Source organism: Salvelinus namaycush, chromosome 5 (assembly GCF_016432855.1).
Source record: "Salvelinus namaycush isolate Seneca chromosome 5, SaNama_1.0, whole genome shotgun sequence".
In the NCBI taxonomy this organism is placed as follows: domain Eukaryota; kingdom Metazoa; phylum Chordata; class Actinopteri; order Salmoniformes; family Salmonidae; genus Salvelinus; species Salvelinus namaycush.
Window position 1 is genome coordinate 8,729,708 of NC_052311.1, and position 127,673 is coordinate 8,857,380.

A 127,673-nucleotide genomic window follows, 5' to 3' on the forward strand; every position below is an offset into this window, starting at 1 on the left:
CCAAAATGAAACCAGGTGAAACACAAAACAGACAGAACCAAAAGAAAAGGAAAAAGGATCGGTGGCAGCTAGTAGACCGAATTATTATGGTGAGGCACATGGGCTACTAACAGCTTACTAAGCATCATACATTCTCTGGATTTATGGTGCTTTCAAGACAACTGGGAATTCGTTTAAAAAAACAAGGTCGAATCATGACGTCAGTGATCTTCAGGTTGGAGCTTGAGAAAGAGGCCAGAGTTCCTGACTTGGAAATCTTGGATGACCGTTCAAAATGTATTTTCCCTGTCGGAGCTCATTTTTTTTCCCCTGTTCCCAGTTTGCTTTGAAATCACTGAAGTCTGAGATTTTCCAGTTGTTTTGAATGCGGCAGAAGTCATGCTGGATTGACAGCATGGCCAATGTAGTCAACATTTTCTGGCCCATAGTGTTCAATGTTTATCCTTTTATGCTTAGAAAAGAGACCCTTAAACCCAGACTTGGACCACACACCCACTCCACTGAATAGCAGGCTAGTGATTACTTTGCAACACTTGCAGTTAGCCACTGATTCCTTCCAAACCACTAATTCTTGAATTAGTGATATCTAACTTGTTGGGTAATGTTTATGTCCAATGGCCGATGACCACCGATACATTTTATCTATAATTTCTCTTCTTCTGACAAGGATTGAAAAGGATTTGCCTGTAGATTCTCAACTTGATTCATGATGATGACTGCTTGTCTTGCTTGCTAGCTAAGATTTTGTTGTTAACATGATCATTCCAATCAAAGCTACAGTATATATAAGTTATTTGATGTCATTTTATCTGTGGCCAATGACCTTGAGCCTTCTTGGATGGGCACTTCTAATGAAACTCTATGGCAGCACCCAAGGGGCTTGAATGTTCGAGCTCTCCCCGTAGATTTTGCGGTGACATAGTGTCGCCATGAGTGACAAAACACTGAGCCAATCACAGCTCAACTAGAGAACATTACCAACCTGCAAAACAGGCAACCCAAAAATATATATATTTCTTTAGCTAAACAGGTGGGGCTCCAAACAGATGGGGCTCTGATAGATAGACCGATGATAGATGAGTTTATTAGGCAGATGCACAGGGTCGCAGACGTAATCGCAGGGTACAGTGAAATTCATATCCTCCGAGCTCCAACAGTGTGGGTAAAAACAATGATATATATATACACATTTATAACTGTAGCAATGTCCATTTGGTGGGTTGGGACAGGTAAATGTTTGCTGGGGGGTAGAATATATACATGGGGGGGGGGGGGGGGGGGGGATACGAAGTCTGAAGGGCAGGAGGGGGACAGGTTGAGCAGGTGGCTGCCTAGTACCTATTCAGCAGCCTGATGGTCTGGGGGTAGAAGCTATTGGCCAGTCTGACAGTTTTTGCCATGATGCTCCTATACTACCTGCATCTGAGTGATGGAAGCAGGGAGAAGAGGCCATGACTCAAGTGGCTGAGGTCCTTGATGATGTCCTTGCCTTCCTGCGTGTTGTAGGTGTCCTGGAGGGCAGGCATTGAGCATCCAATGGTGCGTTCGGCTGAGCGTACCACCCTCTGTCGAGCCTTGTGGTCAGCGGTGGTGGAGTTGCCATACCAGGCCATGATGCAGCCCGACAGTATGCTCTCAATGGTGCTCCTGTAGAACACTGCGAAGGGGCCTCCCGAGTGGCGCAGTGGTCTAGGGCACTGCATCGCAGCGTCGTCCGGGTTAAGGAAAGGGTTTGGCCGGCAGGGATGTTCTTGTCCCATCGAGTCACTAGCGACTCTTGTGGTGGGCTGGGTGCAATGCACGCTGACATGGTCGCCAGGTACACAGTGTTTTCTCTGACACATTGGTGAGGCTGGTTTCCGGGTTAAGCAAGCAGTGTGTCAAGAAGCAGTGCCGCTTGTCAGGGTCGTGTTTCGGAGGATGCATGGCTCTCGACCTTCGCCTCTCCCGAGCCTGTACAGGAGTTTCAGTGATGGGACTGTAACTACCAATTGGATACCACCATGTGTATACCGAGGAACTTGATGTTTTTCACCGTCTCCGCAACAGCCCTGTTGATGAGGATGGGGGCTTGCCTTTGTTCCTTTCTTTTTCTGATGTTGAGGGAGAGGTTGTTTCCCTACCTCCTCTCTGTAGGCCATCTCAACGTTATTGGTAATCAGGCCTACTACTGTCGTGTTGTTAGCGAACTTGATGATGGAGTTGGAACTGTGTGAGGCCATGCAGTCGTGGGCATACAGGAGCGGACTGAGGACGCACCCTTGTGGGGCCCCCAGGGTGAGGATCAGTGTGGAGGAGGTAATGTTGCCTAACTTCACCACCTGGCCCAGACATCGAGGAGAGCCGGGACGAGTGGAGAGCTGGGACGAAAGTAACACAGGGCGAAAGTAACTAACGCCCATTTTCTCAGATAACACAGAAGCTGGAATGATGTATTGAAGTGAAAGGACGTATCTAGTGAAAATCGTTTATCATCAGCACACGGGCTTTAAAATCACTGCATCAGTTTAAACTAGCCACAGATACTTTTTAGGAGATTGGGAACTCCATTAGAATCGTTTTATTGCCCAATGTGTATGTTTCCCATGCGTCTTCAATTGGCCACACGGTGCATTATGGGCGATTCTGGGACAAGGAGAGCTCTTCTTCAAAGAGTGAATGGGAGTCAATTGGGCTCTTGCTCAAACACCCAACATTAGCACGAATTTCATGAACAACAAGTACATACATTACAAATCTTTTCTGAGATGTGAGATAATTTACATGTTCTCTGTAATGTCATATAGCTTTGTAACCGTGACATTACATACTTTCAAGCAAAATAGACAGGTTTCTTGACATTTGGCGTGTTCAAAACAACTGGGAACTCGTTACTTGGAAATCTTAGACTTCCGATTTCAGTGCATTCAAGACAACTGGGAAAAATTATTTTGAATCGTCATCCAACTCGGAATTCCAAGTCAGGAACTCGGGCATCTTTCTAGAGCTCCGACTTCCCAGTTGTCTTGAAAGCACCTGTAACGATTGTTGTTGGAAGGATTGGACCAAGGTGCAGCGTGGAAGGCGTTAATCATGTTTATTAATGTGAACCAGCAACAAAACAAAGAGTAACAAAAATAACGTGCAGCTTTGTTGTGCAAAAGGCTACAATACAAAAACAAGGTCCCACACACAACAGGTGGAAAAAGGCTACCTAAATATGATCCCCAATCAGAGACAACGATAGACAGCTGCCTCTGATTGGGAACCATACCAGGCCAACATAGAAATACAAAAACTAGAGTACTCGCCCTAGTCACACCCTGACCTAACCAACATAGAGAATAAAAAGCCCCCCCCCCCCCCCCCAAAAGGTGCGGACTCCGGCCGCAAAACCTGACTCTATGGGGGAGGGTCCGGGTGGGCATCTAGCCTCGGTGGCGGGTCCGGTCCGGGACGTAGACCCGGGCTGGGGAGACGCACAGGAGGCCTGAGCGTGGAGACGGCACAGGACGTACCGGGCTGGGGAGACGCACAGGAGGCCTGGAGCGTGGAGCCGGCACAGGACGTACCGGGCTGGGGAGACGCACAGGAGCCGGCTGAGAAAAGCTGCCTGCCTGTCTATGCGAAAGCTGGAGATCGAATTTGAATATTGAAATAGTGTTGCAAATGTCAGAGAGACAGACAGCAAGGTTTATACAAATATCCTCTGTTGAAAATGAAATGTTAGTGCAAAATAAATGTGAGATAATGTCTAGATGCTTTTTATTGTGGAGATCAAGTTTATAAATTGTATGGCTGGGCTGATGAAACAGTGGATTGCGCAGTCAGATGGAAAAGAGTAAATAGGCATTTCAACATCTTAGATTCAGCCTGTGGTAATTTTTGGAGTAGACAACGTCTGGAATGCGGTTTAACCAATCAGCATTCAGGATTAGACCCACCCCTTATATGAATCTCTATATCAAATCATTTCTGGTTAACAATTAAAGACATCTTCCAGAACTTTGGTGACTACTAAATATTTTTTAAACCTCCCGCTTTGGGCTGGATGTGTCAATGTGCAATTCATACATGCATAAACTATGACCATTTTTACTGTCTTACTGCAATTAGCCATTTTCTGGAAGCTGTGGTGTGCCATTTTCCATACATTTTCCACCAACTGGGCCAGCCCCTAGCAATTCGAGTTCATCCAATGAGCTTCAGCTTCTCGCCATATGAGTGACAGCTAGCAAAAGGCACATGATGTACACACAGTAATTTTCCTGGACCACATTTGGCTTGTGAGTGCTACTTGCAGAATTACTGGCTAAAACGTATGCAAAAAAATAAATGGTCAAAAATAAATAAAAATAGCTTCTTAGCGAATAAAGCAATAATTTTGCTCGGACTGTCTTGGTGTGGTCTGAGTGGGGAGGGGAAAACTAGCTGTTATTGGCAGAGAGGTTTGGGACTTTCTTTCTTATTGGTCTATTAACTTATTTTCTGCCTGGTGATGTCACCAGGTGGTCTCTTCAAACGGCGCTTACACTAAAGGGGCATTATCAAAATGTTCACAATTTCACAGTATTATTCCAACCTCATGGTGGGGAAATATATATAAAACACTGGGCCTTTAATAAGGCATCTCCTTTATTTAGTCAGTTACCTGTACTGTATATTGTGTGTATATGGAGGTAACTGCCAAAATAATGGAAATACCAACATAAAGTCTCTTAATAGGGTGTTGGGCACCATGAGCCAGAACAGCTTCAATGCACTTTGGCATAGATTCTACTAGTGTCTGGAACTCTATTGGAGGGATGCGACACCATTCTTCCATGAGAAACTCCATAATTTGGTGTTTTGTTGATGGTGGTGGAAAACACTGTTTCAGGCGTGGCTCCAGAATCTCCCATAAGTGTGGTGAGATTTGGTGACTGAGAGGGCCTTGGTATATGGTTTACATCATTTTCATGCTCATAAACCCATACAGTGACCACTCCTGTCCTGTGGATGGGGGTATTGTCATCCTATGGGAGCATAGCCATGGTAGGCAAAATAATGGCCTGCCCAGCATTTTCATACATGACCCTAAGCATAAGGGGATGCTAATTGCTTAATTAACTGAAGAACCACACTGTTGTGGAAGCAATATACTTTGTATCACTCATTTACTCAAATGTTTTCATTAGTTTGGAAGTTACCTGCATAATAGCATTTGTTCAACTGTGAATTTTGTAAGTGTGTGTTTAGCCTCATTTCTGGGGAGAGAGCTGCTCAGGCCCTGTGGTTCTGTGCACCAATGCAGTTTGTGATGTTTCGACTTGTGTGGGTGTGTGTGTGTGTGCATCTTAGTCTGAGTGTGTATCTTTGCAGAATGAGTTTGTATGTGTCTGAGAGTTGGTCTCTTTCTATCTGTCATGCTCAAGGAAGTGGTTTACATATATCTACACCGGAAACTCACACGACACTAACTCCCAACACTCTTTTCCTTCTCTCCACTCCTCCATAGGTGTTCAGTCTAACTCTACAGCCCACCTCGCTGTCTCTCTCTCTCTCTGTCTCTCAATGTTAGCAAGGTATCTGTGTTCACTATGCTCCCCACGGTAATCTTGAAGGGGACTCTCATCAAGAAATCTCAACAGAAGCGAAGGACGTCGCCCTGCAATTACAAGGAAAGATTATTTGTCTTGGACACCCAGGACCTGACCTATTCTGAACAGCGCCCTGGGGCATGTACAATTTTTATTGACAAATTGTGTGGTTTGTTTGTTTATCAATTGCTGGCAAGAATGACATTTTGTTGAAATTCTTTTACATGTTACAGTTCAGCAGTGTCATTTTTTAAATCATATATTGAGTTATGAAGAAATATGACTTTTACATGACAGTTACTTTATGGGGGTTGTATTGTTTGATGTGCAAATGGGAAGTTGTGAAGATGTTGATAGAAACCTGTATTCATCTTCAGAAAAAGCCCAGCCAGAAAGGCTGCATTGAGCTCTCCAGGATCAAGTGTGTGGAGATAGTGTGCAGTGAAGTCCCAATCCCCTGCAGCAACAAGTACCCCTTCCAGGTAAGACCACTGGAATGCTAATTACTGGAATGCTAATGACTGGAAAGCTAATGACTGGAAAGCTAATGACTGGAAAGCTAATTACTGGAATGCTAATTACTGGAAAGCTAATTTCTGGAATGCTAATGACTGGAAAGCTAATTACTGGAATGCTAATTACTGGAATGCTAGTTCCTGGAATGCTAATTACTGACCATTGGGACACTTTACAATGACTTTCATTTATAAATAAGCCATGACACAGTTTTTTTCAAATATGCATAAATGTCTTAACAGGTTGTCCATGACAACTGTTACCTATACATCTTCGCCCCGGACAACGACTGTCGTCAGAGATGGGTCCGAGCTCTGAAGGAAGGTGAGCAGCAGTTATGGAAGACAACACATTTAACGTTAAACCCATAATAAAAATACTACACAGAGTCTCTCAGAGCTGAGTTTTGTCATATATACCATAATATATATACCTTAACATGTAAGATACCAAAATCAACACATAATATTAAGAGTATTATATCAACATTATATTATAAGCTCTATGACACATTTGAGCCTCCATGTCTTACGCTGTATTTAATTTCTCTCTCTTGCCATGAAGAGACCAAGTGCAACGCATTACTCCTGAAGTATCACCCCAACTTCTGGATGGAGGGGAGGTGGAGGTGCTGTTACCAGACAGAGAAGATGGCTACGGGGTGTCAGGAGTACGACCCTATGGGATATGGTACAGCTACCGCACCACAGCATAAAAAATACTATTTCATTTGAAGAACACATTTCCCACACACAATGTCTTGCATTATTATATGCATTATATGCACAACATGCATTATTATATGATTATGCTTATGATTATGATGATGATTATTGTTGTCTTGCATACAAACCATTTATAATCCCTTTAAAAAGTATATAATGATAACTGCCTATAATGTGAATTTAACCTCCTAGACCTTATTGACGCACTGGCGCGTCAATCTAAGTAACATAAAAAATTCCCCATCAAAATCTGTCAGTTTAAGCTAGAGATATCTGTTTATTCTGCGTGGGCTGCGTCTCAATCCACCACATCCGCCATGTCGCCCTTCCGCATCTGAGGTGGAAAGTGGCAGAGTTACAGCGATGTTTGTCAGACCCGAAAATCGATCTTCTCACGATAACGTCTGTAGCATTCGAATGGTTTAGCCTAAATACTAATATGACCACTCTATAGAAAAGGGAGGCTCTCACAGGCCTCGTCTGAAGGTAACCCATACAAATTAATGGAAGTATGGAGGTAGTTTTGTGCCAAAAAAAGAAATATGTGTAAAAAATATATACACTACCAGTCAAAAGTGTGGACACACCTACTCATTCAAAGGGTTTTCTTTATTTTTACTATTTTCTACAATGTAAAATAAAAGTGAAGACATACAAACTATGAAATAACACATATTAGTAGTAACCAAATAAGTGTTAAATAAAGCAAAATATATTTGAGATTCTTCAAAGTAGCCACCCTTTAACTTGATGACAGCTTTGCTCACTCTTGGCACTCTCTCAACCAGCTTCACCTGGGATGCTTTTCCAAAAGTCTTGAAGGAGTTCCTACATATGCTGAGCAAGTTTTGGCTGCTTTTCCGTCACTTTGCATTCTAACTCATCCCAAACCACCTCAATTGGGTTGAGGTCGGGAGATTGTGGAGGCCAGGTCATCTGATGCAGCACTACATAACTTTCCTTCTTGATCAAATAGCCCTTACACAGCCTGGAAGTGTGTTGGGTAATTGTCCTGTTGAAAAACAAATGATAGTTCCACTAAGCACAAAACAGATGGGATGGCGTATCACTGCAGAATTCTGTGGTAGCCATGCTGGTTAAGTGTGCCATGAATTCTAAATAAATCACAGACAGTGTCACCAGCAAAGCACCCCCACACCATCACTACTCTTTCTCCATGCTTCACGGTGGGAACCACACATGCGGAGAACATCCGTTCACCTACTCTGCGTCTCACAAAGACACAGCGGTTGGAACCAAAAATCTCAAATTTGGACTCATCAGACCAAAGGACAGATTTCCACCGGTCTAATGTCCATTGCTCATGTTTCTTTGCCCAAGCAAGTTTCTTCTTCTTATTGGTGTCCTTTAGTAGTGGTTTCTTTGCAGCAATTTGACCATGAAGGCCTGATTCACATAGTCTCTTCTGAACAGTTGATGTTAAGATGTGTCTGTTACCTGAACTCTGTGAAGCATTTATTTGGGCTGCAATTTCTAAGGCTGGTAACTAATGAACTTATCTTCTGCAGCAGAGGTAACTCTTCCTTTCCTGTGGCAGTCCTCATGAGAGCCAGTTTCATCACAGCGCTTGAAGTTCTTGAAGTTTTCCGCATTTACTGAACTTCATGTCTTAATGTAATGATGGACTGTCCTGTCTCTTTGCTTATTTGAGCTATTCTTGCCATAATATGGACTTGGTCTTTAACCAAATAGGGCTAACTTCTGTATACCACCCCTACCTTGTCACAACACAACTGATTGGCTCAAACGCATTAAGAAGGAAAGAAATTCCACAAAGAAATTTTTCCAAGGCACCTGAAATGAAATGCATTCCAGGTGACTACCTCATGAAGCTGGTTGAGAGAATGCCAAGAGTGTGCAAAGCTGTCATCAAGGCAAAGGGTGGCTACAGAGGAATCTGGTACTTTTCAGGTGTCTGGCACTGTATATGTATTTCCTGAGCTTTCTTTTATCTCCTAGATATAGGACAGACACTTTAAAACCTGTCGTGTCTCTGACTGATTACATTTTGACCTGCTATTTTATCAAATCGAATACCTAACGATTTAATTAAACCATGCAAAACCCATTAATAACCTGGGGCACCACAGAAGCATTAATTTATATAGAGCGGTTTTCTCCCGAATCCAGTCTCTTATAGATCTGAAAATCGTTTATATCATTAGCAGTCAATTATTAATCGTCACCTCGATCGGTCTCATTCTGATTGTCATAAGTACTTGCTTATCTGCACGAACCCTAGCTAATAAGTTGAATCAGCAACACACAAATTGGCATAATTATTTATTTGCTAAATACCTAAATAATCACACAGAATTACATATATGTATACACAGGATAGATCACACATTGATTACTAATCATGTCATGAAAAGCCCCTAGTAGGCTAACCCAATATGACGGCTGGTTACACAAAGGAAGGGGGTTGGGTTTGAATGAAAGAGCGGGAAGACTGAGGGACAAAGAGTTTTGGTCTCTATCGGACCTTGAGAAGCTATGCTACCGTAAATACAGAATCTTATGCATTCTAATAACTGCACATTTGGGAAAGGAAAATGCAAGATATATATTTACTCTGAGCTGCGCTTCGATAGATGGGTCGAAGATGGAAGACTGGTTTACCCAGCAGAGATCGCCATTGTCCTTTGAAGAATCTTTCTGGTCGTAGTGTTGTAGAGCGGATACGTTAAAGTACCCTGTCGTTCTTCTGAGATTGTCTGTCCTTTCCTAGGCCACGTACATGTACAGCTGCAGCTGATAACTCGACGTCTAGGGGGTATCACTTCTTCTTTAGTGAATAATCGTTCAAAGTTCATACCAAGTTGCCATAATCAGCTTGCGCTGTATTCTGGTCGAAATTCACCATTCCAGCGTGGTGATCGTCACCTCCACATTGTAATTCACCATTTTAAACGTTAGGACAGCAGTCCTAACATTTCTGAAACTAAATGTTAATTTTGTTAGGTTGTAGTTGAAATTAGCCCTTTTAAACGTATGGACATCCTTATGTCATCTGGAACTAACAGGCTTTTGTACTGGGGGAAAGAAGGGCGTGTTTCATAGTTCTCAACCAATGTCTGTTCACTTGGGCGTGGCCACTGAGTGAGCATAGTTTACTTAGGAAAAAAATGATCTCATTTAGAAGCTAAAATTACATTAAATCTTTTCACAAATAGTTTCATATTTAAACATTTCAGTTGCACAACAATTCCATGTGAATCTGATAACTGGAATGTGCAGACTTTCCAAGATATAAATTATGTCGTCCTAACATCAGATATAATGTCCTAGACACCAACTGATCCGACATCATATTCTTTAAGCACCAACGGACACATTCAACTGGTTGAGAAAGGGAAATATTGTTCCATTCTCCAACCTTTTGATGTTACCATACTCTCTCTATGTTAACAAAGGGCTTTCCAAGAGTCCAGTCTGTAGAGTGGAGAGAAAAGGGGGAAATGTATTTATGGGAGGGTCATAAACCTCACCCAACAGGGCAACATCATTACAAACCTTATTCCTTATTTCTCTTTTTTGCCATTCATGAATGTGTTATTCAATACGTTTCTATATGGACTATAGTAGTAAAGGCCAAATTCAATATTTTATCACATATATATTTATTTTTTTGATACCTAAAGGGGTCCTAAAATTCTAAATCAAATAGCTAAATGATCCATCACCTTTTTAAAACAATTCCATATGTCAGCTTAGAACCCAGTGGTGTACAGTACAAAAGTAAAAATGCTTTAATCACTACTTAAGTGGTTTTTTAGGGTATCTGTACTTTACTATTTATATTTTTGGCCAAGTTTTACTTTTACTTCACTACATTCCTAAAGAAAATTATATCCTTTTTACTCCTTACATTTTCCCTGACACCCAAAAGTACTCATTACATTTTGACAGGAAAATGGTCCTGAGAAGAGAATATCCTGGTCATCCCTACTGCCTCTGATCTGGCGGACTCACTAAACACAAATGCTTCGTTTGTAAATGATGTCTGAGTGTTGGAGTGTGCCCCTGGTTATCAGTAAATGATGTCTGAGTGTTGGAGTGTGCCCCTGGTTATCAGTAAATGATGTCTGAGTGTTGGAGTGTGCCCCTGGTTATCAGTAAATTATGTCTGAGTGTTGGAGTGTGCCCCTGGTTATCAGTAAATGATGTCTGAGTGTTGGAGTGTGCCCCTGGTTATCAGTAAATGATGTCTGAGTGTTGGAGTGTGCCCCTGGTTATCAGTAAATGATGTCTGAGTGTTGGAGTGTGCCCCTGGTTATCAGTAAATGATGTCTGAGTGTTGGAGTGTGCCCCTGGTTATCAGTAAATGATGTCTGAGTGTTGGAGTGTGCCCCTGGTTATCAGTAAATGATGTCTGAGTGTTGGAGTGTGCCCCTGGTTATCAGTAAATGATGTCTGAGTGTTGGAGTGTGCCCCTGGTTATCAGTAAATGATGTCTGAGTGTTGGAGTGTGCCCCTGGTTATCAGTAAATGATGTCTGAGTGTTGGAGTGTGCCCCTGGTTATCAGTAAATTATGTCTGAGTGTTGGAGTGTGCCCCTGGTTATCAGTAAATGATGTCTGAGTGTTGGAGTGTGCCCCTGGTTATCAGTAAATGATGTCTGAGTGTTGGAGTGTGCCCCTGGTTATCAGTAAATGATGTCTGAGTGTTGGAGTGTGCCCCTGGTTATCAGTAAATGATGTCTGAGTGTTGGAGTGTGCCCCTGGTTATCAGTAAATGATGTCTGAGTGTTGGAGTGTGCCCCTGGTTATCAGTAAATTATGTCAGAGTGTTGGAGTGTGCCCCTGGTTATCAGTAAATGATGTCTGAGTGTTGGAGTGTGCCCCTGGTTATCAGTAAATGATGTCTGAGTGTTGGAGTGTGCCCCTGGTTATCAGTAAATGATGTCTGAGTGTTGGAGTGTGCCCCTGGTTATCAGTAAATGATGTCTGAGTGTTGGAGTGTGCCCCTGGTTATCAGTAAATGATGTCTGAGTGTTGGAGTGTGCCCTTGGTTATCAGTAAATGATGTCTGAGTGTTGGAGTGTGCCCCTGGTTATCAGTAAATGATGTCTGAGTGTTGGAGTGTGCCCCTGGTTATCAGTAAATGATGTCTGAGTGTTGGAGTGTGCCCCTGGTTATCAGTAAATGATGTCTGAGTGTTGGAGTGTGCCCCTGGTTATCAGTAAATGATGTCTGAGTGTTGGAGTGTGCCCCTGGTTATCAGTAAATGATGTCTGAGTGTTGGAGTGTGCCCCTGGTTATCAGTAAATGATGTCTGAGTGTTGGAGTGTGCCCCTGGTTATCAGTAAATGATGTCTGAGTGTTGGAGTGTTCCCCTGGCTATCAGTAAATGATGTCTGAGTGTTGGAGTGTTGCCCCTGGCTATCAGTAAATGATGTCTGAGTGTTGGAGTGTTGCCCCTGGCTATCAGTAAATGATGTCTGAGTGTTGGAGTGTTGCCCCTGGCTATCAGTAAATGATGTCTGAGTGTTGGAGTGTGCCCCTGGTTATCAGTAAATGATGTCTGAGTGTTGGAGTGTGCCCCTGGCTATCCGTCAACATTTCTTTTTAAATCAAATGATGCCGTCTGGTTTGCTTAATATAATGAATTTTAAATGGTTGATACTTTTACTTTGAGACTTAAGTACATTTTAGCAATTCCATTTACTTTTGATACTTAAATATATTTAAAATCAAATACTTTTAGACTTTTTCTCAAGTAGTATTTTCCTTGGAGACTTTAACTTTTCCTTGAGTCATTTTCTATTAAGGGATCTTTACAATGACAATTGAGTACTTTTCCCACCACTGTTAGAACACGAGAACTTTGAAGAATTAACCAGGAAATGTTCTTCTGTAGCATCCCAGAAGCCTCTCCCTCCAACCCCGGACCCACAGGTAAATATGCATGATAAGTCGCCTCTATTTACTTCACTGTGCCTGTAAATGTACAGTATGTTGCTGAGTCATATTAATGCTAATGATCAGTGTTTCCCTTACATCGTGCCACTAGCGGCGGCTCTCTGACCCGGGCCGGAGGGTGGTGGTAGCGCTACAAAACTACAGTCCCCATGAAGACACAGACCTGCCCCTTCACAAAGACCAGGAGTACATCCTGACTGACAGTTCCCACCATAACTGGTGGACGGTACAGGACCACAGAGGGTAAGGAGAGACAGCATGATAACCATATGACAACGCTATGTCAACCCTACGAAAACCGTATGACGACTCTGTGACAACCCCATGACAACCCCATGACAACCCTATGTCATATGATAACCTTATGACAACCCTGTGATCCTAGCTGTAATATGTATTATTGGTTTTATAGTTGTACACACCTACAGTATTCATCCCATTTTGTCCTTTCCTTCAATAGAAACTCAGGTTTTGTACCTTGCATGTATATAGCAGAGAAATCCTGCGACAACTTCAACAGATTTGAGTGAGTCTGATTTATATCAAATACAATTTTCCTGACTATTTATAAAGTATAAAATAACAATTGTACACTGTTCAGCCTTTTATTTCAGACATCTTATTGGTTGTCTTTGTTGTTTCTAATTCACATTCAGATGGTACAACAAAGACATAACGAGAGGGAGAGCTGAGGGACTTCTGATGACAGAGGTAAAACAACGCCGACCATCTTCAGCTTGGTATTTAACTGGACTACAGAAGAGAGAGGAAAGACATGTTGGGCTTGATTCAATCAAAAAGCAAGGTTATCAGAATTACAACCAGACAAAACTGGTTGAAAGCATGTTTTTGTAATCCCTAAAAAATATATATATGTGAATTTAAAAAAATAATTATTGATCACGTTTGAGAATGAGATGTTCATGTTTTGAATTTATCCTGAAAATCTTTTGCATCCAGCAGCACGGATGCAAAAGCTGCATTTTGCAAGATGCACACACACACACACACACACACACACACACACACACACACACACACACACACACACACACACACACACACACACACACACACACACACACACACACACACACACACACACACACACACACACACACACACACACACACAGAGTGAAACATGACATTTGAAACTGCGGTGCAGTTTACTCAGGTCCAGGATTTCCTGTTGTAAATATGTCATGCTGGATTTTACAGACAGACGAGACATGGTGCATGGTGACAGTGGGAGGGTTGTGTAGTGTGATGGTGGGAGGGTTGTGTAGTGTGATGGTGGGAGGGTTGTGTAGTGTGATGGTGGGAGGGTTGTGTAGTGTGATGGTGGGAGGGTTGTGTAGTGTGATGGTGGGAGGGTTGTGTAGTGTGATGGTGGGAGGGTTGTGTAGTGTGACAGTGGGAGGGGAGGGTTGTGTAGTGTGATGGTGGGAGGGGAGGGTTGTGTAGTGTGATGGTGGGAGGGGAGGGTTGTGTAGTGTGATGGTGGGAGGGTTGTATAGTGTGACAGTGGGAGGGTTGTGTAGTGTGATGGTGGGAGGGTTGTGTAGTGTGATGGTGGGAGGGTTGTGTAGTGTGATGGTGGGAGGGTTGTGTAGTGTGATGGTGGGAGGGTTGTGTAGTGTGACAGTGGGAGGGGAGGGTTGTGTAGTGTGACAGTGGGAGGGGAGGGTTGTGTAGTGTGACAGTGGGAGGGGAGGGTTGTGTAGTGTGATGGTGGGAGGGTTGTGTAGTGTGACAGTGGGAGGGGAGGGGAGGGTTGTGTAGTGTGACAGTGGGAGGGGAGGGTTGTGTAGTGTGACAGTGGGAGGGGAGGGTTGTGTAGTGTGACATTGGCTCACTGTGTTATCATGTCAAGCCTTATTCCCATGAGTAGAGATTGAAAAGGCAATTTCTATGTCACTCAAGTATGGTGTAACATACAACAAATTCAACCTAATGGACTCAACAGATACAATTATGATTTATCCTACTGAAATGAAATGTTGTGTTTGTGCAGGGTAAGGAAGGAGCCTTTATGGTGCGAGACTCCAGGCATGCAGGCGTCTACACTGTGTCTGTCTTCACTAAAGCCCCAGGGTAACTACTGCCTGTTTCAGCCATGTCACTCAGCTTCAATGACAGTCAGTTAAAGGGGCAATCAGCGATTGGTATTGGGACATCTCTAGCTCTGTCTATGAATTTGAAAGTGGTTACATGTCTCCAGCCCCATCCCTCAGCTTTTTACCATAACAGTGGCGGGTTGTCTGCTTTGTTATTGTTTGAACTGCATATTGCCACTTTAAAGATTTTGCTATGGCGTAGTTACATGATGATGAACCCCGTTCAGATCCAACGGGCAGAAGAACCCGCGGGTGAAGCACTACCAGATCAGACAGTCAGAGGTAGAGGAGTCCAAGTTTTACCTGGCAGAGAAATACCTGTTCAGCACCATTCCTGAGCTCATCCAGTACCACCAACACAACGCTGCAGGTATTTAGGTTATCAGTGGCTCACCTGAGCTACCTAATACATTTGTTTACAGCCAGGCCAGTGTGACCTATTTGGACATGCACCACAAAACTGTGTTTGTTAGTCCGTTGAGATAAAGGCATCTTCAGGGGTCATGTAAGGTTTCACCAGCACACATGGATCTCCCACAGTAGAGAGGGAGATGGGAGCGGAGCGTTAATGTAGTATGAAATGGTTCTATACGTTCTATGGTCCCGATGTTCTTCCCTTAGTATAGCGTGGAATCGTTTCCTTGCATCAACAGTCTACAGAGGAAACTGCCTGTAAAATAATAGTTAATGTGTTCTATTGTTGAGGCAGAATAGCCTAATGCCTCTACATGATCTAACTCCCAGTATATGCAAATATAGTTTTGTTGTTTCATCTTGACATTCAACCTGTGTGTGTGTGTGTGTGTGTGTGTGTGTGTGTGTGTGTGTGTGTGTGTGTGTGTGTGTGTGTGTGTGTGTGTGTGTGTGTGTGTGTGTGTGTGTGTGTGTGTGTGTGTGTGTGTGTGTGTGTGCGTTCATGTGTGTATTCTCTGCAGGTCTGATCACGCGACTGAGGCATCCTGTCTCTCAGGGTAGAGAGAGCTCTCAGAGCCCTGCGGAACTCTCAGGTCAGAGGTCGACCTGCTGCTTCTGTCTCCAGGCAGCCAGCAGCAATTTTGTTTGGTTATTGATTATGGAAGGTATCATAGAGATAGTTAGAGGACTCATTTTTGCATCTGTGCCATTGTAGTGTCTGTTACAGCATGGGCAGATGAGTCCTCTAACTATCTCTATGGAAGTTTCCTAATCCTGAATTACATGACAATTCTAAAGATCAAACACAAAGCAGATAACACACCAGAGGTGTCTATAACACACATATGTTATAGATAAGTTACTGTGTAAAATCAAATCTGCTCTATACAAAACCTGGTGTACTGTGTAATAAAGATATGCTTAAACCAAACATATGCATGACAGTGAGAATTGGCATGTGTTTTGCTATTCTAAAAGCATTAGGACTGGGATGACATAAGTGGTGATGTAAGGTAGACACGTGTGTGATGAGGTACCCAGGTGTAGCAGCCCCAGCTGTTACCAGGCAGCTCCACCACACCCTGAAAACCTCCAGACAGGAGGGACTACCTGGAGGAGAATGTGGCAGGCAACCACAGTGTACCATGTTGTGTTCAGGCTTGATGTATTTTCAAATAATTGCATTAGTATGTCATTATTACCTATGCACTCTCCCCCCCCCTCCCTCTCTCTCCCCCTCGCCCCTCCCTCCTTCTCCCCCTCCCTCTCTCTCCCCCTCGCCCCTCCTTCCTTCTCCCCCCTCTCTCTCTCTTCCCCTCGCCCCTCCCTCTCTCACCCTCCTCCCTCCCTCTCCCATCTCCCTCTCTCTCCCCCTCCCTCTCTCTCCCTCCTCCCTCCCTCTCTCTCCCCCTCGCCCCTCCCTCTCTCTCCCCCTCCCTCCTCCCACCATCCAGGTCAGTGGGAGGTGGACCCGGCAGAGCTGACTCTAGGTGAGGAAGTGGGCAGCGGTCAGTTTGGCCTGGTACTCCAGGGGCGGTGGAGAGAGCGCAGGGTAGCTGTGAAGATGGTCAGGAAGGGAGCCATGTCTGAGGAGGACTTCAAAGAGGAGGCCAGGGTCATGACGTGAGTGGACTTTATAGTGGAGGGGGGACATCTTAGAGGACACCCTATTCCCTACATAGTGGGTTAATATAACCAGAGTCGACTCACGTCAAATGCAGTGCTGTGTCTTAAATGACACCCTGTACCCATACTATGTAATTAACTACATTTGATCAGATCGTGTGTGTGTGTGTGTGTATACGAGTACCCGTGTGTGTGTGCATACGTGTGCCTGTGTGTGTGTGTGTGTCCGTGTTGCAGGATGCTGTCCCACTGTAAGCTGGTGCAGCTGTATGGTGTGTGTACCCAGCATTCTCCCATGTGTCTGGTGTTGCAGGATGCTGTCCCACTGTAAGCTGGTGCAGCTGTATGGTGTGTGTACCCAGCATTCTCCCATGTGTCTGGTGTTGCAGGATGCTGTCCCACTGTAAGCTGGTGCAGCTGTATGGTGTGTGTACCCAGCATTCTCCCATGTGTCTGGTGTTTGAGTTGATGGAGCAGGGCTGCCTGTCAGACTACCTCCGAGCCAGGAGGGGGCGTATGTCCCAGGACAGCCTACTGGGGATGTGTCTGGACGTCAGTGAAGGGATGGCATACCTGGAGAGCAACAACTTCATCCACAGAGACCTGGTAACCCACCCAAAGACACTTTCAGACCTGAACATGTGTGTGTGCGTGCGTACGTTCTTGATTGCGTGTGAGCTTGTTCAGTCAAGTCACAATTTATTTTAAGCACATTTAACAAGTCTCAACACACTTTACAGACACATATTTTATTAATGTATATAAACAAAACACAGAACAACTTAGAAAGGGTTGGTTTACCTCACTGGCCAAAGCATCAAGGAACTGTAAGACATCTCAACTTGGTTAAGGCCTAGATGTATTTTCAGTGATAATGGAGTGTATAGTATAGAAGATGGACAAACTACTGCAGATCATAAGTGTGTGTTCTGAACCCAACCCTCACAGGCAGCCAGAAACTGTCTGGTTTCCTGCAACAACGTGGTGAAGGTGTCTGATTTTGGAATGACCAGGTGAGTTTGTGACAGACAGGTTTATGCTCATTGAGGTTGTGTGTTTTCAATAAAGGCAAGAATATATGATGATTCAGGGTGAAGAGCAGTTGAAGACTTGAACCAGTGACCCGCTCTAAGGTAACAGGGGAACTACCACCTGTGCATTAAACGGTCAGACTCGGTAGGGGGCTAAGTGCATCTATACATGGAAGCTGCAGAGATGCACGCAGATAACCGTGTGTGTCCTCCCCTGTCCTGTCCTACCAGGTTTGTTCTAGATGACCAATACACCAGCTCTCAGGGCTCTAAGTTCCCCATCAAGTGGTCTTCTCCTGAGGTCATCAAGTACTGCAAGTTCAGCAGCAAGTCTGACGTCTGGTCCTTTGGTAGGTTTATTCATCCTCTCTGAGACCGTCTGGTCCTTTGGTAGGTTTATTCATCCTCTCTGAGACCGTCTGGTCCTTTGGTAGGTTTATTCATCCTCTCTGAGACCGTCTGGTCCTTTGGTAGGTTATTCATCCTCTCTGAGACCGTCTGGTCCTTTGGTAGGTTTATTCATCCTCTCTGAGACCGTCTGGTCCTTTGGTAGGTTATTCATCCTCTCTGAGACCGTCTGGTCCTTTGGTAGGTTTATTCATCCTCTCTGAGACCGTCTGGTCCTTTGGTAGGGTTATTCATCCTCTCTGAGACCGTCTGGTCCTTTGGTAGGTTTATTTGTTTCTCTGTGAGACTGTTGTGCATTGTCAGACACTGAGCTTCTTCAAATTCTAAACTGTTATCATATTAGAGGTATGATGAATGAATGTTGAATCTCCTCCCCTTCTCCCCACTCCTCCTCCCCTCCCCACTCCTCTCCTCCTGCCCTCCCCTTCTCCCCACTCCTCTCTCCTACCCTCTACTCCCCATCTCGCCACTCCTCTCCTCCAGGTGTGTTTATGTGGGAGGTGTATACGGAGGGCCGTCTGCCATATGACAACCGGTCTAATCTTGAGGTGGTGGAGGCCCTGAATGCAGGCCTGAGGCTGCTGAAACCCAGACAGGCCCCAGAGGCTGTGCACCTCCTCATGGAGTGGTGTTGGAAGGAGGTGGGTGGGAATGATCTACCTGGTTCACACCTGTAGCTTACTGACTCACTAGTGTAGTGCGTGTGGGTGTAGTGTAGTGTAGGTGGGTGGGTGTAGTGTGGGTGGGTGTAGTTGTGTGGGTGGGTGTAGTGTGGGTGGGTGTGGTTGGGTGGGTGTAGGTGTAGTTGGGTGGGGGTAGTGGGGGGGGGGGGTGTATGTAGTTGGGTGGGTGTGTGTAGTTGAGTGTAGGTGTAGTTGGGTGGGTGTAGTGGGGGGGGGGGGTGTATGTAGTTGGGTGGGTGGGTGTAGTTGAGTGTAGGTGTAGTTGGGGGGGTGTAGTTGGGGGTGTATGTGTATGTAGTTGGGGGTGTATGTGTATGTAGTTGGGTGGGTGGGTGGGTGTAGTTGGGTGGGTGTAGTGGGGGGGGGGGGTGTATGTAGTTGGGTGGGTGTAGTGGGGGGGGGGGGGGTGTATGTAGTTGGGTGGGTGTGTGTGTGTGGGTGGGTGGGTGGGTTGAAGAGGAGTTGATTATTTGAATCAGTGCTAGGGTAAAAATGAAATGTGCACCCCTTGGGCTCCCCAGGACAGAGTTTGGGAAATGTTGCAGTAGACAGACTCACCTTTACCTTAGTGATTCAGCTTGGTAGGTTGGTTCACCTTTACCTTAGTGATTCAGCTTGGTTCACCTTTACCTTAGTGATTCAGCTTGGTAGGTTGGTTCACCTGTACCTTACTGATTCAGCTTGGTAGGTTGGTTTACCTGTACCTTACTGATTCAGCTTGGTAGGTTGGTTTACCTGTACCTTACTGATTCAGCTTGATAGGTTGGTTTACCTGTACCTTACTGGTTCTGCTTGGTAGGTTGGTTTACCTGTACCTTACTGGTTCTGCTTGGTAGGTTGGTTTACCTGTACCTTACTGATTCAGCTTGGTAGGTTGGTTTACCTGTACCTTACTGGTTCTGCTTGGTAGGTTGGTTTACCTGTACCTTACTGGTTCAGCTTGATAGGTTGGTTTACCTGTACCTTACTGGTTCTGCTTGGTAGGTTGGTTTACCTGTACCTTACTGGTTCTGCTTGGTAGGTTGGTTTACCTGTACCTTACTGGTTCAGCTTGATAGGTTGGTTTACCTGTACCTTACTGATTCAGCTTGGTAGGTTGGTTTACCTGTACCTTACTGGTTCTGCTTGGTAGGTTGGTTTACCTGTACCTTACTGGTTCAGCTTGGTAGGTTGGTTTACCTGTACCTTACTGATTTAGCTTGGTAGGTTGGTTTACCTGTACCTTACTGGTTCTGCTTGGTAGGTTGGTTTACCTGTACCTTACTGATTCAGCTTGATAGGTTGGTTTACCTGTACCTTACTGATTCAGCTTGGTAGGTTGGTTTACCTGTACCTTACTGATTCAGCTTGGTAGGTTGGTTTACCTGTACCTTACTGGTTCTGCTTGGTAGGTTGGTTTACCTGTACCTTACTGGTTCAGCTTGGTAGGTTGGTTTACCTGTACCTTACTGATTTAGCTTGGTAGGTTGGTTTACCTGTACCTTACTGGTTCTGCTTGGTAGGTTGGTTTACCTGTACCTTACTGGTTCTGCTTGGTAGGTTGGTTTACCTATACCTTACTGGTTCTGCTTGGTAGGTTGGTTTACCTGTACCTTACTGATTTAGCTTGGTAGGTTGGTTTACCTGTACCTTACTGATTCAGCTTGATAGGTTGGTTCACCTGTACCTTACTGGTTCTGCTTGGTAGGTTGGTTTACCTGTACCTTACTGATTCAGCTTGGTAGGTTGGTTTACCTGTACCTTACTGGTTCTGCTTGGTAGGTTGGTTTACCTGTACCTTACTGATTTAGCTTGGTAGGTTGGTTTACCTGTACCTTACTGGTTCTGCTTGGTAGGTTGGTTTACCTGTACCTTACTGGTTCTGCTTGGTAGGTTGGTTTACCTGTACCTTACTGATTCAGCTTGGTAGGTTGGTTTACCTGTACCTTACTGGTTCTGCTTGGTAGGTTGGTTTACCTGTACCTTACTGATTCTGCTTGGTAGGTTGGTTTACCTGTACCTTACTGATTTAGCTTGGTAGGTTGGTTTACCTGTACCTTACTGGTTCTGCTTGGTAGGTTGGTTTACCTGTACCTTACTGGTTCTGCTTGGTAGGTTGGTTTACCTGTACCTTACTGATTTAGCTTGGTAGGTTGGTTTACCTGTACCTTACTGATTCAGCTTGATAGGTTGGTTCACCTGTACCTTACTGGTTCTGCTTGGTAGGTTGGTTTACCTGTACCTTACTGATTCTGCTTGGTAGGTTGGTTTACCTGTACCTTACTGATTTAGCTTGGTAGGTTGGTTTACCTGTACCTTACTGGTTCTGCTTGGTAGGTTGGTTTACCTGTACCTTACTGGTTCTGCTTGGTAGGTTGGTTTACCTGTACCTTACTGATTTAGCTTGGTAGGTTGGTTTACCTGTACCTTACTGATTCAGCTTGGTAGGTTGGTTTACCTGTACCTTACTGATTCAGCTTGGTAGGTTGGTTTACCTGTACCTTACTGGTTCTGCTTGGTAGGTTGGTTTACCTGTACCTTACTGATTTAGCTTGGTAGGTTGGTTTACCTGTACCTTACTGATTCAGCTTGGTAGGTTGGTTTACCTGTACCTTACTGGTTCTGCTTGGTAGGTTGGTTTACCTGTACCTTACTGATTCAGCTTGGTAGGTTGGTTTACCTGTACCTTACTGGTTCTGCTTGGTAGGTTGGTTTACCTGTACCTTACTGATTTAGCTTGGTAGGTTGGTTTACCTGTACCTTACTGGTTCTGCTTGGTAGGTTGGTTTACCTGTACCTTACTGATTCAGCTTGGTAGGTTGGTTTACCTGTACCTTACTGGTTCTGCTTGGTAGGTTGGTTTACCTGTACCTTACTGATTTAGCTTGGTAGGTTGGTTTACCTGTACCTTACTGGTTCTGCTTGGTAGGTTGGTTTACCTGTACCTTACTGATTCAGCTTGGTAGGTTGGTTTACCTGTACCTTACTGGTTCTGCTTGGTAGGTTGGTTTACCTGTACCTTACTGGTTCTGCTTGGTAGGTTGGTTTACCTGTACCTTACTGATTCAGCTTGATAGGTTGGTTTACCTGTACCTTACTGATTTAGCTTGGTAGGTTGGTTTACCTGTACCTTACTGATTCAGCTTGATAGGTTGGTTTACCTGTACCTTACTGATTTAGCTTGGTAGGTTGGTTTACCTGTACCTTACTGATTCAGCTTGATAGGTTGGTTTACCTGTACCTTACTGATTTAGCTTGGTAGGTTGGTTTACCTGTACCTTACTGATTTAGCTTGGTAGGTTGGTTTACCTGTACCTTACTGGTTCAGCTTGGTAGGTTGGTTTACCTGTACCTTACTGGTTCAGCTTGGTAGGTTGGTTTACCTGTACCTTACTGGTTCAGCTTGGTAGGTTGGTTTACCTGTACCTTACTGGTTCAGCTTGGTAGGTTGGTTTACCTGTACCTTACTGGTTCTGCTTGGTAGGTTGGTTTACCTGTACCTTACTGATTTAGCTTGGTAGGTTGGTTTACCTGTACCTTACTGGTTCTGCTTGGTAGGTTGGTTTACCTGTACCTTACTGATTCAGCTTGATAGGTTGGTTTACCTGTACCTTACTGGTTCTGCTTGATAGGTTGGTTCACCTGTACCTTACTGGTTCTGCTTGGTAGGTTGGTTTACCTGTTCCTTACTGATTCAGCTTGGTAGGTTGGTTTACCTGTACCTTACTGATTCAGCTTGGTAGGTTGGTTTACCTGTACCTTACTGATTCAGCTTGATAGGTTGGTTTACCTGTGCTCTTAGTGTAGCATGTGTTTTAAGCATAATGTCTTGTGATTGATCTGTCTCTTCCTGTGTAGAAACCAGACGACCGTCCTTCCTTTGCTCTCCTGCTGCACGAGCTGGCCTCGCTCTCAGACCTCTGAGCCTGAACAAACATGCCATTCAACCAAACCTGGTGTGCTAACCAGCTATCCGGGGTAAATCATGCCAGAATAATTTTGCTCAACCAAACTGAAGATACTGTACGAAATATACTTAGCTAGCTGTGTTTATGTTATTTATTAATTTCCTTCAAGTTTCTATTTATTTTGTAGCAAACCATATTTTTTTAATAAAATGTAGAAATCTACTTCTCTTGTGTCTTGATACATTTTTTCTGTCTATTGTGTTAATTAGTTGTTTCATAAGCTTACTTTTGTTTGATTTTACTGTCTGTCGCTCAAAGTCTGACCATCAGAGGGCACCCACAACCCATTTACCCATGATGTCATAATGCAGGCTATTCCCATCATCTACAGACTTTCTTATGTACTAGGATCTCTGTATAGCAGGCTACTGCAGTCTTAATACCAAATAACCACAATGCATAATACTCATTACAGTTCACTTGTCTATACAGTAACTGTAGTAGTCTAACTGTAGGCGGTTTTAATGTATCCAGTGTTCTCACGCAGACACACAAACACACTGCCCTGATAAAGTATGAAGTGAGTCTGGGGGTTCCAGACAGCCCTACATGCCTGCTCTGGTTGCTGTGACAACGAGGTCTGACTGGGTACAAGTACTGGCATAGTAATACCCTGTCAGGCAGAAAGTATACATAGAATTACATATATGATCTCTGTGGGAGTATGGATGTATGTAGATGAATATAATAGATAAATAGAGATAGATCGACATATACAGGAGTAGATAGATATAGATAACTCCATACAGTAGGGTACCTATGCAGTTTTAGGGCTATTCCATTAAATCTCTATACAATCCATTGTAAGGTGACTGAATGAAATACTCAAAATATTTAGTTTTCTTCTAAAAACACCTGTGCCTCTAAGATGGCATACTAGGCCTATACAGTTATGTCAAGGACTGGACGCTGTATCCTGTGTAGTTGATGTGATCAAAGTTCAGTTTGACACCATCTGTCCTGGAAACCGGGTCATTGAGGTGCCTGTGCTGTGCATGGTAAGTAAGTAATATCCTGCAATATCCAATCAAATGGAAATGGGGAAGAATGTGAAGCACGTTTCAATGTTGTCCTAATGGCTATGATATAATTTCAAGGGGAATAGTTTGTAGAGAATAGCGATAGATAGGCGACATCGCAAATATATTGTTTTATTTTGACGATACAAAAGCATCATCGCAAGGTAGAGTGTTGGTCTGTGCAACAACATTGGCCATATTCAGCACCACAGTTCCATCCTCCTGCCTGTGTGTGAGTAACTGTCTCTTTAAGGAAATGCACTTGCAGCCATTTTCTGCTCTTTGTGTGGGGTGGATTATAACGGATAGGCGCTGAGAGAAACGAGATCATCAGTCGGGGAAAAGGCCAGAAAAAACGTCAGTAAAACATTGGATTTTCGTCGCGGAGTTCGACATTGTCCGCCCAAATTTTCCTGGACGGACATGCAAGTTGCAGGTAAGTGCAAAATGTAACGGAATATGCTGCCAGCACACGGCAAATATGTGCGGGTAGCCTACGCTCGCTTCTCGACGGGAGGCTGCGATGGATGTAGAGAACCTGCGGTGTGTTTCCACTCTCTTGCATGGTGCACCATCATTTTACCATTGGAAGCAATTAACGTCTGTTTCTTTTTTACATTGAAAACAAACGCATCGGATTCGATCATTCATTTTTGCGACCGTTTGCCTCTTCACTTATTCGGTGATGTGAATGACCCCCCCCGTTATTTCAGGCAGTGTATTGATAGCGTCATACTACGAGAGATGGGTGGGGTGGCAGTGGCTATAGGAAAAAATGCGTTTTCTTAATTTTTACATGAAGAGACTACGGGTGATATGAATGTCACCCAATACATTTGATTGTCTTAATAAAACATACAACATTTATACAATTGTTATTTTATAGGTAAATGTTCCGATAGATATATTGGCTACAGCTAGTGGAGGTTAGCTCTTTAACGTGTGCTCTACCCGTAGACTAAATTCCTTATAGTTTATATATTTTTTTTATCATACACTGAACAAAAATATTAACGCAATATGTAAAGTGCTGGTCCCATGAGCTGAAATAAAAGATCCCAGAAATGTACCATATGCACAAAAGCTTATTTCTCTCAAATTTTGTGCACATTTTTTACATCTCTGTTGGTGATCATTTTATCCTTTGTCAATATAATCCATCCACCTGACAGGTGTGGCACATCAAGAAGCTGATTAAACAGCATGATCATTACACAGGTGCACCTTGTGCTGGGGACAAATAAAGGCCACTCTAAAATTTGCTGTTTTGTCACACAACACAATGCCACAGATGTCTCAAGTTTTGAGGGAGCATGCAATTGGCTTGCTGACTGCAGGAATGTCCACCAGAGCTGTTGCCAGAGAATGTAATGTTAATTTGTCTGTCATAAGCCACCTCCAACATCGTTTTAAAGGGCGGGGGGGGGGGGGGGGGGGGGGGGGGGGTGTTAATAAAGCCCTTTTGTGGGGAAAACATCATTCTGATTGGCTGGGCCTGGCCTATACCCTCTCAGGCCCACCCATGGCTGTGCCCCTGCCCAGTCATGTGAAATCCATAGATTAGGGCATAATACATGTATTTCTATTGACTGATTTCCTTATGTGAACTGTAACTCAGCATAGTATTTGAAATTGTTGCAGGTTGCGTTTTACATTTTTGTTCATTATATTTTCTAATAGGACTTTAAGTGGTCTATCAGCAATTTGTTACACTGTTTTCGTTAAGCATCACCTCATTGACAAAAGACAGGTTTACAAATATCAATGTAGACAAATGTTGATTGTAAAATGCGTCCTTCCAACCCAGGCCCATGATGCTGTTCTAGCCTGATGCACGGATGGCAGGTTCACCGTCTTCCATTATGTAGCCTATCGATTCTCTAACCTCAAATTAATGTTTTTTCCCCACCTTTCAAATAATTAATAACCATTTTACTTTGTTTGACTGTAATACTTGAAAGATTTGTTTATTTGGATCCCCATTAACTTTTGAAGAAGCAGCAGCTACTTTTTCTGGGGTCCACAAAAAACACAAAACATGACAAGTAACAAAACACTGATAGACAAGGACAGTCACACACATTTGAAATGCAATGACTAACAAGACAACTGTTTGAGCTGAATGTAGACAGTCTGTAATTTTTTGACCATATTATCAGACATTAATCAAGATGGGACAAGACCAGAGCCTGAACAACTAGTCCAGTTGATTTTGTGTAAAAAATGCAGAACATCTTTTGATGTAACATACATACCTCTCCCCATCTTCACAACAACTTTGAATTTTGCTCCCAGCAATAAGGATTTTAAAACAATTTTTAAAAATAACTTTACCATGGTAAATGACCATCCAATGTTATACCTAGAAGTTTAGCTTCTTCAACTTTATCAATGGTCACACCCTTTATGTACAACTCCAGTTTAGGTCTTAGAGAATGTTTTGAACCAAATACAATGCATTTAGTTTTAGATGTATTTAATACCAGTTTATTATTAATCACCTATTCGAATACTGACTGTAACTCCTTATTTAGAATTTCAGTGAGCTCACTGGCTTTGGGTGCTGGGATGTAGAATGTGGATTGATCCACGTACATAGCCATTCTACCTTTGTGTAAGACCAGTAGCAAATCAAATAGCGAAGAGTAACGGCCCAAGGCAACTGCCCTGAAGGACACCGCACTGTTCATATGTGACCCATTTCAGGAAACTAGGCATATGTCGTGGGTCACTACTTCACAGGAGAACCGTTTGAACATAAACTTTTTTTAATCAAAATGCGTTTTCTGGCAGAAATGCCTTCTCGAACATGTGAACTTTCATGTGGCTTAATAACAAACTTGTATGCCATCTGTAAATACAAATAAAATTGTTAAATTACGAGCCTAGTTGGTTTAGCCACAGAAAAGATAGCAACCTTCCCGCTAGCCATGATTGGCTGAGATAATGAGTGGGCTGGACATGCCGAGGGATGAGTTTGGATTGGTCTGCCATATAGCATGGTTCTGTCTATTTGAGCTGGTCAGTATGTGTAGGTAATCCTGTCTAACGCGGCTTTTTCTTTTTTTTACACGTATCACGTAGTAAAACTGCCTAAGTGATTCTCTCCACTTTCTGGAGGACCGAGTTTTGAAGTCAGTGGAATTCGAGTATGATAGCTAAGGAGATGGAGAAAACACCTGTCTCGGGATTACATCTTCAAACTAAGGGCAACCATGGCATCCGACAGTAGACACATCCATCCATGAATGATAGTCTAGCTAGCTACATTTTCAGATAATACATGTTTCTAATTTTGACAGAAAGTGGTTTCATTTCAAGTTAAAGTGTTGTCGTGTCTTTGACTATGCCAGATTAATTGCTATGACATGCTATTCTATAAACTAATTTCTCCGTAATTAATATTACCTGATTGAACTAATCATGTAAATATGAATTAACTAGAGAGGGACACCACGAAATAATATTTATAGAGCTGTTATCTTTCGAATAAACTCTTAAAGATTTAGTAATATTTTACTAAATAGCCGTCACATTAATCGTCATTATATTCAGTCTCATCTGAAAGTTGTAAGTCCTTGATTATCTGCAAGAATCCTAGCTAACAAGTTGAATCAGCAATACAAAATTGGGTTTAATTATTTATTTACTAAATACCTAACTAATCACACAGAAACACATATACACAATTAAATCATAACTTGATCACAAATTACGTCATACAGAAAAACGTCCCTAGCGGGCAGAATCGATATGACAGCTTGTTACACAAAGGAAAGGGGGGGGAGTCCTAGTGAAAGCGCGGGAGACTTGAGCATAGGCGAGCTGTGCTATCGTAAATCTTATCTTATGCATTCTAAATTACCGCCATTTGAAGAGGAAAATGCAATGAATATTTACTCTGAGCTGCGCTTCAGTAGGTTGGTGGTAGATGGCCTGTGTCGCCAACCCGAGTCCTCTGTCCTTTGAAGAAGTCTCTGGTAGTCACGGGAACACGTTGTGTGTATTAGAGGGGATACTTGGACTGTCCTTCCGAACCTGCGTTTAGCTGTTGCTAACTCCAAGGCTAGGAGATATCACTTCTGTAGTGAATACGAGTTCAAAGTTCATACCATTCACAATCAAAGTCCATGCTGATGTTGGCTTCATCTATAGTGATTATCTGAACCATTCTGACCCTGGATCGTCATCCTAGAGTACCCGGAACAGGAAGTTATTTTCTGGTTCGTGGCTTTTATAGTGGAGGGAGAGGGGTGTGTCTGAAAAGTCTATTACCCAGGTCTCTTCACAGGGGCGGGCCCCTGGTTGAGCAGAAACCAAATTTATGAAAACACAGATCTCTCATTTGGAAGGTAAAATTACATTTCACCTCTTCACAAACAATGTCATATTCAAACATTTGAATTAAACAACAATTCCATGTGAATCCGATACCTCTGACGTTTAGACTTTTCACAGTAGCGTTTATGTCATTCTATCATTGATGAGAATGTGTCAGAGGGCAACCGAACTGACATAATATACCTTAAGTACCACCGCATATGTACAGTTGGTTGGATTACCAGAATATAGTTCATTTCCCCCAACTTCTGATGTTACCCAGAATCTCTATGTTAACCCATGGGTTTCCTTATGTCACATCAGTTATAGTGGGGAGAGAGAAAAAGGGGGAAAGAGGTATTTATGACTGTCGTAAACCTACCCCCAACCCAACGTCATGACAGTCCCCCCATGTTGGGTTCAATCTTGCGATTAACCTGCATGTTGCAAACCAACATACAAATGACCGTGGGTTGTTCTGGTTGTGGACCATCGTTGTGGTCCCCATCTGGTGGTCGACCCAGGTAGGGTTTCTGCGAATGAAGAAGTCTGCTCCATGGCTGGACAGCAGATGCCCAGTTGGTGATCGCTGTGGCAGTCCCCCCTCTGGTGTGGTCGACCCGGGTAGGGTGTCTGCAAATGAAGAAGTCTGCTCCATGGCTGGGCAGCGGAGGTCCGGATTGGGATCGCCGTTCCGGACCCGTAGTCTGGTCGTCCAGACTGGAAGATCTGGGCAGTAACTTAGGCAGATGTTAACAACGCACACACACTCATGAAATATATCATTACATTTCCTCCCAAATGAGCGGCGTTGTGGCACTAACTGATGGTTGTATGGGGAAGTTGTTTATGGCTATCACTTTCTACATGCCGAAGAAAATGAAACAAAATAAATGAAAGCATAAACAAAACAAAATATAGTTATTGGCAAAATAACTTGGCAAAATGACCCTATCATGGCATTGTCTAATGTCATATCTAGGGCTCTTTTAATTTGCGGGGTGTTGGTTAAGGTACTATCCTAAGTTGATAACTATATGATACGTCTACAGCTGTAAGGCACTAGTTTTGGGTAGTCTACAGGGATGACCTATGGACTTCTGAGAAGAAAACTGGTGAGTGCTGTAGCTGTAGAGTTAAAGGCCTCAAAATAAATGTTCAACTTTACTAAGGCTGGTATTTTGCTCGGACCCTTAAGTGATCCTAGCATAAATCCTAATTGGATGTTCCGTTGTACATGTGCGTTTATGCGTACGCAAGCACACATGTCAAGGGAAGAAAACCAAGTATCCTGGCAGATTACAACTTGTTCAGAATGAGTCTGACGTAGTCAGGTAATTTTCAGGTCAATGCCTGGAGGTCAGTCAGAATTGGTGTCGAGGGAGTCTGTCGTGGTTTTACTACCAGTCACTGTCTTCCACTATTGTAGTGGCAGTAGGTATGAGGAAGTATTCTTCATAGCTATGTTATCCACGGAGGAGCTAACCTCATGACGGAAGTACTAAGTATTAGACCAGTCGTACATGGTGTGATCGTGGTTCCTGCCTTCTAATAACTTTTCTCCTGAACGGAGGGTTCTATTTATTAGTGGCGTGTGTAACCATTGGAAGAGTGCAATGGAGATTCCCTTCCCCGCGCTGCACTCTGAGTGACTCAGACTCAGTCGCTGTTATCAAAAGCAATTTAAGTGAGGTTACTAATCCTCTTACTGAGTGTTGCTGGACTGACTGTGGTATTGGTACTGGTACTCAAGGGGTCCAGTCGTCCTACCGATTTATTCTGAAATGTTATCCTACAGGAATACATGATTAGAGCATTTTACTAGTTGCCTTGTAGTGACTGCTACACATGGCAAGGAATGATTATTGTTGCCATTTGTTTTGGAGGTGGGCAAGTCCACTGGACTTCCTTTACGACCAGTGTGGTACACCTCAGTAATATCTTAGATGTGTTCTAAGATAATCCCCGTCTAGGGGCCTGTCTGCTCCTCACTGTTCTCAAATGGGAGTTTACAACTAGATTTGATTTATGCTCTGGCGGCCTCGTACGGTGTTGTCCGTAGTCTCGACCCCCCCACCGGCCTCGATAAGGCTCATCATGGGTCTGGGCTACTATTCCCCCCCTTTGCGTCTCGGGACCCCCCCACCAGCATGTGGTGTTGGTATCCGAGGCGCAAACGAAAGGTTCGGACCCTATGTACGAGTTGTCAGTGGCCGCGTTATTATGAGAATGGCTGCAACCTTTCAACCAAATCTCCTGGTGTTTGTGCTTCAACACCCTCAGTGGCTGTCGAGGTCTGTCAGTCACCACCGCGACCGCGTGTGGCAACCTCTTCAGTACCTGCGAACTGAGACGAGGATATCGGTCTGTGATATCGCAAAGTGTTTCACCAGTGGGAATCATCGGGTCAGTTGCTGGACTGACGCCATTAGTGTCATTGTAAGGGTTGACAGTCCCCCACCAAGCGGAAGGTGTATCATCGGAAGCAGAGTATACTCTGCGCATCGATGTTTTTCTTGCTGAGACAGCCGCAGTGCTTGCGGAAGTGTCCGAAGGGCAAGAGAAGTTCATCTCAACTACCGTATTGCACGACTGCACGGAGGAGGGAAGTAGCTCATTCACAGAGACAGCTGGCTCGAAATCATGAAAAGAATTGTCAATCAGAATGGCTGATGGAATGTTTTGAGATATCGTAATATCTCCTTGGATCGGATTCTGCCCCAAGAGGGTTTTAAACGTCTTTTTCCCAAGGGGTGCTTTTGACAGATATCCCTCGTGACTGACTGTGTTGCAGCTAGCGTTAGGGGAAGACAGTGTGGTCAGTGGAGAAGGCACTGTGGCCTGTGACCATACCTGGTTGGTTTTCCAATCCATCAATGGGAGTAACCGATCCATCAAGTCTGCTCCAAGTAGCAGGGGTACAGTTTCGAGGCTAGTAACATACACAGGGTGGACGAGCGATAAGTCCTTGAAGTGTAGTTTCAGCATGACTCTCAATGTGAGAGGCGAGGTAGTCTGAGTGACCCCTCGAAGTGTAGTGTCGCATCGTTCCACTTTTAACCAACGTTTAGTTGGCTTCAAAGCCCTTTTTAGATCATCAAACAATGTTTGAGAGATGAGTGATATTGTCGCACCCGAATCAATTAGCGCATGACAAGTTAAGCAGTCCTCCAGGACTGTTTCCAGGTATGGTCGTTTCGATTCGTGTTTAGTGGACATGTTCCCCACAAAGTGGAGTGGTCTTTCGCAACCACGTGATGTGTCAATTCTGTTCAAGGTGGAAGCGGATTGACTTTTACGATTTTGAGTGGGCTTGGCTTTAACGAAGCGTTTGACCTTTTTCTTCGCAACCTTTGTATCAGAGTTTATAGACGAAGCCCGTGGGCTTGTTTCTTGGTCAATCGGGCCCTGGATAGGGTCTCGAGTGAAAGCAGGAGGGATTTGAATTTTAACGTCCTTGCTATGGGTATTAATTCCTGCGGACCTGGAGTCCGGTAATTCCCTGTCTAGTCCTTGTGACTTATCTTTTACCCTTTTCTCAAATGTTTCTCGCTTTAGTTCTTCACCTAGTGGAACTTCTGGAGAACATTGGTCTACGTTTTGATCATCCTTCAACCCTTTGTTACCCTTGTGCTCGGACACTTTTTGTGGGTTGGGTGCAGGAACGTAGTGAACAGGTCGATTGTAGCGGTAGTCGTTTTGATGGCGACGTGCTTTACGGTTATTTCGACCGCGGAGGTTATTGGAATCATGGTTTCGTGGTAGAAACTGTTGTTGTGCGTCATCTCTTAACGCTCCAATACCTGATAATGCACCCTCTGACTGGAGTGAGTGCTCCTGGTCAAACTTCAAAACCGAGTGGTCAGGGCTCTTGGCATTGCGAGCTTTTGATGCCTCAAAAGCTGTGCTTGCAAGCTCTCTGAGTTGTAAGATAGGCAAGCCAATGTGGGCTGCAGTGCCCAAGTAGGTAATGAAGGTGGGATACATGTTCGACAGGAACATTTGTTTAAATGGTAACAGGTCTTCCATGCCTGTTTCAGTGAGTAGGCCAAAGTAAGCTGAACGAAGCCTATGATAGTAAGCTTGTGGGTGTTCATTCCGAGCTTGTTTGACCGTGTTAGCCAGTGAGCTATCGTGTTTGCGAGTTGCAGAACCACTGAATTCTAATTTCAAAGCTGTGGCAAGTTTAGCGTAGTCATTTAGCACGTGTTGCTGTTGTAGGCGAATGAACCTTGTCACGTGTCTATTCGACGTTCGCTTCAACAGGTAAACCCTGTCAGAACCCGTAGCGTTCGGGTAGCCATCCAACGCGTCCTCTATCTCAGCTAGGAACGTCTCAGTATCGTTTGGCTGACCTGGAACGGGGTCAAAGGTGGGGAAATACTTGACGAGTTTGTCAAGGTATTCCGCGTCAAGCGGGCGGAGAGGGTGGGCTTTATCCTGTGGGGAAAGTGGGGCCAAAAGGCCAAGAGGAGAAGCCAAGCTTTGGCTTTGTTGGCCAAGAGGCGCCATATTACTCAGTGCCGAATGGCCAAGCGGAGAAGACTGGGGGACACCTGACGGAGGCAATGTCTGAAACCTATCGTCTTCACTCCTTTGAGTACCGGGCTCCGGTTGCTTGGATGGATAGTCACGCTGTAGCGCGTGACCCTTCTGGACTTCCTCCAGATGGTACCTAAGGGTGGTATTCTGCTGCATTGCAGAGTCCACTTGAGCGCTTAGAGTACTGATTTTGGACACGTGAGTGTCGCACTTGCTCCTTTCGGTCTCAAACTTATCTGTCATGGTTTGCAGATATATGTCTTGAGTACGGAGCGAGAGATTCAGTGATGAGATTTCTTCCGCTTGCTTAGAAATCAAGATTTCCATCTTCATCACCCGAGTTCTCTCATCATTCATTTGGTCAGCGACTTCAATGAGTTCTGCTGATTTGTCATCCAACTTCGTCATTGTGTTCATCAACTGATCGTCTTTGGTCTGCAGAATTTTGAGTAGAACCGTGTTACTCTGAGTAACGTTCAATAAAACTGCCTGCATGTTATCAAATTGCGCGCTCCTATTTGTAGATAACTCAACAGATTTATCTAGTTTGGAGTGGACTACCTCGTATTTAGTTTTGGCTAAATTGAGTTGTTCCTGGAGACAACGATTTTGTTGAAGAGTTTGTGCTCGTTCATTGTCATAAGTATTTGCAATTACTTTCAATTGTTCAGATTTCAAACGCAGTTCCTCGACTAGCAGAATGTTTTCATTTCCTGCTTTTGTCAATAGTGGCTCAGTTCTCTCCGCCTGTACCCCAATGCTAGCCATGACTGGCACGTGCTTCAGCTGTGCACGGTGGTATTGAACCGATGCCACATTCTTATGGCGATACATTAGTGCAAAGGTGGGGAGAACCGTCACAAAACCTGTGTTTGATGGTTGATTTTGGAGAGCGTTCGCAATTTCGGCTGTTTTTTCACTAATGGCATAATTAGGGTTGGTATCGCTGCTGAGGTCAGAGATCGATCCTTTTATGGGTGGAGGTTCACTACTTAATGGAGGAGTGGTGACCACCTCCTTTGATAGCTTGCACATTATTAGAAAAATTTAGAGGAACATTTTTCACTAAATTTATTCAAAGTTTGGATTTGGAATTAATTGGAAGCTGCAAAGACTAGTTTAATCTATTTATAGATGTTGACAACTTACCAGTACTGTACCAGTAATGTGGAAGTTGGACGTGAATGAATTTGCAAAAGCAAATTGAATCAATTAATCAATGCCAATGATTAATCCTACCTGTGTAGGCTACCTGGGTATTAAACTTTAATTAACATGAGATGTGGCTTCATCTAGGTTAATATGATAAGTTTAAAAGTGTCTCATTTGATTGGAAGAACATTAAATTATGTTCAACAATTTAACTTATTAAATTGAATGAGACGATAATCCATACAATCTCTGTTGATTGGATATCATAAGTGTGAACAGTAGACCAAATGTTTGGAACATTCAACACTGTGGCACTTCTCCCTAAGGCCGAAACCACATGGGATTCCCGCTGGGGCGGGGCTTCTGTCAATACTGGATTACTAAATGGGTTTTGAAAAACCGAAATTTTACTGATTGATCAATTTAATGATAAATCAAACCTGTATAGGCAATTTGTGAATAAAACTTTAATTAACCTGAGAAGTGCTTAATCTAGGTAAGGGAAGTCCCCCCCCAATTGTACAAAATAACATGGCAACTTATTGGCACCGAGCGCAGCATATACACGATGGACAAGTACACTACTTCTGGCGGTGTTTCATCCAAAGTTGATGGCAAATGCCATATTGCAAATGAGCTGTGTAACACTCCAAAATTCCTATAGTGGGCGAGTTTGTTCTATCTAAATTTTTCATAGGCTTTATGTAACGCAAGTCAAGACCCAAGAGTAAAATTTTGAGATTTTGAAAGTTTTGGCAAAAACTTATCACCCCCTTAAAAAAGTGCTTTCTGGACCGTTTTTCGAAATTCTTTCGAGTTTTATGTCAATTACACATGTGTAAGAACTATATGAAAATACTTTTTTCAAATTTTATTAACATAATTTTTTTTGAAATTTTATTTGAACTTAAGGTATATGTTTTGTGCATTTGGAATGTGATTTCATAGGAAGTCAAAAGTCAAAAGTCAAAAATGTCAAAAATTTGGAAAAAACGTATCACCCCTTCATAGTCGAAAATAACATTTTTTTTTAAAAGGCCAAAATGAAGCATTTAAAACTGTATTGAAAATCGTGCGTGGTAACCCAAAACATGAAACAGAATATTTTTTGACTTTTTTTGAAAACCTCCATAAATCACTCAGGCCAGCACCCATTGATTTTTGCCCGTAGTATAGTGCTCCCAGAGCGGGTATGGAAGTCTGGATCCCCCCTAAAAGCATTTAAGGCTCTGTGTGTCTTTAAGCACCATACTTTTTCATTCCATCCTTGCTGTGTGTGTCTGTGTGTGTGTGTGTGAGCTTTTCTTTGACATCTGATTAGAGAAATGACTGATTTACACTTCATGAGGGTTGCCTAATCACACACTTAAAGTTTTGGAAAGATCTGACTTTTTTAACCCTTTGAAACAGCACCTATGACCCCATTTTAAGGCACTTCCGGTTGGCACAGGAAGCTATAAGTAAACACCTATCCTGATCGGGGTATGCTTTTACAGAATCCTGAGTTTTAAGTCTATACGTTAAGAACTGACTGATTTACACAGGGTTGAATGCACTATATATCACAAACTGCTGGTTGGGTAAAACACTTTTAGGGTGATTTTATCACTTCCGGTTGCTCCAGGAAGCTTAGAATCAACACAGGTAGACCTCATAGTGGCTTGATGGATTGTCATTGAAGACAGGTTCATAAGACATTCATAACCCACATAGGGTTTATTTAAAGAATGCACGTTACATTTGCATATGATTCAACAGTGAAAAACATCACATCATATTGCAAACATAACACACTGTTGAATCATATTGCAAACACACACTGTTACATTTGCAATATGATGTGTTGAATCATATTGCAAACATAACACACAGTGTTACATTTGTAATATGATGTGTTGAATCATATTGCAAACATAACACACAGTGTTACATTTGCAATATGATGTGTTGAATCATATTGCAAACATAACACACAGTGTTACATTTGTAATATGATGTGTTGAATCATATTGCAAACATAACACACAGTGTTACATTTGCAATATGATGTGTTGAATCATATTGCAAACATAACACACAGTGTTACATTTGTAATATGATGTGTTGAATCATATTGCAAAACATAACACACAGTGTTACATTTGCAATATGATGTGTTGAATCATATTGCAAATGTAACGCGCATTCTTTAAATACTTTAGAAATACAAAATTGAACATCCTGATGACCTCAGGATGGCCGGCCAGTGTTAGTGGTTCCTCTCCATGGCTCGTTGCGTGGAAATTTCATCATGTCGATTTTGCTGATGGTACCCCCGCGTTGAAACATATTGCAATTGTACAAAAGTCAACTAGCAAGTCGGTGTCCATCAGTCAATTGGATGTTGTCAGACACCAAACTGATACCATCTGACACTAAACTCACTTTTTCCAACTCCTTTAGAAGCCAACTATAACATATTTCAGAGCAGGCCCAAAATTCACAGCGCCTTCCATTTAAACCATAATAAAACAAATAATACGTAGTTATGTTCTAGCTGCGGGTCCAGTTCTCACATTATGTTTAGCCCTATGTGAGGCGACCTCGAATCCCAAGTTTCGGCTCGATAGGTCATTCGGTGCCCGAGCAATACCTTAATTGGTGCTGAAAATCCACTTTTTTCATTGCCTTGCTACGGGGTCCTTGAATGAGCAATCAAACAGGCTCGTTGGGGTCTGACTCTATGGGCCGAGCCGGTTTCAATGCACCTAGTCTTGAGACTCTGGGACTTTTCTAAATGTCGTCAGTTTCGTTGAGCTGAAAATGAATTGAAAACATAGCAAATACACGAGGCTGTTTATCGGTCTGAGAACCTTCTAGAGCCACATAACTCACCGTGCACAATCGACCTGAGGTCTAGAACAGGTTTGTAAAGTTTCAGAACTCTAAGTCTGACGGTTCTTTAAAAGTTGGAACAAAAGTAACTACTGCAGGCACTGTCTGCCTCTTAGCCCCTCAGTGTGTCCCTCCATCATTTCTGTTTGGGTGTGTAAATTTTTCTTTGAAATCTGATGGGACTAATGACTGATTTACAGTTCAGGAGGGTTGCCTAATCACAATTATGAAGTTTTGGAAAGATTTGACATTTTTAACCCTTCAAAACAGCCCATTTGACACCAATTATGGCACTTCCGGTTGGCACAGGAAGCTGAAAGTAAAGACATATACTCACTGGAGTATGCTGTTACAGAATCCTGAGTTTTAAGTCTATATGTTAAAAATTGACTGATTTACATAGGGCTGAATGCACTATTTCTCTCAAATTGCAGGGTGCTTATTGCAAACACTTTTAGGGTGATTTTAACCACTTCCGGTTGCTCCAGGAAGCTTAGAATCGACACAGGTAGACCTCATGGTGGCCTAATGGACTGTCATCAAAGACAGGTTCATAAGACATTCATAACCCACATAGGCTTCAGGTTGAATTTAGGGGAGCAGTCAATGTATTCCTATGGGGCGAAATGTCATTGTAAACTGTTTGATGTAAACACCTTCTTTTAACTGTGAAGGGTTAATGCCACAAGCTCAAGGATAGGCTTGCACAGATCGGGAGGACCTTAAGAACATTCCTGAGGTGAAATTGTGTTTCTAACCTTAACGGTTCTCTCTCTGTCTCCCAAAAGCAAATAAAATTGACATTGAGGTCAAAAGGTCATTCGTTTCCGTTCTCTTGTAACGGTCGCTGCGCTCAGACCGAGTGAGCTACGGTCAAGCGGGGCATCTCGTTGAACTCGGCACGGCCTAGGGATAATGGGAATGCCATTGCCGGCTTTGTGTGTCTTTAAGCACCGTACTTTTTCACTCCATCATTGCTTTGTGTGTGTGTTTTTGTGTGAGAGAGAGCTTTCCTTTGACATCTGCTTAGAGAAATGACTGATTTACAGTTCATGAGGCTTGTCTAATCACACAAATGAAGTTTTGAAAAGTTCTGACCTTTTTAACCCTTCGAAACAGCACCATGACACCATTTTAAGGCACTTCCGGTTGGCACAGGAAGCTATAGGTAAACACATATCTTGACTGGGGTATGCTGTTACAGAATCCTGAGTTTTAAGTCTATACGTTAAGAATTGACTGATCTACATAGGGTTGAATGCAGTGATTTTCAAAATTGCAAGTCATGTATATCTGGACACTTTTTAGGGTGATTTTAACCACTTCCGGTTGCTCCAGGTAGCTTAAAATCAACACAGGTAGACCTCATAGTAGCCTGATGGATTGTTATCAAAGACAGGTTCATAAGACATTCATAACCCACATAGGCTTCAGGTTGAATTTAGAGGAGCAGTCAATGTATTCCTATGGGGCGAAATGTCATTGTAAAATGTTTGATGTAAACGCCTTCTTTTAACTGTGAAGGGTTAATGCCACAAGGTCAAGGTTAGGCTTGCACAGATCGGGAGGACCTTAGGATTGTTCCTGAGGTGAAATTGTGCTTCTAACCTTAACGGTTCTCTCTCTGTCTCCCAAAAGCAAATGAAATTGACATTGAGGTCAAAAGGTCATTTGTGTCCGTTCTCTTGTAACGGTCGCTGCGCTCAGACCGAGCGAGCTACGGTCAAGCGGGGCATCCCGTTGAACTCGGCACGGCCTGGAGAATATGGCGATGTCATTTTAGTGGTGATTTCAGAATGCTATTTTGGTGCATTCATGGAAGGCGCTGTGAATTTTGGGCCTGCTCTGAAATATGTGATAGTTGGCTTCTAAAGGAGTTGTAAAAAGTGAGTTTGGAGTCAGATGGTATCAGTTTGGTGTCTGAAAATATCCAATTGACTGATGGACACTTGCTAGTTGACTTTTGTTGACACTTGCTAGTTGACTTGCTAGTCGACTTTTGTACATTTGCAATATGTTTCAACGCGGGGGTACCATCACCAAAATCGACATGATGAAATTTCACGCAACGAGCGTTGGAGAGGAACCACTATCACTGCCCGGCCATCCTGAGGTCATCAGGACGTTGACTTTTGTATTTCTAAAGTATTTAAAGAATGCACGTTACATTTGCAATATGATTCAACATCACATCATATTGCAAATCTAACGTGCATTTGCAATATGATGTGATGTTGAATCATATTGCAAATGTAACGTACATTCTCTTAAATACTTTAGAAATGCAAAAGTCAACGGTCTGATGACCTCAGGATGGCCGGGCAGTGATAGTGGTTCCTCTCCATCGCTCGTTTCGTGAAATTTCATCATGTCGCTTTTTCCTCATGGTACCTCCCCGTTGAAACATATTGCAAATGTACAAAAGTCAACGAGCAAGTCAGTGTCCATCAGTCAAATAGATATTTTCAGACACCAAACTGATACCATCTGACTCCAAACTCACTTTTTCCAACTCCTTTAGATGCCAACTATAACATATTTCAGAGCAGGCCCAAAATTCACAGCGCCTTCCATTTAAACCATAATAAAACAAATAATACGTAGTTATGTTCTAGCTGCGGGTCCAGTTCACACATTATGTTTAGCCCTATGTGAAGCGACCTCGAATCCCAAGTTTCGGCTCGATAGGTCATTCGGTGCCCGAGCAAAACCCTAATTGGTGCTGAAATTCCACTTTTTTCATTGCCTTGCTACGGGGTCCTTGAATGAGCAATCAAACAGGCTCGTTGGGGTCTGTCTCTATGGGCAGAGCCGGTTTCAACGCACCTAGTCTTGAGACTCTGGGACTTTTCTAAAGGTCGTCCGTTTCGTTGAGGTCAAAATGAATTGAAAACATGGCAAATACACGAGGCTTTTTATCGATCCGAGAACCTTCTAGAGTCATATAATTCACCGTGCACAATCGACCTGAGGTCTAGAACAGGTTTGTAAATTTTCAGAACTCTAGGTCTGACGGTTCTTTAAAAGTTGGAACAAAAGTAACTACTGCAGGCACTGTCTGCCTCTTAGCCCCTCAGTGTGTCCCTCCATCATTTCTGTGTCGGTGTGTATTTTTTTTTGTTGAAATCTGATGGGATCAAGAACTGATTTACAGTTCAGGAGGGTTGTCTATTCACATATATGAAGTTTTGGAAAGATTTGACATTTTTAACCCTTCGAAACAGCCCATTTGACACCAGTTATGGCACTTCCGGTTGTCACAGGAAGCTATAAATAAACACATATCATCACTGGAGTAGGCTGTTACAGAATCCTGAGTTTTAAGTCTGTATGTTAAAAATTGACTGATTTACATAGGGCTGAATGCACTATTTCTCTCAAACTGCAGGTTGGCTATGGCAAACACTTTTAGGGTGATTTAACCACTTCCGGTTGCTCCAGGAAGCTTAGAATCGACACAGGTAGACCTCATGGTGGCTTGATGGACTGACATCAAAGACAGGTTCATAAGACAATCATAACCCACATAGGCTTTAGGTTGAATTTAGAGGTGCAGTCAATGTATTCCAATGGGGAGACATTTCATTGTAAACTATTTGATGTAAACACCTTCTTTTAACTGTGAAGGGTTAATGCCACAAGGTCAGGGTTAGGCTTGCACAGATCGGGAGGACCTTAAGAACACTCCTGAGGTGAAATTGTGTTTCTAACCTTAACGGTTCTCTCTCTGTGTCCCAAAAGCAAATGAAATTGACATTGAGGTCAAAAGGTCATTTGTGTCCGTTCTCTTGTAACGGTCGCTGTGCTCAAACCGAGCGAGCTACGGTCAAGCGGGGCATCTCGTTGAACTCGGCACGGCCTAGAGATAATAGTAATGCCATTGTGGGCTTTGTGTGTCGTTAACCACCGTACTTTTTTACTCCATCTTTCCTTTTTGTGTGTGTGTGATTGTGTGAGAGAGATTTTCTTTGACATCTGTTGGGAAAAATGACTGATTACAGTTCATGAGGGTTGTCTAATCACACAAGTGAAGTTTTGAAAAGATCTGACCTTTATTACCCTTCAAACCTGACACTGTGGCACCATTTTAAGGTACTTCCAGTTGACATAGGAAGCTGAAATTGAACACATACCCTCCTTGGTGTAGGCTCTTATATAATATTGAGTTTTAAGTCTTTATGTTAAGAACTGACTTATTTAAAGAGGGTTAAATGAGTGTGTGTTATTTCATAAAATCATATAAAATCACAGGATTCTCGCAGAGCTTCGAGACCCACTTTAAAAATGTACGTCTGAACACACTGCAACTGGATCTGTGATTTTTTTGAAAAAAAAAATCCTCTTTGTGAACATCACCAAACGGTCAATGTACGATTTCTCTTAAATTACGATAGATAAATGGCTGGTTCTTTTTTTCCTGACACCGTATGCTTATGTACTTTGACATGAAGCGGTCAAATTAGCACCCTACTTGCGTTTTAACCCTTTAATCCCAGAAAAATGGCCATAACTCAAAAAGCGCCGAGGTCTCGACGCCATCTTGTTCGGGGCCAACTGCCCATTACTCCAAACCTACGCTCGCCGAGTTTCGTCTTCGAAATATTTTCAGTTTAGGAGAAAAGGCCGCGCTCGTTTGCCACGTGCTCGTGCGCCTGCAATATGATTTATTTTCCCTCTTGTGGGAATTTTCGAGAATGCAGAAAAAAGTCAAAAATTTGTCATTTTTATAAAACGGAAACCGAAATTCCGAAACGTTTTTTTGAGTGACTTGCTGAAAGAGCTCTCCGCCGCCCACGGCCCGACGCCGTCCGCGATTTTCTGCGACGTATTAAGACGTCAGGTAAGGGACCGTACATTTGCAATGGGACTTTCTTCACTAACCATACGGCTCCCGTCCCAGACTTCCCTTAAGGTATGTTAGTTTGGAAAAAGTTTGCAATGTCTTATTTAGAGAACTCAACAATTTGGATATTATTTAAAATATCCATTTCAGAATGTAAATGGCCAGATTTACACTTATTAGTTCAATTGGATAAGACATTGATATTCGTCTGGAAATCATAAGTAATGACTTGAGTGTGACCTGAATAATTCTTCATGAACGAATATTCTGGGCACACTTCAGCGGCCAATGATTTAACCCGCTGAAATCAAACGGAACTACCCGCGTGCGGGACTTCCGTTCCGCGAGGCGGAGGAATTTCAGCGTGGCACCAGAAAAACAACTATTTTCCCTTGTTAGCTTTAGCACCTCGTGCCAGCTAACCCTCCTTTGTGCCTGAAAATGTAGCACGTAGGATTCCCTTGGCAGGGAAAAGGTTTTACTAATAACGTATTATGTTCAAACCCTTTTCGGCGTTTTTTGACGATGTTTTAACCGGAACACGCGGCAAACATGAAACGCACCGTGTTCTCTTCGCGTTGAATCGCGCGAGAGAGAGAGATAATTATCGCTGGTCACGCTATATCTCCTGAATTTCAATCGGCTGGCTCTTTGTCCTCGCTCGAGAAATTAATAATGACCTGCCCTACCAGCGTATGAAACGCGCCAGGCAGAAATAGCCCTGCGTTTGGCCAAACGCACTATTTCTCAGATTTCTATAATTAGCTTTCTCAGCCTCATACAAGAAATGTATTCGCTTACGTTATCCACTGACTATGTCAGAGAACAGCGAGGGGAACCTCCGCGCACACACAACAATGCCTGTCTATCACTCCAAAAATGTGTATAATAAACTTGGTATATTATGTAATCTGCTTTTCAATTTTATACAGGCCGAATCAAAATGAAAACCTCATTCTATCTTAGACTCCTCACACGGGGCACCAATATGTCGTGTCTTTGACTATGCCAGATTAATTGCTATGACATGCTATTCTATAAACTAATTTCTCCGTAATTAATATTACCTGATTGAACTAATCATGTAAATATGAATTAACTAGAGAGGGAACACCACGAAAGAATATTTATAGAGCTGTTATCTTTCGAATAAACTCTTAAAGATTTAGTAATATTTTACTAAATAGCCGTCACATTAATCGTCATTATATTCAGTCTCATCTGAAAGTTGTAAGTCCTTGATTATCTGCAAGAATCCTAGCTAACAAGTTGAATCAGCAATACAAAATTGGGTTTAATTATTTATTTACTAAATACCTAACTAATCACACAGAAACACATATACACAATTAAATCATAACTTGATCACAAATTACGTCATACAGAAAAACGTCCCTAGCGGGCAGAATCGATATGACAGCTTGTTACACAAAGGAAAGGGGGGGGAGTCCTAGTGAAAGCGCGGGAGACTTGAGCATAGGCGAGCTGTGCTATCGTAAATCTTATCTTATGCATTCTAAATTACCGCCATTTGAAGAGGAAAATGCAATGAATATTTACTCTGAGCTGCGCTTCAGTAGGTTGGTGGTAGATGGCCTGTGTCGCCAACCCGAGTCCTCTGTCCTTTGAAGAAGTCTCTGGTAGTCACGGGAACACGTTGTGTGTATTAGAGGGGATACTTGGACTGTCCTTCCGAACCTGCGTTTAGCTGTTGCTAACTCCAAGGCTAGGAGATATCACTTCTGTAGTGAATACGAGTTCAAAGTTCATACCATTCACAATCAAAGTCCATGCTGATGTTGGCTTCATCTATAGTGATTATCTGAACCATTCTGACCCTGGATCGTCATCCTAGAGTACCCGGAACAGGAAGTTATTTTCTGGTTCGTGGCTTTTATAGTGGAGGGAGAGGGGTGTGTCTGAAAAGTCTATTACCCAGGTCTCTTCACAGGGGCGGGCCCCTGGTTGAGCAGAAACCAAATTTATGAAAACACAGATCTCTCATTTGGAAGGTAAAATTACATTTCACCTCTTCACAAACAATGTCATATTCAAACATTTGAATTAAACAACAATTCCATGTGAATCCGATACCTCTGACGTTTAGACTTTTCACAGTAGCGTTTATGTCATTCTATCATTGATGAGAATGTGTCAGAGGGCAACCGAACTGACATAATATACCTTAAGTACCACCGCATATGTACAGTTGGTTGGATTACCAGAATATAGTTCATTTCCCCCAACTTCTGATGTTACCCAGAATCTCTATGTTAACCCATGGGTTTCCTTATGTCACATCAGTTATAGTGGGGAGAGAGAAAAAGGGGGAAAGAGGTATTTATGACTGTCGTAAACCTACCCCCAACCCAACGTCATGACAGTGTACTGTTAGTGAGCCAGAAAGCTAATGTTAGCTAGCTATCTAACGCTACGTGTATGATCTTATTATTCGTATCTCAGAGCCATTTGCTTGGCTAGCTATAGACTGTTAGCTAGCTAACATTGAATCCAGTTGGTTAGCTACCTGCAGATTCGTGCAGGGTAGTAACGTCATGAGTTGGGATTATGGTTTATTGTTAACCATTTTGTATGCGTTTGTAAATTCAGTCTGGTCATCTACTCTGATTTCACTCTCCTCTGAGTGTGCCAGAGCGCAGAATAATTGATGAATATGGCCGGTGTCAGTAAACGTCGGCAAAAAAGCACAATTAAATTGTTGCTAGCAGCACAGTTACAGTCACCAAAGCTCTGGATAACATGAAAACAGCCTAACCAGCTCTGCTAGGGGGAGTAAAATGGTCAGAGTGGTGTGTTCTCATTTGTCTGGAAGTAGCTAACAAGCAAGCCAGTGTTAGCTTGGGTGCTTGACTGCCGTTGTGAGGTCAGAACGTTCGGATCAACCCTACTCATTGGCCAAAGCGCACTGAACGCTCCGAGAGCGAAACGATCTGAATTTACAACCGAAAAATCTGACAGCACAGTTGCAGTTACCAACCCTCTGGATAACATAACAGCCTAACCAGCTCTGATAGGGTGAGTAATGTTCCGTGAGCTGTTCTCTCATTTGTGTCTGGAAGTAGCTAGTTAGCTTGGGTGCTTGAGGTCGGTCACATATCGGATGTTAGAGAAGCTTCCATTGAAGAACACTCTCTGGGTTCTATTGGATAAATAACTCTCCAACCATGTGATAACAATTTATGATCAATAACATCAAAGCTGATTGGGCGGCTGTTAGATCCAGCAAAGGGTGCTTTACTATTTTTAGGCAGTGGAATTACTTTAGCTTCCTTCCACGCCTGTGGGGGGACACATTTATTTTGTATTACTTTAGGCCCAAACTTTGGCACTTTGGGTTTCCTTGTTATTGCCAAAATGCTGTCACCTACGCATTTTAAATTGTAAATAGTGTTCACACTCAGTTGTTCATTATGCTCTGGTAATGTAAACATTCAGTTACATCGTCATTTTCTGTCCTTCATTCAAAAAAATCCTTATTGCTGGGAGCCAAATTCTTCACCCACAGTCTACTCTAGTAATCCTCAAATACTTTAAGTACTTGATAGTTAAATGCTTTGTCCGGCACACTGAGAAGATCCTACATTAGTCCTAATTTCTCTTAACTGTTTGGCTAGAAATTAGACTAATGTAGGATCTTCTCAGTGTGCCGGACAAAGCATTTAACCATCAACTACTTACAGTATGTGAGGATTACTAGAGTAGACTGTGGGTGAAGAATTTGGCTCCCAGCAATAAGGGGCGGAGGGTAGTTGGTTCGAATCCCCAAGCCGGCAATGTGGAAAAATCAACCGTTCTGCCCCAGTTCACCCCCATTAACAACTGTTCCCTGGGTGCCGACGATGTGGACGTCGATTTAAGGCAGCCCCACACACCTTGCTGATTCAGAGGGGTTGGGTTGAATGCGGAAGACACATTTCAGTTGAACACATTTCAGTTGTGCAACTGACAAGGTATCCCTTTTCCCCTTATGGTCACTACAGCCAATGGAAACTGATATTGGTTTGGATTAAAGCAATGCAGCGTTAGTGAAGATATGATCAATGCAAGTAGATGTGACAGATCCAACACTATTGGTAAAAAATATACCTCTCTGTAATCACACACATTATCAAGCATTGCACACTTATTATCTAAATACTGACTGTTTGCACTTAGCAGCACACTTAGCAGCGCTGTTAGCACTTAGCAGCGCTGTTAGCACTTAGCAGCGCTGTTAGCACTTAGAAGCACTGTTAGCACTTGTTGGCCTATAGCAGCACCCCAAAGAGGAGGTTTAGACGAGTCAGGTGAACTTGCAACCACAACACTTCAACACATTTTTTTACGTTACAGCCTAATTATAAAATGGATAAATAAATTTAAAAAACTCAGCAATCTACACACAAGACCCCATAATGACAAAGCGAAAACAGGATTTAGAAATTTTAGCAAATTTATTTAAAATAAAAACAGATACATTATTTACATAAGTGTTCTGACCCTTTGCTATGAGACTCGAAATTGAGCTCAGGTGCATCTTGTTTCCATTTATCATCTTTGAGATGTTTCAACAACTTGATTTGAGTCCACCTGTGGTAAATTCAATTGATTGGAAATTATTTGGAAAGGCACACACCTGTCTATATAAGGTCCCACAGTTGACAGTGCATGTCAGAACAAAAACCAAGCCATGAGGTTGAAGGAATTGACCATAGAGCTCCGAGACAGGATTGTGTCGAGGTACAGATCTGGGGAAGGGGACCAACACATTTCTACAGCATTGAAGGTCCCCAAGAACACAGTGGCCACCATCATTGTTAAGTGGAAGAAATTTGGAACCACCAAGACTCTTCCTTGAGCTGGCCGCCCGGCCAAAATGAGCAATTGGGGGAGAAGGATCTCTCTGTACTTTGCTCCGTTCATCTTTCCCTCAATCATGACTAGTCTCTCAGTCCCTGCCGCTGAAAAACATCACCACAGCATGATGCTGCTACCTCCATGCTTCACCATAGGGATGGTGCCCCGTTTCCTCCAGACGTGACGCTTGGCATTCAGACCAAAGAGTTCAATCTTGGTTTTATCAGACCAGAGAATCTTGTTTCTCATGGTCTGAGAGTCCTTTAGGTGCTTTTTGATAAACTCCAAGCGGGCTGTCATCTGTCTTTTACTGAGGAGTGGCTTCCGTATGGCCACTCTACCATATACAGTGGGGCAAAAAAGTATTTAGTCAGCCACCAATTGTGCAAGTTCTCCCACTTAAAAAGATGAGAGGCCTGTAATTTTCATCATAGGTACACTTCAACTATGACAGACAAAATGAGAAAAAAAAATCCAGAAAATCACATTGTAGGATTTTTAATGAATTTATTTGCAAATTATGGTGGAAAATAAGTATTTGGTCAATAACAAAAGTTTCTCAATACTTTGTTATATACCCTTTGTTGGCAATGACAGAGGTCAAATGTTTTCTGTAAGTCTTCACAAGGTTTTCACACACTGTTGCTGGTATTTTGGCCCATTCCTCCATGCAGATCTCCTCTAGAGCAGTGATGTTTTGGGGCTGTTGCTGGGCAACACGGACTTTCAACTCCCTCCAAAGATTTTCTATGGGGTTGAGATCTGGAGACTGGCTAGGCCACTCCAGGACCTTGAAATGCTTCTTACGAAGCCACTCCTTCATTGCCCGGGCGGTGTGTTTGGGATCATTGTCATGCTGAAAGACCCAGCCACGTTTCATCTTCAATGCCCTTGCTGATGGAAGGAGGTTTTCACTCAAAATCTCACGATACATGGCCCCATTCATTCTTTCCTTTACACGGATCAGTCGTCCTGGTCCCTTTGCAGAAAAACACCCCCAAAGCATGATGTTTCCACCCCCATGCTTCACAGTAGGTATGGTGTTCTTTGGATGCAACTCAACATTCTTTGTACTCCAAACACGACGAGTTGAGTTTTTACCAAAAAGTTATATTTTGGTTGTCATATGGTCAGATGAATTCTCCCAATCTTCTTCTGGATCATCCAAATGCTCTCTAGCAAACTTCAGACGGGCCTGGACATGTACTGGCTTAAGCAGGGGGACACGTCTGGCACTGCAGGATTTGAGTCCCTGGCGGCGTAGTGTGTTACTGATGGTAGGCTTTGTTACTTTGGTCCCAGCTCTCTGCAGGTCATTCACTAGGTCCCCCCGTGTGGTTCTGGGATTTTTGCTCACCGTTCTTGTGATCATTTTGACCCCACGGGGTGAGATCTTGCGTGGCGCCCCAGATCGAGGGAGATTATCAGTGGTCTTGTATGTCTTCCATTTCCTAATAATTGCTCCCACAGTTGATTTCTTCAAACCAAGCTGCTTACCTATTGCAGATTCAGTCTTCCCAGCCTGGTGCAGGTCTACAATTTTGTTTCTGGTGTCCTTTGACAGCTCTTTGGTCTTGGCCATAGTGGAGTTTGGAGTGTGACTGTTTGAGGTTGTGGACAGGTGTATTTTATACTGATAACAAGTTCAAACAGGTGCCATTAATACAGGTAACGAGTGGAGGACAGAGGAGCCTCTTAAAGAAGAAGTTACAGGTCTGTGAGAGCCAGAAATCTTGCTTGTTTGTAGGTGACCAAATACTTATTTTCCACCATAATTTGCAAATAAATTCATTAAAAATCCTACAATGTGATTTTCTGGATTTTTTTTTCTCATTTTGTCTGTCATAGTTGAAGTGTACCTATGATGAAAATTACAGGCCTCTCTCATCTTTTTAAGTGGGAGAACTTGCACAATTGGTGGCTGACTAAATACTTTTTTGCCTCACTGTAGGCTTGAATGGTAGAGTGCTGCAGAGATGGTTGTCCTTCTGGAAGGTTCTCCCATCTCCGCAGAGGAACTCTGGAGCTCTGTCAGAGTGACCATCACCTCCCTGACCAAGGCCTTCTCCCCCGATTGCTCAGTTTGGCTCGGTGGCCAGCTCTAGGAAGAGTCTTGGTGTTTCCAAATTTCTTCCGTTTGAAAATTATGGAGTCCATTGTGTTCTTGGGGACCTTCAATGCCGCAGACATTTTTTGGTACCCTTCCCCCATTCTGTCCTTCGACAGAATCCTGTCTCTGAGCTCTACGGAGAATTTATGCTTTGTTTTTTGCTCTGATATGCACTGTCAACTGTGGGACCTTATATAGACCGGTGTGTGCCTTTCTAAATCATGTCTAATCCATTGAATTTACCACAGTTGGACCCCAACCAAGTTGTAGAAACATCTCAAGGATGATTGATGGAAACAGGATGCACCTGAGCTCAATTTCTAGTCTCATAGTAAAGAGTCTGAATACTTATGTAAATAAGGTATTTCTGTTCTTTATTTTTAATACATTTGCAAACATTTCCAAAAACCGGTTTTCATTTTCTCATTATGAGGTATTGTGATGTCATTATGGGGTATTGTGTGTAGATTGATAAGGACATTTTTATTTATTGAATCCATTTTAGAATAAGGCTGTAACGTAACAAAATGTGGAAAAGGGAAGGGGTCTGAATACTTTCTGAATGCACTGTATATTAATATGGGCTAGCCCTTTCCTTGGTAGCTTATTGGAGATGGACAGAATAAGTGTGTGTGTGTGATGTTGGGCTGAAGCTACTGAAAGATGAAGGAATGTGTCCGTATTTCATCAATCCTGCACTATATATGTATAGAATCCGTTAACCAATTGTGTGGGTAGCCATTACACTTGCTGCGGGCTGACATCATCACTGTGTTAATATAGATGCTGTCCGACACCCTGTTTCCAGTCCTATTGGTTTATTCCCTCTCACTTTTTGAACTAATAAGTGATAAACTGAGCACCGATTCATTGGTGATTGCATGGCCAGTTATCAATAACCACCACCTTGAATCCCAACCATAGATAGTAGTCTACACACTACACTACCACTACCTTGAATGTATTGAAGCCCGAGGAAAGCGGCCTACTAGGCAACAACATTCCTTGGCCCTCTCTTTTCTCTGAATCTGTCACTAGGTTGGGTCATGTGACCTCCCAAATGTATTTTGCTCAGGAATATTCATGAGGTGTGTATTGTTGTTAGTTGGTTGGAATGGAGATTTGTGACATGAGGGAGTTACTGTTGTAGTGGGAGGATAGTTGTGTGCCCCCACCCCCACACACACAGTCCAAACCATCATATCTACTGAATATGAATTCCTCTGTCTGTGTTCCACTATGTCACTCATAAACAGTCCATATATTCTGTGTGTGTGTGTGTGTGTGCCTCGTGCGCTCAGTGTGAGGCGAGGATGGTAGCAAATTTTGAGGATGCCCCGAGGGAAACCCATTGAGTTGTGTGACCCGGACGTGACACACTTTCTCTCTCTCTCTCTCTCTCTCTCTCTCCTTTCTTTCTTACTATCACACTTCCTTTTTGCCTCTCAAATGTGCTTTATTTGCATGATATCTAAACTTGACTCTCAACAGCAGTCATAAATGCATATCACAAAGGAATACAAATCAATTAATGCCCACATCACTCTACTCTCACTGCTCTCCTTAGACCAGGGGTGTCAAACTCATTCCATGAATGGCCTAGTGTCTGCGGGTTTTTCATTATTCCTTTCAATTAAGACCTAGATAACCAGGTGAGGGGAGTTCTTTACTATTTAGTGACCTTAATTCATCAGTCAATGTCAAGTGAGGAGCGAAAACTCGCAGACACGCCACCCTCTGTGGAATGAGTTTGACACGTGCCTTAGACTAGCTTCTCATCCTGTATAGGGCTGGAGATGATAAGGAATGGCTTGGATAGAGATATCTATCTCACTCCTCCTCCTCCACTCAGCCCCCTCCTCCCCCATCCTCCATCTACAGTCACTCCTCCTATACTCAGCCCCTCGCCTCCCCCTCCTCCTCCGTCTACAGTCACTCCTCCTACACTCAGTCCCCCTCCTCCTCCTACACTCAGTTCCCCCCTCCTCCATCTACAGTCACTCCTCCTCCTATACTCAGCCCCTCTCCTCCTCCTCCTACACTCAGCCCCTCTCCTCCCCCTCCTCCATCTAGTCACTCCTCCTCCTATACTCAGCCCCTCTCCTCCTACACTCAGCCCCTCTCCTCCCCCTCCTCCTCCATCTACAGTCACTCCTCCTCCTATACTCAGCCCCTCTCCTCCTCCTCCTACACTCAGCCCCTCTCCTCCCCCTCCTCCATCTACAGTCACTCCTCCTCCTATACTCAGCCCCTCTCCTCCTACACTCAGCCCCTCTCCTCCCCCTCCTCCTCCATCTACAGTCACTCCTCCTCCTATACTCAGCCCCTCTCCTCCTCCTCCTACACTCAGCCCCTCTCCTCCCCCTCCTCCATCTACAGTCACTCCTCCTCCTATACTCAGCCCCTCTCCTCCTACACTCAGCCCCTCTCCTCCTCCATCTACAGTCACTCCTCCTCCTATACTCAGCCCCTCTCCTCCTACACTCAGCCCCTCTCCTCCATCTACAGTCACTCCTCCTCCTATACTCAGCCCCTCTCCTCCTACACTCAGCCCCTCTCCTCCCCTCCTCCTCCATTAGTCACTCCTCCTCCTACACTCAGCCCCTCTCCTCCCCCTCCTCCTCCATCGACAGTCACTCCTCCTCCTATACTCAGCCCCTCTCCTGCTCCTCCTACACTCAGCCCCTCTCCTCCCCCTCCTCCTCCATCTACAGTCACCCCTCCTCCTATACTCAGCCCCTCTCCTGCTCCTCCTACACTCAGCCCCTCTCCTCCCCCTCCTCCTCCATCTACAGTCACTCCTCCTCCTATACTCAGCCCCTCTCCTGCTCCTCCTACACTCAGTCCTCCTCCTCTCCCTCCTCCTCTATTTACAGTCACTCCTCCTACACTCAGTTCCCCCTCTTCCTCTGTCTACAGTCACTCCTCCTCCTTCTACACTCAGTCCCCCTCCTCCTCCGTATAGTCACTCCTCCCCCCCTCCTCCTACACTCCCCCTCCTCCTACATCTACAGTCACTCCTCCTCCTACACTCAGCCCCTCTCCTCCTCCTCCGTCTACAGTCACTCCTCCTCCTACACTCAGCCCCTCTCCTCCCCCTCCTCCTCCGTCTACAGTCACTCATCCTCCTGCACTTAGTCACCCCCCTCCCCCTCCTCCTCCGTCTACAGTCACTCATCCTCCTACACTTAGTCACCCTCCTCCCCCTCCTACTCTTATTTTCCCCCACTCCCACTACATGACACAGATTGCCAATCTTTGCGTAATTGAGTTTTCCACATTATCTATCAATTAGGACTGACCTCAATTATTCGACTTGTGGTTAGGCTGTTGGTCGACTGAGATTTTTTTTAGTTGAGCAGTAGCACATATACAGTACCAGTCAAAAGTTTGGACACACCTACTCATTCAAGGGTTTTTCTTTATTTTTACTATTTTCTACATTGTTGAATAATAGTGAAGATCATCAAAACCATTATACACTGCTCAAAAAAATAAAGGGAACACTTAAACAACACAATGTAACTCCAGGTCAATCACACTTCTGTGAAATCAAACTGTCCACTTAGGAAGCAACACTGATTGACAATACATTTCACATGCTGTTGTGCAAATGGAATAGACAAAAGGTGGAAATTATAGGCAATTAGCAAGACACCCCCAATAAAGGAGTGATTCTGCAGGTGGTGACCACAGACCACTTCTCAGTTCCTATGCTTCCTGGCTGATGTTTTGGTCACTTTTGAATGCTGGCGGTGCTCTCACTCAAGTGGTAGCATGAGACGGAGTCTACAACCCACACAAGTGGCTCAGGTAGTGCAGCTCATCCAGGATGGCACATCAATGCGAGCTGTGGCAAGAAGGTTTGCTGTGTCTGTCAGCGTAGTGTCCAGAGCATGGAGGCGCTACCAGGAGACAGGCCAGTACATCAGGAGACGTGGAGGAGGCCGTAGGAGGGTAACAACCCAGCAGCAGGACCGCTACCTCCGCCTTTGAGCAGGAGGAGCACTGCCAGAGCCCTGCAAAATGACCTCCAGCAGGCCACAAATGTGCATCAAATATATTTATATTTGAGATTCTTCAAAGTAGCCACCCTTTGCCTTGATGACAGCTATGCACACTCTTGGCATTCTCTCAACCAGCTTTTTGAGGTAGTCACCTGGAGTGCATTTCATATAACAGGTGTGCCTTGTTAAAAGTTAATTTGTGGAATTTCTTTTCTTCTTAATATGTTTGAGCCAATCAGTTGTGTTGTGACAAGGTAGGTGTGGTTTACAGAAGATAGCCCTATTTGGTAAAAGACCAAGTCCATATTATGGCAAGAACAGCTCAAATAAGCAAAGAGAAACAGCAGTCCATCATTACTTTAAGACATGAAGGTCAGTGAATCCGGATAATTTCAAGAACTTTTAAAGTTTTTTCAAGTGCAGTCCCAAAAACCATCAAGCACTATGAAGAAACTGTCTCTCATGAGGACCACCACTGGAAAGGAAGACCCAGAGTTACCTCTGCTGCAGAGGATAAGGTCATTAGAGTTACCAGCCTCAGAAATTGCAGCCCAAATAAATGCTTCACAGAGTTCAAGTAACACACATCTCAACATCAACTGTTCAGAAGAGAATTGCTGCAAAGAAACCAATACTAAAGGACACCAATAAGAAGAAGAGAGCAATGGACATTAGACAAGTGGAAATCTGACTCTTGGTCTGATGAGTACAAATTTGATATTTTTGGTTCCAACCACCGTGTCTTTGTGAGATGCAGAGTAGGTGAATGGATGATTTCCGCATGTGTGGTTCCCACCGTGAAGCATGGAGGAGGTGGTGTGGAGGTGCTTTGCTGGTGACACTGTCGATGATTTATTTAGAATTCAAGGCACACTTAACCAGCATGGTTTGCGCTTAGTGGGACTATCATTTGTTTTTCAACAGGACAATGACCCAATACACCTCCAGGCTGTGTAAGGGCTATTTGACCAAGAAGGAGAGTGATGGAGTGCTGCATCAGATGACCTGACCTCCACAATTACCTGACCTCAACCCAATTGAGATGGTTTGGGGAAGAGTTGAGTCAAGGAAAAGCAGCCAACAAGTGTTCAGCATATGTGGGAACTCCAAGATTGTTGGAAAAGCATTCCAGGTGAAGCTGGTTGATAATGCCATGGGTGACTACTTTGAAGAATCTCAAATATAAAATATTTTGATTTGTTTAACACTTTTTTTTGGGGTTCTACATAATTCCTTTGTTATTTAATAGTTTTGATGTCTTCACTATTATTCTACAATGTAGAAAATAGTAAAAATAAAGAAAAACCCTTGAATGAGAAGATGTGTCCAAACTTTTGACTGGCACTTATATATATATATATATATATATATTATATCTATAATATATCGTTTTTTATGGCACACGAGACACCTGTCAGTGTCCATCTCAGTGAACTAATTCATCATTGCGGAGGCTGAGACTGATCCACAGTGGAGGCCGCGGGGATGGCACAGTCCAAGAAGAAGGGGAGTGTGGCTGCTCAATGCACATCTCTCTCCAGAATGCCCTCTCTCCCGCTAATTTGTGCACATTAATTGTTTCATAACTTCATTGTTTGATTGTTAGTGTCTATCAATTCCCCATTACATATCACCAGTAGTACATTTACCGTTAATTCTTATAATTTCTAATCTACAATGTTTGTTTAGTTACGGTAATGTCTGTTATTATTATTCCAGTCTTTTACTGTTCTCATTGTCGGAGTGGAGACGTTCGCAGAGTGCCCAAACAATGTTTATCTTGTGTGTTTTGTCAATTTAGTAATTGTCTTTTCTTTTGAGCGCTCCTGTCAATGTTGAGTAAGTATGCGCACCTGATTACGCATAGTTGTCGCAGTGACATCATGAACAGTCTATCAAACTTGTCTTTGTTATGAAAAAGTATAAATACGTTAAATGACAGGCATGACATCAGCAGCATGGTGGTCCGAAAGAGCATAACTGGTGTATTTTAACACCAATAAACCAATCCGTTTGAAAATGAATGTAGTATATGTCAATCTCGCAAACCAGGCAACAATGTTTTGGTTAGTTTCTAGGTAGCTAACAAACGTTACGTTAGCTGACTAGTCAGTTCAAGTAATGACCATATCATATATAGCTGACAACGTCTTAACTTTAGCTAATTTGTATTTATTATTACAGGAAAATAAACTCATCATCATTTTTAAGTTAATGGCAAGCTAATTACGGAAAATGGCTTACGGTTGTGAGTGACAAAATAAAAGCAGGGCATTCTACCAGAACAATTTGGACATCGTTGGCCTAACGTTATATCCTAATTTGACCTTGGTGCAGGTTGTTGTTCTTCACATTACTGTCTCTGGTAAACAAACACTATATCAAATAAAATCAAAGTTTATTTGTCACATGCACAGGATACAGAAGGTGTAAACGGTACAGGGAAATGGTTACTTGCATAGTGGAATCTTTGTTTAGATATGTAGCTAGCTAGCTAGCTAGCTAAACAATGAACCATAATCCCAACTCATAATGTTACTACCCTGCATGAATCTGCAGGTAGCTAAAGCTAATCAACTAGATTCAATGTTAGCTAGCTAGCTAACATTAGGCTATAATTAGCAATGCAAATGGCTGAGACACGAATAATATTGCTACACAGGTCATACACGTAACGTTGGCTAACGAGACAGCCAGCTAACGTTAGCTAGCTAGCTAACAGTATGCTGTAACTTGCAATGAAAACGACTTCCTAACAATTTATGTCTGAAAATGTAGCTAGCTAGACTATCTTGTCCGTATACATGGATGAACACTTCTCCCTCTCTGTCATGGATGCCATGGTTGCCATAAATTTGAAGATTTCATCTGCATATTTGCAATCAAACGCCTGCATTTTCTCCTTAGCTATACTGCCTTACCAAGCAAAAAGGCAGTAACTGCTCATAGCATGGAACTGAGAAAAAGGGCTTTTATTTACCTTGGTTTCACAGTAATTTATTGCAGTTACTGTTAATATGACCCCCATTTTCTCCAAAACACAATACAATAGAGGCAGGATACTTGTCCACATCATTAAGCATGTATTTAATGTAGCAAAAATGACTAACTATTTTTTGACTAATTGTGCAGCTAAGCCTTTTTGCTTGGTAGGGCAGTATAATACTCTGCTTCCACCGGACATGCCACTGTTTTCAAAACACGGTCCTCTAGAAAGTGGAGAGCATTAGCAACACTTTAGCAGTTCTTCATGATATCTTTCAAAAAAGCTGCATTAGAAAGGATTACCGAAATGGCAGACCTATCCGAGCTCATCTTTCGGCATGTCCAGCCCATCCATTATTTCAGCCAATCATGGCTAGTAGGAAGGTTCCTGACTTTTTCTGTGGCTAAATCAACTAGGCCTGTAATTTAACAATTTTATTCTTATTTACAGATGGCATACAAGTTTGTTATTAAGGCACATGAAAGTTCACATGTTCCAGAAGACATTCCTGCCAAAAAACGCATTTTGATAAAAATAAATGTTTACGTTCAAATGCCTCTCCTGTGAAGTAGTGACCGGCAACATACTCTTAGTTTCCTGAAACGAGTCACATGTATGGAAAAATACACGTTTAAATTTTCCTCCAAGATAATTTTTTTAGTCGAGGACAGACCTAATATCAATGCATCAGTTATACATAAATATGAGTTAGGAGTGTGTGTAGATCTCAAATTATGATTGACCCAACTGTGGTTTGTGATTATGATTTGCCATTGTAGCCAATTCAGTTTCTGTAATTCTGTTACGGTGATTATTTTTTTTTTTTGTGGAACATTGATGGAATGTTTATCATCGCTGCAACTTCCCAACGGGCTTGGTAGAGGCGAAGGTAGAGTCATGCGTCCTACGAAACATGACCCGTCTAACCACGCTCCTTAACACCTGCCAGCTTAACCCGGAAGCCAGCAGCACCAATGTGTCGGAGGATACACCGCTCAACTGGGGACCGGGGTCACCCCTTAGGCACCCGGCCAAACCCTCCCCTAACCCGGATGATGATGGGCCAATTGTGCACCGTCCTATGGGACTCCGGGAATGAACCCGGATCTGTAGTAATGCCTCTAGCACTGCGATGCAGTGCCTTAGACCGCTGCTCCACTCGGGAGGCCCTATGGAATATTTTTCTAACCCTCAGAAAACTGGACACATGAATGTTCTTGTAACGTCCCATGAAACGTATCTAGAACATTTAATATTGTATTTTCTGATAACATGGCAACAATGGTTTGGTGGAACGTTGATGTAATAGTCTCCCTCAAATTCTGAGAACATTGTAACCACGTTCAAGAGAAGTTCGGTGTGACACTAACTTTAACACCAAAACATGCTAAAAATGTTCTCAGAAGGTTTTTGCTAACATAGAACGTTCCCCTTACTAACAGAAAACGGGACACTCAAACATTAGGGGACCATTACGGGTAACATTACAAAAACGTTCTCTCTCCCTAGAATTGTTAGCTGGGCTCTCCCCTCCTCACCCTCCTTTGTCGCCCTTACTGTTCCTTCTTCTGGCTGGAGGAAATTAAGCCGATTTTTATCAGGCGTGTCAATCCCTGTCTGTCAGATCAGACTTAAAAACACACTCCTGAGAGGCACATGATGTAGAGGCTAAGCCCCAGGCCAGACACACTGTGTCGTCCAAAATGGCACCCTATTTCCTATATAGTGCACTATGTAGGGAATAGGGTGGCATTTGGGACATAGACACACTGTTCCTGCTCAGACCCAGACCAGACTGGCTGTAAGGGTCTATGGTCTTCTTGACAATCCGGTATACAAGGCTTCTCTGTGCAAGAGAGCAATAGTGTAGTCGATTGATTGATGTGCCTTTCAGAAGTGCTGTTTGGTAAGCTATAGGTGTGCCTTTCAGCAGTGCTGTTTGGTAAGCTATAGGTGTGCCTTTCAGCAGTGCTGTTTGGTAAGCTATAGGTGTGCCTTTCAGCAGTGCTGTTTGGGAAACTATAGGTGTGCCTTTCAGCAGTGCTGTTTGGGAAACTATAGGTGTGCCTTTCAGCAGTGCTGTTTGGTAAGCTATAGGTGTGCCTTTCAGCAGTGCTGTTTGGGAAACTATAGGTGTGCCTTTCAGCAGTGCTGTTTGGGAAACTATAGGTGTGCCTTTCAGCAGTGCTGTTTGGGAAACTATAGGTGTGCCTTTCAGCAGTGCTGTTTGGGAAACTATAGGTGTGCCTTTCAGCAGTGCTGTTTGGTAAGCTATAGGTGTGCCTTTCAGCAGTGCTGTTTGGTAAACTATAGGTGTGCCTTTCAGCAGTGCTGTTTGGTAAGCTATAGGTGTGCCTTTCAGCAGTGCTGTTTGGTAAACTATAGGTGTGCCTTTCAGCAGTGCTGTTTGGTAAGCTATAGGTGTGCCTTTCAGCAGTGCTGTTTGGTAAACTATAGGTGTGCCTTTCAGCAGTGCTGTTTGGTAAACTATAGGTGTGCCTTTCAGCAGTGCTGTTTGGTAAACTATAGGTGTGCCTTTCAGCAGTGCTGTTTGGTAAGCTATAGGTGTGCCTTTCAGCAGTGCTGTTTGGTAAGCTATAGGTGTGCCTTTCAGCAGTGCTGTTTGGTAAGCTATAGGTGTGCCTTTCAGCAGTGCTGTTTGGTAAACTATAGGTGTGCCTTTCAGCAGTGCTGTTTGGTAAGCTATAGGTGTGCCTTTCAGCAGTGCTGTTTGGTAAGCTATAGGTGTGCCTTTCAGCAGTGCTGTTTGGTAAGCTATAGGTGTGCCTTTCAGCAGTGCTGTTTGGTAAACTATAGGTGTGCCTTTCAGCAGTGCTGTTTGGTAAACTATAGGTGTGCCTTTCAGCAGTGCTGTTTGGTAAGCTATAGGTGTGCCTTTCAGCAGTGCTGTTTGGTAAACTATAGGTGTGCCTTTCAGCAGTGCTGTTTGGTAAACTATAGGTGTGCCTTTCAGCAGTGCTGTTTGGTAAGCTATAGGTGTGCCTTTCAGCAGTGCTGTTTGGTAAGCTATAGGTGTGCCTTTCAGCAGTGCTGTTTGGTAAGCTATAGTTGTGCCTTTCAGCAGTGCTGTTTGGTAAGCTATAGGTGTGCCTTTCAGCAGTGCTGTTTGGTAAGCTATAGTTGTGCCTTTCAGCAGTGCTGTTTGGTAAACTATAGTTGTGCCTTTCAGCAGTGCTGTTTGGTAAGCTATAGGTGTGCCTTTCAGCAGTGCTGTTTGGTAAACTATAGTTGTGCCTTTCAGCAGTGCTGTTTGGTAAGCTATAGGTGTGCCTTTCAGCAGTGCTGTTTGGTAAGCTATAGTTGTGCCTTTCAGCAGTGCTGTTTGGTAAGCTATAGTTGTGCCTTTCAGCAGTGCTGTTTGGTAAGCTATAGGTGTGCCTTTCAGCAGTGCTGTTTGGTAAGCTATAGGTGTGCCTTTCAGCAGTGCTGTTTGGTAAGCTATAGGTGTGCCTTTCAGCAGTGCTGTTTGGTAAGCTATTGGTGTGCCTTTCAGCAGTGCTGTTTGGTAAGCTATAGGTGTGCCTTTCAGCACCATTTTTGTCAATCTTCAATCAAGTGTTAATGACCTACCTGTCTGCATGTGAATTAGCCTACTCAGCAGTTTGGTTTCAGTGCAGAGCAGACAGAACATGATACCATCATGTATACCAGTGTGCTATGCAACATTCAGCAGTATCATGTCTGAACGACAATTAAACACAGGCGATTTACTGCTCCTCTGCTCCTCTCTCTCTCTCTCTCTCTCTCTCTCTCTCTCTCAAGAATGACAGCGTTGTCTAGCATTACAACATGTCTTGTTCTCACTATTGTCTTTTCATGGTGTCACAAAGGCTGTTTGTCTGATGACATTTATCTGCCAGTTGTAAAATGGAAACATGCCATGCCCAGTGCCCACACTTCCCCACACTGTGTTGAGAGACAGGGAAGCACACAGACAGACGTACAGGTTATAGACATACAAGTGCACAGACAGACAGACAGATGTACAGGTTACAGGTGCACAGACAGACAGATATGTGCTGTAGCAAGTGGTTCCTAAAGAGGAAATGAGAGTGAATACCAGCCAATGTATGACAGTTCTCCTGGTGGAAGGAATCTATACTGGTTTATAGATTGGGATTTGTCCTCTTTAAAAAAACAAATATTATAATTTTTTACTGAGAGTTTGTGGTTTTCTTCTCTCTCTGTCTCTCTCTCTGTCAGACTGGCCGGTTGTGTGAGTGACCTCTTGTAGCCATGACGACCCACGTGACCCTGGAGGATGCTCTGTCTAATGTGGATCTGTTGGAGGAGCTGCCCCTCCCTGACCAGCAGCCCTGCATCGAACCTCCACCTTCATCCATCATGTACCAGGTACACACACACACACACACACACTTCTGAGTTTTCTAATTAATTGCAAGAGTACTAAACTCTCTCTCTCTCTTTCTTGTTCTCTCTAGGCTAACTTCGACACAAACTTTGAGGACAGGAATGCGTTTGTGACGGGGATAGCTCGCTATATAGAGCAGGCTACTGTCCACTCTAGCATGGTGAGGAAGCAACCGGGAGGGATTGGTTTGGAATGGGGCCGAGGGAGCGGTTTGGAGTTGGGCCTCTGTGCTTTGTGGACACAGGGATACTTTAGTTTTTCAATGGGAACAGTTAGGGAATGGTTCTCAGATCCTTTTCATCATTATTCTCAACTCTTGGCTAATACACACACACACATTCACACACACACACATTCACACATTCACATACACACACATTCACACACACACACACACACACACACACACACACACACACACACACACACACACACACACACACACACACACACACACACACATTCACACACCCACCACAAAAGAGCCTTGTGTTTGGGTGTTTTATTGTCGTTTCTGCACTGAGGGTTTGGCCTTGTTAGCGGTTTCTGTTGACACACACACACACACACACACACACACACACACACACACACACACACACACACACACACACACACTGAGGGATGAATCAGGCAGTCACTAGGCTAGACCTCTTCCTGAATGTAATGAATAGGGAGTGTGATTTGACTGACAGAAGAGGAAACTGTCTCTTAAATACACTTTTAAATCAGGAAGTTCCATTCAGATAAATTATCTATTTTTCCAACAGAGACCTCAGGTTCCTCATTTGTCTAGAGAATTGTATTCCACACTAGAGAATATTCACCCTAGTGAATGCACGTGTGAGGAGATATTACACAGAAAGCATTTTATAACACACTATTTTAATAACAATTGTATGTTTGAAACATACTTGTGAAGATTAATCAAGATAATATGCATACATTTTGGTGCATCCATCATAGGATGGTCTGTGTTATGTGTATAACCCCTTTGTCTGTTCTCTCTTGCCAGAATGAGATGCTGGAGGAGGGCCATGAGTACGCTGTCATGCTCTACACCTGGAGAAGCTGCTCAAGAGCTATACCACAGGTAACTCTCTCTCTCTCTCTCGGTCACTGTCTCTCTCTCCTCACTTTCACACAATCACAAGATAGTGAAAGCATAAACAAAGAAAAGGTACTCTGCAATAGGCTTGGGCGGTATCCCAAAGACAATGCTAACTAAATGCTAACGAGCGCATTGCGAAGGTTTTATACAGTCTCTGACATAAACTATTTGCAGGACAGACATCCCAGCTCATAAAAGTATACTAGTAACTAAAAAATGCTACTCACAGTTTGCTGAACGCACAAAACAAATATAAGACAGACAGCAAGGCCCTTGATCCAGAAGGGGATTCTCTGCTGTTGCCAAGCGATGCTTGATTTTGGAAGAAGCTAACCACGTAGCTAGATAGCTACTAAATGCACAACTACAGAGCATTTAGCACATGTTAGGGTGTTAACTTAATAGTTATAAGATATTTAGCTGGCAGACATTTAGTTGTGAATTCCATACTATAGCTAGATTACCCATGGTGTGTGCTGCACAACATTGAGTGACTCAAAAAGCTCTGGTCTCTCGTCGTTGTGTGCTTGTAAACAAACACCACGTGACTGGGGACTACCGGTAAGCTTCATAATGAAAAATGATGTGACAGGTGAAATGAAGAACGCAACATATTGCACAAGTTGACTGCAGGTATTTACATAAAAAGTAATTACAAATATTCAAATGTATTAACAAACTAAAAAGGTATTGAAATACCTTCCCGTGGCTATTTCCAAATACTCCGGTATATGGTATACCGCCCAAGCCTACTCTGCAATGAGAAGGGTAGACGGGTGCTCTTTCAATAACCCTTGACTTCATCACACGCTCCTCATCTGTTTTGTTCTCACTTCAACAGTTAAACCCTAAACATGCAAATTAGTCTATTTTTACCACGTCACTCACCACTCTACAACCACAGTCTACTTTACAGTTAACTGCCAAAATAAAGGAAACACTTGAGTAAATGAGGGATACAAAGTATATTGAAAGCAGGTGTTTCCACACAGATGTGGTTCCTGAGTTAATAAAGCAATTAACATCCCATCATGCTTAGGGTTGTGTATAAAAATGCTGGGCATGTCATTATTTTGGCCATTATTTTGGCTACCATAACTATGGGGCGTTGGGCCACCACGAGCCAGAACAGTGGGGGATAGGATGACAATACCCCCATCCACAGGGCAGGAGTGGTCACTGAATGATTTGATGAGCATGAAAATGATGTAAACTATACGCCATGGCCATCTCAGTCACCAGATCTCAACCCAACTTAACACTTATGGGAGATTCTGGAGCCACGCCTGAGTCAGCGTTTTCCACCACCATCAACAAAACACCAAATGATGGAATGTCTGGTGTGAAGAATGGTGTCACATCCCTCCAGTAGAGTTCCAGACACTTGTAGAATCTACGTCAAGGTTGAAACTGTTCTGGCTCGTGGTGGCCAAACACCCTATTAAGTCACTTCATGTTGGTGTTACCTTTATTTAGGCAGTTACCTGTTTATCAGCCAGAAAGGGAACCAAGCTGTTAATAGCATTATAATGTATTAGAGCTGAATTTGTAGCCTCAGGGATACATCATGTGTTTGCTTCCCAAATAGTGCACTACTCTTGACCAGGGACCATAGAGGCCATTTGGGACACACAGGGTCCATTTGTCATCCCCATAAATGTTAAGGTTAGGGGTAGAGCTGGGCGATATGGACAAAACTTCATATCGTGATAAATTGATGCAATAACAATAAATGGAACGATAACTTACTCATTCAAGGGTTTTTCTTATTTTTTTAACTATTTTCTACATTGTAGAATAATAGTGAAGACATCAAAACTATGAAATAACACATATGGAATTATGTAGTAACCAAAAAAGTGTTAAACAAATCTAAATATATTTGAGATTCTTCAAAGTAGCCACCCTTTAACTTGATGACAGCTTTGCACACTCTTGGCATTCTCTCAACCAGCTTCATGAGGTAGTCACCTGGAATGCATTTAAATTAACAGGTGTGCCTTGTTAAAAGTTAATTTGTGGAATTTCTTTCCTTCTTAATGTGTTTGAGCCATTCAATTGTGTTGTGAGAAGGTAGGGGTGGTATACAGAACATAGCCCTATTTGGTAAAAGACCAAGTCCATATTATGGCAAGACCAGCTCAAATAGGCAAAGAGAAACATCAGTCCATCATTACTTTAAGACATGAAGGTCAGTCAATCCAGAACATTTCAAGAACTTTGAAAGTTTCTTCAAGTGCAAGTTGCAAAAACCATCAAGTGCTATGATGAAACGGGCTTTCATGAGGACCGCCACAGGAATGGAAGACCCAGAGTTACCTCTGCTGCAGAGGATAAGGTCATTAGAGTTACCAGCCTCAGAAATTGCAGCCCAAATAAATGCTTCACAGAGTTCAAGTAACAGACATCTCAACATCAACTGTTCAGAATAGAATTGCTGCAAAGAAACCAATACTAAAGGACACCAATAAGAAGAGACTTGCTTGGACCAAGAAACACAAGCAATAGAAAGTATTCAGGCCCCTTGACTTTTGTCACATTTTGTTAAGTTACAGCTTTGTTTTTTTCCTCATCAATCTACACACAATACCTCATAATTACAAAGCAAAAGCAGGTTTTCAGAAATGTTTGCTAATTTATAAAAATTAAAAAAACGGAAATTACATTTACATAAGTATTCAGGCCCTTTACTCAGTACTCTTTTGAAGCACCTTTGGCAGCGATTATAGCCTTGAGTCTTCTTGGGTATGATGCTGCAACTTGGCACACCTGGATTTGGGGAGTTTCTCCCATTCTTCTCTGCAGATCTTCTCAAGCTCTGTCAGGTTCGATGGGGAGCGTTGCTGCACAGCTATTTTCAGGTCTCTCCAGAGATATTCGAAGGGGTTCAAGTCCAGGCTCTGGCTGGACCAATCAAGGACATTCAGAAACTTGTCCCGAAGCCACTCCTGCGTTGTCTTTGCTGTTTGCTAACGGTTGTTGTCCTGTTGGAAGGTGATCCTTTGCCCCAGGCTGAGGTCCTGAGCTCTCTGGAGCTGGTTTTCATCAAGGATCTCGCTATACTTTCTCCGTTCATCTTTCCCTTGATATTGACTAGTCTCCCAGTTTCTGCTGCAGAAAAACATCCCCACAGCATGATGCTGCCACCACCTTGCTTTACCGTAGAGATGGTGCCAGGATTCCTCCAGGCGTGACGCTTGGCATCCAGGCCAAAGAGTTCAATCTTGGTTTCATCAGACCAGAGAATCTTGTTTCTCATGGTCTCAGTCTTTAGGTGCCTTTTCGTAAACTTCAAGCGGGTTGTCATCTGCCTTTTACGGAGGAGTGGCTTCCGTCTGGCCACTCTACCATATAGGCCTGATTGGTGGCGTGCTACAGAGATGGTTGTCCTTCTGGAAGGTTCTCCCATCTCCCCAGAGGACCTCTAGAGCTCTGTCAGAGTGACCATCGGGTTCTTGGTCGCCTCCCTGACCAAGGCCCTTCTCCCCTGATTTCTCAGTTTGGCCGGGCGGCCAGCTCTAGGAAGAGTCTTGGTGGTTCTAAACATCTTCCATTTAAGAATGATGGAGCCACTGTGTTCTTGGGGACCTTCAATGCTTTATAAATGTGTTGGTACCCTTCCCCAGATCTGTGCCTCAACACAATCCTGTCTCTGAGCTCTACGGACAGTTCCTTCAAACTTATGGCTTGGTTTTTGCTCTGACATTCACTGTCAACTGTGGGACCTTATGTAGACAGGTGTGTGCCTTTCCAAATCATCTCCAATCAATTGAATTTACCACAGGTGGACTCCAATCAAGTTGTACAAACATCTCAAGGATGATCATGGGAAACAGGATGCACCTGAGCTCTATTTCGAGCCTCATAGCAAAGAGTCTGAATACTTATGTAAATAAGGTATATATTTTTAATACATTATTTTAAAAAAAAATCTAAACCTGTTTTCACGTTGTCATTATGTGGTATTGTGTGTAGATATATATATATATTTTTTAATCCATTTTAGAATAAGGCTGCAATGTAACAAAATGTGGAAAAAGTCAAGGGGTCTGCATACTTTCTGAAGGCAATGTACATACAGTCGTGGCCAAAAGTTTTGAGAATGACACAAATATTAATTTCCACAAAGTTTGCTGCTTCAGTGTCCTTAGATATTTTTATCAGATGTTACTATGGAATACTGAAGTAGAATTACAAGCATTTCATAAGTGTCAAAGGCTTTCATTGACAATTACATGAAGTTGATGCAAAGAGTCAATGCAAAGAGTGTTGACCCTTCTTTTACAAGACCTCTGCAATCCACCCTGGCATGCTGTCAATTAACTTCTGGGCCACATCCTGACTGATGGCAGCACATCTCTTGCATAATCAATGCTTGGAGTTTGTCAGAATTTGTGGGTTTTTGTTTGTCCACCCGCCTCTTGAGGATTGACCACAAGTTCTCAATGGGATTAAGGTCTGGGGAGTTTCCTGGCCATGGACCCAAAATATCGATGTTTTGTTCCCCGAGCGACTTAGTTATCACTTTTGCCTTATGGCAAGGTGCTCCATCATGCTGGAAAATGCATTGTTTGTCACCAAACTGTTCCTGGATGGTTGGGAGAAGTTGCTCTCGGGGGATGTGTTGGTACCATTCTTTATTCATGGCTGTGTTCTTAGGCAAAATTGTGAGTGGGCCCACTCCCTTGGCTGAGATGCAACCCCACACATGAATGGTCTCAGGATGCTTTACTGTTGGCATGACACAGGACTGATGGTAGCACTCACCGTGTCTTCTCCGGACAAGCTTTTTTACGGATGCCCCAAACAATTGGAAAGGGGATTCATCAGAGAAAATGACTTTACCCCAGTCCTCAGCAGTCCAATCCCTGTATTTTTTGCAGAATATCAGTCTGTCCCTGATGTTTTTACTCAAGTGGCTTCTTGAGAAGTGGCTTCTTTGCTGCCCTTCTTGACACCAGGCCATCCTCCAAAAGTCTTTGCCTCACTGTGCATGCAGATGCACTCACACCTGCCTGCTGCCATTCCTGAACAAGCTCTGTACTGGTGGTGCCCCGATCCCGCAGCTGAATCAACTTTTGGAGACGGTCCTGGCGCTTGCTGGACTTTCTTGGGCGCCCTTCACAACAATTGAACCGCTCTCCTTGAAGTTCTTGATGATAAATCGATAAATGGTTGATTTAGGTGCAATCTTACTGGCAGCAATATCCTTGCCTGTGAAGCCCTTTTTGTGCAAAGCAATGATGACGGCACGTGTTTCCTTGCAGGTAACCATGGTTGACAGAGGAAGAACAATGATTGCAACCACCACCCTCCTTTTGAAGCTTCCAGTCTGTTATTCGAACTCAATTAGCATGACAGAGTGATCGCCAGCCTTGTCCTTGTCAACACTCATACCTGTGTTAACGAGAGAATTACTGACATGATGTCAGCTGGTCCTTTTGTGGCAGGGCTGAAATGCAGTGGAAATGTTTTTTGGGGGATTCAGTTCATTTGCATGTCAAAGAGGGACTTTGCAATTAATTGCAATTCATCTGATCACTCTTCATAACATTCTGGAGTATATGCAAATTGCCATCATACAAGCCGAGGCAGCAGACTTTGTGAAAATGAATATTTGTGTCATTCTCAAAACTTTTGGCCATGACTGTATAACACAATCATGGGAAACACAAATACAACATCACAAATGACCCAGAAAAACAGTTACATTTCATTTCACATTTCTCTATTATAGGCTGCTTATCGTAATGAACGATAAGAAAAATGTCTGATAAGTGATCGTTGTGGTCTGTGGTGATAATTTTTGGTTTATCATCCCAGCGCTCGTTAGGGAGATCTGAGTGAGCAGGCTGTGTTCCCCTCTGTTCTCCAGGTGAAGTGTAACGAGCAGCCCAACAGGGTAGAGATCTATGAGAAGACTGTGGAGGTGCTGGAACCAGAGGTCACCAAGCTCATGAAGTTCATGTACTTCCAGGTGAGAGACCAGTGATGGATTCATTAATAAAATGAATGAACAACCCATTAAATGTATCATATTTGAATTAGAACTGTCAGTCAATCATATCATTTCCCCTTGATTGAAGTAATGAATGAACGAACAAATAAATGAGTCCTAAATATGTCTGAGAACCTTTTCTCTCTCTCTCGTCTCCTTTTCCCCTGTCCTCCCCTGCAGCGTAAGGCTATCGAGCGTTTCTGCGGGGAGGTGAAGCGTCTTTGCCATGCTGAGCGGAGGAAAGACTTTGTCTCTGAAGCCTACCTCCTCACCCTGGGCAAGTTCATCAACATGTTCGCTGTGCTCGACGAACTCAAGAACATGAAGTGCAGCGTCAAGAACGACCACTCTGCCTATAAAAGGTACGGAGGGAAGACAGACACAATATGCCTGCAGTGGCATCTCAATAGCCTGCAGTGGCTTCCTCTCCCTATCACCTCTCCTATACCTGCACTGATCCTGAAAACACAGGATAGGGGAAGTGTTGTAGAGGCTAAGGGGAATTTGCTTTCACCTGTCTAGTTCCTTCACATTAGCTCAAATGAACGAAAGTGACGGAGTGACAGGGACAATTTACCCCACTATTGAGATGCACCCAATTAACTCATGTTAAACAGTGTTGTGAGGTGCTGCTACAGAATTAGATCTGTGGTATTATTTGTGTCTTCAGGGCGGCTCAGTAAAACAGAAGCTGTGAGATGCTGCTACAGAATTAGATCTGTGGTATTATTTGTGTCTTCAGGGCGGCTCAGTAAAACAGAAGCTGTGAGATGCTGCTACAGAATTAGATCTGTGGTATTATTTGTGTCTTCAGGGCAGCTCAGTTCCTGAGGAAGATGGCCGACCCTCAGTCCATCCAGGAGTCACAGAACCTCTCCATGTTCCTAGCCAATCACAACAGAATCACTCAGGTGTGTGTGTGTGTGGTGCAGTAGCAGTACTAGTGTGTATATTTCTCTGGAGTGTCTGCAGCAGCAGTAATAGTGTGTATATTTCTCTGTAGTGTCTGCAGCAGCAGTAATAGTGTGTATATTTCTCTCTGTAGTGTCTGCAGTAATAGTGTGTATATTTCTCTCTGTAGTGTCTGCAGCAGCAGTAATAGTGTGTATATTTCTCTCTGTAGTGTCTGCAGCTGCAGTAATAGTGTGCATATTTCTCTCTGTAGTGTCTGCAGAAGCAGTAATAGTGTGTATATTTCTCTCTGTAGTGTCTGCAGCAGCAGTAATAGTGTGTATATTTCTCTCTGTAGTGTCTGCAGAAGCAGTAATAGTGTGTATATTTCTCTCTGTAGTGTCTGCAGAAGCAGTAATAGTGTGTATATTTCTCTCTGTAGTGTCTGCAGCAGCAGTAATAGTGTGTATATTTCTCTCTGTAGTGTCTGCAGTAATAGTGTGTATATTTCTCTCTGTAGTGTCTGCAGCTGCAGTAATAGTGTGTATATTTCTCTCTGTAGTGTCTGCAGAAGCAGTAATAGTGTGTATATTTCTCTCTGTCGTGTCTGCAGAAGCAGTAATAGTGTGTATATTTCTCTCTGTAGTGTCTGCAGAAGCAGTAATAGTGTGTATATTTCTCTCTGTAGTGTCTGCAGAAGCAGTAATAGTGTGTATATTTCTCTCTGTAGTGTCTGCAGAAGCAGTAATAGTGTGTATATTTCTCTCTGTAGTGTCTGCAGAAGCAGTAATAGTGTGTATATTTCTCTCTGTAGTGTCTGCAGCAGCAGTAATAGTGTGTATATTTCTCTCTGTAGTGTCTGCAGTAATAGTGTGTATATTTCTCTCTGTAGTGTCTGCAGCAGCAGTAATAGTGTGTATATTTCTCTCTGTAGTGTCTGCAGAAGCAGTAATAGTGTGTATATTTCTCTCTGTAGTGTCTGCAGCAGCAGTAATAGTGTGTATATTTCTCTCTGTAGTGTCTGCAGTAATAGTGTGTATATTTCTCTCTGTAGTGTCTGCAGCAGCAGTAATAGTGTGTATATTTCTCTCTGTAGTGTCTGCAGAAGCAGTAATAGTGTGTATATTTCTCTCTGTCGTGTCTGCAGAAGCAGTAATAGTGTGTATATTTCTCTCTGTAGTGTCTGCAGAAGCAGTAATAGTGTGTATATTTCTCTGTAGTGTCTGCAGCAGCAGTAATAGTGTGTATATTTCTCTGTAGTGTCTGCAGCAGCAGTAATAGTGTGTATATTTCTCTCTGTAGTGTCTGCAGCAGCAGTAATAGTGTGTATATTTCTCTGTAGTGTCTGCAGCAGCAGTAATAGTGTGTATATTTCTCTGTAGTGTCTGCAGCAGCAGTAATAGTGTGTATATTTCTCTCTGTAGTGTCTGCAGTAATAGTGTGTATATTTCTCTCTGTAGTGTCTGCAGCTGCAGTAATAGTGTGTATATTTCTCTCTGTCGTGTCTGCAGAAGCAGTAATAGTGTGTATATTTCTCTCTGTAGTGTCTGCAGCAGCAGTACTAGTGTGTATATTTCTCTGTAGTGTCTGCAGCAGCAGTAATAGTGTGTATATTTCTCTGTAGTGTCTGCAGCAGCAGCTGGAGGTGATTCCTGGCTATGAGGAGTTGTTAGCAGACATTGTCAACATCAGTGTTGATTACTATGAGAACAAGATGTACTTGACGCCCAGCGAGAAACACATGCTGCTCAAGGTAAGAGCCTCATCTAGCTCTCTGTCTTACCTGCCTTTCTCTAGATACCTGTCTCTGTCTGGATCTTAACTACCTACCTTTCTCTAGATACCTGTCTCTGTCTGGATCTTAACTACCTGCCTTTCTCTAGATACCTGTCTCTGTCTGGATCTTAACTACCTGCCTTTCTCTAGATACCTGTCTCTGTCTGGATCTTAACTACCTGCCTTTCTCTAGATACCTGTCTCTGTCTGGATCTTAACTACCTGCCTTTCTCTAGATACCTGTCTCTGTCTGGATCTTAACTACCTGCCTTTCTCTAGATACCTGTCTCTGTCTGGATCTTAACTACCTACCTTTCTCTAGATACCTGTCTCTGTCTGGATCTTAACTACCTGCCTTTCTCTAGATACCTGTCTCTGTCTGGATCTTAACTACCTGCCTTTCTCTAGATACCTGTCTCTGTCTGGATCTTAACTACCTGCCTTTCTCTAGATACCTGTCTCTGTCTGGATCTTAACTACCTGCCTTTCTCTAGATACCTGTCTCTGTCTGGATCTTAACTACCTGCCTTTCTCTAGATACCTGTCTCTGTCTGGATCTTAACTACCTGCCTTTCTCTAGATACCTGTCTCTGTCTGGATCTTAACTACCTGCCTTTCTCTAGATACCTGTCTCTGTCTGGATCTTAACTACCTGCCTTTCTCTAGATACCTGTCTCTGTCTGGATCTTAACTACCTGCCTTTCTCTAGATACCTGTCTCTGTCTGGATCTTAATAGCCTCCTTATTCTTGCTTAGCGGTCCTCAACTGTAGCTTCCAGTAGTGTTCAGAATATGTAGAGTTATTTCTGAATGTACGTCAAATATCATTGATCCAGCTTTGTATAATATCACTGTGTGTGTGTGTGTCAGGTGATGGGTTTTGGTCTCTATCTGATGGACGGTAACGTCAGTAACATCTACAAACTAGACGCCAAGAAGAGGATCAACCTGGGAAAGATCGACAAGTTCTTCAAGGTCAGTGTGTGTGTGGGTATGTGTGTGTGCTCCACACCAAAACAGCCATCTAACTTTTCGTTGTGGCTCTGTCTGTACTCTCACATCATGATATTCTTTGATCACCCTCCTATCCGGACTGAAACCCTTTTTCTGTGTGTGTGTCTTGTTTGATTCCTTCCTGACTGAATCTCTCCTCTCTCTCTCTCGCTCGCTCGCTCGCTCGCTCGCTCGCTCTCTCTCTTTCTGTCTCTCTCTTTCTCTTTCCGTCTCTCTCTTTCTCTTTCTGTCGCTCTCTGTCTTGTTTGATTCCTTCCTGACTGAAGCCCTCTCTCTGTCTGTGTCTTGTTTGATGCCTCAGCTGCAGGTGGTGCCTCTGTTTGGAGACATGCAGATAGAACTATCACGTTACATAGAGACCAGTGCTCACTACGAGGAGAACAAGTCCAAGTAAGAACATCAGCCATCTTTAAACTCATAAACTCTGAAAACTCGTAAACTCAGACCTCTAACAAGTCCTGAACCCCAGCTCCTAACCCACAGGTGTCAAACTCATTCCATGGAGGGCCGAGTGTCTGCAGGTTTTCAGTCCTCCCTTGTACTTGACTGATGAAATAAGGTCACTGATTAGTAAGAAATTTGCTTACCTGGTTGTCTAGGTCTTAATTGGACACAAATTGAAAGGAAATAGCAAAAACCAGCATACACACGGCCCTCCATGGAATGAGTTTGACACCCCTCCCCTAACCCCTGACTCTCTCTCCTGTAGGTGGACGTGTACCCAGAGCTTCACCTCCCCCAGTACAACCTGGGTGTGAACCCTGACCTCTAACCTCTCTCCTACAGGTGGACGTGTACCCAGAGCTCCATCTCTCCCCAGTTCAACCTGTGTGAACCCTGACCTCTAACCTCTCTCCTACAGGTGGACGTGTACCCAGAGCTCCATCTCTCCCCAGTTCAACGTGTGTGACCTCTAACCTCTCTCCTACAGGTGGACGTGTACCCAGAGCTCCATTTCTCCCCAGTACAACCTGTGTGACCTCTGACCTCTCTCCTACAGGTGGACGTGTACCCAGAGCTCCATCTCTCCCCAGTACAACCTGTGTGACCTCTGACCTCTCTCCTACAGGTGGACGTGTACCCAGAGCTCCATTTCTCCCCAGTACAACCTGTGTGAGCAGATGGTTCAGATTCGAGACGACCACATCCGGTTCATCTCTGAGCTGGCTCGCTACAGTAACAGTGAGGTAGTGACCGGGTCAGGCCTGGACAGTCAGAAATCAGACGAGGAATACAGGGAACTGTTTGACCTGGCACTCAGAGGGTTACAGCTGCTGTCCAAGTGGAGCACACACGTCATGGAAGTGGTGAGTAGGGGAACAGGGTGTGTGTGTGTTTATGTCAAAGAAGGGGCAGTGTGTAGTCCGTTCTTGGTCCCATAAAAATATTATGATTTGAATGAATAAAGTACTTGTATTTCTACTAGGTCCTGTGATTTTCAGTTTACCCTGACACCATATTCTCTCTCTCAGTACTCGTGGAAGTTGGTCCACCCGACAGATAAGTTCTGTAACAAGGACTGTCCTGGCACAGCGGAGGAGTATGAGAGAGCTACACGTTACAACTACACCTCAGAGGAGAAGTTTGCACTGGTCGAGGTCATCGCCATGATCAAGGGACTGCAGGTCAGAAACACACACTGTACCAACCGAGAGCTTTGTCATGTCATCGTTGGGACGCTTACAGAATAGTAACATAGCAGCATTTCACCACTGTGCGTCTTGGTTGAAATGTGGCTACATTGGTGGTGATGATGATGGAGGTGGTGGTAATGGAGGTGGAGGTGATGTGATGATGGAGGAAGTGGTGGAGGAAGTGGTGGTGGAGGTGGTGGTGATGATGATGGAGCTGGTGGTAATGGAGGTGATGGTGATGGAGGAAGTGGTGGTGGAGGTGATGATGATGGAGGTGGTGGTAATGGAGGTGGTGGAGGTGATGGTGATGATGATGATGGTGGTGATGGTGATGATGGAGGAAGTGGTGGTGGTGATGATGATGGTGGTGATGGAGGTGATGATGGAGGTGGTGGTAATGGTGATGATGAAGGAGGAAGTGGTGGTGGAGGTGATGGTGATGATGATGGAGATGGTGGTAATGGTGGTGATGATGGAGGAGGAAGTGGTGGTGGTGATGGTGGTGATGATGATGATGATGGAGGTGGTGGTAATGGAGGTGGAGGTGATGGTGATGAGGAAGTGGTGGTGGTGGTGGTGATGGTGATGATGATGATGGAGGTGGTGGTAATGGAGGTGGAGGTGATGGTGATGATGAAGGAGGAAGTGGTGGGGGTGGTGATGGTGATGATGATGATGGAGGTGGTGGTAATGGAGGTGGTGATGATGGAGGTGGTGGAGGTGATGGTGATGGTGGTGGTGGAGGAAGTGATGGTGATGATGGAGGAAGGGGTGGTGGTGGAGGAAGTGGTGGTGGTGATGATGATGATGGAGGAAGTGGTGGTGGTGGTGGAGGAAATAGAGGTGGTGGTAATGGAGGTGGAGGTGATGGTGATGGAGGAAGTGGTGGTCGTGGAGGAAGTGGTGGTGGAGGTGATGATGATGGTGGTGGTAATGGTGGTGGTGGTGATGATGGAGATGGTGGTGGTGATGATGATGGAGGTGGTGGTAATGGAGGTGGTAATGGAGGTGGTGGTGATGGTGGCATTTTTCTTTTTTTTGTATTTTGTTATGGAAGTGGTAGTGGTGGAGGGGCTGGTTGTGGTGGTGATGATGATGGAGGTGGTTGTGATGGAGGGGGTGATGGATGTGGTGGTGGTGATGGTGGAGGGGGTGGTGATGGTGCTATTTGGTATTATGGAAGTGGTGGTGGAGGTGGGGGTGGTTGTGGTGATGGAGGGGGTGGCTATGGTGCTATTTTGGGGGGTATTATGGAAGTGGAGGAGGGGGTGGAGGGGGTGGTTGTGGTGGTGGAGGGGGTGGTTGTGGTGGAGGGGGTGATGGTGCTATTTGGTATTTTTGGGGGTATTATGGAAGTGGTGGGGGTGGTGGTGATGGAGATGGTGGTGGAGGTGATGATGGAGGGGGGGATGGAGCTGGTGGTGATGGAGGGGATGATGGTGATGGAGGTGATGATGGAGGGGGGGATGGAGGTGGTGGAGATGGTGATGGAGGGGATGATGGTGATAGAGGTGATGATGGAGGGGGGGATGGAGGTGGTGGAGATGGTGGTGGTGATGGAGGGGATGATGGTGATGGAGGGGGTGATGGAGGTGGTGATATTTGTACATTTTTTGTATTTTATTATGGAAGTGGTGGTGATGGTATCTGTGTTGTAGGTGTTGATGGGTCGTATGGAGAGCGTATTCAACCAGGCCATAAGGAACACCATCTATGCAGCCCTGCAGGACTTTGCCCAGATGACCCTCAGAGAGCCTCTACGTCAGGCCGTACGCAAGAAGAAGAACGTTCTCATCAGGTACCGTACTGGCTGCACTCATTCTTCTTCAACTAGTAACACATTTCAGGCAAGATAATCTCCTAAGATGTTCTGTAACATCTTGTTTTCTAGGTGGTCTTGATAAAAAGGTTCAAGTCCCCTCAAAGACTCATGTGTGGCACAATTCTCACTGTTTGCTAGAAACAGAAGAACCATGGACCTTCCATAGTTAGCTAGGCTGTGTCCTAAATGGCACCCTAACCCCATGGGCACTATATAGGGAATAGTGTTCCATTTGGGTTACGCACAGATGGTCATTCCCTATAATGCTGATTCTCTGATAACCCTTGGTCTCTCTCTAGTGTCCTGCAGGCAATCCGTAAGACCATCTGTGACTGGGAGGGGGCTCGGGAGCCTCCCAATGACCCCTGTCTCAGGGGGGAGAAGGACCCCAAGGGAGGGTTCGACATCAAGGTGCCCCGCAGAGCTGTGGGACCCTCGAGCACACAGGTACACCAGGGGAGAGAGAGGATAACAGAGGGCTAGGGGAATTAGGAACGGGGGATGGAAGAGACAGATGTTGCTCAGGGATAGAGGCAGGTTGTAGGGGCAGGATCAAGTACAGGGACTTTGTAGGGAAATGGTAAGAATAGTATTATTTAGTTTTTTCTCTCTCTCTCTCCCTGCCTCTCCAGCTGTACATGGTCCGAACCATGCTGGAGTCGTTGATAGCCGATAAGAGTGGTTCTAAGAAGACTCTACGCAGCAGTCTGGATGGACCCATAGTACTGGCTATAGAAGACTTCCACAAACACTCCTTCTTCTTCACACACCTGCTCAACTTCAGTGGTATGTACACACACACACACACACACACACACACACACACACACACACACACACACACACACACACACACACACACACACACACACACACACACACACACACACACACACAGGGTCATGCTTTCCTATCAGGGCTCAGGATAAGACCCATATGCAGACAGTTCGAATAACAGACGTTTATTATAAAACAGGAGGCAGGCGAACTACAGGTCAAGGGCAGGCAGAGGTCAGTAATCCATGGCAGTGTCAAAGGGTACAGAACGACAGGCTCAGGGTCAGGGCAGGTATAGGTCAGTAATCCAGGGCAGTGTCAAAGGGTACAGAACGACAGACTCAGGGTCAGGGCGGGCAGAATGATCAAAACCGGGATAACTAGAAAACATGTGCTCAAGAAAACAGGAGTACGAAAAACACGCTGGTAGGCTTGACGAGACAAACCGGCAACAGACAAACAGAACACCGGTATAAATGCACAGCGGATAATGGGGAAGATGGGCAACACCTGGAGGGGGAAACACCTGGAGGGGGGTGGAGACAATCACAAGGACAGGTGAAACAGATCAGGATGTGACACTTTCTTACACTACCACCCTCAAGATCACGATCAATCCTCACCTTGTACTTGTTTCCCCTCCTGTAATAATATCATGTTATTCACCTCCCCTCCTGTAATAATATCATGTTATTCACCTCCCCTCCTGTAAGAATATCATGTTATTCACCTCCCCTCCTGTAATAATATCATGTTATTCACCCCCCTCCTGTAATAATATCATGTTATTCACCTCCCCTCCTGTAAGAATATCATGTTATTCACCTCCCCTCCAGTAATAATATCATGTTATTCACCTCCCCTCCTGTAATAATATCATGTTATTCACCCCCCTCCTGTAATAATATCATGTTATTCACCTCCCCTCCTGTAAGAATATCATGTTATTCACCTCCCCTCCAGTAATAATATCATGTTATTCACCTCCCCTCCTGTAATAATATCATGTTATTCACCTCCCCTCCTGTAATAATATCATGTTATTCACCTCCCCTCCTGTAATAATATCATGTTATTCACCTTCCCCCTCCTGTAATAATATCATGTTATTCACCTCCCCTCTTGTAATAATATCATGTTATTCACCTCCCCTCCTGTAATAATATCATGTTATTCACCTCCTGTCCTGTAGAGGTGCTGCAGCACTGCTGTTACTACATAAGGTCGATGTCCACACCCACGCTGAAATCTAATTGGGGGGGATTTTCCCCAATGCTGGAAGGGGGACCCCGAGTGAAAAGGGACACTTGTTTCCTGTCTCAGATGTGGTTCAGAAAGTGCTTCCTCTAATAATGTCATGTTATTCCCTTCCCATCCTCCAGAGGCGCTGCAGCACTGCTGTGACCTGTCTCAGCTGTGGTTCAGAGAGTTCTTCCTGGAGTTGACCATGGGTCGCAGGATCCAGTTCCCCATCGAGATGTCCATGCCCTGGATCCTCACAGACCACATACTGGAGACCAAGGAGCCATCCATGATGGAGTAAGACACTGTTTAGACCACTCTGTGTGTGTGTGTGTGTGTGTGTGTGTGTGTGTGTGTGTGTGTGTGTGTGTGTGTGTGTGTGTGTGTGTGTGTGTGTGTGTGTGTGTGTGTGTGTGTGTGTGTGTGTGTGTGTGTGTGTGCAGGTGATGGAAAGCGACGGAAAGATGGTGTTTGTTGTCTCTCTGTTGTCATTGTGTCCATACTGAGTCTGTATGTGTTTGTGCCTGCTGATGCCACCCTGCCTGTTTCTCCCAGGTATGTGTTGTACCCTCTGGACCTCTACAATGATAGTGGCTACTACGCTCTGACCAAGTTCAAGAAACAGTTCCTCTACGATGAGATAGAGGCTGAGGTAAACTAGCACGAAACAAAGATGGCCGCAGAAATCAAATAATGACAAGTAATTTATCACCAATCCCCACAAGAGTAGTGAGTTAGGGATGCTGTTTTTCCTACAGGTGAACCTGTGCTTCGATCAGTTTGTCTACAAGCTGGCTGACCAGATATTTGCCTATTACAAAGCCATGTCTGGAAGGTGAGAGACGGCTGGAAACTGAATCATGTTGATGATGGGGGGGGGTTTAAATCAAGCAGTGAAGAATGTTGTTGTGTGTTTTGCTCCACAGTGTCCTCCTGGACAAGCGTTTCAGGGCAGAGTGTAAAAACTATGGTGTGATCATCCCCTATCCCCCCTCCAACCGTTATGAGACCCTGCTCAAACAGAGACACGTACAGGTAAGTCTGTCTTACATCGCCCTGGAATACGCCCACAGTCCCGCATTTTGGCTCTTTGTTACTTACAAAAAGCGTGCATCTAATGGAGAGCTACAAAGGAAGGAAATAGCCGATTTAGACTGACAGATATAAGGTCATTTCGTAAAACTTGTGAGGCTCTCTATGCTTATTATTTGTGGTTCAATTAGCTTGCTAGCTAGCTCGGTGCAGCGGGAGGGAGATTTATTTTGTGTGTGTGGGGGGGGGGGGATTATTAATGTGTTGGCTACACTGTCCCGAAAAATCATCCCGCTGTCCCGAATTTGGGTATTTTAAACGTGGTCACCCTAGCCCTGTCATACACCGCCCTGTCATACACCGCCCTGTCATACACCGCCCTGTCATACACCGCCCTGTGATACCTGTCATTGCGGTACACCTCTCTCTCCTTCTCTCCTCTCTCTTCTTTCCTACTCTCTTCCCCCTCCCTCTCCCTTCCTCTCTCTCGTCCTCTCTCTCTACCGCTCTCCTCTCCTCACTCTTTCTCTCTCACCCTCTCCCCCCTCTCTCGCTCTCTTCCCCCTTCCCTCCCTCCCTCTCTCTCATCCTGTCCTCTCTCTCTCCAGCTTCTGGGTCGCTCCATCGATCTGAACCGTCTGATCACCCAGAGGATCTCAGCAGCCATGTACAAGTCTCTGGACCAGGCCATCAGCCGCTTTGAGAGTGAAGACCTCACCTCCATAGTGGTGAGAATACCAGGGGCATACTGTATACTGTAGTCTCAACCCTCGAACACACACACATACACACACACACACACACACACACACAACCCTCCTTCACACTCCCAGTCCTGGGTCAAATGTACTCTCTCAGATAGCATACTGTCAGTCCTTGGTAACATATCACACACTAGGCTCATTCTCATGGGCCCTTTCCTGTCCTCTCGGGCCCCACTGGCCACATGATATTACCAGCTTTTATTATCTCTCTCACCATTCCACCCATCAGCAGTTGATGTTGTTTATGATGTTGATTTTTCTCTCCCATCACTCAATCACTTACTACCTCACCCCTCTCTCTCTTTCTCCCTCTCTCTCACACACCACTCCACCCATCAGGAGTTGGAGTGGCTGATGGACATCAACAGACTGACTCATCGTCTGCTTTCGAAGCACATGACCCTGGACAGCTTCGACGCCATGTTCCGTGAGGCCAACCACAATGTGTCTGCCCCCTACGGACGCATCACGCTCCATGTCTTCTGGGAACTCAACTTTGACTTCCTCCCCAACTACTGTTACAACGGCTCCACCAACCGGTCAGTGGGGGGGGGGGGTCATTATTGATAGTCTTGGACATGTTCCCTAGCTTACAGTTCTTTGCAGGTCTACCAATTCATCGCTCAGGTTCAGCAGTTGGTTATCTATATTCCATTTAGTCATTACCTAAGTGGACTCCTGCTCATGACCCCTTACCTCTAGCTCGTTCATTCTTTGTGTCCTCAGCTTCGTGCGGACTGCCATCCCCTTTACCCAGGAGCCTCAGCGAGACAAGCCGGCCAACGTGCAGCCGTACTACCTGTATGGGTCTAAGGTATGTACTGTATATGGTCTCCTATTTGAATACAACTCAAGAAATGAGAAACATTTGTACCTATTTTGAGAGCATGCTTCTGATATTTGTTTTATCCCTCCCCCAGCCTCTGAACATTGCCTACTCCCACATCTATAGCTCCTACAGGAACTTCGTAGGCCCGCCCCACTTCAAAACCATCTGCCGTCTCCTTGGTTACCAGGGCATCGCCGTGGTGATGGAGGAACTGCTCAAGATAGTCAAGAGCCTGGTATTATGGGCTATTTGTCTCTTTTACTATTGTCTGAATGTACTCCTACATACCAGCGCTCTGTTAAAAACAGTATATCCAACTAATCTCCTCATCTTTTTACCCTCCTTCTCCCTCTTCATCTTCCTCTTCTCTTTCCTCTCTAGTTGCAGGGCACTATCCTGCAGTATGTGAAGACTCTGATCGAGGTAATGCCCAAGATCTGTCGCCTGCCGCGCCACGAGTACGGATCCCCAGGTCGGTTGGTGTACAGTAGGCAGATGTAGTGAATGTCTAGGCTTTATCTCAGAGGGCTAACACAGCCATGACTCATACAGACAACCCAGGTTTGAAACCCGTTTGATCAAATGAGATATGCTGGTTTAGCATGTCTCTCTATGACCAGGGATTATAGGCTAGGTAGATTAGGGGTGTTCTGTACCGTAACAGGCCGTACGGGACTTTAATGGACTTCCTGTATGCCTGATCTCGGTCATAGAGAGCACAGTGACGGAATATACATCGTCATAGTCCACATGATGCAGTTCATAATCCTACCATACCTGGATGTTCCATCAAGCTACTGATGTGTGTTTATCAGTCAAGGACAGTCCCTTTTATAGTATTTAACTCCATGTGATCGGATCTGTTGTTTTAACATTTAACTATTTTCACTTTGAAGATGTAACTTTTAGCTGTGTTCAGGCCTTAATGGCTACATGTACTTTTATAATCTCCACCCAGCACAGACAGAAGAGGACTGGCCACCCCTCAGAGCCTGGTTCCTCTCTAGGTTTCTTCCCAGGTTCCTGCCTTTCTAGGGAGTTTTTCCTAGCCACTGTGCTTCTACGTCTGCATTGCTTGCTCTTTGGGGTTTTAGGCTGGGTATCTGTAAAGCACTTTGTGACATCTGCTGATGTAAAAAGGGCTTTATAAAATACATTTGATTGTCCTTCCTTGCCAGGTATCCTGGAGTTCTTCCACCACCAGCTGAAGGACATTATAGAGTACGCAGAGCTGAAGACAGATGTCTTCCAGAGTCTCAGAGAGGTGGGGAATGCCATCCTCTTCTGTCTGCTCATCGAACAAGCTCTGGTGAGTCCCTCCTTCTCTTCTCCTTTTTCACTTCTATCCCTTCCTCTCCTCTGTTTTGTCCTTCCCTCCTTTCCCCACCTTTTTCTGCTTCACCTGTATCCCTTTCTCTTTCTCCTTTATTCTTCCCCTCTCATACTCTCCATCACCTCTCCCCTCTCCCTCATCATCACCTCTCTCCTCTCCTTTCCCTTCTTTCCATATCTCATACTCTCCCTCTCCGTCACCTCCCTCATCTCCCTATTCTCCCTCTCTCATACTCTCCATCACCTCCCTCCTCTCCCTCTCTCATACTCTCCATCACCTCCCTCCTCTCCCTCTCTCATACTCTCCATCACCTCCCTCCTCTCCCTCTCTCATACTCTCCATCACCTCTCTCCTCTCCCTCCTCTTCCCCTCTCATACTATCCATCACCTCTCTCCTCTCCCCTCTCTTTTCCTCTCCTCTGTTCCTCCCATTCCTGCTTTCTCTTATTCTCTCTCTCTCTCAGGGTCACCTTAGCATACTCAGAAAGAGGGACTGATACACGTCAGGCTATTTCTCCTCCTCCTGTCTGGTTTAATATATCTGTTTCCATCTCCGTCTTAATAAAGTTTCACCCTCCAGAAATGTTGATATTGACTGTATCTGAATTGCAACTCTATTCTTTATTACACGCTGGCAAACTACCACAGGTGGTAAGAATCTAGGTCTTGTCTTTGGTAAAAAAACACACACCTTGACTGATCTCCATCTCTCTCTCTGTTGGTTTGGGCTGCCGTGTTTCTCTTTTTTTATATTCACCATCTTACTTTGGCACACAAAGTTTTACCTCCGGAGGACCATGAAAGCCAAGGATTGAGATTTTTAAATTATTGTAAGAAATAAAGAACAATCCAAGATTGCAATCATTATTCTATGTTTGGAAATAAATTGATAATAAAAAGTGATTATCTTAAAGTATCTCTCCATGTCCTTGGCTTCCATGATAGAGGTGACCTGTGTGTTTCTGGGTGGCTGTCTAAAGTAAACTCAGCAAAAAAAAGAAAGAAAAAAGAAACGTCCTTTCACTGTCAACTGCGTTTATTTTCAGCAAACTTAACATGTGTAAATATTTGTATGAACATAACAAGATTCAACAACTGAGACATAAACTGAACAAGTTCCACAGACATGTGACTAACAGAAATGGAATAATGTTTCCCTGAACAAAGGAGGGGTCAAAATCAAAAGTAAGTCAGTATCTGGTGTGGCCACCAGCTGCATTAAGTATTGCAGTGCATCTCCTCCTCATGGACTGCACCAGATTTGCCAGTTCTTGCTGTGAGATGTTACCCCACTCTTCCACCAAGGCACCTGCAAGTTCCCGGACATTTCTGGGGGGAATGGCCCTAGCCCTCACTCTCCGATCCAACAGGTCCCAGACGTGCTCAATGGGATTGAGATCCAGGCTCTTCGCTGGTCATGGCAGAACACTGACATTCCTGTCTTGCAGGAAATCACGCACAGAACGAACAGTATGGCTGGTGGCATTGTCATGCTGGAGGGTCATGTCACGATTAGCCTGCAGGAAGGGTACCACATGAGGGAGGAGGATGTCTTCCCTGTAACGCACAGCATTGAGATTGCCTGCATTGACAACAAGCTCAGTCTGATGATGCTGTGACACACTGCCCCAGACCATGACGGACCCTCCACCTCCAAATCGATCCCGCTCCAGAGTACAGGCCTCGGTGTAACGCTCATTCCTTCGACGATAAACGCGAATCCGACCATCACCCCTGGTGAGACAGAACCGCGACTCGTCAGTGAAGAGCACTTTTTGCCAGTCCTGTCTGATCCAGCGACGGTGGGTTTGTGCCCATAGGCGACGTTGTTGCCGGTGATGTCTGGTGAGGACCTGCCTTACAACAGGCCTAGAAGCCCTCAGTCCAGCCTCTCTTAGCCTATTGCGTCCAGTCTGATCACTGATGGAGGGATTGTGCGTTCCTGGTGTAACTCGGGCAGTTGTTGTTGCCATCCTGTACCAGTCCCACAGGTGTGATGTACCGATCCTGTACAGGTGTTGTTACACGTGGTCTGCCACTGCGAGGACGATCAGCTGTCCGTCCTGTCTCCTTGTAGCGCTGTCATCGGCGTCTCACAGTACGGGCATTGCAATTTATTGCCCTGGCCATATCTGCAGTCCTCATGCCTCCTTGCAGCATGACTAAGGCACGTTCACGCAGATGAGCATGGACCCTGGGCATCTTTCTTTTGGTGTTTTTCAGAGTCAGTAGAAAGATCTCTTTAGTGTACTAAGTTTTCATAAGTGTGACCTTAATTGCCAACCGTCTGTAAGCTGTTAGTGTCTTAACGACCGTTCCACAGGTGCATGTTCATTAATTGTTTATGGTTCATTGAACAAGCATGGGAAACAGTGTTTAAACACTTTACAATGAAGATCTGTGAAGATATTTTGATTTTTACGAATTATCTTTGAAAGACAGGGTACTGAAAAAGGGACGTTTCTTTTTTTGCTGAGTTTATGTGCTCAACTTCACTTCTGTGTCCATACTCTCTGTCAACACTGACTTCTCTGTCAACGCCTGACTGTCACTCTTTACACCCTCATACCCTCTGGTCTGTCTGTCTGTGTCTCCCTCTGACTGCCTCATGGGGTGGGTTTTGTGGGTGGGTGGGTGTTTGTACTGGTGGATCACAGCATGCAGATCATTCTGTCTTCCATAGTGTTTTAATGGAGCTTTCCTGATCTGGATCTCTTGTCGTTTGCTGATTCCATATTCCAGCCATTCCTATTGGTTGGCCAGACCTGAGTGACAGTAGCCTGTAGTGTGACAGTGGGGGTGACCAGACGTTAGATCAGACCAATGACACATCAGACCAGTGTAATGTACTGTACTTAGTGCACGAGTCGTACACATGCCTAGGATTATCTCATCATAACTGTACTAGCCTACTACTTTCTCACTTATACACACATTCTCACAGCTTATGTACCTCTGACTCCACTCTTTACTAATGAGTATAACACCTCCCTCCCATCACCATTAACCACCCCATGTAGTGTAGATGTGTCCAGGAGAGATGTTGGCTGGTGTTCAATGTCACCTCTCTCTGCCTCTCTCTCGGTGTTTCCCTGTCTCTCCCTCTGTCTGTGTGTGTTAACCACAGTCCCAGGAGGAAGTGTGTGACCTGCTTCATGCAGCCCCCTTCCAGAACATCCTCCCCAGGGTCTACATCAAAGGTATGTGATACAGGTCCAGGCGTGTGGATCCTGATTGAGAACAAGGTGGATGGGTGGGATAAGGCAGTCAATATTATGCATATCTGTCTGATGTGATTGGTGTAGTAACGTTTGTGTGTGTGTGTGTAGAGGGGGAGCGTCTGGAAGTCAGGATGAAGAGGCTGGAGGCTAAGTATGCTCCTCTCCATCTGGTGCCCCTCATCGAGAGGCTGGGGACCCCTCAGGTGAGCTCTACCTTCTTGTCATCACCATCCATACCTCATCACCTGGCTCTCTACTCTACCTTCTTGTCATCACCATCCATACTTCATCACCTGGCTCTCTACTCTAGCTTCTTCTCATCACCATCTATACCTCATCACCTGGCTCTCTACTCTACCTTCTTGTCATCACCATCTATACCTCATCACCTGGCTCTCTACTCTACCTTCTTGTCATCACCATCTATACCTCATCACCTGGCTCTCTACTCTACCTTCTTCTCATCACCATCCATACCTCATCACCTGGCTCTCTACTCTACCTTCTTGTCATCACCATCCATACTTCATCACCTGGCTCTCTGCTCTACCTTGTTCTCATCACCATCTATACCTCATCACCTGGCTCTCTACTCTACCTTCTTGTCATCACCATCCATACCTCATCACCTAGCTCTCTGTCCTGACCCACAGCCATTAGACAGTTTCCGCAATCTTGGTTTGAAATGTAGAATTTGAAAGGGCAGCCATATTGGCACCAAAGTTCCAAGACAATTACAATTACTTCCCCTATTTGATCTGCTCCTCCTTACTCCCTGTTCTCCTTCCTCTCCTAATGTATCCTTTCCTTCTTCCTTCCTGTCCTAATGTTTCCTTTCCTCCTCTTTTTCAGCAAATAGCTATAGCCCGTGAGGGGGATCTGTTGACCAAAGAGCGTCTTTGCTGTGGCCTGTCCATGTTCGAGGTGATCCTTACGAGGATCCGTAGTTTCCTGCAGGACGCCGTGTGGCGAGGCCCGCCCCCCACCAATGGCGTGATGCACGTGGATGAGTGTATGGAGTTCCACCGCCTCTGGAGCGCCATGCAGTTTGTTTACTGCATACCCGTCGGCACTCACGAGTTCACCGCAGAGTGAGTTACTGTAGGGGGCATGGCAGTGTACACTCACGAGTTCACAGCAGAGTGAGTTACTGTAGGGGGCATGGCAGTGTACACTCACGAGTTCACCGCAGAGTGAGTTACTGTAGGGGGCATGGCAGCGTACACTCACGAGTTCACAGCAGAGTGAGTTACTGTAGGGGGCATGGCAGCGTACACTCACGAGTTCACCGCAGAGTGAGTTACTGTAGGGGGCATGGCAGCGTACACTCACGAGTTCACAGCAGAGTGAGTTACTGTAGGGGGCATGGCAGCGTACACTCACGAGTTCACAGCAGAGTGTGTTACTGTAGGGGGCATGGCAGCGTACACTCACGAGTTCACAGCAGAGTGAGTTACTGTAGGGGGCATGGCAGTGTACACTCACGAGTTCACCGCAGAGTGTGTTACTGTAGGGGGCATGGCAGCGTACACTCACGAGTTCACAGCAGAGTGAGTTACTGTAGGGGGCATGGCAGCGTACACTCACGAGTTCACAGCAGAGTGTGTTACTGTAGGGGGCATGGCAGCGTACACTCACGAGTTCACAGCAGAGTGAGTTACTGTAGGGGGCATGGCAGTGTACACTCACGAGTTCACAGCAGAGTGTGTTACTGTAGGGGGCATGGCAGCGTACACTCACGAGTTCACAGCAGAGTGAGTTACTGTAGGGGGCATGGCAGCGTACACTCACGAGTTCACAGCAGAGTGAGTTACTGTAGGGGGCATGGCAGCGTACACTCACGAGTTCACAGCAGAGTGAGTTACTGTAGGGGGCATGGCAGCGTACACTCACGAGTTCACAGCAGAGTGTGTTACTGTAGGGGGCATGGCAGCGTACACTCACGAGTTCACAGCAGAGTGTGTTACTGTAGGGGGCATGGCAGCGTACACTCACGAGTTCACAGCAGAGTGAGTTACTGTAGGGGGCATGGCAGCGTACACTCACGAGTTCACAGCAGAGTGAGTTACTGTAGGGGGCATGGCAGTGTACACTCACGAGTTCACCGCAGAGTGTGTTACTGTAGGGGGCATGGCAGCGTACACTCACGAGTTCACAGCAGAGTGAGTTACTGTAGGGGGCATGGCAGCGTACACTCACGAGTTCACAGCAGAGTGAGTTACTGTAGGGGGCATGGCAGCGTACACTCACGAGTTCACAGCAGAGTGAGTTACTGTAGGGGGCATGGCAGCGTACACTCACGAGTTCACAGCAGAGTGAGTTACTGTAGGGGGCATGGCAGCGTACACTCACGAGTTCACCGCAGAGTGAGTTACTGTAGGGGGCATGGCAGTGTACACTCACGAGTTCACAGCAGAGTGAGTTACTGTAGGGGGCATGGCAGCGTACACTCACGAGTTCACAGCAGAGTGTCTTACTGTAGGGGGCATGGCAGCGTACACTCACGAGTTCACAGCAGAGTGTGTTACTGTAGGGGGCATGGCAGCGTACACTCACGAGTTCACAGCAGAGTGAGTTACTGTAGGGGGCATGGCAGCGTACACTCACGAGTTCACCGCAGAGTGAGTTACTGTAGGGGGCATGGCAGCGTACACTCACGAGTTCACAGCAGAGTGAGTTACTGTAGGGGGCATGGCAGCGTACACTCACGAGTTCACAGCAGAGTGAGTTACTGTAGGGGGCATGGCAGCGTACACTCACGAGTTCACAGCAGAGTGTGTTACTGTAGGGGGCATGGCAGTGTACACTCACGAGTTCACCGCAGAGTGTGTTACTGTAGGGGGCATGGCAGTGTACACTCACGAGTTCACCGCAGAGTGTGTTACTGTAGGGGGCATGGCAGCGTACACTCACGAGTTCACAGCAGAGTGTGTTACTGTAGGGGGCATGGCAGTGTACACTCACGAGTTCACAGCAGAGTGAGTTACTGTAGGGGGCATGGCAGTGTACACTCACGAGTTCACCGCAGAGTGTGTTACTGTAGGGGGCATGGCAGCGTACACTCACGAGTTCACAGCAGAGTGTGTTACTGTAGGGGGCATGGCAGCGTACACTCACGAGTTCACAGCAGAGTGAGTTACTGTAGGGGGCATGGCAGTGTACACTCACGAGTTCACCGCAGAGTGTGTTACTGTAGGGGGCATGGCAGCGTACACTCACGAGTTCACAGCAGAGTGAGTTACTGTAGGGGGCATGGCAGCGTACACTCACGAGTTCACAGCAGAGTGTGTTACTGTAGGGGGCATGGCAGCGTACACTCACGAGTTCACAGCAGAGTGAGTTACTGTAGGGGGCATGGCAGCGTACACTCACGAGTTCACAGCAGAGTGAGTTACTGTAGGGGGCATGGCAGCGTACACTCACGAGTTCACAGCAGAGTGTGTTACTGTAGGGGGCATGGCAGCGTACACTCACGAGTTCACAGCAGAGTGAGTTACTGTAGGGGGCATGGCAGCGTACACTCACGAGTTCACAGCAGAGTGTGTTACTGTAGGGGGCATGGCAGCGTACACTCACGAGTTCACCGCAGAGTGTGTTACTGTAGGGGGCATGGCAGCGTACACTCACGAGTTCACAGCAGAGTGTGTTACTGTAGGGGGCATGGCAGCGTACACTCACGAGTTCACCGCAGAGTGAGTTACTGTAGGGGGCATGGCAGCGTACACTCACGAGTTCACAGCAGAGTGAGTTACTGTAGGGGGCATGGCAGCGTACACTCACGAGTTCACCGCAGAGTGAGTTACTGTAGGGGGCATGGCAGCGTACACTCACGAGTTCACCGCAGAGTGAGTTACTGTAGGGGGCATGGCAGCGTACACTCACGAGTTCACAGCAGAGTGTGTTACTGTAGGGGGCATGGCAGTGTACACTCACGAGTTCACCGCAGAGTGAGTTACTGTAGGGGGCATGGCAGTGTACACTCACGAGTTCACCGCAGAGTGTGTTACTGTAGGGGGCATGGCAGCGTACACTCACGAGTTCACAGCAGAGTGTGTTACTGTAGGGGGCATGGCAGTGTACACTCACGAGTTCACAGCAGAGTGAGTTACTGTAGGGGGCATGGCAGCGTACACTCACGAGTTCACAGCAGAGTGTGTTACTGTAGGGGGCATGGCAGTGTACACTCACGAGTTCACAGCAGAGTGAGTTACTGTAGGGGGCATGGCAGCGTACACTCACGAGTTCACAGCAGAGTGTGTTACTGTAGGGGGCATGGCAGTGTACACACACTCACACACAGTAACAATTTAGTTACTGTAGTCCTCTCAGGGCACCAAAGACTTTACTGCAGATATACAGTAATAGATAAACCCATCAATCAAGCTTGATTTGTATAGTGTTTTCTACAAATACAAAGAACTTACTAAGTTAGTAACAGCAAGCCGTCCCTGTGCGTGTCCTCTGCAGGCAGTGTTTTGGTGACGGGCTGAACTGGGCAGGCTGTTCCATCATCGTGCTGTTGGGTCAGCAGCGCCGCTTCGACCTGTTTGACTTCTGCTACCACCTGCTCAAGGTGCAGAGGCAGGACGGCAAGGATGAGATCATCAAGAACGTGGTGGGTACACACTGACGCTACGCACACATCTACACACTTTTAACCAGCATGCTAGCACAGAAATAAGAAGGGATTTAGGGCACAGGTGGTGGTGTCACCTTAATTGGGGAGGAAGGGCTCGTGGTAATGGCTGGAGCGGAATCAGTGGAATGGTATCAAATACATCTTGGTTTCCATGTGTTTGATGCCATTCCATTAACTCCATTCCAGCCATTATTATGAGTCTGTGCTGTCCTCCCCTCAGCAGCCTCCACTGATTTAGGGATATGTCAACTGCTGGTGATTTTTATTTCTTTTTTTACGAGAAAGATTGATATGAGGAGAGGAAGCTCATCATCTTTGTGGCAAGTTCTTGGCTACTACAATCCTGGTCTGTGGTTTTAATTCTATCATACGATTCAAACCCTCCCTCTCTCTCGCTATCCCTCCCTCCCTCTCTCTCTCTCTCGCTATCCCTCCCTCCCTCCCTCTCTCTCTCCCTCCTTCCCTCCCTCCCTCTCTCACTATCCCTCCCTCCCTCCCTCCCTCTCTCTCACTATCCCTCCTTCCCTCCCTCTCTCTCACTATCCCTCCTTCCCTCCCTCTCTCTCACTATCCCTCCTTCCCTCCCTCTCTCTCACTATCCCTCCCTCCCTCCCTCTCTCTCACTCTCCCTCCTTCCCTCCCTCTCTCGCTATCCCTCCCTCCCTCCCTCTCTCTCGCTATCCCTCCCTCCCTCTCTCTCTCGCTATCCCTCCCCCCCTCTCTCTCTCTCTCGCTATCCCCTCCCCCTCTCTCTCTCTCTCTCGCTATCCTCCTCTCTCTCTCTCTCTCTCGCTATCCTCCTCTCTCTCTCTCGCTATCCTCCTCTCTCTCTCTCGCTATCCTCCTCTCTCTCTCTCTCTCGCTATCCTCCTCTCTCTCTCTCTCTCCTATCCCTCCCTCTCCCCTCCTCTCTCCTATCCCTCCCTCTCCCTCTCTCTCTCTCGCTATCCCTCCCTCTCCCTCTCTCTCTCTCGCTATCCCTCCCTCTCCCTCTATCTCTCTCGCTATCCCTCCCTCCCTCTCTCTCTCTCGCTATCCCTCCCTCCCTCTCTCTCTCTCTCGCTATCCTTCCCTCCCTCTCTCTCTCTCTCTCTCGCTATCCCTCCCTCCCTCTCTCTCTCTCTCTCTCTCTCGCTATCCCTCCCTCCCTCTCTCTCTCTCTCTCGCTATCCCTCCCTCCCTCTCTCTCTCTCTCTCGCTATCCCTCCCTCCCTCTCCCTCTCTCTCTCTCGCTATCCCTCCCTCCCTCTCTCTCTCTCTCTCTCTCTCGCTATCCCTCCCTCCCTCTCTCTCTCTCTCTCGCTATCCCTCCCTCCCTCTCTCTCTCTCTCTCGCTATCCCTCCCTCCCTCTCTCTCTCTCTCTCTCGCTATCCCTCCCTCCCTCTCTCTCTCTCTCTCTCTCTCGCTATCCCTCCCTCCCTCTCTCTCTCTCTCTCTCGCTATCCCTCCCTCCCTCTCTCTCTCTCTCTCGCTATCCCTCCCTCCCTCTCTCTCTCTCTCTCTCTCTCTCTCTCTCGCTATCCCTCCCTCTCTCTCTCTCTCTCTCTCGCTATCCTCCTCTCTCTCTCTCTCTCTCTCTCTCGCTATCCCTCTCTCTCTCTCTCTCTCTCTCTCTCTCTCTCTCTCTCTCTCTCTCTCTCTCTCTCTCGCTATCCCTCCCTCTCTATCTCTCTCTCTCTCTCTCTCTCTCTCTCTCCACAGCCGCTGAAGAAGATGGCTGATCGGATCAGGAAGTACCAGATCCTGAACAATGAGATCTTTGCCATCCTTAACAAGTACATGAAGGCTGTGGAGACGGATAGTTCCACCGTGGAGCATGTCCGCTGCTTCCAGCCACCTATACACCAGTCCCTGGCCACAACATGCTGAGAAGAACACACACGCTACATACACACACACATGCTACACACACAAGCCACACATGTCCCACGCACACACACAGTACAAATACACACACACCAACCCAAATCATCACCACACACTCTGCCTTTCTTTGGCCTTGTACTCAGACTCTCAGAGCCTTAGGATTCCAGAGTTCTGTATGACTGTACACCATTTTGGCATCAAATATTCCATACCAATGACATTCCAATTTGCATTCTAAAATGCAGCTGTCTTGGAACTTTTGGTGGCAACATGGCGTCCATTAAAAAGTCTAAATCTCAAACGGAGTTTTCTGAACTCTGAATATGTTTGGCCCAAAACCACAGTCTAGTTTTAGAGTTGTGGGTGTTTTCAGATGTTAGTTTTTCTGTTCTCAACCCATGTGACTCTCACACCCAGCATGCCTTCTCCTGTCCCGAGAGATATATGTCACATGGATGGCCTCAGTAACACACAACTGCCAATCCTGAGTGGTTACAGATCTGCAGTACCACTCTGCTTCCCCTCTAGTCACAATCAACAGTCTATCAGATATCTCTGAGAAACCATTTAGTGAGCAACAACAATCAACCTTCATAAAAGATGATAGATATGCTGGAATAAACTCCAAAACCTCAACGCATACAAATAATCAGATTCTGAAATGACCTATAACCTGAGATTATTATTTCGTAGATTACATATGAAAGCAAACCTAATGGCCATTTATTGAATTGCTTATTGAAGTCCACACGGGTGCTAAGTATTATGATGATACTTAATAACACCAATGTCATCAGTGTAATTTCCCCCCATAACATCCATGATATGATCATCGCACAAGTCAACGAATGAATTCATGAATCCCAGAAGCTAACACATGAGTGCCCCAAATGGCACCCTATTCCCTATATAGTGCACTACTTTTGACCAGCGCCCTACAGGGCTCTGGTCAAAGGTAATGCACTATATAGAGAATAGGGTTCCATTTGGATGCAGCCCACATCTCCCTGGACATACCCAAGCATAGTAAACCAGTGTCATAGGAGTAGTTAGCCTCACCTCACCTCTTCTCCCCTCACACAACCCTACTGTTTCATAACAAGGACACTTGACTGCATAACAAGGACACTTGACTGCATAACAAGGACACTTGACTGCTTTTCTGAGTTGCTTTTATTTATTTTTACCCATATTTTGGGGGGTTTTAGGCTCTGAGTATATTTGTATTCTGTTCCATTGTAAATTTCACTGTTGAACTAAAAATAGTAGTTTAGAGTGTTGTAATTGTTATTGTTTTTAATTAATTATTAATAATTACATTTTTCATCCTTGGTATAACTAGCCTCTACTGATGAGAAACCTCACCTACTGTCTTGTCAGTCTATTGAAACGTTTTTATATTCTGTATGTGCGCTTAATAGTGTTATTGTTTATTATTTTACAAATTATTGACATCATCTGCGCTAATGTGTTTTATTTTAGTTTTTTTCTGTAATAAAACATTAGAAATACTTCTTGATTGTAAAATAAAAAAGAGGCCAGGATGATGTTACTGTATTAGATTTGTTCAGAGAGTGAATGGGACCAAGCTAACTCCTGTAGAGTTCATTCCCTCCTATAGAAGAAGAAATAAAGGAATCAAGTAGTTGCCGTTTTCCAGTTTAGGTACGAATTACACACCAGAGATGGAGAAAGGGCCATTTCCTAAATGTATTCACTATTGTTTGACTTTTTTCCCCTTTAGCTTAAGCAGTGTTATCAAAATATTTTGTCCCAGTTTTTTATTCTTATGAAGGAAAATGATCGTTACATCAATGAAGGGGCAACCACATTTTCAGTTTCCCCTTTCTGTTTATTTTTTTGTTATGGTTCCAATGGTCCTTTTTGTATTATTTATTCACACAACTACACCTTTATTGTTCATTGAATGGGTGAATATGTTGATAAGTAAAAGTTATCAATGCATCATTTTCGAACCTTTTAGCATGAAAAGAAAGCGATATATTGTCATTACGGATACATTTGTGACCTTAGGTTTTTGTTCATGATATTGTTGTACAAGTGATCATGTTTTGAAATACAAAAATGAGAAAATAAAGATGTACAATGAATGGTCCTGCAAAGGGAAATTAAATTGTTGTATTTCCATTAATTAAATGTCTAACTGAAATTCATTAAGAATCATGTATGACCGTGTACATTGTAATTTAAAAAAATACTGTAAATACATTTGAATATAGCCACAGTGAAGGAGGGGCCAGTGGGCGCTGGCGGAAGTCTAATTTCCTCTGCCCTGATTGGTTAAGTATGTGTCGTCTCTTTTCCGATTGGTTATGACGTAAGTAGTTTTGAAATTTCAACAGCGGCTCGGTTTGTGTTTTGCATTTGGAGCGCTGCTTTGGCTCTCATCGTGACTAGCTATAACTTAATCTGCAGCTACCGATTTTCTAGAGAACTATTTCTTCCAAACCTAAGCCATGTCTTTTTCAAGAGCTCCAGTGAAGCGATTTAATGAAAATATCGGTAAATTAAATCATTGATCATGATTTAATTGATCGAACCTAGCCAACTAACTTAACGTGTTGCTTTTGCCTAGTTGCTTTAACTATACAGTTAATATAACGTTAGCTCTGATCTAGTTAACGTAGCTGTCCAACAATATTTTGTATAACATTGTTTACTAGCTAGCTAACTTATTGTTGATTTGGTAACTAGCTAGTGCAGAACTGTCTAGGAATGCCTAACCTTACTCAGATTCAAGCAAAGGGCAAAATATCCATGTCGTTTACGTTAGCTACATGCTATTACATGTTAGCTAGCTAATTAGATAACGTTACTTATGTTGATAGCCAGCCCACAGCGTTTACACAGGCAGCCCAATTCTACTATTTTTCTCACTAATTTGTCTTTTTGACCAATCAGTTTTTTTTACAATAATTTAGCAAAATATGGGAATTGGGCTACCTGTGTAAACGCAGGCTAAGTCTTGTTTTCAACATGTTTTGTTCAGGCTGCGCCCCAGCACCCGGCACCTACGAGCTGAAACCAGGAGAGGTGAAGGGACCTGCCTCTTTCCGCCGGTCAGAGCGCTTCAAACTGCTCATGGCCAGTGATGGTGAGTTTAACTGTCAAACAACTGAAGTTTTAGTCAAAAAAATACCTCATACTATTGACAATAGATCTATATTTAAACATCTATGATTAGACTGTCATTCAACCTAGATGTGTTTTTACTTTCTACACCATTCTAATTTCCAAATTCCCCTTCCCTCCCAATTCAGCTCCCAGCATGCTACCACCATCTCCTTTTAAAGATGTGCCCATGTCACCTGTGCGTAGGACCATGTCTGTGGATGGTCTGGTAAGTTGGTGTTCACATAATAATCACATTGTCCCTGGTTGGCACAGCCACATCATCAAGATAACCTTGAAGTACTGGGGTCTATTCATTAGTCGGATTCCGTTGCAAAATGTTTTGCAATGGAAAACCTTTACTGTTTTTTTATTTCACCTTTATTTAACCAGGTAGGCCAGTTGAGAACAAGTTGTCATTTACAACTGCGACCTGGCCAAGATAAAGCAAAATAGTGCGACACAAACAACAACAGAGTTACACATGGAATAAACAAACGTAGAGTCAATAACACAATAGAAAAGTCTATATACAGTGTGTGCAAATTGGTAAGATTAGGGAGGTAGGGCAATAAATAGGCCACGGTGCCGAAGTAATTACAATTTAGCAATTAAACACTGGAGTGATAGATGTGCAGAAGATTAATGTGCAAGTAGAAATACTGGGGTGCAAAGGAGCAAGAAAAATAATAATAAGGGGATGAGGTAGTTGGATGGGATATTTACAGGTGGGCTATGAAACAGGTGCAATGATCTGACAGCTGATGCTTAAATTTAGTGAGGGAGATATGTGTCTCTAGCTTCAGTGATTTTTGCAATTCGTTCCAGTCGTTGGCAGCAGAGAACTGGAAGGAAAGGCAGCCAAAGGAGGAATTGGCTTTGGGGATGACCAATGAAATATAACTTCTGGCGCGTGTGCTACGGGTGGATGCTGCTATGGTGACCAGTGAGCTGAGATAAGGCTGGGCTTTACCTAGTGTCATGACGTTGCCTGTTTAGGTACATAAAGCCCATCCCCCTCTCCCTGCCTCCCCCTTTCCTCCTTCAACCCATGCTGTGGTCACAGAGAGACGTCGTAAATTCCTGAGAATCTCCTCATGGCCAAACAGTATTAGAGAGAGGGTAAACTTTCAGGACAAAGGAAGTTTCTTCCACCTCACAGAACTTGAGGTACGAACAGATTTCATGTTCCTGCAAAAGTATAAAAGATCGGTGAAAAGTCCAGCTATTAACCGGTCCGTTCGTCACAATGTGGGAAACTCATGGGAGACTGTGTGGCTACATTACCATACCGCTGTTTGTATAATAACCTCAGATATGAGGTTAACATCTGTTTGTTGTATAAAATGAATGAGTGAGTATGATACTGTTTGTATAATTGTGTAATATGATTTTGGACTGTTTAATGAAGAAAAATACAAATCCCTTTTGATTTGAACTAAATCCGAGGACCCGCCCCTGAACCAGTTGGGTCAGACATCCTGGGACAGCCCTTTCTGCTATCCGAATAAAAGCCCAACTCTGAGAAATTATCAACAGACCATGTTTTTTCTCCATAGGAGGAGAACGAAGGTTAAGTACCATTGCTGAATCTTTAACCATACCACGTGGTTAAACTCTTAGACGAATAAGAACAAGTCTTTGATATTGACTACTAGTTTGCAGCTAGGAATTCGGTATCATTGAACGCGAAGAAAGACAACTGCCGAAACATCCATTCTATAACGAATGTCACTCTGAACTATCCACAATAACCAAGACAGAGACAGACGAATCTCCAACAGAAACTAACTTTCCTCCAGCGATCAAGACGACACACTGAGCGTAAATATATATATATATATTGATTGCAATTGTTCCCGAATGAGTGAGCGTTCATGTGTAAAGGATTAGCATGTCAATTGTTATAGTTATGAACTCTAGTGACTTCTGAGTCGACCCCCAATTTTCCCTTTGTCTAACAAGCCGCCATGCTGGTCAGCCCACTAGGGCATATTTCTCCCATTTCATGTAACCATTTTAAGTTTGTTTGTTTGTTTATGCATTTCTGTGAATTACTTAGTTAGTAATAAATAAATGATTTAAGACAATTGATGTATGGATGACTCATAGTGAAGACTGGGTTCGTGCAGATAACCAACAATTTACGACGTTTGGAATGAGACTAACGTGAGGTAAAAATAAATAAATCATTAATCAGAAGACTATTGATCAGATATGAAAATATCTGAAAGGTTATATTGGGAAATTATAACTTTGTAATCTGACTACTTTCCCTGGTGCCCCCGAATTCATAGTTAATTAGTTACGTTATTAATCAGTTGATCGCGTAATCCCTAATTACAGGAATCTTTGATATAAACTATAAGTCTTCAATTTAATGATAGCAAAGACACGACACTAGCAAAGACTTATAGATGACCTGGAGCCAGTGGGTTTGGTGACGAATATGAAGCAAGGGCCAGCCAACGAGAGCATACAGATCGCAGTGGTGGGTAGTATATGGGGCTTTGGTGACAAAATGGATGGCACTATGATAGACTGCATCCAATTTGCTGAGTAGAGTGTTGGAGGCTATTTTGTAAATGACATCGCCGAAGTCAAGGATCAGTAGGATCCAGGGTATGGTAGGATGTGAATACAGTGGAGGTAAACCTAGTCATTGAGTGATGATGAGAGAGGTTTTGTCTCTAGAGACACTGTTTAAACCAGGTGAGATCACCGCATGTGTGGGAGGGGGAACAAAAGGGCCATATTGAGCAGGGCTGGAGGCTCTACAGTGACATAAGACAATTTACTCGAGGAAGCAAACATAATGAAACAGTGAGGGACCTACCTGAAATTGTACTTGATCAATTCTAGTTTTCCTTGCAAAACGATTTTCGTTTGATGTAAACAGTTTGTTGCAAAATATTTTGCAATGGAATCCGACTAATGAATACACCCTGGTGCTTTAACTTCTCTAGGGTATGTGGGACGGTAGCGTCCCACCTCGTCAACAGCCAGTGAAACTGCAGGGCGCCAAATTCAAAACGACAGAAATCCCATAATTTAAATTCCTCAAACATACAAGTATTTTACACCATTTTAAAGCTACACTTGTAAATCCAGCCAAAGTGTCCGATTTCAAAAAGATTTTACGATGAAAGCACCAAACGATTATGTTAGGTATGAGCCAAGTCACAGAAAAGACAGCCATTTTTCCAGCCAAAGAGAGCAGTAACAAAAAGCAGAAATAGAGATAAAATTAATCACTAACCTTTGATGATCTTCATCAGATGACACTCATAGGACTTCATGTTACACAATACATGTATGTTTTGTTCGGTAAAGTTAATATTTATATAAAAAAATCTGAGTTTAGGCGGGACGCTACTGTCTCACTTGGCAAAAAGCCTGAGAAAATGCAGAGCGCCATATTCAAATTAATTACTATAAAATTACTATAAAATCAAACTTTCATTAAATCACACATGAAAGATACCAAATTAAAGATACACTGGTTGTGAATCCAGCCAACATGTCAGAATTCAAATAGGCTTTTCAGCGAAAGCATACGATGCTATTATCTAAGCTTAGCACCATAGTAAACAAAAGAGAGAAAACATTCCAACCCTGCAGGCACGACACAAAACGCAGAAATAACAAATATAATTCATGCCTTTGACGAGCTTCTGTTGTTGGCACTCCAATATGTCCCATAAACATCACAAATGGTCCTTTTGGTCGATTAATTCCGTCGATATATATCCAAAATGTCCATTTATTTGGCGCATTTGATCCAGAAAAACACAGGTTCCAACTTGCTCAAACGTGACGACAAAATATCTCAAAGGTTACCTGTAAACTTTGCCAAACAAATTCTATTTACTTTTGTAATACAACTTTAGGTATTTTTTAACGTTAATAATTGATCAAATTGAAGACGGGAAGATCTGTGTTCAAAACAGGATTAAAACCAACCAACCGTAGCATGCCTTCTGGTCATGCGCTTCTAATCTAACAGGACACCTAGAGTGACGCGACTTCAAGATGGCCGTATTTCTTCATTACGCAAAGGAATAACCTCAACCAATTTCTCTAGACTGTTGACATCGAGTGGAAGCCGTAGGAACTGCAAGCAGGTCGCTTAGAAATCTGGTTTCCCAATGAAACCTCATTGAAAAGAGAGTGACCTAAAAAAAAAAAAAATCTGAATGGTTTGTCCTCGGGGTTTCGCCTGCTAAATAAGTTCTGTTATACTCACAGACATGATTCAAACAGTTTTATAAACTTCAGAGTGTTTTCTATCCAAATCTACTAATAATATGCATATCTTATCGTCTGTGGATGAGTAGCTGGCAGTTTAATTTGGGTATGCTTTTCATCCAAACGTGAAAATGCTGCCCCCTACCCTAGAGAAGTTAAAGGGATAGTTTCAGATTTTGGCAATGAAGCCCTTTATCGACTTCCCCAGTCAGAAACTCATGGATACCATTTTTATGTCTGTCCAGTATGTATGAAGGAAGCCAATGCTTAGTGTTAGCACAATGACTGAAAGTCTAGCATGCTAGCTGTTCCCATAGACTTCCAGTCATTGTGCTAATGCTACTTAGCAATAACACTAGTTGGCAGCTTCCTTCAAATTCAATGCAAAGACAAAAAAATGGTATCCATGGGTTCATCTGATGGATAAAAAGCTTAATTGCCAAAATCCTGAACTGTCCCTTAAATCCTAATGCAATGGCTCTCCTTTGCGATTAATTCGTCCGTTCCTCCTTCACCCAGGTTGACGGGTCCATGTCAAAGAAAGACAAGAGTGGCCTATCGATGCAGATGAAACAGCAGAAACTCCTGGAGAAAGAGGTAGTATAGTTATACAGACTGGTTTGAGGAGCAAATATGTCTTGTCTGTCGCAATAGCATACATACATTGTCAGTGTTACCAGTTGAAGAAAAAAAAATTGTGACAAGATTGATCATTGATGTGGCCAAGTTTCAGTTATCACAGCAGCTGTGATCTACCTTAATGCATGCCTTCATTCTTCAATCTAACACACTAACCACCACCGCTGCTGCACCAGGGAGCGGATCTAACCGTAAAAGCCTTGGTTTCATGCATGTTAACATTAGAAGCCTCCTCCCTAAGTTTCTTTTATTCACTGCTTTAGCACACACTAACCGTCTCCTCCCTCCTGTAGATCCGCTCTCTGGTGCAGCAGCGCGGGGGGCAGGACAGGCGCCTGGTAACCCTGGAGGAGGAGCTGAGGAAGGTGAAGGCCAAGCTGTCTTCTGTGGTCAGGGAGAAGACTGGTCTGGCAGCTAACTTCACCACCCTGGAGAGACAGCTGGCTGAGCTCAAGAAGACTAACGAGTTCCTCAAGAACAAGGTAATGTGGTGTTTGATGGTACAATCAAGAGTTGGCATGCTCATCTCAATGGGCTGCTTTTCCACTGATTTGGTCTAATCCTGGAATTAAAAGCTATTTCAATGGAGAATCTCCATTAAGAATTATTTTTAGTCTTGGACTAGGCTTAATCTGTGTCTGGGAAACCGGCCCAATAGTCTTAAAGCAAAAGTCTTTAGCTGCAGGGTTAAAAAGGTGTAAACTGGTTGTTATGGTTATAGGTTATGTGTCATCTGGGTCTAGTTGACAAAACAATACTTCCACCCTGCTATCGGGTACTACCCTAGCTTGTCCAATAACCAATGGGTACTACCCTAGCTTGTCCAATAACCAATGGGTACTACCCTAGCTTGTCCAATAACCAATGGGTACTACCCTAGCTTGTCCAATAACCAATGGGTACTACCCTAGCTTGTCCAATAACCAATGGGTACTACCCTAGCTTGTCCAATAACCAATGGGTACTACCCTAGCTTGTCCAATAACCAATGGGTACTACCCTAGCTTGTCCAATAACCAATGTTCACATTTTCTGTTTGTACCTTGTTTTGTAAATGTCTGACTGTGTTGTCGTTGTGTTCCTCTAGGTTTCTGCAGACACCACTAAGAAGAGATTCCAGTCTATGTCTATGGAGCTGATGGAGGCAAGAAACAAACTGGATGTCAAGGACAAGGTACGACACCTGGGACACGTCGGTAGTACGCAGCGTTTTCGTATATTCACATTGAAATACGCTATGTAGAATAAGTTACGTCTGCTCTATTCATACACATTTCTATCTGCAATGTTTGGCTACTGAAAGTGTCCTTGTTCACACACCATTCACTATCCTGTCTGTATAGTGGTGTTTGCCTTGCGTACATCTCGCTCTAAATCAAATTGTGTGCTGATATTGGGTTTTTGTTCAGGAGCTGTGTTTCCTGCATGTGTAGTGTCTCTGAGCAGTGTGGTTGGTTGAGTGACATTTGTGTTGTCCTATAAGGAGCTGAGTTTCCTGCAGATCAGTACAGAGGGCCAGGTGAAGTTGCTGGAGACAGACCTGGAGGCAGCCAGAGCTACACTCACCGCCCTGAGGGAGAGGAACGAGGACCTGGGTGAGACCACCTGACCTCACTGACACAGCATCGTTAGCCTGCCTAGTTATTATCAATCAATTAAACGTTATAAACAGCACATTTATTTATAAAATGTTTAGTTCAAAGTGCTGCGCCTCTGAAATATTTTTAAAAATATATTTTTTTAAATGTAATGTTTCGTTTTCACAGAGGACCTCCACCACGACACCAAAGTCCACAACGAGGAGCTGGAGAATGAGATGGGTACACTGCAAGGTAAGTAGTTTGTCTCTGTGTGTCCATTGTCCCATCCTTTTCTGTATAATTAGGTAGCATCATTCTAACAATGTTCTGTATCCCTGTCTCTCAGCTATGATCCAGGAGCTGAGAGAGGAGGTCAATGTTCTTCAGGGTTACCTGGACACAGCCAACGACCACATCCAGGTATAAACATATACTGGTCACCGAGGGAAGAAACATGTATCTAGTGTATCTATCCTATCTACAGTTGAAGTCAGAAGTTTACATACACTTAGGTTGGAGTCACTAAAACTCGTTTTTCAACCACTCCACAAATTTCTTGTTAACGAAGTATAGTTTTGGCAAGTCAATTAGGACATCTACTTTGTGCATGACACAAGTCATTTTTCCAAGAATTGTTTACAGACAGATTATTTCACTTCTAATTCACTATCACTAATTCAGTGGGTCAGAAGTTTACATGCACTAAGTTGACTGTGCCTTTAAACAGCTTGGAAAATTCCAGAAAATTATGTCATGGCTTTAGAAGCTTCTTATATGCTAATTGACATAATTTGAGTCAATTGGAGGTGTACCTGTGGATGTATTTCATGTCCTACCTTCAAACTTTGCAAACTCATCATGGGAAAATCAAAAGAAATCAGCCAAGACCTCAGGAAAAAAAATTGTAGACCTCCACAAGTCTGGTTCATCCTTGGGAGCAATTTCCAAACACCTGAAGGTACCACGCTCATCTATACAAACTATAGTATGCAAGTATAAACACCATGGGACCACGCAGCCATCATACCACTCAGGAAGGAGACGCGTTCTGTCTCCTAGAGATGAATGTACTTTGGTGCGAAAAGTGCAAATCAATCCCAGAACAACAGCGAAGGACCTTGTGAAGATGCTGGAGGAAACGGGTACAAAAGTATCTATATCCACAGTAAAACGAGTCCTATATCGACATAACCTGAAATGCCACTCAGCAAGGAAGAAGCCACTGCTCCAAAATCGCCATAAAAAAGCCAGACTACAGTTTGCAACTGCACATGGGGACAAAGATCATACTTTTTGGAGAAATGTCCTCTGGTCTGATGAAACAAAAATAGAACTGCAAGCCGAAGAACACCATCCCAACCGTGAAGCATCATGTTGTGGGGGTGCTTTGCTGCAGGAGAGACTGGTGCACTTCACAAAATAGATGGCTTCATGAGGAAGAAAAAATATGTGGATATATTGAAGCAACATCTCAAAACATCAGTCGGGAAGTTAAAGCTTGGTCGCAAATAGGTTTTCCTAATGGACAATGACCCCAAGCATACTTCCAAAGCAAAATGGCTTAAGGACAACAAAGTCAAGGTATTGGAGTGGCCATCACAAAGTCCTGACCTCAATCCCATAGAAAATTTGTGGGCAGAACTGAAAAGGCGTGTGCGAGCAGGGAGGCCTACAAACCTGACTCGGTTACACCAGCTCTGTCAGGAGGAATGGGCCAAAATGCATCCAACTTATTGTGGGAAGCTTGTGGAAGGCTACCTGAAACGTTTGACCCAAGTTAAACAACTTAGTCATTGCTACCAAATACTAATTGAGTGTATTGAATCTGCGGACCCACTGGGAATGTGATGAAATAAAAGCTGAAAAATCATTCTCTACTATTATTCTGACATTTCACATTCTTAAAATAGTGGTGAATCTAACTGACCTAAGAAAGGGAATTTTTACTAGGATTAAATGTCAGAAATTGTGAAAGCCAAATACATTTAAACTCAGTTAAGGTGTATGTAAACTTCCGCCTTCAACTGTATCTATCCTAACACCATACTGTTTACTGAAGGAGAAATGTGTATGGAGAAACTACTTGAATAGTCCATGATCGTGCTTACATCGGGGTGTGGAAATTATAATTTAGATGTTATAAACTGTTATAACATGCTGTTATGTCTCCTTAGGACCTGCGTATGAAGCTTCGTAAGAAGACAGAGATGGAGAACAGCATGTCTGAGTCTCAGCACGAGAAACTGGGGTGAGCAAATGTACATCTCTTCCCTGAACAACTGCTTTCAGAATAATATAAATGAATGGCTTTATTTGTGAAGAATGCTGTCCTCTCGATCTCTTATGTCTCTCTGCGTTGAAATTGATGACATCAGTTTCCTAATTGTCTTGGTTGACATGCAAAACAAAAACATTTGATCTCATGCCATGTCCTTTTCTCTCAGTCATCTTGAGCAGAAACTGGAGCAGTGCACCGCGGAGCTCCGGAACTCTCAGAACATTCTCCGTCAGAAGGAGGAGGAGTCAGAGAAAGGTCAACAGGACCTGCAGGCTTCCCGGGATGCTTTGAAGGAGACCGAGAAGCTTCTGGAGCGGCGAGAGGCGGAGCTGACGTCCTCCCAGAAGGTATTGGGAGAGATGGAAACACAGATGCAGCGGGCCAACCAGGAAGTGTCTGACTCCCAGAGGGCAGTGCGGCAACAGGATGCGGAGGTAGTGCATCTGAGGGAGGTGCTGAGGAGGACAGTGGAGGAGCTGGATGAGAGAGTAGCTCACCTGGGAGAGAAGTGCAAAATCCTGGAGGAGGAGAGAAGTAAACAAATACATACAGCATTACTCCCTAATTATAATACTGACATACCCTAAACTAATGGGAAGAATGGGTCTAATGGGAACTTATCTTAAGCAGATTTATCAGCAATTGTCAGGAATCAGGAAGAGTCAGGGTTTTAGAGAAATGTCTCCAGGTTGCTGTTATCAGTGTGGGCTCTATACCAAGTGTCTGTGTGTATCTGTCTTTAGGTAGGGGCCAGGGGAGAGTGGAGGAGCTGACTGCAGAGCTGAGTCTCCTGCAGGAGAACTGGAGGAGTGAGAAGGAGGTGCAGGAGCAGCTGGTGCAGACACACAGCTCCCTGGCTGAGGAGCTGAAGAAGGAAAAGGTTAATGGTGTTGGGGGTGACTTGGCTCCAATATGGCCCCCATTTAAAATCCTACATCTGACTGCAGAGTAGAATACTCACCTCCACTACTTACTGGTTCTGTGTCTCTCTTTCTCCCCAGGAGCGTGCAGCCTCCCTGGCCTCGGGGCTGGAGAGAGTTAGGGAGGAGACCGAGGACGAGAGGAAACAGTTGGAGGATGAGTTGGAGGAGGCTCTAGTGGAGCTGTCGGTTCTGGAGTTGCAGGAAGAGAGGAGGGAAGAGGAGGAGAAGAGGAGAGAGGAGGCCTTACAGAGTTTTCAGCAGGAGAAGACTGAGATGAAGAGGGAACTGACTGAGACCAGAGCACTGCTTGAAAGGTGAGGAGTGGGGGGGGTTTGGAAGCGGGGGGAGTAGAACTAAACAGAGAATGAATGAATGAAACGGGCTCTGTCGGCTTTGAAATAGTGTTTAATTTTTTTAAAAGTATCTTGACTGGAGTTGTCGTGGAGTTTAGCTGCAGTCAGACTGGACTCAATCATTGATCTTGTATCCCAAATAGTTACTCATTATGCAGGGCTTTTTTAGCCATCAAATAAAATGCATTATTATCATTATTATTGCTACCATAGAGAATCAGACATAAATGTAGGCTTCACTCTGCCTATTGGCTTCTTTGCATATTCAAGTCTGTCTCCAAAATACAGCAGTGCCCCTTTAAGGCTCTCCTGGAGGATGGTTAGCCACCCTTCATAGCCTATAAAATACTGCAACATTACAATTACAACCAAATACTTTTTGTCTTCATAAAATAATTACCTCATTCAATTAATCAGGGGTCAAATTGCTATGTTAGGCTGCTTCTAAGCAAGATAACTAATTAAGACATGCTTATCTATAACCTTGTAAGGCTAAAATATTCTATGGGAATGATTATCACTGAATGATGAAAACATTGGAATAAAGCAGGCTAATGCAGTTGAAGGCATGTCACATTTGTTGCTTACTGAAACTCCCAAAGTCACCCAACTGTTACTAAATGAAAGCAATAGCCGCGTGTGGAATAGAGGGTCCTTTCAGCACTGTATTGATTGAGACAGCATCATCGCTCTGCTATGGGACGAGCGTTGGGCCACGGGGAGCGTTGGGCCACGGGTACCCGTCTTGACTAAATCAATCAATGTCAGATTTTGGTTGTCATTGAATCTCCGTTTTGGATATTTGCTTACAATTGGGTTGAGAAAATGTTCGCTGAGGTGAATGCTCATTATCATCTTTAGTCTAGTTTGCTCATCTCAACGAGTGGATTATTTTCCTCTTCACTAGTGTAGTAGCCTGCTCCCAACCAAACACCCATGACTTGTGTGATAGATTCATCAATCAATGGGATTTTGTTTCACCGAATCGCCGTAATCTCTGGCTGGGCTAATAAGTGGAGGGGGTACAGCTCTTCTGTTTGTTGGTTCATCTATCACTGATCAGAAACCTTCAACACCCTACGCCTGCTCCCTAATAGGCTTAGAATTTATGCTTGGGCGTAGCTCATAGCAACCGGCCCTGGTGATTTGAACAAGATACAATCCAGTTGTACTCTAATGCGGTCTGCAGAAATAGGGAGAACAGCTACTAAAACATCCATCCAGAGAACCATCTGATCCTATTTCTGATCGGCGTAAAAGTTTCATACTGGGATTTTTTTTAATTTTTACTTTTCCATTCGGACAACTTAAATCTATATTCTGCTTGTGTGTTAATGTCGACCCCTGTTATATGATCAAGATTAGGGATAATGCACCTCACCTTTGCTCAAACTGCTCCTTTCAATGGTGTGCGTTGCATCTCCTTCCAGGAGGAGCAGTGACGTGGAGGCGTTGGAGAAGGTGCACTGTGCTGAAACGAGGAGGCTGCAGGAGGAACACACCGCCTCCCTCAGCAAGATAGGACACATGGCCACTGAACTGGAGAGGTAAAGAGTTGACCCTGCCCTGTTGTCCAGTACAAATGTGCTTAAAGGGACCGTTTGTCTTTCACTCTCCTTTCACAAGGAAAAAAGTTTCACTTTTGTTTCACTAAAGTTATCTTTTGACAGATGGAAAAAATGCAGTTTCAGATGTTAAGTGAACTGTCCCTTTAACTTTGGGGTAAAGTATTAGCAGTCATGGCTCTGTAAAGGCAATTTGTATGGTCAATCCAGAATCTGTAGTGTCAGTACAGCATTTACGGACCGTTCAGGACAGTCATACTTCTTGTGCTTCGTGGAGCTGAGCTGTTGTGAATGAAGTTGTCAAGGAAGTGCGTTTGTTTATACAGGATATACCGCCCCCACCTACCGTCAACCAATCATGCGGCGCTATACAGAGCCCTCAGCATTGTTACAAAATTTGGGAGGAGCACGGTATCGCCGTACGGAGCTTGATTTGGCCTCCTGAGCCTCCACAATTGTCACACCCTCCGTACAGAGCCTCCGCACTCCGGATCGAGCATAAATGGGCTTTAAGACATAAAAATGTGTATTTTGTTCCACCAGCACCAGACAGGCCCTGAGGGGAGCAGAGGAGAGGAGTAGAGCGCTGGAGGAGGAGGTGGAGAGGGTGACTAAGCAGATGGAGAGAGTGAATCAACAGGAGGAGGAGGAGGTGGAAAATCTGAGGGAGGAGATGGAGGAGGAACAGGAGAAACATCAAGCTAACCAGCAGGTTCAGGAGAAAGCCAGAAAGGAGTATGCAAGGTGAGCTCATAAGGCTTCTCATTATCTGGTGATTGAATGTGCATGTTGATGGGATTTTGACTGACTCTCCCCCCTCTGACTCTTTCGCCCTCCATTCTCTCTTCCCCCCCGTCCATTCTCTCTCTCTCCCCTCTCCATTCTCTCTCTCCCCCCATCTCTAGAATTCTGTTCGAGGTACAGACACGTCTAGCTCAGAGAGATGATGAAATGAAGAAGGCTGAGGAGGTGTTGCAGAGACAGCTGCAGGAGGAGAGGATGGAAAAAGAGGAGGTGCAAAGGCTACTCCAGCAAGCTAGAGAGGAGAAAGAGGAGCTTCAAAGGCTATTTAAGCAAACTAAAGAGGGGGTGCAGAGGCTACTGGAGCAGGAGAAAGGAGAGGGGGATGTGCAGAGGAGAGAGTTGAAGCATGGGATGTCAGAGGAGGTTGGGGGGCGAGAGAGACTGGTGGAGGGGGTAGAGGAGGAGAAGCTAACTCTTCAGTGCTTGGTAGGGGAGGTGGAGAAGGAGAAACTGAGCCTTCAAAACCAGTCGGAGAAGATGGAGGACCAGGTAAAGAAATATCTGCCATCTCTAGAGAACCACATGAAGGAGGTAGAGAAAGAGAGGGATGATCTGAAAACAGTAGTGGTGTTTGAAATAGACAAACAGGGCCTTCAGAACCAGGTAGAACTGATGGAAGAGAAGGTTTCTCTCCAGAGCCAGGTGGATGTGGTGGTCCAGGAGGTTTCTCTCCAGAGCCAGGTGGATGTGGTGGTCCAGGAGGTTTCTCTCCAGAGCCAGGTGGATGTGGTGGTCCAGGAGAAAGTGACTCTCTATTGGGAGATGGAGGAACAGAGAAGAGACTTCCAGAGAATGCTGCTGGAGACTCAAGACAAGAGGTGAGGAGGACCACTGACTGACTGACTTACTGGGCTATGAAGTGCAGGGCCTGTATTCATGAACTGTCTTAAGGTTGTTTCCCTAGTTTTCCCTTTTAGATGAATTAGTAAATACAATTGCATGGACAGGCGGGGAACTGATCCTGGATCAGCACCCTACTGAGACTATGAATATAGACCCAGATCATCAAGTAGAAGACAATGGTATTATAAGACAATAGGATAGACTCTAAATACACTGTCCTTTCCTCTCTCAGTGATGCAGAGACGGAACACTGGAGGAGACAGTACGAGGAGCTCTACGCCAAGGTCAAGCCCTTCCAGGTCAGTCCACTGCTGCGTTGTGGGAAATGTACTTCATCTGAGTGTTATGTTTACTTATGTATTGTCAATGTTCAATTATATTCCCCCATAGAAGTAGTATGAGTAGAAGGGGTCATTGACTTAAACATGGGCCCAATTCACTGTTTTTTAAATTCTATGTTCCCCCATCTCTGCTTCCGGGTTGGTTTGGCCCTGCAGGAGCAGCTGAATGGGTTTGCTGCGGAGCGGGACTCGCTACTGAACGAGAACGGGGCGAACCAGGAGGAGCTAACACGGCTAGCGGACGCCTACGCTCGTCTGCTGGGCCACCAGAACCAGAAACAGAAGATCAGACATGTGGTGAAGCTCAAAGATGAGAACATTTCCCTCAAACAGGTCAGTTTGCTGATTTAAATATAAGCATAGGCTATATTGTTTAAAGTAAACAAAATATGATTATAGCAACAAATACACTTTAGTTGCCACCAAATTGTGGAGTAGGAGTTTCACCATTATTGTTTTCATATATCCACTTCTTTTAAATCCACGAAGGGACTGGGTGTTGATAAAAGGTTTTTGGGTGTACTACAGTCAGACATGATTGTAAAGTTTGTGTGTGTAGGAGCTGTCTAAGCTGCGTGCCCAGGTGTCCCGCCAGAAGAAGGGAGGCCAGCCCCAACGCAGGGTTGACCCCAGCAAAGCCTTCAACAACCAGGACAGCAAGGAGAACCAGCAGCCTGCTGCCACACCTCTGACACACCAGCATTTCCTTTAGCGGGTAATTGACAGCTTTTGGCCAATTTTTTGTATTTTTATTTTTAAGACCTGACAACTGGCACACAAACATTGTTGGATGCATTGTTCGGCAGAAAATATCCAATCACGTCGGCTGCATGGTGATTGGTTCAAGTTGTCTTTCAATGGCATCACCTCTACTCTGCCTTTGCCTTGAGTTCGTCCTCTCATAGTGGACTTGCAACAACAACTTGGCCCGACCTGTGACACAGCTGTTTTTTTGCACAGGGGAGAAGTCTTCATGTATTTTATGAATGCTTTTTCTAGTTGAACCTCCCAAGAACTGACAGAAATGTCCACTAATGCCTATTTAACATTGTAAATCAGGCAAGCTACAGGTGTAGGATCTTAATTTGCGCCAGGTTGCTATAGCAGGAAAATAATCCTGCAGCAACAAGAAATGTGAGTTATGTGGATTATAATTAATGGACATTCTTTTTGGGGTTGATACATTTTTCGGGAGGGAAAATCAAGTCTGAAATTGCAAACTTCAGAAGCCATTTTTAAATCTAAAATATACTACCACCACCTGCCAAGCCCCCCCCCCCCCCCCCCCCCCCCCCCCTCATCGGAGGACAAATTATTATATATTTATTTTTACATTATTTGTGTTTTACAGACATGGTGCCTGTTTTACATGAGTTACCTATTATCAATGTTTCCTCAACATTTTGGTGGCAATGAGCCCCTTTTTTGACCAGAAACTTAAACGTTGTGAGAATTTTGTGCAACTTCCTGCATGGTTTACAGTGAACTCTGAGGCTGTACCCTTACAGTTTTAGACAGTAGCCAATAGGTTATTGGACCATTATGTAGGCCTTCCAACAAAACCAATGGCGCAAATCCCATAACATTTTCACGTTGAAATAGCTTTTGATTTCTATGATATACCCTACATGTGGTGTGCAATGCAGGCCTACATTGCATGAGACTTACATTATGAAGGGCTTGACATTAATAAATTATTTTGTACTTGGTCTGTAACACCGTGGGCCAAATAGGTGACTGTAAATTGTTTTGTGTTGTATGATGCAAGAAACCACTTTACAAAATATAATGAATTATTATTACTATACAGAGCATTAGACAACGTAGACTAGCCCTCTGCATATGGGCTTATTTGCATAGTCAAGCCTGTCTCAAAATACAACACTGCCCCTTTTTATTAAGACATAAGCTTTTTACCTGACTGGCTTTTCAAAGATGGCTTGAAATGTAGCCTCCACGTTTTGTGGAAGCAGTAACTCCCCATTGCTGACATACTTATCTATCACTGCTAATAACTTGCTAACTAGCAAAGAAAATCAACTGATGTGCACATGTGCGGCTCTGATCTGAAAAGCTAATTCGCTCACAGGTGATTTTAAGACCGCTCGTGTCCTACCCCCAGATTAAATCTTGCAGGGTTAGATTTGTTTTGATTTGTTGCATTGAAAAGGGGCTGATTTTATATAATTTTGATTTGATCACAGAGTAAACTATATAGTGTGAACTAGTGGGGCGAACTCAGTGAAGTTCAACCTCTCTGGCATCTTTTGACTGGCTGTCCTGGAGGAGGATCGCAGCCACACATGTGCACAGCGTAGAGGGAACATTGCTTATTATGTATGGATACTGTAGATAAATAGCCTATTTGGATAAAACTCTGTAGGATATTTGATCGTCAGAAATTTTCCCCGAAGAAAAATGCTGCAACTAACCCTAATCCTGTCTCTTTCAGGAAACCGCTGTTGAAAGTTACACAGACCGACAATGGCCAGACACTAGTAGAAGGCACCAACTGCCCTGAGTGAACAGGACAAATCATTTTGAGTCATGAGGGTGTTGGTGTTTGCAACCCTGTATATGTTTTAGGGGAAACAAATGCCTTTATTTTACCATCCTATAGAGCCATCAGAACCAACGTGTGAATGATATCTGTTTCAGCATGAAGCATGCCCCTGTCGTCTTTCTTTTGCTACATAAGCATTCATATTAAGCACTAAATAAATGTTTGTTTGTTCAACATAACAGTTTTGTATAATGCAAATACACAGTGCATTTGGAAAGTCAGACCTCTTGACTTTTTCATGTTACCTCCTTATCCTAAAATGGACTCAATTGTTTCGTTTTTTTTCAATCTACACACAATACCCACAATGACAAAGCAAAAACAGCTTTTTAAAAATAAAAACTCACATTTTACATAAGTATTCAGACCCTTTACTCAGTACTTTGTTGAATCACTTTGGGCAGCGATTACAGCCTCAAGTCTTCTTTGGTATGAGGCTACATGCTTGGCACACCTGTATTTGGGGAGTTTATCCCATTCTCTGCAGATCCTCTCAAGCTCTGTCAGGTGGAGGGTCGGTGCCCAGCTATTTTCATGTCTCCAGAGATGTTCGATCGGGTTCAAGTCCGGGCTCTGGCTGGGTCACTCAGAGACTTGTCCCGAAGCCACTCCTGCGTTGTCTTGGCTGTGTGCTTAGGGTCGTTATCCCGTTGGAAGGTGAACCTTCGCCCCAGTCAGGTCCTGAGCGCTCTGGACCTTTCATAAAGGATCTCTCTGTACTTTGCTCCGTTCATCTTTCCCTCGATCCTGACTAGTTTCCCAGCCCCTGCTGCTGAAAAACATCCCCACAGCATGACGCTGCCAACACCGTGATTCACCGGGGGATGGTGCCAGGTTTCCTCCAGACGTGATGCTTGGCATTCAGGCCAAAGAGTTCGATCTTGGTTTCAACAGACCAGGTGCCTTTTGGCAAACTCCAAGCGGGTTGTCATGTGCCTTTTACTGAGGAGTGGCTTCCATCTGTCCACTCTACCTTAAAGGCCTGATTGGTGGAGTGCTGCAGAGATGGTTGTCCTTCTGGAAGGTTCTCCCATCTTCACAGAGGAACGCTGGAGCTCTGTTAGAGTGACCATCGGGTTCTTGGTCACCTCACTGACCAAGGCCCTTCTCCCACGATTGCTCAGAGTCTTGGTGGTTCCGAACTTCTTCCATTTAAGAATGATGGAGGCCACTGTGTTCCTGGGGACCTTCAATGCTTTAGAAATGTGTTGGTACCCTCCTCCAGATCTGTGCCCCGACACAATCCTGTCTCGGAGCTCTACGGACAATTCCTTCGACCTCCTGTCTTGGTTTTTGCTCTGACATGCAGTCAACTGTGGGACCTTGTTTAGACAGGTGTGTGTGTGCCTTTCCAGATCATGTCCAATCAATAGAATTTACCACAGGTGGACTCTAATCAAGTTGTAGCAATATCTCATGGATGATCAATGGAAACAGGATGCACCAGAGCTCAATTTAGAGTCTCATAGCAAAGGGTCTAAATACATATGTAAATAAGGTATTTCAGTTTTATCTTGAATAAATTAGCCAAACATGTTTTGCCTGTTTTCTTTTTGTCATTATGGTATATTGTGTGTAGATTGAGGAAAAACGTTTTATTTAATCCATTTTAGAGTAAGGCTGTCACGTGAAAAAGTGAAGGGGTCTGAATACTTTCTGAAGGCACTGTAGATGTTTCAGCTAGAATCATTTTAGCATGACTTATTTTGTGTGTAATCAACATTTTTTGGTAGTTTTCTTTCCAGAGGAGGAAACTTCTCTCTTTTTGACTTTGTAAAAAAATATATATATAATTGTATTCTTCCAAAATACTGACTCTTTTCTAAATAAAGCTCAATGTTTGCCCTTCTCCTTCACTCTGAGAGAAGCGGGAGGATTGTTTTCAATGAATTGATGTTCCCGAGTGTGTTGTATTCGATAAGGGATCCCAGTGGGATCATCCCACACAGCCTGTTGAAATGACCTTGTTATACCTCGCCGGCCAGGGACTTGTTTATGGTTATTTATGGATTTTTAACACTTTAAACAAAGAAATTAAATGTATTAAACATCCCAGGCTTCTAGACTCCTCTACTAGTTTGATTTGACACTACTGTGAATCAGTTTACATACTAGTAAGAGCATATACACTTGTGTATAAACATTAGGAACACCTTTGCAATATTGACTTGCGTCCATGTTTGCCCTCAGAACAGCTTCAATTCTTCGGGACATAGACTACAAGGTGTCAAAAGCGTTCCACAGGGATGCTGGCCCAGGTTGACTCCAGTGCTCCCCACAGTTGTGAAGTTATCTGGATATCCTTTGGGTGGTGGACCATGCTTGATGCACACAGGAAACTGTTGTGTTAAAAACCAGCAGCATAGCAGTTCTTGACTTACTCGAACTGGTGCACCTACTACCATACCCCATTCAAAGGCACTTAAATATTTTGTCTTCCCCATTCACCCTCTGAATGGCACAGATACACAATCCATGTCTCATGTTATGCTTTACTTCACAGCTTATTTTATTTAACTAGGCAAGTCATTTAAAAACATTCTTATTTACAATGACATCCTACCCCGGCCTGGAATCAAACCAGGGTCTGTAGTGACACCTCTAGTACTGAGAGGCAGTACCTTAGACCGCTGCGCCACTCGGGAGCCCTCAAGGCTTAAACATCCTTCTTTAACCTGTGTCCTCCCCTTCATCTACACTGATATGAATCAATAAGAGGATCCTAGCTTTCACCTGGTCAGTCTGTCATGGAAAGAGTACCTAATGTTTTGTACAGTCAGTGAATTTTGAATATTGTTCTAATTCTAGACATTGTTGCATATCATTATTTATATTCCCCATGTTTTAATGGGGTGCGTTGGTAAATTCACACTGGCTTAAACCTCAATGTCCCAGTTCTTTAAATACATTGCTCTGCTGCTTGTCTCCTGATGTTAACAGCTATATCCCTCTGTAGCCAGTAGAGGGCACTCTAGGACTGCAATCCCATCACACTCTGCAGACATTGTCTTGCCTCAAGGTTTTTTACCCCCGATTGTTATCTCCTTCCTTCTCCTTTGTAACTTACCACACTGGAACTAAGACCCACTGTCAACATTCCAACTCACAGTCTAAGGTTACTGGTCATACAAATGTTAATTTTTTTATACTCCCCCCAATTGTTTTATACTAGATTTACATGATCCTTCCTTCCACCAGTAGCACTTGAGGTTAGTCTGCACTCTTGTCAATAGTGTAGGATATGATTCGATTCCGTCAGTCAGTCGCAGTAGCTCTGCAGGTGGCTGAAGCTACTTGGCTTATGACAGCACTGTTACACAATGCCTCTCTTCACCTTCTGATCTTTATGGTCCTTTCACGGACGTTCCTGCTTCACCCTCCAACCCTGTCTGCTCCTCTTAGACAGGGACCCTTTGATGTAGAGGGAGAGAGGAATGTAGAAAGAGAGAAGGATGGAGAGGGAGGGGTATGTAGAGAGAGGGAAGTATGTAGAGGGAGGGAGGTATGTAGAGGGAGAGAAGGATGTAGAGAGAGTGCTTGTAGAAAGAGGGAGGGGGATGTAGATGGAGGGGGGTATGTAGAGAGAGAGTTCCCAAAAGCTGTGAAGTAAAGCATATCAGCAAACCTCCACTCCTTCAAAATACTATTTAGACTGTTGGCTGTTTAACAGAGAATTAATGGGCGTGTCATCAGATCTTCACAATCCGTTTAGTCTTGTTTAAGGCTCTTCACATCCTTCAGAGGAGAGGTCTGACAGGTGTGTCACAACTTCCTACCTCTAAAGTAAAGTTAACTTCAGACACGTCAATGGGGTTTTAACTGAGGTGTCAGATCCACTTAGATCATGTTCTAGGAGAGAATATAATGAGGAATCTGTTTAGATCCACTTAGATCATGTTCTGGGAGAGAATATAATGAGGAATCTGTTTAGATCCACTTAGGTCATGTTCTAGGAGAGAATATAATGAGGAATCTGTTTAGATCCACTTAGGTCATGTTCTAGGAGAGAATATAATGAGGAATCTGTTTAGATCCACTTAGGTCATGTTCTAGGAGAGAATATAATGAGGAATCTGTTTAGATCCACTTAGATAATGTTCTAGGAGAGAATACATGAGGAATCTGTTTAGATCCACTTAGATAATGTTCTGGGAGAGAATATAATGAGGAATCTGGATAGATCCACATAGATCATGTTCTGGGAGAGAATATAATGAGGAATCTGTTTAGATCCACTTAGGTCATGTTCTAGGAGAGAATATAATGAGGAATCTGTTTAGATCCACTTAGATAATGTTCTAGGAGAGAATATAATGAGGAATCTGGATAGATCCACATAGATAATGTTCTGGGAGAGAATATAATGAGGAATCTGTTTAGATCCACTTAGATCATGTTCTAGGAGAGAATATAATGAGGAATCTGGATAGATCCACATGGATCATGTTCTAGGAGAGAATATAATCTGGAGAATTCACACGATTCTTATTGTGATTTCTCACACGAACGTGGTAGTTAGGAACGGTCCCAAAAGATCAATATGAAAAGCTATGAGAGTGTATGGAGAGGGGAGGGGGGGCTACAGACTTATTAAAGGTTACAGGTAAGCATGCTAGCAGATACCCATAGACTTCCAGTCATTTAACATTAGTTAGCATTGGCTCGCAAAACTAACTTCCTTCCTTCATACTGGACACAGAGACATAAATGGTATCCACTAGTTCATATGACAATGGGGAAGTAGATACAGGGCCTCGTTGCCAAAATCCTGAAGTATCCCTTTAACAATATACCCTCTCTTTCAAAATGTTGGCTTATGATAAGAGCAACATGTATTGAACATAGTGCCACCCTCCAAATCAACCCCTGGTCTCAGTCTCACAGATGAGGTGTTGCAGGTGTAGGTCTCTGGGGGTTCTGTTGGGGTTTTAGGGGATCCCTTGTTCGCCACAGACCAGGTAGAGGGCATCTACCAGGTGAGAGACACACAGGTGCTGAGCAGACCCCCGTGGATGACAGGACCAGCAGTAACAACAGACAGGGCCCATAGTTCAACAGACATATCTGATCTGGAGAGAGAGAGACCATACTTCAATAGACATATACAATCTGGAGAGAGACCATAGTACCACAGACATATACAATAGAAAAAGAGCTGGGTGAGAGAACATAGAGAGCAGTATAGATAAGAACCAGTATACAACAGAGAGTGAGGACGTCTATGCCCATTTCACAGGGACAGGCAGGGTGTGCATGGTTTTGTTCCAGCCCAAGCACCAACACGCCTGATTCAACTAATCCACTCATTATTAATCCAGGATTGACATTATAAATACTCTGAGACAGATAGACAGAGAAATGTAAAGAAGCAGTAGGTTATGAACCAGGGTTTAGGTCAATTCCATTATAATTAGGCCTCATCAATTCAGAAATTGAAGTTCCAATTATCTTCCCCCAAATTAAATTACAAATTATTATTTTGTCATTGAAAAGCATTGAAGAGAATTGGAATTTCAGTGTAGTTCCTGAATTGACTGGAATTGAAATGGAATTGAGCCCAACCCTGTTATGAACCTATTTACCTGCGGTGGGGCTAGGTCTCAGTACAGAGAAACAGCCAGCCAGGCGAGGTGAGAAGAGCAGGCGGTGATGAGGCAGCCAGGTAACAGGTAGAGAACGCATGACTGTCCACCCCTCTGTCTTTTATACCTCTCCCTCTCTTTCTCTCTCTTCCTCTCAGCCAGGCCTCTGTTTGACAGCATAAGCGGAAAAAGCTATGTTCCTGACTGTCATTAAACCCTTTGAGCTGTTTGATGAGCTGCCTGTTGAGCTGCTGTAAGAGATACTGGGAGATCTATCTGGCCTTATATGGGCTTTTTCCAAATCAGCACCCGAGTGTCTCCAGTGATTATATTAATGTCAGCTCTAGTGTTATTTATATGGAAGTGTGACACTAAACACCTGTGAAGAGCAGAATCAACATCCTCTGCATCTTCAACAGTTGCTTTGCGAGGTGTTAACCGTGGATGGTGTTGACCCATGTTCACAGTTACTTATTGTTATGGAAAGGCCGCCCAAAAAGTCCCCAACGTCCTCGTCTGGCCGAAAGACAGCAGGTCCGCTGAGGCCATGGCCCAGTGAGTCACGAGCCGGGCCGTGGATGTGGAAACATCTTAGCCTTTTTGGTAAAACACCGGGGTAAAACACTAGGGTAAAACACCAGGGTAAATCCTCAGTGGAAATTCACCAATAGAGACCTACAGGAGAAGTTAAGTTTCTGTCAAATTTGTCACATGCGCCAAATACAACAAGTGTAGACCTTACTGTGAAATGCTTACTCACAAGCCCTTTACCAACAGTGCAGCTCAAGTAGAGCTAAAAAAATATTTAACAAATAAACTAAAGTAGCGATCAGATGCCGAGCAGTTGCCATACCAGGCGGTGATGCAACGGGTCAGGATGCTCTCAATGGTGCAGCTGTAGAACTTGTTTAGGATCTGGGGACCCATGCCAAATCTTTTCAGACTCCTGAGGGAGAAAAGGTGTTGTCGTGCCCTCTTCACGACTGTCTTGGTGTGTTTGGACCATAATAGTTCGTTGGTGATGTGGACACTATGGAACTTGAAACTCTCGACCCGCTCCACTACAGCCTGTTGATGTTTATGGGGGCCTGTTCGGTCCGCCTTTTACTGTAGTCCACGATCAGCTCCTTTGTCTTGCACAGGATACACATGGTGGATACAAGGTGAAACGGCCAATCAGCTAGAGACATATCAAATTGTATTTGTCACATGCGCCAAATACAACAGGTGTAGGTAGACCTTACTGTGGAATGCTTACTTACACGCCCTTAACCAACAATGCAGTTCAAGAAATAGTGTTAAGAAAAATTATTACTAAATAAATGTAAGAAAAAATCTAAATCGAATAAAAAGTAACACAATAAAATAACAATAACGAGGCTATATACAGGGGGTACGGGACCAAGTCAATGTGCGGGGTTACAGGTCAGTCGAGGTAATTTGTACATGTAGGTAGGGGTAAAGTGACTATGCATAGTCTGTACAGTTGGCCTACAATAGGATGGTAGGTGTAGTGTAGGCCTACTGTAATGACACCAGCTGCTATCTGCTAGGGCAGTGGTTCTTAAACCTCTCCTCAGGGACCCCCAGACGTTTCACATTTTCTGAAGTAGCTCACCTGATTCACCTAGTCAAGGACCTGAACCAGCTCACCTGATTCACCTAGTCAAGGACCTGAACCAGCTCACCTGATTCACCTAGTCAAGTACCTGAACCAGCTCACCTGATTCATCTAGTCAAGGACCTGAACCAGCTCACCTGATTCACCTAGTCAAGGACCTGAACCAGCTCACCTGATTCACCTAGTCAAGGTCCTGATGATTGGTTGACAGGATGAATAAGGTGTGCTAGAGCTGGAATTGATCAAATACATGGAATGTCTGGTCCAGGAGCCCCTGTGCTGCTAGTGCTGGGGCAAATGGCTTTGACTGCAGTCTGTATTTATGACAGCAGAGGCCTATTACATGGAGTGTTGTTACTGCCCACTAGTGGACGATGAGAAGTACTTCTGACCACTAGTGGACGATGAGAAGTACTTCTGACCACTAGTAGACTATGAGAGGTACTTCTGACCACTAGTGAACTATGAGAGGTACTACTGACCACTAGTGGACTATGAGAAGTACTTCTGACCACTAGTGGACTATGAGAGGTACTTCTGACCACTAGTGGACTATGAGAGGTACTACTGACCACTAGTGGACTATGAGAAGTACTTCTGACCACTAGTGGACTATGAGAGGTACTTCTGACCACTAGTGGACTATGAGAGGTACTTCTGACCACTAGTGGACTATGAGAGGTACTACTGACCACTAGTGGACTATGAGAAGTACTTCTGACCACTAGTGGACTATGAGAGGTACTTCTGACCACTAGTGGACTATGAGAGGTACTACTGACTACTAGTGGACGATGAGAGGTACTACTGACCACTAGTGGACTATGAGAGGTACTACTGACTACTAGTGGACTATGAGAGGTACTACTGACCACTAGTGGACTATGAGAGGTACTACTGACTACTAGTGGACTATGAGAGGTACTACTGACTACTAGTGGACGATGAGCGGTACTACTGACTACTAGTGGACTATGAGAGGTACTACTGACCACTAGTGGACTATGAGAGGTACTACTGACTACTAGTGGACTATGAGAGGTACTACTGACCACTAGTGGACTATGAGAGGTACTACTGACTACTAGTGGACGATGAGCGGTACTACTGACTACTAGTGGACTATGAGAGGTACTACTGACCACTAGTGGACGATGAGCGGTACTACTGACTACTAGTGGACTATGAGAGGTACTACTGACTACTAGTGGACTATGAGAGGTACTACTGACCACTAGTGGACGATGAGCGGTACTACTGACTACTAGTGGACTATGAGAGGTACTACTGACTACTAGTGGACTATGAGAGGTACTACTGACCACTAGTGGACTATGAGAGGTACTACTGGCCACTAGTGGACTATGAGAGGTACTACTGACCACTAGTGGACGATGAGCGGTACTACTGACTACTAGTGGACTATGAGAGGTACTACTGACCACTAGTGGACGATGAGCGGTACTACTGACCACTAGTGGACTATGAGAGGTACTACTGACCACTAGTGGACTATGAGAGGTACTACTGGCCACTAGTGGACTATGAGAGGTACTACTGACCACTAGTGGACGATGAGCGGTACTACTGACCACTAGTGGACGATGAGCGGTACTACTGACTACTAGTGGACGATGAGAGGTACTACTGACCACTAGTGGACGATGAGCGGTACTGCATGAAAATACATTGTGTCTGTGGAAGGACCAGCTATGAGCACGTCCGTGGCTGACACGCTTTATTCTAACAAAGCACTGAGGTCACAATAGAAGATGAATCTGAAATTAAAAGGCCTGCTGTATTCGAGAAGTAAGGATTCTTCTGAGGGACTGAGAACCTCAGGGTCTGCTGAAAAACAGAATAATGAAAGATAAGCCTCTTTAAGAGAGGGATGAAAAAGGAGGAGGAGGAGAAGAAAGTGACAGAGCACCTTAGCAGAGTGAGAGGGAGAGTGTTAAATGTGGAACCAAGGAGAGGTTTGATGCTGGCTAGTGTTGAAAGAGGCTCCTCAGGGGAACGGGAGCAAAGCAGCTGGAGAGATGGAGATGTAATGGAACAACACACACAATCACACACAGGCACACACACCCTCACTCTGGCTTCAAACACACTCACATCGATACCACATACACACACACACTCCACACATCAAATATAGAACGACACCCAGACTAAGAGACGTAGACATTCAGACAGAAGTTGGGAGAAAAGTCGGTCAGGCCCCTAAGGTGGGGTTACGCAACGCCTGTCTCTCTTTCCTTCTCCTCCGTCTGAGCAGATAACAGGGGAACATGGAGTTCAGTCTCTTTTCTTCTCCTCCGTCTGAGCAGATAACAGGGGAACATGGAGTTCAGTCTCTTTTCTTCTCCTCCGTCTGAACAGATAACAGGGGAACATGGAGTTCAGTCTCTTTTCCTCTACTCCGTCTGAGCGGATAACAGGGGAACATGGAGTTCAGTCTCTTTTCCTCTACTCCGTCTGAGCAGATAACAGGGGAACATGGAGTTCTGTCTCTCTTTTCTTCTCCTCCGTCTGAGCGGATAACAGGGGAACATGGAGTTCAGTCTCTTTTCCTCTACTCCGTCTGAGCGGATAACAGGGGAACATGGAGTTCAGTCTCTTTTCCTCTCCTCCGTCTTAGCAGATGACAGGGGAACATGGAGTTCAGTCTCTTTTCCTCTACTCCGTCTGAGCGGATAACAGATAACAGGGGAACATGGAGTTCAGTCTCTTTTCCTCTCCTCCGTCTGAGCGGATAACAGGGGAACATGGAGTTCAGTCTCTTTTCCTCTCCTCCGTCTTAGCAGATGACAGGGGAACATGGAGTTCAGTCTCTTTTCCTCTCCTCCGTCTTAGCAGATGACAGGGGAACATGGAGTTCAGTCTCTTTTCTTCTCCTCCGTCTGAGCAGATAACAGATAACAGGGGAACATGGAGTTCAGTCTCTTTTCTTCTCCTCCGTCTGAGCGGATAACAGGGGAACATGGAGTTCAGTCTCTTTTCCTTCTCCTCCGTCTGAGCAGATAACAGGGGAACATGGAGTTCAGTCTCTTTTCTTCTCCTCCGTCTGAGCAGATAACACGGGAACATGTAGTTCAGTCTCTTTTCCTTCTCCTCCGTCTGAGCAGATAACAGGGGAACATGGAGTTCAGTCTCTTTTCTTCTCCTCCGTCTGAGCAGATAACAGGGGAACATGGAGTTCAGTCTCTTTTCTTCTCCTCCGTCTGAGCAGATAACAGGGGAACATGGAGTTCAGTCTCTTTTCCTTCTCCTCCGTCTGAGCAGATAACAGGGAACATGGAGTTCAGTCTCTTTTCTTCTCCTCCGTCTGAGCGGATAACAGATAACAGGGGAACATGGAGTTCAGTCTCTTTTCTTCTCCTCCGTCTGAGCAGATAACAGGGGAACATGGAGTTCAGTCTCTTTCCTTCTACTCCGTCTGAGCAGATAACAGGGGAACATGGAGTTCAGTCTCTTTCCTTCTCCTCCGTCTGAGCAGATAACAGGGGAACATGGAGTTCAGTCTCTTTTCCTCTCCTCCGTCTTAGCAGATGACAGGGGAACATGGAGTTCAGTCTCTTTTCTTCTCCTCCGTCTGAGCAGATAACAGGGGAACATGGAGTTCAGTCTCTTTTCCTCTCCTCCGTCTGAGCAGATAACAGGGGAACATGGAGTTCAGTCTCTTTTCCTCTCCTCCGTCTGAGCAGATAACAGGGGAACATGGAGTTCAGTCTCTTTCCTTCTCCTCCGTCTGAGCGGATAACAGGGGAACATGGAGTTCAGTCTCTTTTCCTTCTCCTCCGTCTAAACAGATAACAGGGGAACATGGAGTTCTGTCTCTCTTTTCTTCTCCTCCGTCTGAGCGGATAACAGGGGAACATGGAGTTCAGTCTCTTTTCCTCTACTCCGTCTGAGCGGATAACAGGGGAACATGGAGTTCAGTCTCTTTTCCTCTCCTCCGTCTTAGCAGATGACAGGGGAACATGGAGTTCAGTCTCTTTTCCTCTACTCCGTCTGAGCGGATAACAGGGGAACATGGAGTTCAGTCTCTTTTCTTCTCCTCCGTCTGAGCAGATAACAGATAACAGGGGAACATGGAGTTCAGTCTCTTTTCCTCTCCTCCATCTGAGCGGATAACAGGGGAACATGGAGTTCAGTCTCTTTTCCTCTCCTCCGTCTTAGCAGATGACAGGGGAACATGGAGTTCAGTCTCTTTTCCTCTCCTCCGTCTTAGCAGATGACAGGGGAACATGGAGTTCAGTCTCTTTTCTTCTCCTCCGTCTGAGCAGATAACAGATAACAGGGGAACATGGAGTTCAGTCTCTTTTCTTCTCCTCCGTCTGAGCGGATAACAGGGGAACATGGAGTTCAGTCTCTTTTCCTTCTCCTCCGTCTGAGCAGATAACAGGGGAACATGGAGTTCAGTCTCTTTTCTTCTCCTCCGTCTGAGCAGATAACACGGGAACATGTAGTTCAGTCTCTTTTCTTCTCCTCCGTCTGAGCAGATAACAGGGGAACATGGAGTTCAGTCTCTTTCCTTCTCCTCCGTCTGAGCAGATAACAGGGAACATGGAGTTCAGTCTCTTTTCTTCTCCTCCGTCTGAGCGGATAACAGATAACAGGGGAACATGGAGTTCTGTCTCTTTCCTTCTCCTCCGTCTGAGCAGATAACAGGGGAACATGGAGTTCAGTCTCTTTTCTTCTCCTCCGTCTGAGCGGATAACAGGGGAACATGGAGTTCAGTCTCTTTTCTTCTCCTCCGTCTGAGCGGATAACAGATAACAGGGGAACATGGAGTTCAGTCTCTTTTCTTCTCCTCCGTCTGAGCGGATAACAGATAACAGGGGAACATGGAGTTCAGTCTCTTTTCTTCTCCTCCGTCTGAGCAGATAACAGGGGAACATGGAGTTCAGTCTCTTTTCCTCTCCTCCATCTGAGCGGATAACAGGGGAACATGGAGTTCAGTCTCTTTTCCTCTCCTCCGTCTTAGCAGATGACAGGGGAACATGGAGTTCAGTCTCTTTTCCTCTCCTCCGTCTTAGCAGATGACAGGGGAACATGGAGTTCAGTCTCTTTTCTTCTCCTCCGTCTGAGCAGATAACAGATAACAGGGGAACATGGAGTTCAGTCTCTTTTCTTATCCTCCGTCTGAGCGGATAACAGGGGAACATGGAGTTCAGTCTCTTTTCCTTCTCCTCCGTCTGAGCAGATAACAGGGGAACATGGAGTTCAGTCTCTTTTCTTCTCCTCCGTCTGAGCAGATAACACGGGAACATGTAGTTCAGTCTCTTTTCCTTCTCCTCCGTCTGAGCAGATAACAGGGGAACATGGAGTTCAGTCTCTTTTCTTCTCCTCCGTCTGAGCAGATAACAGGGGAACATGGAGTTCAGTCTCTTTCCTTCTCCTCCGTCTGAGCAGATAACAGGGAACATGGAGTTCAGTCTCTTTTCTTCTCCTCCGTCTGAGCGGATAACAGATAACAGGGGAACATGGAGTTCTGTCTCTTTCCTTCTCCTCCGTCTGAGCAGATAACAGGGGAACATGGAGTTCAGTCTCTTTTCTTCTCCTCCGTCTGAGCGGATAACAGGGGAACATGGAGTTCAGTCTCTTTTCTTCTCCTCCGTCTGAGCGGATAACAGATAACAGGGGAACATGGAGTTCAGTCTCTTTTCTTCTCCTCCGTCTGAGCGGATAACAGATAACAGGGGAACATGGAGTTCAGTCTCTTTTCTTCTCCTCCGTCTGAGCAGATAACAGGGGAACATGGAGTTCAGTCTCTTTCCTTCTCCTCCGTCTGAGCAGATAACAGATAACAGGGGAACATGGAGTTCAGTCTCTTTTCTTCTCCTCCGTCTGAGCAGATAACAGGGGAACATGGAGTTCAGTCTCTTTTCTTCTCCTCCGTCTGAGCGGATAACAGATAACAGGGGAACATGGAGTTCAGTCTCTTTCCTTCTACTCCGTCTGAGCAGATAACAGGGGAACATGGAGTTCAGTCTCTTTCCTTCTCCTCCGTCTGAGCAGATAACAGGGGAACATGGAGTTCAGTCTCTTTTCTTCTCCTCCGTCTGAGCAGATAACAGGGGAACATGGAGTTCAGTCTCTTTCCTTCTCCTCCGTCTGAGCAGATAACAGGGGAACATTGAGTTCAGTCTCTTTTCTTCTCCTCCTTCTGAGCGGATAACAGGGGAACATGGAGTTCAGTCTCTTTTCCTTCTCCTCCGTCTGAGCGGATAACAGGGGAACATGGAGTTCAGTCTCTTTTCCTTCTCCTCCGTCTGAGCGGATAACAGATAACAGGGGAACATGGAGTTCAGTCTCTTTTCCTCTCCTCCGTCTGAGCAGATAACAGGGGAACATGGAGTTCAGTCTCTTTTCCTCTCCTCCGTCTTAGCAGATGACAGGGGAACATGGAGTTCAGTCTCTTTTCTTCTCCTCCGTCTGAGCAGATAACAGGGGAACATGGAGTTCAGTCTCTTTTCCTCTCCTCCGTCTGAGCAGATAACAGGGGAACATGGAGTTCAGTCTCTTTTCCTCTCCTCCGTCTGAGCAGATAACAGGGGAACATGGAGTTCAGTCTCTTTCCTTCTCCTCCGTCTGAGCAGATAACAGGGGAACATTGAGTTCAGTCTCTTTTCTTCTCCTCCGTCTGAGCGGATAACAGGGGAACATGGAGTTCAGTCTCTTTTCCTTCTCCTCCGTCTGAGCGGATAACAGGGGAACATGGAGTTCAGTCTCTTTTCCTTCTCCTCCATCTGAGCGGATAACAGGGGAACATGGAGTTCAGTCTCTTTTCCTCTCCTCCGTCTTAGCAGATGACAGGGGAACATGGAGTTCAGTCTCTTTTCCTCTCCTCCGTCTTAGCAGATGACAGGGGAACATGGAGTTCAGTCCTCTTTTCTTCTCCCTCCGTCTGAGGCAGATAACAGATAACAGGGGAACATGGAGTTCAGTCTCTTTTCTTCTCCTCCGTCTGAGCAGGATAAACAGGTGGAACATCGGAGTTCAATCTCTTTTCCTTCGCCGTCCGTCTGAGCAGATAAAGGGGGAACCTGGAGTTCCAGTCTCCTTTTTCTTCTCCCTCCGTGCTGAGCAGTAACGACGGGAACAATGGAGTTTCGAGTCCTCTTTCCTTCTGACTCCGTCCTGAGCAGATAACAGGGGAACATGGAGTTCAGTCTCTTTTCTTCTCCTCCGTCTGAGGCAGAGAACAGGGGAACATGGAGTTCAGTCTCTTTTCCTTCTCCTCCTGTCTGAGCGGTAAAGATAAACAGGGGAACATGTGGAGTTGTCAGTCTCTTTCCTTCTCCTCCAGTCTGCGCAGGATTAACAGATAACAGGGGACATGGAGTTCAGGTCTCTTTTTCCTTTCTCACTCCGTCTGAGCAGATAACAGGGGAAACATGGAGTTCCAGTCCTCTTTCCTTCTCCTCCGTCTGAGCAGATAACAGGGGGAACATGGAGTTCAGTCTCTTTTCTTCTCCTCCATCTGAGCGGATAACAGGAGAACAGGGGAAACATGGAGTTCAGTCTCTTTCTCTCCTCCGTCTGAGCAGATACAAGGGGAACATGGAGTTCAGTCTCTTTCCTCTCCTCCGTCTGAGCAGATAACAGGGGGAACATGGAGTTCAGTCTCTTTTCCTCTCCTCCGTCTGAGCAGATAACAGGGGAACATGGAGTCTCACTCTCTTTATCTTCTCCTCCGTCCTGAGCAGATAACAGGGGAACATGGAGTTCAGTCTCTTTTCTTCTCCTCCGTCTGAGCAGATAACAGGGGAACATGGAGTTCAGTCTCTTTCCTTCTCCTCCATCTGAGCGGATAACAGGGGAACATGGAGTTCAGTCTCTTTTCCCCTCCTCCGTCTGAGCAGATAACAGGGGAACATGGAGTTCAGTCTCTTTTCCTCTCCTCCGTCTGAGCAGATAACAGGGGAACATGTAGTTCAGTCTCTTTTCTTCTCCTCCGTCTTAGCAGATGACAGGGGAACATGGAGTTCAGTCTCTTTCCTTCTCCTCCGTCTGAGCGGATAACAGGGGAACATGGAGTTCAGTCTCTTTTCCTTCTCCTCCGTCTGAGCGGATAACAGGGGAACATGGAGTTCAGTCTCTTTTCTTCTCCTCCGTCTGAGCAGATAACAGGGGAACATGGAGTTCAGTCTCTTTTCCTTCTCCTCCGTCTGAGCGGATAACAGATAACAGGGGAACATGGAGTTCAGTCTCTTTTCCTCTCCTCCGTCTGAGCAGATAACAGGGGAACATGTAGTTCAGTCTCTTTTCTTCTTCTCCGTCTTAGCAGATGACAGGGGAACATGGAGTTCAGTCTCTTTCCTTCTCCTCCGTCTGAGCGGATAACAGGGGAACATGGAGTTCAGTCTCTTTTCCTTCTCCTCCGTCTGAGCGGATAACAGGGGAACATGGAGTTCAGTCTCTTTTCTTCTCCTCCGTCTGAGCAGATAACAGGGGAACATGGAGTTCAGTCTCTTTTCTTCTTCTCCGTCTTAGCAGATGACAGGGGAACATGGAGTTCAGTCTCTTTCCTTCTCCTCCGTCTGAGCAGATAACAGGGGAACATGGAGTTCAGTCTCTTTTCTTCTCCTCCGTCTGAGCAGATAACAGGGGAACATGGAGTTCAGTCTCTTTTCCTTCTCCTCCGTCTGAGCGGATAACAGATAACAGGGGAACATGGAGTTCAGTCTCTTTTCCTTCTCCTCCGTCTGAGCAGATAACACGGGAACATGTAGTTCAGTCTCTTTTCTTCTCCTCCGTCTGAGCAGATAACAGGGGAACATGGAGTTCAGTCTCTTTTCCTCTACTCCGTCTGAGCAGATAACACGGGAACATGTAGTTCAGTCTCTTTTCTTCTTCTCCGTCTTAGCAGATGACAGGGGAACTTGGAGTTCAGTCTCTTTTCTTCTCCTCCGTCTGAGCAGATAACAGGGGAACATGGAGTTCAGTCTCTTTCCTTCTCCTCCGTCTGAGCGGATAACAGGGGAACATGGAGTTCAGTCTCTTTTCCTTCTCCTCCGTCTGAGCGGATAACAGGGGAACATGGAGTTCAGTCTCTTTTCTTCTCCTCCGTCTGAGCAGATAACAGGGGAACATGGAGTTCAGTCTCTTTTCCTTCTCCTCCGTCTGAGCGGATAACAGATAACAGGGGAACATGGAGTTCAGTCTCTTTTCTTCTCCTCCGTCTGAGCGGATAACAGGGGAACATGGAGTTCAGTCAGCTGGGAAGTCCATCTGCCCACAAAGTGCCAATCTTTTCTTTCTTTAATAATCTCTAACTTTCTTGTGATGAAAACTACTTCGTAGGCCTATGTGATTAGAGCTGATGTTCTTCAAAGAAACAGGAAGAGATGCTGCGTGTTCAAAGAGACAGGAAGAGATGCTGTGTGTTCAAAGAAATGCTGTGTGTTCAAAGAGACAGAAAGAAATGCTGTGTGTTCAAAGAGACAGGAAGAGATGCTGTGTGTTCAAAGAGACAGGAAGAGGTGGTGTGTGTTCAAAGAGACAGGAAAATATGTTGTGTGTTCAAAGAAATGCTGTGTGTTCAAAGAGACAGAAAGAAATGCTGTGTGTTCAAAGAGACAGGAAGAGATGCTGTGTGTTCAAAGAGACAGGAAGAGATGATGTGTGTTCAAAGAGACAGGAAGAGGTGGTGTGTGTTCAAAGAGACAGGAAAAGATGTTGTGTGTTCAAAGAAATGCTGTGTGTTCAAAGAGACAGAAAGAAATGCTGTGTGTTCAAAGAGACAGGAAGAGATGCTGTGTGTTCAAAGAGACAGGAAGAGATGATGTGTGTTCAAAGAGACAGGAAGAGATAATGTGTGTTTAAAGAGACAGGAAGAGATGATGTGTGTTCAAAGAGACAGGAAGAGATAATGTGTGTTCAAAGAGACAGGAAGAGATAATGTGTGTTTAAAGAGACAGGAAGAGATAATGTGTGTTTATAGAGACAGGAAGAGATGATGTGTGTTCAAAGAGTCGGGAAGAGATAATGTGTGTTCAAAGAGTCGGGAAGAGATAATGTGTGTTCAAAGAGACAGGAAGAGATAATGTGTGTTCAAAGAGACAGGAAGAGATAATGTGTGTTTAAAGAGACAGGAAGAGATGTGTGTTCAAAGAGACAGGAAGAGATAATGTGTGTTCAAAGAGACAGGAAGAGATAATGTGTGTTCAAAGAGACAGGAAGAGATCATGTGTGTTTAAAGAGACAGGAAGAGATGATGTGTGTCAGAAAGTGAAAGACAAGGTCCGTTTTCCTCAAAGGCAAGGAGCCTGCCCTATTTCTGACTGACCCAGACACACTGTCTGGCTCTCTCTCTCTCATCTCTCTCTCTTTCTCTCCCTCTCGCTCTCTCTCTCCATTCAATTCAATTCAATTCAAGGGTCTTTATTTGCATGGGAAACATATGTTAACATTGCCAAAGCAAGTGAAGTAGATAATAAACAAAAGAGAAATAAACAATAAAAATGAACAGTAAACATTACACTTACAGAAGTTCCAAAAGAATAAAGACATTTAAAATTTCGAATTATGTATACTGTATATACAGTGTTGTAACGATGTGTAAATCGTTAAAGTACAAAAGGGAAAATAAATAAACATAAATATGGGTTGTATTTACAATGGTGTTTGTTTTCACTGGCTGCCTTTTTCTTGTGGCAACAGGTCACAAATCTTGCTACTGTGATGGCACACTGTGGTATTTCACCCAGTAGATATGGGAGTTTATCAAAATCGAGTTTGTTTTCGAATTCTTTGTGGATCTGTGTAATCTGAGGGAAATATGTGTCTCTAACACGGTCATACATTTGGCAGGAGATTAGGAAGTGCAGCTCAGATTCTACCTTATTTTGTGGGCAGTGTGCACAAAGCCTGTCTTCTCTTGAGAGCCAGGTCTGACTACGGCGGCCTTTCTCAATAGCAAGGCTATGCTCACTGAGTCTGTACATAGTCAAAGCTTTCCAATTTGTGAAGTAAGTATCTTTTTGATTTCTCATGATTTGGTTGGGTCTAATTGTGTTGCTGTCCTGGGGCTCTGTGGGGTGTGTTTGTGAACAGAGCCCCAGGACCAGCTGCTTAGGGGACTCTTCTCCAGGTTCATCTCTCTGTAGGTGATGGCTTTGTTAGGGAAGGTTTGGAAATCGCTTCCTTTTAGGTGGTTGTAGAATTT

The 127,673-nt window shown here is 44.4% G+C and overlaps 4 protein-coding genes across 5 annotated transcripts; 3 read left to right on the plus strand and 1 right to left on the minus strand.

Moving 5' to 3' along the window:
- Positions 1-5,558: 5,558 nt before the first annotated feature.
- Positions 5,559-22,928, plus strand: itk (IL2 inducible T cell kinase). Its single transcript, XM_038992467.1, has 17 exons — positions 5,559-5,696; positions 5,936-6,040; positions 6,317-6,398; positions 6,639-6,764; positions 12,683-12,720; positions 12,836-12,987; positions 13,205-13,270; positions 13,401-13,455; positions 14,761-14,840; positions 15,091-15,233; positions 15,799-15,870; positions 16,732-16,900; positions 17,293-17,509; positions 17,852-17,916; positions 18,166-18,284; positions 18,826-18,983; positions 22,863-22,928. Exons 1-17 carry the CDS (start codon positions 5,559-5,561, stop codon positions 22,926-22,928), a joined length of 1,851 nt encoding a protein of 616 aa, XP_038848395.1.
- Positions 22,929-24,295: 1,367 nt separating this feature from the next.
- cyfip2 (cytoplasmic FMR1 interacting protein 2) lies at positions 24,296-92,165 on the plus strand. Of its 2 annotated transcripts, XM_038993541.1 has the most exons (30): positions 24,296-24,427; positions 59,907-60,056; positions 60,146-60,235; positions 61,091-61,168; positions 67,062-67,163; positions 67,365-67,546; positions 67,999-68,095; positions 69,700-69,828; positions 70,722-70,826; positions 71,167-71,255; positions 71,935-72,172; positions 72,338-72,490; positions 74,158-74,297; positions 74,621-74,768; positions 74,954-75,107; positions 76,481-76,637; positions 76,896-76,992; positions 77,099-77,175; positions 77,267-77,375; positions 77,981-78,100; positions 78,476-78,675; positions 78,863-78,950; positions 79,057-79,200; positions 79,347-79,437; positions 80,144-80,274; positions 83,426-83,498; positions 83,628-83,722; positions 84,372-84,610; positions 87,987-88,134; positions 89,861-92,165. In XM_038993541.1, exons 2-30 carry the CDS (start codon positions 59,940-59,942, stop codon positions 90,026-90,028), a joined length of 3,759 nt encoding a protein of 1,252 aa, XP_038849469.1. In that variant the 5' UTR covers positions 24,296-24,427; positions 59,907-59,939; the 3' UTR covers positions 90,029-92,165. The 2 variants fall into 2 exon arrangements, with proteins under 2 accessions (XP_038849469.1, XP_038849468.1); XM_038993540.1 differs by lacking the exons at positions 24,296-24,427; positions 59,907-60,056; positions 60,146-60,235 and having other exon boundaries at positions 61,088-61,168.
- A 268-nt stretch (positions 92,166-92,433) lies between these two features.
- LOC120047925 (hyaluronan mediated motility receptor-like) lies at positions 92,434-109,666 on the plus strand. The gene is made up of 20 exons (XM_038993542.1): positions 92,434-92,548; positions 93,036-93,140; positions 93,307-93,386; positions 97,925-98,002; positions 98,338-98,526; positions 99,132-99,218; positions 99,528-99,639; positions 99,811-99,876; positions 99,971-100,044; positions 101,799-101,872; positions 102,069-102,436; positions 102,646-102,782; positions 102,904-103,139; positions 104,609-104,725; positions 105,287-105,487; positions 105,649-106,365; positions 106,623-106,689; positions 106,888-107,064; positions 107,291-107,446; positions 109,184-109,666. Exons 1-19 carry the CDS (start codon positions 92,503-92,505, stop codon positions 107,441-107,443), a joined length of 3,084 nt encoding a protein of 1,027 aa, XP_038849470.1. The 5' UTR covers positions 92,434-92,502; the 3' UTR covers positions 107,444-107,446; positions 109,184-109,666.
- A 2,887-nt stretch (positions 109,667-112,553) lies between these two features.
- LOC120046921 (insulin-like) lies at positions 112,554-114,342 on the minus strand. Its single transcript, XM_038992468.1, is given in 2 exon segments — positions 112,554-112,636; positions 114,225-114,342. Coding segments are annotated over 2 exon segments (201 nt in total).
- Positions 114,343-127,673: the final 13,331 nt, after the last annotated feature.

What these genes read in the sequence shown, in the direction of transcription:
- itk (XM_038992467.1), top strand. Translation starts at nt 5,559, where the DNA reads ATGCTCCCCACGGTAATCTTGAAGGGGACTCTCATCAAGAAATCTCAA. An exon ending in ACTTCATCCACAGAGACCTG is followed by an intron (nt 17,510 to 17,851) that starts GTAACCCACCCA and finishes CAACCCTCACAG; the next exon opens with GCAGCCAGAAACTGTCTGGT. An exon ending in TCTGATTTTGGAATGACCAG is followed by an intron (nt 17,917 to 18,165) that starts GTGAGTTTGTGA and finishes CTGTCCTACCAG; the next exon opens with GTTTGTTCTAGATGACCAAT.
- cyfip2 (XM_038993541.1), top strand. Translation starts at nt 59,940, where the DNA reads ATGACGACCCACGTGACCCTGGAGGATGCTCTGTCTAATGTGGATCTG. An exon ending in TCAAACAGAGACACGTACAG is followed by an intron (nt 77,376 to 77,980) that starts GTAAGTCTGTCT and finishes CTCTCTCTCCAG; the next exon opens with CTTCTGGGTCGCTCCATCGA. An exon ending in CCCCAGGGTCTACATCAAAG is followed by an intron (nt 83,499 to 83,627) that starts GTATGTGATACA and finishes GTGTGTGTGTAG; the next exon opens with AGGGGGAGCGTCTGGAAGTC.
- LOC120047925 (XM_038993542.1), top strand. Translation starts at nt 92,503, where the DNA reads ATGTCTTTTTCAAGAGCTCCAGTGAAGCGATTTAATGAAAATATCG. An exon ending in TGAGATGGGTACACTGCAAG is followed by an intron (nt 99,877 to 99,970) that starts GTAAGTAGTTTG and finishes CCTGTCTCTCAG; the next exon opens with CTATGATCCAGGAGCTGAGA. An exon ending in CAGCCAACGACCACATCCAG is followed by an intron (nt 100,045 to 101,798) that starts GTATAAACATAT and finishes ATGTCTCCTTAG; the next exon opens with GACCTGCGTATGAAGCTTCG.